The 128,845-nt window shown below is 45.9% G+C and overlaps 2 protein-coding genes across 4 annotated transcripts; one reads left to right on the forward strand and one right to left on the reverse strand.

The window, feature by feature from the left end:
* The first annotated feature begins 6,484 nt into the window (after positions 1-6,484).
* LDHD (lactate dehydrogenase D) lies at positions 6,485-13,403 on the forward strand. Of its 2 annotated transcripts, none has more exons than XM_047834181.1 (11): positions 6,485-6,600; positions 7,337-7,449; positions 7,678-7,819; positions 8,028-8,169; positions 8,306-8,465; positions 8,741-8,940; positions 9,034-9,162; positions 9,241-9,368; positions 9,926-10,016; positions 10,103-10,214; positions 10,304-13,403. In XM_047834181.1, exons 1-11 carry the CDS (start codon positions 6,526-6,528, stop codon positions 10,467-10,469), a joined length of 1,458 nt encoding a protein of 485 aa, XP_047690137.1. In that variant the 5' UTR covers positions 6,485-6,525; the 3' UTR covers positions 10,470-13,403. The 2 variants fall into 2 exon arrangements, with proteins under 2 accessions (XP_047690137.1, XP_047690138.1); XM_047834182.1 differs by lacking the exon at positions 6,485-6,600 and adding an exon at positions 6,737-6,773.
* Positions 13,404-13,847: 444 nt separating this feature from the next.
* ZNRF1 (zinc and ring finger 1) lies at positions 13,848-119,007 on the reverse strand. Of its 2 annotated transcripts, none has more exons than XM_047836437.1 (5): positions 117,950-119,007; positions 28,230-28,325; positions 17,771-17,876; positions 16,027-16,118; positions 13,848-14,835 (listed from the first exon to the last, which is right to left on the reverse strand). In XM_047836437.1, exons 1-4 carry the CDS (start codon positions 118,371-118,373, stop codon positions 16,061-16,063), a joined length of 684 nt encoding a protein of 227 aa, XP_047692393.1. In that variant the 5' UTR covers positions 118,374-119,007; the 3' UTR covers positions 13,848-14,835; positions 16,027-16,060. The 2 variants fall into 2 exon arrangements, with proteins under 2 accessions (XP_047692393.1, XP_047692394.1); XM_047836438.1 differs by having other exon boundaries at positions 13,848-15,107.
* Positions 119,008-128,845: the final 9,838 nt, after the last annotated feature.

Genomic DNA, 128,845 nt, shown 5'->3' on the forward strand with positions numbered 1-128,845 from the left:
TTCGTGTTTTTGATGACTTTGATGGTTTTGAGGAGTACTAGTCAGGTGTTTTGTAGAGTGCTGCATTACTGGCATTTGCTTGGTGTTTTTCTCATGATTAGACAGGAGTTATGGGTTCTGGGGAGGAAATGCTCAGAGGTAAAGGACCATTTTCCTCATATCACGTCAAGGGTACGTATCAGTTTCCTAACGCTGTCATAACAAAGTACCACAAACTGGCTGAAAGCAACATAAATTTATTCTCATAGTTCTGGAACCTGGAAATCTGAAATCAAGGTGTGGGCGAGGCCATGCCACATGTGAAGCCTCTGGAAAAATCCTTCCTTGCTTCTATGTCAGTGGGCTCCCTAGCTTCTTTAGTGTGCTGCTGCATTGTCACGTGACATTCTCAGCTCTTGTGTCTCTGTCTCTTCTCTTCTTACAGGACACCAGTCATTGGATTAAAGGCCAACCCTACTCCAGAATCACCTCATCTTAACTAATTACATCTGCGATACCGAATTTCCAAATAAAGTCAAAATCTGAGGTCAGGGGAAGGATTTGAAGTTTGGGAGAGTACTCTTTTTTTTTTTTTTTAATTTTTTAACGTTTATTCAGTTTTGAGAGACAGAGAGAGACAGAGTGTGAGTGGGGGAGGGGCAGAGAGAGAGGGAGACCCAGAATCTGAAGCAGGCTCCAGACTCTGAGCTGTCAGCACAGAGCCCGATGCAGGGTTCAAACTCACAATCCATGAGATCATGACCTGAACCGAAGTCGGCCGCTTAACCAATTGAGCCACCCAGGGACCTATGGGAGGATACTCTTGAACCCAGCACAGGTACCTGCTATCAACATGATTTATGGCTGGTGATGTTGACCTTGGCCATCTGGCTGAAGTAGTTTGTCAGACCTCCCCCCTGTAAAGGGACTCTTTTTCTTTCCACTCTCCATACTGTACTCTTTGGAAGGAAGTCATTATGAATAGCTCACATTTAAGGAGTGGGAAGTTATGCTCCCCGTATTTAGGGTAGAGAATCTACATAACTTGTTTGGAATTCTGCACAGGGGACCTGACTCTTCTCCCCATGTATTAACTGACTCAACCCGTCCAGTATATACGCATGGTTGTATCTGAATTGTTAATTCGTGCCCCTGTACCTATGTGCAGTTCCTTTTGCCCATTAGCCTTACAAACTCCTTTCCCAAAGTCACTTAGGTCAGCGTTTCTCCCCCACCCCCCCTTCAGTGAGGTTGCTTCCCACATTTAGAGAGATAACAGTTAGATTGTCTTGTCACAGTCCGCATTCCTTCTTGGGATCTTCCAGCCCCCCTAAATGGTTTTTTAAGAATTTGTTTGTAGCAGGTTTACTCTTAGTGTTGTAAAGCTCTATTGGTTTTGAATATTGCATAAAGTCATGTATCCACCATTACAGTAGCATCCAGAATAATTTTACCACCCTAAAAATCCCTTGCGGTTCATTTATTCATCCCTGCAGCTCAAATCCCTGGCAAGCACTCGTCTTTTTGCTGCCTCCCTAGTTTTATTTTTTCCAGAATGTCACATGTTTGGAATCATCCAGCATGTAGCTTTTTCAGGCTGATTTCTATCATTTGGCAATATGTATTTAAGATTCCTCCATGTCTTTTTGTGACGTGATCACTCCTTTCTTTTTGTAGCTGACAAATATTCCCTTGTACTGATGGACTATGGTTGGCTTATCCATCCACCTTTGGATGGGCATCTTGGTTGTTTCTAGTTTGGGGAGATTATGAATAAAGCTGCTATAAACATTCATGTGCAGACTTCTGTAGGGACATAAGTTTTCAACTCGATTGGGTAAGTACTTAGGAACATGACTGCTGGATCATATGGTAAGACTATATTTAGCTTTGTAAGAAATTGTCAAATTGTTTTCCAAAGTGACTGTACCATTTTGCATTCCCACCAGCAATGGATGAGAATTCTTATTGCTCTGTGGCCTTATGAGCATTCGATGTCAGTTTTTTTTTTATTTTAGTCATTCTAATAGGTGTGTAGTGGCATCTTGTTGTTTTAACTTGCAATTCTGTGATGACAGGTGATGTTCAACATTTTTTCATATGCTTATTTTCCATCTGTATGTCTTCTTTGGTGAACTGTCTGTTCAGATCTTTTGCCTATTTAAACAATTTTTTTTTAACATTTATTCATTTTTGAAAGACAGAGAGAGAGACAGAAAGTGGGGGAGTGGCAGAGAGAGAGGGAGACACAGAATCTGAAGCAGGCTCCAGGCCCCGAACCGTCAGCACAGAGCCCAATGTGGGGCTTGAACTCAGGACCTGTGACATTGTGACCTGACTGAGCTGCACTTGTATGCTTAACCGACTGAGCCACCTAGGCGCCCCTGCCTATTTTTTAATCACAGTTTTTGTTTTCTTATTGTTGAGTTTTAAGAGCACAGCTCACACCCAAACCCCAGGCCCTAAATATTACTATTCTCCACTAAAATGAACCAGAAGTCCTTGGAAAAGTGGTTGATTGCTGGTCTGGGCAGGGGAAAGACAAGACCAGCCTGGAGCATCTTATAGTAGTAGGAAGTAAGACAGGGCTCAAAAAAAGGTGCGGGCTGGTCTGAAGGGCAGAGAAACCTAGATGACAGAGGCCTCCAGTGGCCAAAGCCGGAACTGAGCAACAGAATAATGACAATTAGATTATAACCTACGGAATAAAATAAATATCCATGAGTCCATATTGGTAATATATAAATAATTGCGTGAATAAATAATAAGGAAGATGGATGGCTCTTTATTAGAGAATAATTCTAATTAAATAATATAGAAGGAATAAGAGAAGGAGAAAATCACCAATAGAACACGCAATGACCACAATAACAACTATTGCAGGCAAGATCCACCAATGGATGCTAAAGAGAGTGAATGAAAGCGAGGGAAAACAGGATATTTGGACAGTCTTAAAGTATCTACCCCAACATATTTATTAGTTGAAAGAGAAAAATAGTAACTTCACAGTGCAGAAACCCCACAGGCATGACCTGCACCAAGTGATCAAGGTTAATGTCACTGCTAATAAGACATATTGACATCTTAAACCACTGATATGGTATATTGAGAAGGGCAGATCGCTTCTGTGGTATTCTTGCCAGAAATCATGACCTCAATCTACTCACGAGAAAACATCAAACAACCCAAATTGAGGGACATTCAATAAAGTAACTGACCAGTACTCCTCAAAATATCAAGGTCAGAAAGACACGGGAAGACTAAGGAACTGTCACAGATTATAGGAGACAAAGGAGCCGAGACAACTAAATGCAGCGTGAGATGATGGAATACGGACCAAACAAAACCCGCCCCAAACAAGAGAACATTCATGGAAGAACTGGCGAAATCAAATCTGTAGTTTAGTAATGTACCTATTCTCTAACTGCATCAATTAATATTTTACTAGTTCTTAGTTTTGACAATTGTACTATGGTTATGTATAATGTAAACGTTAGTGACAATCAGGCTAAGGGCATATAGGAACCCCCTGTACTATTTTTGCAACTTTTCTGTAACTCTAAAATTAGTTCAAAAGAAAAAGTTAAAAATAATTTTGACACCCCCCCCCTTTTATGTGTTAGCTATATAAAAATATCTTTCTCTTCTAGCACTGGTTGAATAGATGCATCTCCAAGATGGTGCCTCAGTTGTACCTCCCAAAGGTCAATCCACCTATTGCTCTGTAAGGTCACTGGCCTCTGACCTGACCATCAAAAAAAGGGTTGTTTGACGTTAGGTGATGTTATGTGGTATATACTATGATGGCGGATCAAACACTCAGTGAGCCTTCAGACAATAGTGCTGGCTGAGGCCATGCAGGCAGGAGAGGCAAACCCATACCCATAGTATGTGTCGTGTGGATTTCATTTGAGATAAATTAATTGCTCCCCTTTCAGAGTGGAGGAGGTCCAATGTAATCAGCTTGTTACCAAGTAGCCGGCTGGTCTCCCTGAGGGAGATTCAACGTTGTGTGGGATTCAATGTTGCAGTAGGGTGAACACTTAGCAGCGGCAATAGCCAGATGGGCCTTAGTGAGTGGGTGCCATGCTGGTGAATCCATGAGTAGCGTCTATCCCCACTGCCATTGTGCCAGCACCGGTGTGGTCACTGACCGAGGTTGGCCAATGACAACCGGCAAAATCATGCTGTATACTTCGTTTGGTCTTTTCCACGGCAGATGCTCTCTGGTGGATGTTAACAGGTGATAGATGTGTGACTCTTTTAAAATGTTTATTTATTTTTGAGACAGAGACAGGCAGAGCATGAGCAGGGAAGGGGCAGAGAGAGAGGGAGACAGAATCTGAAGCAGGCTCCAGGCTCTGAGCTGTCAGCACAGAGCCCGACGTGGGGCTTGAACTCTTCAACTGCGAGATCATGACTCGAGCTGAAGTCAGATGCTCAACCGACTGAGCCACCCAGGGGCCCCGATGTGTGACTCTTTGTGCTTACTCCTAGAGATCCATCTACATGCCTCTTCTCCAAATCCCTTAGGCCCTGATTTTCCCATCTTTCTCCGCATAGGCCCTTGACCACGCAACCAAGCCATTCACCAGTGTCCACGAGCCTATGTTTATTCTTCTCCTGGGCCACTTTTCTTTTTACAAAAGGGGCTGATGAGGTGCATGGCCTGGAGCTCTGCCAAGTGGGAGGACTTCAGAGTTATCCCTAAGTGGAGCTGTAGTGCAGCATTGGTCCATGTTGGCTCACACCCTCATGTTGAACCAACCCATTCACAAATCAAGCTTGAGCTCTTCCCCCTTCTATCGGCTGGTCCTAAGAGTCCCCCATTATGGCCATAGGTGTGAGCTGAGGAAAAGGTGCTAGGCAAGCAATGGTGGGCGACATGGGGACCTGAGCCACTTACCCGTACAGCTTACTTTGCCTTCCGGCCCTGCTTCTGCCCAATTTTGTCTGTTCTCCTTTTGTCTAGTAATGGGTTGTTTCGGACCCACCTGACTTTATGACTTGGTGAGTCTGATAGAAGAAAGCTCAGGATGGCTAGCTCTGGCCGGCCACATGGCCACTTGATGTCTCATGGCCACACCCACCATCTTAACCAGGACCTAGTAGTGGGCCAGGGACACTTTTCCGAATAGTGTATTGCTTTCTGTTGCAAATGTCATGGCCCTGCTCCCAAACCTTACGGATCTACATTGTGGCTCTCTTAGGGTTCATTACAAACTCTCCCTGGCATCTCTCCTCCAACCATAAATGCCTCCAGTGCCGTTAGCTGTGTGTGGCTAATGGAAGCATAGATATAGAACATTTCCGTAGCACAGAAAGTTGTACTGGAGAGCACCACGTCTGGATCTAACAACTTACATGAAATACAGAGACTAAAGAAATATATTAAACAATACCACATGGATGCAATCATCCAAATACAGAATGTGGAAAATTCTACAGAACAGGTGACCCAGTTTCCTTAACAAATAAATGTCATGGAATAAAGGGCGGGGGTGGTGGGAAACTGCTGGAGATTAAAAGACACTTATGAGCCATATTAACCAAACACATTGTGTGGATTTTCACTGGATCTTGATTTGAACTAACTAACTGTAAAAGAGACATTTTTTTTTGAGACAAGCCAGTTAAGCAGCACATTGAGAGTGGAAATGCGATTTCATTCAAACGTGGCTGGGTAGAAGGACCCAAGTAGGAGTTTGTATTCATGATTCAATTGAGAAGAAAAACAAAGCTGGAAATAGCTTTATCTTAGTAATGTTAGCAACATGCTTCTCCAAATTTGCTGTGGAAGGAAAACTGAGCTTGGAAGAGCTTCAAGAGAAGCAGCCACATCACTGCAGGATGGTTAGGAAATCCACCCAGTGGGAGGCTGGAGATGAAAGGACAGCTGTCTCTTCCTTCACTTAGCTGGTGAGTCCTTAGCTCTTCTCTTCCAGGGAGGCTTCCTGGCTTGCCTCACTGCCCTATTCCATGCCCTCCCCATTCCTGAAGGGTCTCCCTGCACTTCCCTCCTCACGGCCCTGCTCAAAGCCTCCTCTAACTGTGACACTGGCTGAGACTTCCAGACTTGCAGGGTAAGGGAGAGGGAGGGTGTGTGTCAAGGCCCTGAGCTGAGTCAGCGGAGCTCAGGGGATATAGGAACCCTAACGGAAGCTGGAACTCAGAGGCCAAAGAGGAGGCTGGAAAGAAGTGGAAAGATGAAGAGGTCAGCAGCAGGAACCAGCAAGACCTTTAAGGCCATGGCAAGCGGTCTGCCTTTGTTGGAAAGCCCAAGGGAAGCCACAGCAGAGCTTTAAGCCAGAGAGAGGTTGCTATCCTCTCCTGCTGTGTGTTAGCTAAGCCTCACCTCTCCTTTGGAAGTACTGATATGTGCCCGCTGCCACACCTGACTCAGCAAGGTCTGGCAGGGCCACCTTAAGGCCGGATCACCTTAAGCAGTCCCCCTCCCCCCGCCCCCCGCCCCCGCCCCCTGCACAGCCAATGCGCTGGGCGCTGGGGTGGCCTCAGTGCCCACGCCCCTCCGGCTGCTGCCCAGCTATGGCCAATCTGCTCCGGGCCGCGGCGACCTGGGGGCTGTTCCCCTGGAGGGGCTACTGCTCCAGGGGGACGCAGGTAGGTGGGGGGGAAGCCCATTACGGGTGGGTGGGCCAGATACCAGGTTTATACCAGGCTTCGTGCTGCACCAGCACCCTGTGACCTTGAGCAGAGGATCACCGGGCTCACCCTGTGCCAAAGGTCGGTGTTGAGCGAGCCGAGCCTAGCCGAGGACCCCACAGCTGCCACAGGTGGAGTGGGGGTGTAAAATGAAAAGCTTGTGGGCTCCAGGGCGCCCTCTTTGAGGCTCCCGAACGTAGACACATCTGAAACAATGCCCGGGAGGAGAGGACTATGTGGGGTTGGGGGCGCCTCAGTTGACAGGCTGTGGAGTTTTTCCTTCCCGTCCTTCCGCATCCACTGGTGTGCCTGGGGCAGTTTTGGAGGAAGGGCAGACGTAAGTAACCTTTCCAGGCCGAGGCAGGGCTGGCTGCGTTATGGAACCCTGTGATGCTCCTCTCTGTACAGCGAATCTGGTTCCTATTTTTACCCAGGGGGGTTTTTCCCGAGTGAAACGTGGAGCCCGATGGTTCTGTTTGGAAAGGGGCACTCCTGTAGAGTGGGTTTGCTTCCAGGGGGCCCACTGGCAAGGCCAAGCTGTGCTGACCCTGGGGTGGTGTCAGTGGGGGGTGGGGCGGGGGGGGGTTGCCAGAGGTGCTGGCAGCCCCTCCTCCACTCCCGGACCGCCACAGGGGCAGGGCTGTGGGCCCAGGTGTCTCTGAGTGACTCTTGGCTGCATGTGTCTTCCCTGCAGGGTGAGCTCAGCAAGGGCTTTGTGGAGGCTCTGAAGGCGGTTGTGGGGAGCTCCCATGTGTCCACCGCTGTCGCCGTCCGCGAGCAGCATGGTCACGACGAGTCCATGCACAGGTGTGGGGGCCCCTTCCCCTATCAGAGCCCCGGGCTGGGAGTGAGAGTCCTGGGCTGTCTTCTCCCCCACCCATGTTTTTGGGGGGGTCTGGCATTCTTTACCTCTTCTCCACACCCATCCCTCACCCACTGTGCAGCCCCAGGCCCTGTGATGCCTCTGGGCTCCTTGGATGTGAGCAGGACCAGAGGGTACCACACTCCTCGAAGTTGCTGAGCGTCTTGTTCTAGGTGCCAACCTCCAGACGCCGTGGTGTGGCCCCAGAATGTGGAGCAGGTCAGCCAGCTGGCCGCCCTGTGCTACAGCCAAGGAGTGCCCATCATCCCATTTGGCACGGGCACTGGGCTTGAGGGTGGAGTCTGTGCGGTGCAGGTATGCAGAACCCCCCCCCCCCCCCCCCCCCCCGGGCTCTGGCTCTCTCTCCCTTGTCACTTTTGTGGCTGCCTCCAGCCTGCCTTACCCGCAATCCTCGGGCTCTGGTCTGAGTGCCCTGAAGTCAGCCTTGAGATGGGGTCCTGTGGAAGGTGGCCTGGCCCAGGGAAGTCCGAGGTCGACTTCCCCTTGGCCTCCCTCCTGTCAGGGCGGTGTCTGCATCAACCTGACCCACATGGACAAAATCCTGGAGCTGAATCTGGAAGACTTCTCTGTGGTGGTGGAGCCAGGCGTCACCCGCAAAGCTCTCAACACCCATCTGCGGGACAGCGGCCTCTGGTTTCCTGTGGGTAGGCTGAAACTTGAAGCCCTTCCCTGGGCCCCTGAGGGCTCCCTGGTGGCGGTGCTGTTTCTAGGGTTTGAGGGGACTCTTCTGTCCCCGGGCGCCTGTCCCCGGCTGCATTCTGCCTGCACTCTGCCCTCCAGACCCAGGTGCAGATGCCTCTCTCTGTGGCATGGTGGCCACTGGGGCCTCGGGCACCAATGCCGTGCGCTATGGCACCATGCGGGAGAATGTGCTGAACCTGGAGGTGGTGCTGCCTGGCGGTGAGCTGCTTCATACCGCAGGCCTAGGCCGTCATTTCCGGTGAGTGTCTTCTACGCATGGCAATGGGGCCTCCTGGATTGGTGGGCCAGGCTTCTGAGGGGTCTGAAACTCCCGTCGCATGGGCCAGGGTTGAAGGTTTCCTGCACCAATTAGGGCTGTGCAAAAGAACATCTGCCTTGCTGGCAGGCTGGGCCAGCTCCCTACCTGGCAGGGGCCTGGGGGACGGTGCTGGGCTTCCAGACCAGGCTTGGGGCTGGAAACCGATCGTCTCAGGCCCTGGCCACTCACCTACCTTGTGTGTCCCCGGGGTCCAGGAAGAGCGCAGCTGGCTACAACCTCACAGGGCTCTTTGTGGGCTCTGAGGGGACACTAGGACTCATCACAGCTGCCACTCTGCGTCTGCATCCTGCCCCTGAGGCCACAGTGGTCGCCACCTGTGCATTCCCCAGTGTCCAGGCAGCCGTGGACAGCACTGTTCACATCCTCCAGGCTGCGGTGCCCGTGGCCCGCATTGGTGAGCCGGGACTGAGCAGTCTGGGTGGGCTCCCTGGAAGAGGTCCGTCTTGAAGTCTGGGCTTCAGCTCACCTGCCCTCTCCTTGGCCCCAGAGTTTCTGGATGAAGTCACGATGGATGCCTGCAACAAGCACAGCCAGCTGAACTGCTCCGTGGCGCCCACTCTCTTCCTCGAGTTCCATGGTTCTGAGCAGGTCCTGGCCGAGCAGCTACAGCGAGCAGGTGTGCTGTGGTGCTGTGGGGTGGAGGGCACAGGCTGGTCCCGAGTAAGGCCGCGTGTCAACCTGCCTCCCCCCGCAGAGGAGATCACCCAGGACAATGGAGCCTTCCACTTCTCGTCGGCCAAGGAGGCTGAGGAGCGCAGCCGGCTCTGGGCAGCGCGGCACAGTGCCTGGTACGCAGTGCTGGCCCTGCGGCCGGGCTACAAGGTGAGCTGGGCTGGGGTGGAGGCGGCACCCGCAGGCCGGGCCAGCACCCTGTGCTCGGCCCACCGCACTGCTGTCCAGAGCAGCAGGCTGAGACCCACAGGGGGCAGGAGTGCCCCAACCCAGCTGCTACTCAGACACTGTCCAGTGGGAGAGTAGTTGTCTGCCAGACCCTCCAGAGGGAACCCCCACCTGAGCAGGGCCCTGGGCACAGGCACAGAGAGGGTTTGCTTAGGGTTTGTGAACACAGAACAGAAGCCGCCTGGAGAAAGATGATGACGCGGAAGGTGTCAGCCGACAGCAAGCGGAGTGCAGACTAGGCAGTGTGGGCAGCTAGGGGTCCTGCATATGGGGCCAGGCGGGGATCGGAGGGGAGGGCTGTGAAAGCCTCTGCAGGCAGGGCAGAGAGCTTCCTCTGGCCAGCTGTCTGGTGGTACAGGCCTAGACAAAAACAGTTTTTGTGGGTGAGGCCATTCTTAGCCTTGACCACAATGACCTCTTACCTCTGAGCCAGCAGGGGGTGGGGGTGTGGAGAACCTCACAAACCTGCCCCAACCTAGGGCTATTCCACCGACGTGTGTGTGCCCATCTCCCGGCTGCCAGAGATCCTGGTGCAGACCAAGGAGGACCTGAAGGCCCAGGGACTCACAGGTCCGCATGCCCGCTGCTGGAGCGCCGTGGGGGTGGGTAGCGGGAGGGCTGGCCCGGGGCAGCAGCTCTGTCGTCTGGGCCCCCAGGAGCCATCCTTGGACACGTGGGTGATGGCAATTTCCACTGCCTCCTGCTGGTGGACCCAGAGGACCCCGAGGAGCTCCACAGGGTCATGGCCTTTTCAGAACTGCTGGGCAGGTGAGAGCAAAGCCCAGGGAGGGCGGCTGGGAGGTGGTGGGAGGAACACTGCTGAGAATCTCTTCATTGCCACCTACCCCCGCCCCCAGGCGGGCACTGGCACTCCATGGGACATGTACTGGGGAACATGGCATTGGGCTGGGCAAGCGCCAGCTGCTACAGGAGGAGGTAGGTGCCGTGGGCATGGAGACCATGCGGCGGCTGAAGGCCATGCTGGATCCCCGAGGCCTCATGAACCCAGGCAAGGTGCTGTGAGGGCCTGAAAGCACTTGGCCCACAAGCCCCCAGACAGTGGAACCTCCTGTTCTGGAACCTTTCTTCTTGCCACAGAACAGTTCCGCCTCCACCCAGAACTGCAGGGGGCTTGCCTGCCTTCCCCTTGATCTGAGCCTCGCTGCTGCTGGGGGCCAGCTCCCTTAGCCTGACTCCACGTGCCTGGTGACAGGAACACTCCTTTCCTGGCGTGGGAAGGGATCCCCCACTCTACGTTGATAGGCTTCCCTGGGCCCCTAAAGCAAACCAGAGTCCCATTTGCAGCAGTGTGGAGATGAGCAGGCAGCCCCTATGCATGGCCTCCTGTGCCCGCCTACCCCCCCCCCCCCCCCCCCCCCCCCCCCGTCAGGTTCTCTGTCCTGTGGCCAGTGATATCCTCAGCCCTCATTCTGGGCCTGTCCTTGGACTTACTGCAGCCTGGGGAGGGGATGGTGCTTAGGCTACAGAAGGTTGCTTTCAGGGACCCAGGTCCCTGTCCCAACTGCTGTTTGTGAGAAGCCGAGAGCCCGAGGATTTGCCCATGGTCACCATGAGCCTGGACCGGGCCCAAGAACATTCTGAACATGTTCTTCAAGCGGCTGTTGCCAATCAATGGAAATGGAAGTGAAATTATTCTGCTTGTATTATACTTCTCTATGGTGTGGTGTATTACATTACTAGCTTCCCCCCACCCCCAAAGTCAGATCTGCCCACCCTGGGGATTCCTGGTGAGACCACTCAGTCCGTGTACTTCAGTTGTTCCCAAGCCCACAAGAGGGCGCCCACCACCATGGCATCTGCTCTGGGCAGAGGCACCCAGGACTCCCCTGTCCAGGGCCTACAGCTCTCTGCCCTGGGTACCCCTACTTCCCCAGGTTGAGGTGGGGGGAGGCTTGGTGTCCCAGAAGCCAATCTCTAAATCCCATCCCAGGAGCCTATCATGTGGGCCCATCTCCCTCACCCCCTTGGACTTGGCCTCTGAATAAAGATGAGCAAAGCAGGGAAACCAGTGGGACTCTCCATCTCACCTCACCCCTACTCTCCTGAGCCACCACTGAGCTCCTTCCCTGCCTCCACCCCACAGGCCCCTCCCACCTTTCCCCATCAGCTGTCTAGGCTCTGGGCAGAGGCCGCCCTTCTGGGACTCCTCAGCCCAGCATGATTCTCAGAAGCCCCTCCTCACTGGACTGAGCCCCATTTGCTCCTCCGTGACATTTCTAGCCCTGGGCTGTGAGCACTGTGCCGAGGGCTGGTGTGGGGGCAAGCCTCATTGCCTCTCCCCAAACCACCCCGGTACAGGAACTACCTAAGTGTTAGCTGCATGCGTTCTGGATAAACAGCTCTCTAGTACCCACCCCCACCCCCCCGCCCTGCAAATGGACTGCCTCACCCCCAAGCCCAGGGGAGAAGCCTGCAATGGAGGCTTCTCCCCTTACTGGGCAGAGATCTACTTTGATGAAAGAACAAACACACTGTTCACTGAAATACCAGCCCCTGAAGATTCAAGTGACTATTTTTGCCTTATTTTCTTTGTGTGTGTACTTTCTGGAGAGCCATCTGGAGTGGAGTTACACACTTCTTGGCACCATTTACCTGCAGAATTCAGCACCTATCTCCTAAGCATAAGGACCTTCTCTTAAAAACCTCAACACCGTTGAAGGGCTACTAGATGGTCTTAGTAAGGTGCAACTGCCCGGGAAGCCCCCCTCCCCCCTCCAAAGCATGCTGAGCCCTTAGCAGAGAGAGGGGGATGGAAGTCACCTTGAGATTCCAGCTGACTCCCTGCCCGCCCAGAAAGAGAGACAGCGAGACAGCGGCCAGGAAGGAGCATGACAGAGACCAGGCCTACCTGGGAAGCTGGGACTAGCCTGTTCCACCCCCGCCCGAGGGGCCTGCAATCCGGGTGAATTGCGGAGGCCAGCGCAGCCAGCAGAGGGCTGCCATGTGCCGGGTGGGAGTGGAAGTCACTGGGGGGTGGGGACAGGCACCAGCCCCGGGAGCCTGGAATAGGGCCCGCCCGGCGTGGGCTCCAGCCTGCCCCACTGGGTCACGACCGACCGTTTGGCTCACCCAGGGCCAAGCCACCAAGGTGGTCATAAAGGCCTCTGCCTACAGGCCCAGGGGTCAGGCAAGAAGATCTTCGGGGCCGGCTTTGCTGGAGGAATTAAATTTAGAACAGGGAGACACAGTTGCCAGGCAGAAGCGGGAGGTGCTGTGAAGAGAACAGTGTCTTCTGCGATGACAGAGCTATGAGGGAGCCTGCTACGCATGTGCCAGGGGCTTCCGGGCACATTCTCTGACCCTCACGTTCACCTCCCAGCTGTGTGACTGTCCCCACTCACATGTGATTGAAACTGAAGTTCAGAAGAACAAAGTTGTTTCTCTGAGATCATTCTGCCCAACAGAGGAGCCCACACGCAGACCGTTTAGAGCTCATGTTCTTGTCACCGTAGCGAGGGTCGGTCCCCGGGGTCCCCACCATGATGCTAAGGCCCAGGCTCAGACCCACAAGGTCTTCTTCGGCATTTCCGAATGTGCTGAGCGTGCCTGTGCCCCAGTTCACGTTTGCCCCCTGGCCCGCAAGGCCCCTGCCCAGAGTAGGTGCTTTAGGAAGCATCTGACAGATGTTGGACAGCCCGCCGAGCACAAGAGGGGCCCGAGGAGGGGTTGGAGCAGAGAAGCTTGAGGCATCTCCCTCTGGAGTTTTCCTTCACAGGCTCTGCAGGAGGCTCCGGAATGCTGCTCCAGGAGCTGGTCTGGCCCGGGGACAGAGGCTGGGCATGCGCCACTCCCCCTGCCCTGAGCTTCCCGCCCGGCTTTAGGTGTGCCAACTCTTGTGAGCCCTGAGTGGCTGGTTCCAGTTCAAGGGCTCTGAGCTGGCTCGGCCCCAAACAGGGCCTCTTTCTGGGCCTCAATGAAGCATGCCCATGAGTCAGCACTGAGATGTAGACTGAGCAACAGGCAGGGCAGGACAGGACGTGGGATGGGGAGCGGAGGATGAAGGAAGGCAGGGGTGGGGGTGGGGGAGTGAGGGGACTGGGCCAATACCTGGAGGAATCCGCATCCTTGCAGCCTCCGCTGGCTGTGCGATCTCTGCCCCCGCAGATCCTTCCTGAAGAGTTCTGTCACAAGCCACACCACAGGTGATGGCAGATGGACTCCATGATGCTTGGGAGGGTCAGTAAATCTGAAGGACTCGGGTGTGACCTGCCAGGTCCCCCTGCCCAGGCATGACTGCTCTGAGGACCACTTCACACGCCTGCAGCGCCAAGCCTGGAGGAAGTTGCTAAGGATGTAGGTGAGGGAGCGGGGGACAGGCCTTCAAGCCCCATTTCCTGGTGGTGTAACAATTACCTCAGTAAAATAAAGTCACACAGTGCATCTTTTATTAGACATTTTAATACCATATCAAAACACCTTGACTAATGAAGAAAGCTTTTTCTCCAAGCTTTGAACATTTTTTTAAACATTTTATAAGGTTTTTTTTTTTTGTATTTTGATATATAAATACAGAAACCTATCTTGCATGGGCTGATGCCACGTGTGAACATCAATGGCTAAAATGTTCTCAAACAGAGTGCCTGAAAACAGGGGTAACTGTACATATTCTTTAATAAGTCTTTTGTCTGTTTAAGTTTTCTGGAAAAAAAAAAATCCACAAGGGTCTAAGAAAAATGTTCAGGCATTTTTGCAGGACACTTGTGATTGTTAAATCCTCTGAACTGACCAGAACCAGGAGGGGAGGGAGGAAGAAGAAAAGGAAAAGGAGAGGAGTAGGTCCTTGACGGGTTGTTTTTTTTGGCAATAAAGTTACATATCAGGGTCCTGGGGGAGAAATGTGCAAAACCAAGCCAGAAGAATGGAGGAAAAAAAAAAACCCCAAAATACCCAAGGCAGAGTGGTTGGTGATGGAGAGGGCCGATGGGGGCGCCGGGCATGGGAGGAGGCCACGTGTGCCTGCTCCTGGGCCATCGGGGCGTGTGGCCCTGCTCGGTTCTGTCACTGAGTGGGTTCTAGCTGGGCAGCAGACAGCAATCTGTAAACATCACGAGGGAAAACACCAGTCGACACTAGACTTTTTTTTTATAATTTTTTTTTTTTTTGTAAACACTTTAGACAGACCCACAACGCCTTTCAAAGGTGAAAAAGAAAATGCCCTTTCCCTCCTGGGATGAGGGGTGAGGGGAAGGATGGCGGTTGATTCTTTCTTCTCTCAAACTCGCTCTCATCCATTTGGTGTCCTCAGGGAGAAAGGGAGAACCATTCTCTGGAAGTCAGTGCAGAAGGGGTGCCCTGTTCCCACTGGTGTCCCCAGCTCAGCTCTGCCCGTGTCCGATGCCTCCTCTCGGGAACGGGGGCTGGCCGGTCCCTGTGTGGATCGTAACACGTAAGTCGCGCCGTGTCGGCGAGGCCGGCCGCGTGCATCCTGCCGAGGCTGGCCGGGCGTCTGTGGTTCCGCTCCGGGGCCCGAAGCCAGAAGTCACGCCGGGATTTGGACTCCCGCTCCGGCGCCGGCCCAGTCCCTCTGCCTCACTCTCACCCTTGCTTTTTCTTCTCCCCGTGTCCTCAGTTTTTGAGGGGAAGGTAAAAAGAGCAAATGTCCCTGATTTGTCTGACATCATCAGCTGTTCTGGGAGTTTACTTGGAATAAAGAAAATAAACCTAATGAAGAACAAAGGAAGACAAAACAAACAAAAAGAAGGGAGAGAGAGAGAAGAAAAGAGGCCCCAACACCTTTGGATGTGAGATGAGGTGGAGTCAGGGTTTTGGTTTCCCTGGGGTTTTTGTCTGTTTGCCAGAAAAAAAGAAAGTGCTAGCCCAGGACTCGCAAGGGACAGGTGGGATGGGGGACGGGCGAGGATGGTCAGCAGAAAAGCAAGGTGCCCTGGGGAAGAAAGGGACAGTCAGACTGGACGGTTATACAGGGGACCACGTGTGCACATCTGGAGGGAAAGGTAGTCGTGCTGGCCTGCTGTGGCTGATTCATCTGGAAGCTGATGAGTGTGTGAGGGTAGGCGAGAGTATGTGGGTGTGAGTATGTGTGAGTGTGGCTGTGTGTGAGCGGCACAGTGTGCGTGTGTGAGCGTGAGGGAGGTGGCCTGTGGGCAGAAGAGCAGCGGTTAAGGTGATCACTGATGAGCACCACAGAGGACAGGGCACCGTCCCACAGGGTGTCTTGTTTAGTAAGTCTGATGTCCACTCCTGTCCCCGAAGAGGCAGAGACCCCGAGACGCAGGCTGACTCGGGCCACCCCTCACGCACAAGGCGGGGCTGGTGAGAACCCAGTGTCGGTCCCCTCCCACCCGGCACCTTCCGAGGGGGTCTTTCTGAACCTTCCTCAAGGAGATTCACTCTAGATGTCTGCACACACTGGCCTCTTCCCAAAGAACCTAGTTCTGCTGAAGCTCCCCTTCATAACCATGGGAGTTTGTACTTCCTGTCCTTCCTGGAGAATCACCTCCCCCCACAGAACCACTGACGAGATGCTCCCCTACCTCCAGGCCCCAGAGTGACTCGAGCCTCGGCCTTGAGCCCAGAGCACCCCCAACCACAGGCTCACCTTTGAGAGGAGTCAGCAAGCGAGCCCAGCAGGGTCAGTCCGCAGGATGTTCTGGACAAGATCTGTTCACTTCAAACCACGAATCTATGCAACTGAGGCAGGGAGGTGGCAAGGGGAGACATGTTACCCGTGGACCAAGCCACTCCTTACGGGGCGCTCTCCAAGGGTCAGGCTTCTGATCAGGAGTTTGCTAAATCTCACTTGCTCGCGCCTCAGGGAAAAACAAGCGTGTCCCCATACACCCACTTTTTGAAGCAGGAAGGAGAGAACCAGGACGGATCTTGGCTCAGCCCGAGGCATCAGCCCGGCACGATGGGTACAGGATCGGGCGGATCTGGGTGCTGGCAGGAAACGGCGAGTGTGGCCCTGAGAGGGACCAAGGCCTCGCCTACATGGAGGCCCGAGAGAGGCAACAGCTACCAGGGGGAAGGTGAGAGCTGGAGGGCCAGGCAGGGCAGTGAGCCCACCATCTCTCGGGCTTAAAGCACAAGCAGATGGAAACCAAGACCCGGCAGGCTGGCCGTTGCTCTGGGCACTGGGGTCCCGGGAACCCCTTCTTCCATCAAAGGGACAGCCTGAGGCTCCCTCCCTGGTGGGACCTTCAGGAGATCCCAAGGCTCTACGGAGCTTGGTCAGCTGTGGTGGGCACACGGCACGGAGCCTGTTCCAGAGAAGTGGGAAGGGGAGGCCCAGCCCTCCAGCTTAGGGACATTGCTGGGGAGGGCCAGACAGGAGGCTAACAGTGAAACCCTGGTGTCCAATGTTCACAGAAAGGACCATTTGAACCAGACAGGTAACAGAGATTGCCCAAAACAGCTTTCTGACTTATGTACCAACATAGGGTAATTTTCAAAGACAGGAACCAGGTAGACAATTTGCATCGTTCTCCCCCAGAGCCAAAGATTTCTATCTTCTGGTTCTGAGTGGTGCCTTCTGGGGACACTGGAGCAATCTGTGCTGGGCCCAGGCCAAGAGCACCCCCTCACCCCACCCTGACCTGGAGCCTCTCATAAACCGGCCACGTCTGGGTACCAGGCGCCACAACCACCTCGTGGCCAACAGCCCTGTGAATCGGGCTTTGGAAAAGCCCGCGTGTCAGGAGAAGCTCTGGGACTCAAGGAGCCGAGAGCAGATGGCACAGAGCGTCCTCCTGTCTTGGGTAAGGAGGTGTCTTCTTTCCAGCTGGAAACAAGAACGAGGATCATACTGGAGCCTGAGGACAAATCTCAGCCCCGCTAATTATAGCAGCTTTCAGTGCCATGGCCCCACAGGTAGTGGCTATTCCTGCCTCTGGCCCTCTGGGGAGAAGGGGCGGGCGCAGGGGCGGCTCGCACACCCCTCCCTGTTGCCTCTCTGGCACAGATGACGGTCCTCACACCGTGGAGGAGAGGGGCCCGCGGAGGAAGATAAGGCTCAAGGAGACAGATGGCGAATCAACCTTCCAAGTGGGGTCCTAAGTGCCTCCAACCTGTGGGGCTCCACGGGTCTCCCCGTCAGCCCCCACCCTCCAGGCCATCAGACCAGAGACCTGCTCTGCCCTACACTTGGCATGTTCAGACCTTCTATCTGCGGGCCTCTGCTTCGACCCCTCTCAGAGCCTTTGGCAGGGAGGAGAGGTCATCCCGCAACCAAAGGGGACAGAATGGCTAGTGCTGAGGGTCCGTCCTTCTCTCCCCCACTTGCACAGAAGGAGCCCTCTGGGGTCTCGGATGGGGCTGAGCTGGCCCTGCCGACCCTTTAGTACCTTTTGTGATAAATGCACAGGCAGGGCAGCCTGGCTATCGTGTCCCCCTGAAGCAGTTCCTCCAGGCAGATCACACACTCACCCGCGTCTTTAGTCAGCACGTCATCTGCAAAGGGAGGACAGAGGAGAGTGGGAGAGGGTCAGTCGCCAGCAGACAGGTGGTGCAAGGCAGGCAGGGGTCTAGGAGCTGGTTGGGACCGCCTGGGTCCCCTGAAGTGGGCAAGGCTCTGTGGGCGACACAGAAGACCAAGGGTACCTTGACCTGAAGGTACTGCAGAGACAAGACACGCACACGGCACATGAATAATCTGAAGACAAATGGGATTAATCACCAGACGAGGGGCCAGAGGATGAAGGCTGAAAAGGGCTGGGAGGGGGGCAGGCACGTAGCAGAGGCAAACTATTTCCCTGAACGGAGCATCCCCCAGACAGACACACAGACCAGGGGCCGCATGGAGTTCTGGTTTGGAAAAGCATGGTGACGGGTACGAGGCAAGAGGGAACGAAAGAGACAGGTGCTCAGCAACTACTCGTGAGTGCACAACAGCCAACAGGTGGAATCAGCCCATATCCCCCGCCCCCCCCCCCCCCCACCACTGGTGAGTGGATAAACAGACGTGGGCCATCTACACTATGGAATATTACTCAGCTGTGAAAAGGAGCAAAGAACCGAGGTAGGCCACAATGTGGACAGACTGCAAAAACACCCTGCTGAGAAGCCAGACACAAAAAGTCACCTACTGAACGATTCCATGATATGAAATGTGCACGACAGGCCAATGTGGACACAAAGCAGATCAGGGGCTGGGGCAGGAGGGGACGGGGAGTGGCTTTTTTACAGGTAAGGGGTTTTCTTTTTCTCCCTTTTGGATGGTAAGAACACTTACCACAAGATCTACCCTCTCAACAGACTTTCAAGTGTGCACTACACTGTTGCTAACTGGAGGCACAATGCTGTGCACCAGCTCTCCAGAGCTTCTTCATCTGGCACGACTGAAACTCCACACCCCCTGAAAGGCGACGCCCCGTCTCCCTATCCCTCAGCCCCTGGCGACCGCCACGCTATCCTCTGGCTCTTTGAGAAGGACTCTATTTTAGATACCTCACGAAAGTACAATCGTGCCAGGCGTTTTCTTCCAAAAATGTGTGTAACTAGATGGAGATGATGGTTGCACAACACTGTGAATGTCCTGAACGCTACTAGGTTGTGCAATTCAATTTAAAAAGGAGAAAAAGGCCCCCCACAGAAAAGAATGAATGGAAGGAAGCTACCGCACATCACAGGCCCCTAGCACAGCCACAGCTGGAAAGGCCTGGGCAGAATAGGGAGACACCATGGCTGAGTCGGCAGCCCTTTATTAAATTTCTGTGACATTCTGGGCACTGGCAAGTCAGTGAATAAGCCATGGTCCCAGGATCGAAGTCCTAGTCTCACAGGGGAGGCTGACAAGAAAATGGAAACGAACAGCACGGGAATTTTTAGGAAGCCTGACGATGCCCACAGGCCCAGGTGTGAGGGTATGGCAGATGCCTGCCTTATCAGGGCAGAGACTGTTCAGGGAAGGACATCCCAGGCAAAGGGAACAGTACCCGAGCATCGGGAACCACAGGAAGCTTGCTATGGCCTCTGCAGAGAGACGCGGGGTCTTACGGGGAGGTGGGACCAACTCCCTTGGGACGGACTCGTGTTCTGCTGTGGTGCCTAGGCTTCATCTGGTTCACTGGGAGGCCCTGGAGACACGGTCTGATCACGTCTGGTCTCTGCTGACCACTGGAGAAGGGGCTGAGCGAGCCCAGAGATGGGGGGCCCACTGCGGAGGCTGACGCGGCAATGCAGGAGCAATGGATTCAGGGCCTGCACTAGCCACGGGGGCACGAAGGGAGGAATGATGTGTGCTGACCAGGACAGCCAGGCAAGTGGCAGGTGCTCGTCACTATGAGAGGGGACCCAGGAGGAGGACAGGCAGGACAAGTGAGTTCAGAGCTGGGTAGGGGATGCTGACCGGGCATCTCCATTTGGACAAACTAATGAAACCTCCGGGAGACTATTCAAGTCTAGCTGTGGGGTTTAGAGGAGAGACGTGGGTGACGGGTGTAGATGTGGGATAAAGAGATTTGACTGACATCTAAGAAGGCCGAAGACAGAACCCGGGTTAACTCTAACATCTGGAAGGCAGGTGCAAGAGATGAAGGAAGCAAAGGTTACTCAGAAGTTTCCCAAACCACAAGAGAAATACCGAGAGGGTGAGGTTATGGATGTTAAGAAAGAGCCTGAAGCAGGATCAGTTCCCCACTACTAAAAGATTGTAATTGTTCTTGAGCACCACCAAATGAGATACATCCTGAGGTTGTACGTGTGTGTTCAATTGAGCCTCACCACCTTATGAGCTAGGCAGGGCATGTGTGTTATTTCCATTCTGCAAAGGAGGATACAGAAGCCAGAGAAATCAAACATCTTGCCTGAGATGGGGGCCTGGGAGTGGCAGCGCAGGGCCTGGGACCCTCTGCTTGGTGCCCTCCTCCGCCTGTTTTTGTGTGCTCCCTGATGACTTTGGTGGAAAGGAAAACATGTGGGGCCTAGAAAACAAGGATTCTTTTTTTTTTTTTTTTAATTTATTTTTAAGAGACAGTGTGAGCAGGGAAGGGACAGAGAGAGATGGAAACACAGAATCTGAAGCAGGCTCCAGGCTCTGAGCTGTCAGCACAGAGCCCGACACGGGGCTCAAACCCATGAACCGTGAGATCATGACCTGAGCTGAAGTCAGCTGCTTAACCCATTGAGCCACCCAGGTGCCCCCACCGCCTTTTTAAAAAGTACGTTCATGCCCAGAGCAGACCCCAATGAGGGGCTTGACCTCATGACTCTGAGATCAAGACCTGAGCTCAGATCAAGAGTCGGATGCTTAACTAAGCCACTGAGGTGCCCTCAAAACGAGAATTCTTCATGGCCTAGAAGGCTAAGGTGCCTCAAAGCTCCCCACCAAGAACCCTGAGGAAAAAGCCTAAGATAGGACCAGGTCAATACTGAAGTCCCTGTGCACTTGAGCTGTGACAGAAGTCACCCTCTGCTTCCCGGCCAAGACAATTTGTGGTCACTTTTTGTTAACATCAGGTTAACCCACAGGCCCACCTGAAGGGTGACAAGAACGGAAAAAGCAAATGGCACATCATCAGTCTGCCAAGGGGAGGGAAGCCTCAGACTCCGAATGTGGCAAGTGGCAGATCGGTAAAAGGGCAGGATCCCATTTCTTAAAGCACCAGATACCCTCCATATTGAAATGTATGTGTGTATCCACCTGGTTGTGTTGGCAGAGAAAACGCCTGGGAGAATATACACTCTGATGGTGAAGGAAAGGAGGACTAGAAGAAAAATGTCTTTATATATTTTGAAATTTGTTTGCACATGCATTGCTTTTACAATGAAAAGCGCCAATAAAGAAAAGTACTGGTGTTTTCATTCGGCTCTGAAATGCATCAAAAGATAGGATGGGCTGGTGGACAGAGGTGTGACAGAGCAAGTACCGTAAGACGCAGACTCCAGACTCTGGGTTCTCTGTGTGTTCACTGCAAAACCCTCAAACTCTGCTGTATGTTTCATAGTTTCATAATAAAACACTGGAGGAAAACACCCCAATAAAGATGGGAAGGAAAACAGTCTAGCTTTGAGGGGGCAGAGTTTTACCACGGACCTTCCTGGGAGCCCTCTCCGCCTCAGGCGTCCCAGGGGGAAAGTGAGTCTGGGCCCCAGCCCCGTTTCATGGTTCCTCCCTTCCTCCCCACTTATGGATGATTCCTATCCCTGGGGTGCAGTAACGTTACAGATTCCCAATTAGTGTCCCCTGCATTTCCCCCCACTGACTGATACCCCAGCCGTGAGCCCAATGGGTAGGTTACAATTCCCTGGGTCCCCAAAGCTTCCCGAGCCACTGGCTGTGCTCTCCACCTGCACTGGCTCCAGGCCAGAGCAGAGGTGACAGAGATATAGGAAGGGAGCCAGGAATGGAGAGAAGGCCTGAGGTTTGCTCGACTCGCCCCTCTTTTCATACTGGATGTCACTAGGGGAAGACATAGGAGGCACAGGGTGGTTCCTTTTCTTATCAAGGACTCCGGCTTGAGCACATGAAGGTCAGATGCATCTTCTTAGAAACAATCAATTACCATTCGCACACAGTGCGGTGTTGCGCCTCACCAGCCAGCCTGGGGCTGCAGCACCAGGCCTGGAAGGCCGTGGGACAGGGGAGCTCAGGGCTGGGGCCCTGACAGCCTGGGGAAGCCAGTGGCACCCACACCCGGCGCGGTGCCCAGGGAGCAGTATTCTTCCCACAGCGGAAGGCAGGCGGTACACAGATCCGGCCACAGGCCTGAGCAGGTTGAGTAAAACTTCCTGTCCCAATCCCTGGGGCCCTGGAGTCAGCAGCCCCCAGATGTTCGTGGGAGCTCAGCAGGGGAGTGAAAATGGCTAGGGCTGACGGTTGGCTATCAAATAGCTCCTCCAAGTCTTCCATACACTTCTTGTGGGAGGCTGCTGCCTGCTGTCAGGAGCCTCGAGGCACAAAGCCGAGGACCCTGGGCCTGGCACAAACTGAGGCCACCAGGGACACAAACGTCCTTTGATGTCCCCAGAGGAGGGGCCTCAACTGATGCTGGTTGATGAGAAAACAGGAATGAAGCTGTGCTTTCTGCCTTTTTCTTATTGGCTCCCGACAACCCCCCCCACCCCCCCTCCACTCCCTGCCCCACCAAGTCCCTGATGCCCTGTGCAAAGCCAGTGTCACTGCCCAAGAGGGAGTTTAGAAGTGTCTGGTCTGAGTGGGAGTGGTGCTAAGTGATGCCAATATCTGTCCGTCCAAATGGATCAGGGAGCCAAACGAGAGGCAAAGCTCTCTGGCACCACAGTGGGAGAGCGTGACACCAGGGCAGGGACTGGGGTTGGGGAGTGGCTGCATACTTCTACTCCTGCCTTGAGATACGGGGTAGAGGGGCACTCTGACAGCTGCTATTTGTCAAAGCAAGATGTAGGCGGAGGAGAAAAGGAGGCTTCATTTCTTTGGGGCCAGCTGTATGCCAGAACTTCACAGAAACATCTCAATGAGTCCTAAAGACCCTAAGGGAGTCTCTGGATCAGCTCATGCAGCTGGTAAGTGGCCATGACTCCCAAGACAAGTTCCACGTGGCCACCTTACCTCCCTTCCTTAAAAGACCAGGTGATGGAGTCTCTTCCCTTGGGGCAGGAAAACACCACCCATCTCACCCACAACTTCAGATCTTCCTCTTCTTGTGACTGTGTGCATGCAGGGGCTCCGGCGGGGTGGGGGGGGGGTGGTGGAGGAACCTAGGTGTAGGGCTGCCATGTGGGGCTTGGCTGCCCCGTGGAGTGCTGGCTCTACGTTCCCCAAGGGACTGCCCGAACGGCTGGTCTGGCGGCATGGAGGGGGCAGGAAGGCCCAAATAGCTACTGATCCCTTTCTGCTGGCAGCCTGGAGGGAGAGCTGAAGTTGGTGCAGCTCGGAGCCAGCAGCTGAGAGCAGGACGATACATAATGCATTTTCTCTGGTGCTTAATGGCAGTCAAAGCCCTGGTGGAAAGGAAGGTAGGAGCCAGAGGGAGAACCCTTAGCAAATGACGCAGAGACACTGGCCCCACCTCCTGGCCTCATTTCCTGCCCAGGTGCAGCAGAGCCTGGTCTCCTCAACAAGGGCAGAGCTGCTGGCCCAGTCTCCTGGGGGACAGGGAGGAGCAGTGCCATCGGCGCCGGTTTCGCCGGCTCCCTTCTTGGGGAATCTCCAGGAAAAGGGGAAACTTGGAGCAGAGGGTTCCCCTCCCAGCAGTGGCATCCCCACCCCAACGCCCAGACTGTGGGGCACACTCCAGTTGTTCTGGTGGGCTGGGCTGCAATGATGGTGGCCAAGAGGGGGCAGCCAATAAAGCTTGCGCCCGGAGGGCTTCATCCCTACTGAGGCTCCCCACGGCGACCCAGCTCAAGTCTCTTCTGGAACTACCCGATTCTGATTTCCCCACTGCGGTAAGCCCTGTGGGTCTCCTGCCCACGGGTTCCCCGCTCTCCCAGTGGCCCTCCGGTCACCAGCCCTCTTCCTGTAGGAGGGGCACCAGGACCGACACCTCCGAGTCCGGCACTGCCGAAGCATCTAACGGTAGACACTGCCAGTGCCCCACTGGGCTGGGCACACTCAAAGGCCAGGACCTGGCTCCCCCAGGCCTAAGAAAAGGCATTTCCATGCCAACCACAGGCTCTCAGCAGGGACACAGGCCAGATAAGCACCATTTACACAAGTCTGCTGCCTTGGGGTAAACTCGAAGGAGGCATTCCTGCCTTTTTAGGGAGTCAGATTCCCTCTCCATTAAAGAAACTTTGTGTGGCATGCAGCATTTTAAGAGCCCTAAAGTCGGGGGCAATGACTTTTGGCGGAGAGGAGGGAAGAGGGTTGTTAGGACCTTAGAAGCAGAGCATGGGTCCAGAAGAAGAAAGAAAGAGAAGAAAGAAAGCTGAGGGGAGACAATCTCCTGAAGCTATTTTGATAGCAACCAAGCTCTCCTTAACACTGCTGGCAAAGGAACCTGAAACCCCCCAGAATCTACCAGGGCCAAGGACTCCTGGCTAGTCTTGGAATGTGGGCCCCCTAAACTTTCCACTGACAGCTGGCCATCTGTCACGCCCCCGACAGTATTATGGTTCTATTTTGTTCATAGCAAAATCAAGTGCCCCATCCAATCTCAAGGCTCGTACTGCTAGCTGAGCAATGTGAAGGTCAAAATTTAAGTGCATATTCTTTTTTTTTCTCTAATGTTTATTTATTTATTTTGAGAGAGAGGGAGCGCGCAAGCAGGGAGGGGCAGAGAGAGAGGGAGACAGAGAATCCCAAGTGGGCTCCGTGCCACCAGCACAGAGCCCAATGTGGGACTCGAACCCAAGAATCATGAGATTGTCATGACCTGAGCTGAAATCGAGAGTCGAATGTTTAACTGAGCCACCCAGGAGCTCCTTGAGTGCATATTCTTGAGGGTGAGTTCCCTGGTCTCAGAACCACAAATAGATGTTGCACATAGAGAGAAATTAAAGGGCCATTCAAGCTCACTGCATTTATCCACAAAAGTGGGTCCCCCCAATTCCTCCCTCATCTCCCAGGGGTCCTGAGCTCAGAGCCACCCGTGGATGAGGAGAAGGATGGAACATTCAGTGCTCTGGGGCCCTGCACCCATCCTATACCCTCAGCATGGGGCAACTACTCACAAGCCTTCCTAGCCAGGTGCTGGCCCTGGGAGCACCAGTTACTGGCCTGCACATTTCTCTTGAGCACTGGGTGAACCAGTTAATTTAGTCTTGCCTTTCCTAATTTTTTTTTTTTAATCTGGCAGGCCGCTACTGGAGGCTTTCCAATCCACAGCTCAGGCCAACCCTCATAATAAGAAAAATACTACTTTCTATCTGCCTCATTTAGGAGGTTTCTACTTTTTTTCCTTTGGTGGTTAACTAAATTTCATCTTACATAACCGCTGCAAATTTTCTAGAAATTTCCCCAATTAGTGCCAGCAATTACGGAAAGTGTGTGTGTGTGTGTGTGTGTGTGTGTGTGTGTGTGTGTGTATACACACGAGAAATCTCCAGGGGAGTGACCAGGAGTTCTGGTGAATCTTCAAAAGGAAACAGCACTTTTCTCTCTATTCACTAAGAAAGCCTCATCTTGCCTACTTTCCAGAAGATTCTGAGAGCTCTATACTTCACAGATTAAAGAACGTAAAGAAGTCTTCTCACATTTCTTTTGAATAGAAAAGATAAAGTGAAGTTGGTGGGGATGATGAGAGATCAGGCATAAAACAGGTTATTGCCAAAACCAAAGTAAACACCCAGATGTCCTGACCTGGGACTTTGGCCTACGGTCCCTGAAATGCCTGTGCTCTGTGTGAGCTAGAATAGGCCCTAGACAAGTTCTGGAGACTCCCACTCCACATACATATCCCCAGTGGCAAATGCCTTCTCTTATCTGGAAGGTTTAGATGTCTTCACAAAACACAGAGACTGGCTATCAGGCATTAAGTGCACACAGAGAGGCCAGCCTGCCATTTCTGAAACCTCTCCATCCCCTTAAGTCAAATTCCACTGAAAGGACCAGACACAACATGCCTCTCCTTGCCTCTGGTGGTAAAGGGTTGACTTTTGTAAAGGAGGTGCTTGAGCCTCTAGTTTACACACACACACACACACACACACACACACACACACACACACACACACTCACATCCTGAAGAGGCAGCCCTTCAATTAGAGGAGGAGTGGAAAATGGAACAGAACTGAGAACAGCTGTAGTTGGGTCTCACGCTGGTTGGTCAACTTCCTCTTCTTCTAAGGGGACTCTGACTCTGAGTGTGGCTTCTGCGGGTGGCTTGTGCTCAGGCTGGGCTGCCAAGCTGGCTCTCCTGTGGAAGTGAGGGGAGAGGGACAAGGGCCCCTTCCCTGTGGCTGTGGGCAAGGAGGAGAGCTCCAGGCAGCACCGGGCACTTACAAGTCTCTCGCCTTTCCTGTTCTCCTAATGGGGCATGTGGGTACTTCTCACTCAGGTGGCCCCAAGAGCACTCTGTCCTCCACAGCTGCCCTTGCAAAGTTCTCCCTGATGACATCAAGAGCCCAGTCCTCTCGCGTGGAACCCACTCTGAGGCTGCTTTGTGTTCTTATGACAGCAAGGCAGTGTCTACAGAGAACTCTCCCCAGCAACCCACAGGACAAAAAGCGGTCTTCATGAGGGCTCTGCACATGCGGAGAATAAGTGAACACAGTTTCTGGGCCATGCCTGGGGAGGGCTGTGGGCCACGGGAGAAGACTCGGCTCCCTCCATGGTCCCAGGCAGAGACGAGGAACATGACAAAGAGAGCTGGAACATCCTTTAAGGAACGTATGCTGACGAGTCTGACAGGAATCCCAGAGCTCACATGACAAGTTTCAGAGATGTGGCAGCGGTCAGTGTCTAGGGACAGTGAGAGGCTGTCCACAGGGAAGAAGAAGGGCTTCCTGGGCACCAGGTAGCAGATGAAGGGGAAGGAAATGCTGGGGGCAGAGGTGGGGCCACAACGTTCCCTGCGGCTGGTCCTCTGACCTGAGCAAATACGACCAGACTGAGCAGATAACCGGCCTGCCCACATGTACTCAAGATCTTTCTGCTGAGCAAGTAAATCAGAGATAAGAGAACAGTAGGGTGTGTTTATAGGAGAACGAATGTCAGATTTGTCAGATTTACCTCGAGGGAACAATCTGGAATCATCAGGCCTGCTGGGCTAATGCTGTGTGGAGCCAGGAGCCCAAGGACCGCTCTGTAAGGAGAATCTACTCAGGAAACCTTCATCGTCAGGAGGGGGTTCAAGCGATCAGAGGCTCACCTCTCATCCAGTCCACAGGCTCTGAGAAATCACAGAACTTGTCCCGAGCACCGCTATGACTTTAACCCCAGAAGTAGCCCCGTGATGGGGCCGGAGCACACCCCCCTCAGATCTAGTGCCTTGCAGAAGGCGCAGTTCTCTGATGAACACGGTTTGAGGACCGGACTAAGCACACGAGAGTGAACACAGGGTGGAAGCCCACAGCACCCAGCACTACACAGAGGTCAGTCCACTCTGGAAAATGAAAGGCAACCAACCCATGGATGGGCTCACATCTTTGAGGGTGACTGTCTCCGATCAATGCCAGCTGTAACTTCCTGAGCACTGACCACAGGTCAGGCTCTGTATTGACGGGTTTTAGGTGTGAATATCTTACTTTGTTCTGACAGAATCCTCACAGCCAGGTTACTGACAGCTCCATTTCATGGACCTGGAAACTAAACCTCTGCTAAGCTCTTGCCTCTCAGACTGTCCAGTCAGTCAGTGATGGAGGCAGACGCTGATGCTCACTGTCCACAGAGGCACCACATTAGGAATGGCCTGGCCTGGCCTGGCGATTCTACCTGTTGTATTCACTGCTCGGCTCTGAAGCAGGAAGCAGTGGGGCCTTGGTGGAGCGACCAGGTGGCAGGTCAGCATTTTGAATCCCTGAAGGGTGTCCACTTGGTGAATGTATTCTGCTGTGGACGCCAAGGCTTAAGCACTCCGTGCACACCAGCAGCACAGACGTCCCCTTCCCCAAGGAGAGGTGGTGTCCCCTCCAAGCCCTCTGCCCTCAGGTGTGTAAATGGGCAAAGGCCGCATCTCCCAACCTGAGGTGCAAGGAACTAAGGGGGCAGAAGGCCTGGGCACCCAAGAGACTTCTGGGTGCCACGGGCCTGACCCCTGGGCCGCCTTCCTGCTCCACTCGGCTGCCTCTCCAGCTGGTGCACCGAGACGCCTTCAAAAGTGGGATTCCTCAACACCACGCAGGCATTCCCGCCAGAAAGGGGGGTGCAAAGGTTGCCCAGAACCACTCGAACTCGGGAAGACCCTCAGTTGGAGACTCCCCCGCCCCCGGCCAAGCCCTTACCATTGTAGGAGAGGCGAGGTTTGCTCAGACACATTATAAAGTGCATTTCCATCTCATCAGAAGCCACAGACTTGGAACAAATGGGGCACTTGAAACCTGAAAGACAGGAAAACGGTGTGAAATGTCTCCTCCAAACCAAGCACGTCCACAATAAACACAGAAACCGCAGATGGCTACAGTCATGTGGGGGTCAGAATCAACATGGAGAATTACAATCTGGATACACCCTAGACCCGATTTCTCCTCCATTTAGATCCTTTCCCCAGGGGCTCTAGTGGGCAGCAGTGATAGGGAGGAATAAAATCCAGGCAAACAAATAATCAGTCTCTGAGTAACAAAGTGTTTAATACCCTTCCTCCTTACTAGCTCCAAACCACAAGGCTGATCACCTGTGGGAGGAAGGCATAGAGCCGTACCTCCTCGACCACCCATAACCAGGTGGCACCTTGCCTCCCTGCGGCTCAGGCAGCTGTCCCCTGAGAGTGTGGAGCAGCAGGGTGGCCCTCTGGAGCCCTCCCAAATGCCACGCACGCCTTGGCCATATGCCACTGACAGGAACAGCTGTTCTACTACACCAGGCAAACACAGGGCGTCATGACCCTGCCGTCCCCCTCCCAAGGAAGTCTGGACTGCTTAGACAGCCAAGGAGTTTTACCAGAACTGTGCCCAATTATTGGAGATTTTGGTTGAGAATCTTCTGAGCTGCACTCCATGAATCAAACATAGTCCCTTGAGTTATTTTTTTATAAACAACTTAAAAAAATTTTTTTAAATGTTTATTTATTTTTGAGACAGAAGGAGACAGAGCACGAGTGGGGGAGGGGCAGAGAGAGAAGGAGACACAGAATCCGAAACAGGCTCCAGGCTCTGAGCTATCAGCACAGAGCCCGATGCGGGGCTCGAACCCACAAACCGTGAGATCATGACCTGAGCCGAAGTCGGACGCTTAACTGACTGAGCCACCCAGGCGCCCCTGAACAACTTTTTAAAGATAAACGATCTCCAATTTCCCCCATTTTAATTTTTATTGAAATTATTTTCAAGTGATCATTTCTTTTCTTTTCTACCAGGAAGATCTAAGACCATCAGCAAGTTATTACTTATTTGTCCACATCAAATTTCATACGTCACAGCCTCTCTCTTTTATGACCACAATTCCTACCCACGCAGCTTGGACATCTTAGGTTCGTGACGGCACATCTAAATACTGTTGTCAAGGTTTGACTCTCCTGTTAAACTTTTAGTTGTAGTGTTCCATGCACAGTTTCATGGGATGCTGGTAATATTGGGCAGCAACAATTTCTTCTCAAATAGATAACAGGCTGAGGGCTTGTACTGACTGTCAGCTGCTCCCTCCCGGACAGTGTCTCTCCCAGGGCCTTGTTCATTCTGTATGGAAAGCCCTGCACTTTGACAGCTGCTGGTGCTGAGACAGGAAGCAAGCCAGCTCCCGTGTTCCCGTGTAAGGCACAAATACTTTGCTTAAAGTCTTCTCCAAACCCTCCTCTTTTCAGTGACAATGATCTATAGGACCAGACAGAAAATCCAGGGTCCAGTTAAGGACAAAGTGGACCTCACTCCACGGCACAGTCCCCATTCCCCCAACCTTTTCCCTCAAAGATCGTTAGCATCCTGTGTCTCAGCTAAAATGTCTGGTGGGGTGCCAGGGTGGCTCAGTCAGCTAAGCGTCTGACTCTTGGTTTCTGCTCAGGTCATGATCTTGCAGTTGGGGAACTTGAGCCACTCACTGGGCTCTGCAATGACAGCATGGAGATTGCTTGGGATTCTCTCTCTCTCTCTCTCTCTCTCTCTCTCTCTCTCACACACACACACACACACACACACACACACACACACACACACTAAATAAATAAATTAAAAAAAAAAAACACAACTAAAAGTCTTGCAAATGCTATCAATCCAAGGGCTGTATTTTCTGATCTCTGGGTGGTTATGAATCTATTAATAACAAAACCAGAAGACTGTAAAGAAACATGGTGAGAGAGGGTCCATTCTAAATTTTCAGCCAAAACCAGATCTCAGATGTGTCAGTCAGGCTGATTCTTTTCTAACTCAGGTTAGAAATCTACAGACCCAGTGTGGCATATGTGGTGGACAAGGGAGTAATGCACTTGAGTCTTGTAGGACAAGGATGTCTTCACCTCTAACCTAAGTCTCTCTGCATCTTTGGATCTGCCCTCAGGCCCAGGCCCTGCAAAGAAGTTAGTATTAAGTAACATCCCACAGAATGACCAACCATTGGGAGATTGTCTTATTTTCTTCAGAGATTCCTTCACCTTTTTTTTCTGACTCGAAAGACCAAGGTTTTACAACTTGGTGACTACAGGACTTTTCTAGTTTAAACTGGCTACGTTGGCACACTGTCTGCAGGCTGAGGGCTCCGCGCTGGCATGCCAGCCAGGGTGGACGTGCTCTGGACCCGCTCCTCCAACGCCAGGCCCTGATACAGTCACTAGGAGGTGCTCAAGCGAACTGTTGCTACTGATAAAAGGCCTTACACTTCACATTACTCACTTTTCTGATACACTAGAACAGATTCATGGTTATCACTATAATAGCATCAATCACCCCTCATCCCAACATGATTCCCAGAATGCAGGAGCGGGAGTCGAGTTACAGCTAAGGTAGTGGGAAGTAGGCCACCCAACAAGAAAGCCTACAAGGAAATGTCACCGGACATTTATGTCCTAGAAAAACAAACTCCCAGGTTTAGGCCAGTACCTTCCTTGTAAAGACAAAGAAGCCTTGAGGGAAGACATCAGCTCAAACATCTGAGGGGGTGGGGCTGAGACCAAGTCAGATTTCTTAGCTTGCAATCTAAAGTCCTTTCCATCAGGGAAGAAGGCCCACCACACGTGTGATATTGTGATTTATGATAAGACTATGTATTTGGTCTTTGTCCTGTTTCTGGCACGGAGTTTATAACACCCTGGGAATTCCCCAACATAATAAGACCAGTAGTATTTGGTCTTTTGTCACTGGTTCCCGAAATAGCTCCAGAGCCAGTAAGGTAAAAGGAATGTCTTGTTATTCATAATGAGTCCCTTTCAACCACACCGGAATTTATGTTAATGAGGTGACTTTGGGAAGGTCCCTGGTACACTAAGGATGGGGGGCTAGTTCCAAGGGGAACCAACCAGCTCATCAGAAGGTCTGAACTTTCAGTCCTGCCCCCAACTTCTGGGGAAGGGAGGGGCCAGAGATGGAGTTCAGTCACCAGTGGCCAATGGTTTCACCAGTCATGCCTATAGACCGAATCACAGGGCTGAGAGAGCTTCAGGGTGGTGAACTCATAGAGCTTCAGGGAGGGTGGTCCCCCCCGGACAGGCTATGGGGGTTCCACGCCACGTCCCGATACCTCATTCTCAGCATTTCTTCCATCTGCCGTGTTCCTGAGTTCTACCCTTTTAAAACGAAATGGTAATCAAGTAAGTAAACTCTTTCTCTGAATTCTGAGAGCGGCTCTAGCAAATTAAATGAACCCGAGAAGGGGGTCGTAGGAACCACTGATTAAGAGCCAGTTGGGCAGAAGCATAGGCAACAACATGGACTTGGGACTGGTGTCTGAAGTGGGGGCGGTCTTGTGGGATTGAGCCCTTAACCTGTGCGGTCTGATGCTACCTCTAGGGAGACAGTGTTGAAATTGAGTCAACTGCTTGGCGGTGCTGGGAAACACACTTCAGAACAGGATTTTAAGAAAGAGGTGGGTTGGGAAATATTCCATCTGGTGAGGGAGCAGCACTGTGGTAGCAAGAGACCTGTACTTTAGTGAAAGCAGGGTTAGTGCCACTTTAATCACCTACCTCTGGAATGGGGGTGGGTAGGGATTGAAAAATAACTCAGTCTATTACGTGAGTGGGCAATGACAAGACCACCTGGGCTTTCCAGGCTCAAGATGTGGAAAGTAATCTACCCTCCCCAGACCTGTTTCCTCACCTGAAAAAGAGTACTTTCCCTCACTCTTGAAAGGATCAAATGTGGGGAGCCTGGGTGGCTCAGTCAGTTAGGCATCTGACTCTTGATTTCGGCTCAGGTCATGATCTCACGGTTCACGAGATTGAGCCCCACGTTGGGCTCTGCATTGACAGAACAGAGCCTGCTTGGAATCCTCTCTCTCCCTCTCTCTCTGCCCCTTCCCCTGCTTGTGCTCTCTCCCCCCAAATAAATAAACTTAAAAAAAAAAAAAGGATCAAATGAGATAATAAACCTGAAAGCACATGAAGAAGCTAATCAAATGTATCATCGAGCCCGGCAGTACTTAATGAGGAGGAAGGAAAAGGAAGGCTGGGGAAGGATCTGGAGGGCGTAGAGGCCACGGGTCATGCCAAGTGTGATGGCAGGGGAAGGGGCAGGAGCTATCTCTGCTTGTCCCACCTCTGTTTCCTCTGAACTTCTGGAGCACTGTGCACGGCACTTTCTACACTGCCAGTGTGGAACAATGGTCCCTGTTCAGCCTCTACGGCTCCCACTCTTGCCTGCGATGACAAATAACAGCTCACATTTATTGAGTCGTTACTGTGAGCCGCCACTGGGCTTTATGTGTTTCCTCATTTACCATAAAACAGAGTGGGTACTGATCTTCACTTTGCAGAAGAGGACACCAAGGTGACAGAGCCAGGGAGCCAGAGCAGGCACACAGCACCCGGGAAGACTGACCACCCAGCTTGTGCTCTGCTTGCCGGGCTGTGCGACAGGCAGGCTGGTCTAAGGAGGAGGCGTTATAGGGCAAAAGGATGGTAAATGCTACACAAATGCTGGTGTTACTTAATAGTAACTTCAAAGCCTCCACACTGTCCCAGCAATTTCTTCTGAAGCATCGTGGACCTGGATAATCCCATAAACTGAAACAATTGATAATGTTTTTTTCCTGGGAATTCTGTTACTACGGAAGGACGGAACTATGCCTTCTACTTGGCACTGGGCCTGTAGCACTGGTTTCAAGACACTGAATTTGCAAATTACCTTTTAAATAGAAAATAAACGACAAAAGGTAGGAGAGATGGAGAGCTAAGGGGAGAAAACTATCGTCCCCACCTTCTTTCTCGAAAGGTCATCCGATGATCAAGATGGACTCTACCACTCTACTGCCCCAATCTTTTCTTGTAATTGTCCAGTCTCGATTCAGCATCAACAGCCCTATGGAATGATAAACACTGTGATCTTTATGAGCTATCTGAAGGTTAAAATATCTAGGAAACTTTGATACCATTTTGGAAAGCAGTTCAAGCCAAATTAAAGTCAGCCCTGTGAACAAAGACAAACCAAAGGTCTGCAAAGTCACCCAACTGATGAAATTTTGTGAGATTTTGTAAGGGCCCTTCATCAGCACTCAGGAAGCGTGCACAAGAGATGCTTTCTTTTCCTTCACGACAAAGCTACAGGTGGAGCCTCTGGGACACTCCTTAACTGCATCTGAGACCAGACTGCCCACCACACCCCGGAGCTGGGCGACAGACAGCAAGCACACCCAGCTGCTTTCCCTTCCCTATCTTTATTTTCTTTCAGAGGCAGTGCCCTGCACGTGTCGGGTCTTCAATATTTGCCAATAAGGGGGGGAGGGAAGTGTCAGCTAACTCAGGCCTGCTGGCCAAGTCTGACCGTGGGGCCCCGAAGCCATCGTCTGCTCCCACCAGGCCTCAGCAGAAGTGAGGAAGTTACATGGTTCCTTGTGCTTCTCTGCCAACCTCCCGAAATGAGGAAGGAATCAATGACAGGGCACCAAGGGGAATTTGTCTGCAATTACCCGATTCTGCGCCGGGCGGGCTCTACCAAGCAAATGCTGCTACAGGATTTCTCCGCCCCAACCTACAGGCGCCCTTCTAATGGAGGCCTCACTTCTGTTCCTTCTCTTGTCATCAGATCAGCCCAAAATTATACAGCCAGAACAGCCCACGAGAATGTGATCAGCCAGAGCCCAGCTGTTTCCTGTCTTTCAATAGCAGATTGCGTAAATGAGGGAATCCTCAGCTGGGCTACAGACCAGAGCTCCTGAGAGAAGACAAGCCCCCACTCACCACCCACTGCAGGGCGTTGACCCCTGTAACTGCAGGGTCAGGGTAAGCCCCACTGGTAGGAGAACCAACAGAGACCCGAGAAACATGCACATGGTCATGTACAGGATGCATCTTCCTTCACCTGGGTCCTTCTGACGGGGCAAATTGAGGAAGGACAGGAGCACCGGCTCAAGTTACGACTCTCTCAGTCCTCCATGACACTGATCTTGTGATGTAAACCAAAGTTTTTCTCATTTCCCAAAACTGCAACCTTCTCCTTTAAGACCTGATTTCTCGGGCGGGGCGGGACGTGTGCTCTGCATGTTGCCCCAGTTCCCTCCCTGACCCTCCCTCCTATGCTGATGCGCTATTTTAACGCTGCCCCAGTTCTGCCTGTCTCTGGGATCACCTAAAGGGAGAAATCTAAAGAAGCAACCGGGGAAAAGGCAGCCAGGCCGTCCAGGCAGGACCTGCCGTCCCGGGGAAGAGGGGCTGATGCAGACTCCTCTCCCCCAGAGAGCACTACCCTCAACACTGCAGCCCTGTTCAGTTCCAACTTTCCAGCCTGGATCTTTCCCTCTCACATCCTGTGGTGTTTGTCTGTGAAATGAGACTTGACTAAACGAATGTGGTTAAATGGGATTTATTACAAAAGAAAGATCAAGGGGTAACACAGGATGACTATCTTTGACATTTCTATACTGTTGAAGAGATGTGTCCCCACGAGCAGATACCCCATTCTTCACACACATTTTCTCCCCCAAATCCTGAGCAGTAACTGGAAACCAATGCACAATTTAGGAGTTGGTAAGGTGTGGGTCAATCTCTCCTGGAGAACATTCTGGACCGGGGAGAGGCTCAGCAATTCTGACTTGCTTTTTTCAGTATCTCCCTTCTGGACTCAGCCTCTGTACTTCCATTCTAGGGGGGATGCTCACCTGGTGCCCCAGCAACCAAGAAAATTCCCGTAAATGGATATCAGAAGAGAGCCACACTGATACCTAAAATCAATTTAATGTGTGTGTGTGTCTATTTTTTAACATGTCTGTTGTGATGGTTAAGTTTGTATGTCAACTTGACTGGGTCATGGGGTGCCCAGATATTTGGTTAAACATTATTTCTAGGTGTATTTGTGAGGGTCTTCCTGGATGAAATTAATGTTTGAATTGGTAGACTAAGTAGATTGCCCTCCCCAGTGTTGGTTGGCATCGTCCAATCCATTAGAAGAGCTGAACAGAATAAAAGGGGGAGAAAAAGAGATTTTCAGCTGTCTGCCTGACTGAAATGGGACACTGGTCTTCTGTCCTTGGACTGGGACATATACTATTGGTTCTCCTGGTTCTTAGGCCTTCAGTTTTGAACTGGAACCAACGCCAAAGGGCATTCCTGGACCTTCAGCTTGCAGAAGACAGATCATGGAACTTCTCAGCTTCCATAACTGTATGAGTCAGATTCTTACAATATGTCTCTTTCTCTGTCTTTCCCTCCCTCCTTCCCACTACCACTGGTTCTGTTGCTCCAGAGAACCCCATACCTCTACTTATTAAATTGCTAAACAATGAAGTTTAAAAGAATGACAACATCAAATGCTGGCAAGGATGAAGAGCAACTAGAACTCTCAGATATTGCTGGCAGGAGCTATCTGGGGAAATGGTCTGGTAGTTCTTTATAAAATGAAACACACCTAGCCTGACCCAAGCAATTCCTTATTTGGATATTTACCCACAAGCAGTGAAAACATAGGTCTACAAATAGATGTTTGTAAGAATTTTCATCAGAGCTTTATTCATAGCAAGCAAAAACTGGAAATAACCCAACTGTCCATCAATAGAACAGGTAAACAAACTGTGGCATCATGGAATACAAGGGAACACAGTGGAACACTCCTCAGCAATAAAAAGCATGACTACTGATATATGCAAAGCATGGATTAATACTAAAAACATGCTGAGGAAGGATACAAAAGAGCACATATTATGATTCCAAATATATGAAGCTTTAGAATAGGGAAAACTCTGTAGTGGAAAAAATCAGGACAGTGACATCTGCAAGAAGAGGTAGGAGTTGGGGTAGCAATTAACTGAAACAGGGATGAGCGACCTTTCTGGGGTGATGAAATGTTCTCTATCGTGAGAAAGGTTTGGTTTATACACATGCACATACATGTCAAAATTCAGTGAATGTACACTTATGATTTGAGATTTCACTGTTTGCAAATTTTACCTCAACCAGAAAAAAACTAAGCAAATACTGAACTGTAGTTAATGGTACACATGCTAAAGCATTAAGAGGGGTGTGTACTGACATCTACATTAAAATGAAATGCATAAAAATGATGTAGAAGTTAACCTTCTTTCAACTTTTCTGTACATGTGAAATTTTCATTATAAATCACCAAGAAAAGTATCAAGCAGTGAGATGTGTGTGTGTTGTGTGCATGTGTGCCTGCATCAATTTAGCTAAGTGGTCAGGGAAGGCCCCTCTGAGGGTGACGGGTGAGCAGAGAACTTGGTGTGTTAGAACAGTCAAGGCCAAGTCATAAGCACATTAAGTACCAGGGGCAACAGGTGACAGCGGGGACAGGCTCTTTCACTGTCTATGCTCAAATACCTTTTTTTTTATTCTGATCTTGTCTGGGTATAGGATTCTTTTTTTTTTTTCTTCCAGCTTTATTAAGGTATAATTAACAAATAAGTGTCATTTAAAGTGCACAATGTGATGATTTGATATATGTTGTAAAGCATTCCCACGACTGAGTTAACATATGCATCCCCTCATATATCTACCTTTCCTTTTGGGTGAGAATACTTAAGATCTTAGCAAATTTCAATTATACATTGCAGGATTTTAAGGTTTCAGGTCTTGTACTAAATTCTTTAATCCACTTTGAGTTGATTTTTGTGTATGGTTTAAGATAGGGATCCAGTGTCATTCTTTTACATGAGATATCCAATTTTCCTAACACTACTGAACAGACTATCCTCCTTTCCCCATTGTGCATTCTTGGCACCTTTGTAAAAAATTATTTGACCATACATGCATGAGTTTATTTTTGGCCTCTATTCTGTTCTATTGGTCTATGTGTCTGTTTTTATGCAAATACCATATTGTTTTGATTACAATAGCTTAGTAACATAGTTTGAAATCAGGAGGTATGATGCCTCCAGCTTTATTCTTCTTTCTCAAGATTGATTTGACTATTCAGGGTCTTCTGTGGTTCCATACACATTTCAGGATCGTTTTTCCTATTTTTGTGAAAAATGCCACTGAAATTTTAATATGAATTGCATTGAATATGTAGATCACATTTTAACAATATTAAATCTCCCAATCCACAAACATGGAACTTTTTTATTTATTTGTGTCTTCTTCAATTTCTTTCATCAACGTCTTATAGTTTTCAGTGCACAAGTCTTTCACCTTCTTAAATTTATTACTAAGTATTTAATTGTTTATGATGCTATTGTATATGGGAATGTTTTCTTAATTTCTTTTTCTGATATTTCATTGACTTTACTGAATTTGTTTATTAGGTATAACAGTGTTTTGGTGGAGGCTTTAGAGTTGTTTTGTTTTTTTGTTTTGTTTTGTTTTTTTTAAATTTTTTTTTTCAACGTTTATTTATTTTTGGGACAGAGAGAGACAGAGCATGAACAGGGGAGGGGCAGAGAGAGAGGGAGATAAGATCGGAAACAGGCTCCAGGCTCTGAGCCATCAGCCCAGAGCCCGACGCGGGGCTCGAACTCACGGACCGTGAGATCGTGACCTGGCTGAAGTCGGACGCTTAACCGACTGCGCCACCCAGGCGCCCCTGTTTTGTTTTGTTTTTAAGTAGGCTTCGTGCCCAGAGCAGGACCCAATGTGGGGGTTGAACTCATGACCCTGAGGTCAAGACCTGAGGTGACTCTCCGCCTCTCCCTCACTTGTGTTTTCTCCCTCTCTCTCTCTGAAAACAAATTTTAAAAACTTTAAAAGTTTAAAAACTTTAAAAAGGCACCTGGGTGGCTCAGTCAGTTGAGCGACCAACTCTTGGTTTCGGCTCAGGTCATGATCTTGTGGTTCATGAGTTCGAGCCCTGCACTGGGCTCCACGCTGGCAGTGTGTACCCTGCTTAGGATTCTCTCTCTCCCTCCCTCTCTCTTTCAAAATAAATAAATCTTAAAAAAAAAAACAACAAAAAAAACCCCCCAAAAACCTGAGCTGAGATCAAGAGTAGGATACCTAACCGACTGAGCCACCCAGGTGCCCCTTTAGAGGTTTTTACGTTATGTCATCTGATGTTTTACTTGTTCCTTTCCAATTTGGATGACTTTTGTTTCTTTTTCTTACCTAATTGCTCTGGCTAGGACTTCCAGTATTATGTTGAATAAAAGTCTGAGTATAGGATCATTGAATTGCTTTCCTTTTCTCCCTCAACGGTCTACAGATAAACCTCTGCCATAGTCTCGCTTCTTGGTGTTGCAAATAGAAAATGTGATACCAGTGTGATTCTTTTTCCTTTGTAAATGGTATGTTCCTTTGGCCTGAAAACTTGAAAGATTTTTCCTTTCATCCTCAGAGTTCAGTTATTTTACCAGGATATGCTTAGATGTGCCTTAGTTATTTCCCCCAGTGGTAAGTCATGAGTGCCGTTCACCAAGTATTTCTGGCATTCCTCCTTCCAGCTATACATTATAGTAGGACTGCGCTTGCTTACTCCCTTTGAAGGTAAAGGTGGGTTGTGATTTGCCTGGACTAGTGAAATGCAAGTGGAAGTGACGTATGCACTGCCAAGCAGACTTTAAGCACTAGCTCACGGTCACCACACACCTGCACCGCCGCATTGGGATGGACCCTCTACCACCTCAGCTTCCTGAGGACCAACGAGCAGACCACCACCCCACGCCCTCCACCCCTTGACCTGTTGGATACTGCAGTGTGGGGGAAAAAAATCAATGTGTGGAGTTAAACTATTGAGCTCGTGGCACTGTTACTACATTATAAATCTAGCTCTAGCCTGTCCTAATACACTCTTCCTCTACCTCTTCCTCCTTCTAGTATTCCTATTAGTTGTATGACAAATGTCGTGGTTACATCTTCTAGGTCTCTCATCTCTTCCATCACTTCTATGTCTTGGCATTTTCTCAGGAGCTCGGCCTTTCTAACTCCTTCTGGGCCGTGGCCGCCCATCCCCTGCTTGGCTGGAAGAGGTAAACAGCTGGCACTGGAAGTCAAAAAGATGAGACGTGCATTCCAGCCACTATCTTCCCAGAATCCTCTCTGTTTGGATATTCATATTCTGCTTTTTAAGTATACAGAGTTCCTTGCATCAGCAACAATCCGCGTACTTGTCATTTTCAATGTCTATGCATTCTATAGTGACAATGTGCTTAGCTCTTTTCTTCTGTGGGTGTTTAGATTCTCAATTTTTACCTACTATAAAGATTCTCTCAGTAGTGTTCTCCATTCTCTACTCTAAGCACAGTATATTCCACCCCCAAAATATTTTTGCTGTTTCTGGATTCTAGGCTGACGGGTTTGAAGGAAAGAAAATCCTATCAGGAGTCAGAACAACCAGGCTCTCCCAGTCACTAGCCAGGTGGTCTGGTGCAAGACACTTAGCAGTATCTGCATAGTGCCCAACACTGTTCTAAAGCCCAATCAAAGACGGATGTGCGAGTGTTCTGTGCAGAGAAAAAGTCATGTGGAACGTGGAGTGGCCATTTTACCAGGCTGTACTCAGTACAGCTCAAATATACTGAGGCTTACTGTTAACATCTGCCCAGTTGAGGAAACTCACAAATTCTTCAGGCAAAGAAATGGAAAATGAGCTGACCCTACATAGTATATTTTGTGGACTCTAAGATGGTCATCCATTTAAAGACACCGTTATGAACCTTCAAGAGAGGAAAAAACTCCTGCCAATTATAATTTTAAGATGTGACTATCTGACACATCTTGATTTTCGAGTTGGTAAATTGTGAAATGTATGTGCCTTAGAATCAGTGAATATATGAAAAATACATATATGGGTATTTAAAAATATATACGGACTGGGGGCGCCTGGGTGGCTCAGTCAGTTGGGCGTCCGACTTCAGCTCAGGTCATGATTTCACGGTCCATGAGTTTGAGCCCTACGTTGGGCTCTGTGCTGACAGCTTGGAGCCTGGAGCCTGCTTGGGATTCTGTGTCTCCCTCTCTCTCTGCCCCTGCCCTGCTCGCATTGTCTCTGTCTCTCTCTCTCTCTCTCTCAGAAATAAACATTAAACAAACAAACAAACAAACAAACAAATAAACAAAATATATACAGAATGAATCCCAATCATATACCCAATACATGTAGTAGTCCTGTTCATTTGCTGCAAATGAAAACAGGCTCAATGAAGATATCTACAGAGGGAACAAAGGGAAGATCTGTGTGCATGGATATGTGCCTGATGACATCAAACCGACCCTACTGCTACAGCAATTCTAGGCAGGTGGAGCCCGACAGCAGCATTCCAGTCAAGTGAAGAATAGGAAAGGCATTTGCCAGGAACCAGAGCTATGGCTACTAATTAGTTCTGTTCCCTTTGACACTCTAACCCATTTCTTCCAGACAGAGGCCCTAAAAGGTCTGTTTAGGAGGGAGTGTTGGGGAGAGGGTTAAGTGGGGACCTGAGGGTCTGACGACCCAAGCCTGAGGTACGAATACAGAAAAAAGCCTTAGAGTGAGCGTGATCAAGTCCCCAACTAGGAGCCAGGAAAGATCAGTGTCAAATTATAATCCTTTGTCACCTGGCTACCATGCTTAGGCAAGTTCAGGGGCATCCAATCATGATTTGAAAAGTGTGCATGTAGACTCCAGGTGAACATTTGGCTTTTGTTTTAGAGAGGTCTTATTTAAAGGATGGATCATGGATTATAAGAGGAAGATGATCTAATATCTAAAGAGTCAAGCCAGAATTTCTTTAAATTCTTAGATATTAGTGATCACCCAAAAGCTAGGCAACGGGAGAAACAGGTCCGGCCAGGAAATGACTAGTTACTAGCTGAATACCATGCTTTCCTCTCATTGGCTGCCCCAACTTCATTCCAATCCTTTGTATACCACACACCTATGGGCCTTGGACCCGATACCCGTAGCCACTGTTGGAGTGGGCTTTCCAGTGTCTGGGCAATGCCAGAGAACACTCTTAGGAGTGGGCAGAAATCCTCAGCCTTTTCTTCCTAAACTCAACAGCAATGAGTGGGGCCAAGGTGATGTGGGTCACCTCAAAAAAGACAAAGGGAACAATAAAATCTGGTCTTGAGGCAAAAAAGGGCAGTTATCACCTGCAGAGGATCTGTGGATTGATTAGCAACAGAAGGGGGCCTCACTTCTTCCAATTCCAGAGGGGGCGCTGTCTGAGCAGGACACCAGCCACGCAGGTCTACCGTCATTCACAGCAGTGCCCACAGCCAGGACTGTGCTGAGAATCACCCTATCACTGGCCTGGTTCTCCCCTGTTTATACTCTTTTTCAGGTCCTGGGGTCTTGACTGATTTATTTAAAAATGAACCTTTAACGAACTTTGTTGTGTTTTTTTTTTTTAACTAAAGTGTGCATATGTATGCTTTTGGAGGTGGAATTGGAGACGAAAAGGAGAGTAAGGGAAGGGACAGAGAAGGAAAGTCTCACACAAAATCTATACAGAATCAATAGTTTATTTCTGAGTTTTTGAAGGCACTGTCTACCCTAGCGTCCATATGGCCGATGGGAATTTCACTTGGAGAGAAGGAAAACAGCTGAATGTACGACTGTATCATGTTCAACCAGAATCCGACTCACCAGGCAAATGGACGTGACACTAAACAGCTAAGTGACTGCTCGTCGTGAAAAACACCATTTGCCTGGCCCTATCGATGCCGACAGCCCCGGCCTTCCTGGAGGTCTGCTGGCAGGCTCTTCCGCAGCTCCCAGTGTCCTCTCAGGATGCAGAGCGCGTGCTGCGGTACTCCCTTCCTAACAACTACCCCCTCCAGCCTGGGCCCTGGCACGCAGCACTTCTGCAGGCTGAGCTCGGTTACTTGGCAGAGTGAATGTTGGCTGGCTTCTTGCCTGGGCCTAGACCTGGCCCCTTCCCAGCAGGGCATCCTCTGCTCAGCTGTACCTCCAACACAGAGGTAGATGGAAGCAAGGACTCAGAGGACACAGTCCTTGAGGCCACAACTGTGCTTTGAAATGGAATCTAAAGAGGAAGAGGCCGAAGAACAGAATGGGGCTGTTTTGATAGTCTGACAGCAGTAGAGCAATCCATCTTATCAAAGGGAACCAACCGTAAGGGTAAGAGAAGACCTTCATGCTTCAGCCTTTGCTTTTCTGTCATCCACGGCCGTGAGTACCGCAGAGGAGGAGATGGAAAGACCCTGGAGAGCTCTGAGGTACTGACCAACCAATGAGTTCAAAAAGGATTCCCCAGGGACCCTCCAGACACAAAGCACGAGCTAGAAGGATCATCAATTCTAAGCTTCCTAAAATAGTGTATGACCACTATCAAGACATATAAAGTGTGCTACTGGACTGGTTTTCTTCATCTCTGGTTCAGATTACTTTGAGTCTGGTAGACATACAGGGGAGAGGGAGAGGGGACAGCAAGAGGAAGACACTCCGACGTGGTGGCAGAAACAGGGCAATACCTCACAAATCCCTATTCACGGTACCAGTGCCAGGTGAAGAAAGTCAGGGGTCTCCTAGGGAAACGTAATCTGGCTGGCAGGGCAGCCAAACACTGTGATATGATGTGACATATAGAATCACATGTATGTCAGTGGACAAGATGTCAAGCCAGCAGGCTGACCCTGTACTGCGCCTTACACGCATGTATGAAACGGGAGGACCACATAAACTGGGAAGTCCTTCTGCATGCTGACATTTTTGGCTTGGTGACTATTTTTGCACAGATTTTAACATCCCCTCATTTCAAGTCAGTACATCCCTTCACAAAATATTGGCATCGGGAACCTAAATACCCATAAATATCACTTAATGAAATCCGTGGAAGACAAAAGAATCAACAAACAAAAAAGCCAAGCAACCAAACAGAACGGAACAACATGGGTCTGGACTCAGAATTCTGGCATTCAAGTCCCAAGTGACGTCGCCAATGCCAAGTCACCTAGCCTCCGTGAGCTCCCCATTTTTTTCTTTGGCCAGCCTAGCCATTAACAAAAACATATGTGTAAAAAGCCATACAAGCGTGTGACAGGCAGAATAATGGTCCCCCAAATACGTCCAGATCCTAATCCCGGATACCTGGGAATGTTACTTTCCATGACGAAAAGGGCTCACAGATGGGATAATTTAAGGATCTTAGAACAGAAGATTATCCTGGATTAACCAGGGAGGCCCAGTGTAATCACAAGTCTCCTCCTTAGAAGGGGATGAGACTGACCTGAGAGTCAGGGGAGCAGACATCAGAGTCAGATGTGAAGATGCTAGGCTGTGGGCTTTGAAGAATGGAAGATGCCATTGAGTCAAGACAAGCAGGAGCCTCTACAAGCTGGAAAGAGTGAGGGAACGGCTTCTGTTCTAGAACCTCCAGAAGAAATACGTTCCTGCCAACACCTTGATTTTAGCCCAGTCAGACCATTTCAGACTTTAACCTCCAAAAATGTAAGAGTAAACTTATGTTATCAAATTTGTGATAAGTTGTTATAGCAGTAATAGGAAATGAATGCAAAATATTTTAGGAGACATGGTTATTCTTCTAAAGGATTGAATTTTAAAAGGGGGAAGTAGCTGGGGTTCCCTGACTCTACTAAAAATTACTGCAGCATGATATCCTCTCTTGAGGCCAGCCATCTGCCACACTCAAATAGGATGAGCAACCAAGTGGGTCAGTCTGTCTGTCCATTCATTTTTACTCTAGTTATTAAGGGGTTAGGAAACATGGTGAAACACTGAATATAATTTCTACCCTCGAGGAACTGACAATCTGTTAGGGAAGAAGAGAGATAACAAGGCCACAGAGTTCTTATTCTTTCTGCCATTTTCCTAGCCTTAAGTGACTGTCTAGTGGATGCACTGAACATGCAGCTTCTTGACCTGAACACTTCTAGAATAGACACCATAGGATCCATCAACCTGAAATAATATGCCAGGTTCTGTGGCAGGTATGTTTTTTTCTGGGGAACAGATCCATAGACTGTCAAAACGGTTTAGGTTTGTAACCCCAAAGTTCAGAACCATTTGTATAATAAAAGATTACAGATAAAAGATTATCCACTATTTTGAGATATTTTGAGAACAGTGCAAACACTTAGGACTTACTTTTAGTATGGAGAAGAGGGACTGCCAAGAGAAAGAGAAAACTGAACCAGGCATTCCAGGGCTCCCTACCTCATGATCAGGGTCATTTAACATTTACTAAAGCATACCAGAGGGTCACTTACAAGTTCCACTAAACACATTTTCCCGGGGCGCCTGGGTGGCTCAGTCGGTTAAGTGGCCGACTTCGGCTCAGGTCATGATCTCGAGGTCCGTGAGTTCGAGCCCTGCGTCGGGCTCTGTGCTGACAGCTGAGAGCCTGGAGCCTGTTTCAGATTCTGTGTCTCCCTCTCTCTGACCCTCCCCGTTCATGCTCTGTCTCCCTCTGTCTCAAAAATAAACGTTAAAAAAAAAATTAAAAAAAAAAAAACAAAAAAACCCAAAAACACATTTTCCCTCTCTACCGAGTCCGCATACATGTGCTAGTCCCCAGCTTCTACAACACTCTCATTATCACCCACACCTTCAGCAACTGCCCCATTTACAATGAGGAACACCAACAAGGAGTTATCTGCGATTGCCTTCTTCACTTCCTCTCCTTCCTTTCCTTTTGAACTGGCCCAAACCCCAAAACTGCCATTACCAAGATTACCAAGGACCTCTCCATGGTGCTATCCTAAAGTCAATTCTCCAACAATCAGCAGCATTTGAGAAAGGTGACCCTCCTCCACCTGCCCCCACCACGTTCTTACACTTGCTTTTTGGTCCCCTATGATGCCCTTTCCTTTGACATCTGCTAGTTCCCTCTCACCTCCTTAGACAACCCCTCTGACAGACACCAATCTCGATCCACCCTCCCCAGCCCAATGTGTTTTATTTTCTTCTTAGCATTCACCACCGCTGCGCCGGCTATCTGTCACCCCCATTACAATATAAGCTCCTTGAAGGCAGAGTCTTTTTCTTATCCTGCTGTGTTCCCAGACCATGGCATATGACAGACTCTTGAAAATATCTGCTGGATGAATGAATATCACACTTCATGGAACTGTGTGAAAGAGGCCCAGCTGTACAACTGGAAAGAGATAACAAATTAAGAGTATGTTACACTGTTGTTTGAGTCCATTCCCAGAGGAGGCTACCTTCCACCACTCAGGGCTCCACCAACTGCCATACCACAGTGAGAGTTAAGTAGGATGGTGAAGTGTTTGTGAGACCGAATGTTAGTTAAAAACCCACTGCGGTCACGCTGCTTCCTGCCCAACTTGTGGTTCTGACACAGGGTGTTGATAGTAATCACATGTGCGGGTGCACAGAGCGCAGGCACCCTTGCTACCGCGAGTGTGGTGTGCAGCGGATGTGGACGGCTCCGCTCGGGCTGCCACCTGGGCAGGGCTTGAAAGTCCTGGGGGCCAGAAAGAGGTCAGCCCTGTGCCCGTGCTAAACCAAGTTATGTTGAGCTGAACACCCTCTGGTTTCTCTGGTTTCTCATTTCTCCTACCAATGAGAGCAGGCAGGACCTCGCTACCTCCTCCTCCCCGCGAGGAAGTGCCTGTAGGTGGAAGAGCGGTGACCTTTCTGCCCCCTGCAGGGACTGCCTAGGGTCCCCATAACCATTTCCCGGAAAGTGAGGACTTTGGAATGCTTTAGCTAATAGATAGATTTCCTTAAAAAAAAATGGGGGCACCTGGGTGGCTTAGTCAGTTAAGCATCCGACGTCGGCTCAGGTCATGATCTTTCAGTCTGTAAGTTTGACCCCGCATCGGGCTCTGTGCTGACAGCTCAGAGTCCGGAGCCTGCTTCAGATTCTGTGTCTCCATCTCTCTCTCTGCCTCTCTCCTGCTCACTCTCTCTCTCAAAAATAAATAAAACATTTAAAAATGTAAAAAAAAACCCAACAACCCTCTTTATTATGGACATTTTTCAGACAAACAAAAAATAGAAAATAATGGGCTTCCAGGTACTCATCACTTAGTTTCAACAATGATCAACTCAGGGTCAATTCTGTCTCATTTTGTCTTAGGGTATCCAGGTCTTGGTTTGCCTAGACAATCTCAGTTTAAGCTTGTCCTGGTGTAATTAAGAGCCCCTCTTCAGTCTCAAACATGCCTGGGACTAGACAATAAATTATATAGTCACCTGATCTCTACCCCAACCCACTCCTCCAGGCATCCAGATTCTTTGGAAACAAATTCCAGACATAGGTCCATCTATAAATAATTCACAGTGTGGTAACAAATATTTTAATAGAGATCAACACCCATTAGACACTGTGCTCTTTCAACACTCTTACCAGGGGCTTTCATGTCTCATAAGAGGGGAGCCAAGAAGGGAGAGTGGGAATCGCCCCTGGACAGGCTCTGTGCTATGTGCTTGCATGTGGGTCTCCATAGCTCATGGACGGGGCGAGCACACACATGGGGAAGGCAAATGTGTGCTTGTGCCTGCCTGACTCCACTGACTGGCCTCTTGGCACTATACCTGTATGGAGCTGCCTCCATACAGGACTCTAGAAACAGTCATGGACAACAGGGTATCAGGACAGAACTCGGCAGCCGCGGCTTATTGTACACATGGACACAAAAGGAGCAATGGGATTTTGAACAATTCAAGTGAAGAAACTCAGACTTCAAACTGTCCCACAAGAGAATAAAACCCCAACCTTTGTCTCTGGGTGGTGTCGCCGGGAGACTGCAGAGCTAGGCTAAAAGCTGGGTGGTCTAAGCAACCTATCTTCCTAGCATTTAGGAGACAATAGAGAAATGAAACACAATCGCCTCTTCTGAGTCCTCAGAAGAAATAATCCTAGAAAGTTCACTGGTCTACCCCACCACTGGGGTATGTTTCCCAGGCCACCTCTGGGTGTTTCCCAGAGGCCAATCAGAAGACAGCACAGGATGTTCGCTACAGCATCCAGTCGGGTAGCAGTGGGCTTCAGGCAGCCCCGACGATAAATGGATAAGAACCGTGCAGAGCATGGACACTATGAGGCAGTATGCAGCAGGCATCAGCAGTGGACGGAACATACACACAGGATAGATATGAACACAGCACCAAATTAAAACAAAGAAACAAAGCATTTTCACTTAAAAAACATATGTACATGATTAACTAAAATCCACACACAAAAACAAAAATGAAAACTACACATATGCACACAAAGTAACAACTCACGAAACACCAATAAGAGAATAAACGTGTGCACGGCTGGCTGTGGAGGGGGATGAAGACTAGGAGTAAAAGGGAGTAAATCAATGTACAAATGAATAAAACCAAGAGAATGGCCTTGCCCAGACCAATGATAAAATGCCACAAACTGAGCAACAGTATTAACTCCACCTCTGCTCCAGAGGGAGCCACACACACACACACACACACACACACACACACACACACACAAAAGAAAAGAAAGGAAAAAAAAAAAGCGCTATTAACAGAACCCAGCAAACCATCAATACTTGTGAAAAGCAGCCTGGCCTCAATTTCTCTAACAGTATCTTTCACCCAAATAGCTAGCTGATTGACAGATGGCCCAGGACTCGGGACGGGAGAGGAGGCCTCACTCGCCTTTGCCGTCTGCACGTGGGAAGGGTATGACGAATGGCAGCACCTGGGCTTTGTCACTTTAGCCCCTGCCTTTCAGAGGTGAAGGTGTGGGGGTGGCTCAAAAGGAGGCCCATCCGCTGCAACGCCTCTCCTCAGAGTGTGGACCTGGGAGTGCTGGTCCCAGAGGCACCTACTTCCGGCTGGATGACTCATGTCACAGCTCTGGTTACATTTCTTACCAGAAAAAGAAGGGGGTCTGATGGGAGGCTCTCAACCCACAACTGCTAAGTGCCAGGCACTGATTGGCATATAAGTGCCAGTCACTGATTGGCATACAAGGCAGCAAGCGCCCCTTCATGAAGCTTAAACTCTGATGGGGGCTGCATATGTATGGGTATGCAGGCAGGGGGACCACCTCATCATCACTGCTAGGACAGGGACAGGACAACGTGCCAAATGCAACTGGCAGCAGAGCCCTCCCTGAGATCTTGAGGCTGGGGGCTGAGGAGGCAGTGACGTCAGAGAGGTTTCTGGTAAGCAGGCACGGCTCAGCTGAGACTAAAGGGTAAGTAGAAGGCAGCCAGGCAGCTAGGTTGGGCGAGCAGAAGGCCTGAGGACTGTTCTCTCAAAGAACTAAAAAAATTATCATTGTGGCTGGATCAAAAAGATAAAAACCCATCACCAGTCGCATGGAGTAGCAGACTGTATTCTCCAAAAATGGCCTTAGGAGTATTCCCAGTCCCACATACACTTGCAGAACCTTGCCGGTCTTCACCAAGCTCTGGAATCTTTTCTCTTCCCATAAACCTGGACGGGTGTGTGACTGTTCTGACCAAGTGAGTTGAGTGGAGATGCTATGATGCATGAGGCTGTCATACAAGAGATTCAGCTGCCACCTCGCTGTGTCTCAGGACCCTCCCCCTGGAACCCAGCTGCCATGCTGCGAGGAAGCACAGGCCAAACAACGAGGCCTCACGCATCAGCGTTCTGGCTGAGAGCCCTAACTGAGGTCTCAGCCAGAGCCAGACATGTGAGTGAACAGACCATCAAGACACAGTACCCAGCCAGCCGGTTTTCCAGCCGAAGCCCCAGATATCAGGAGGCAGAGGCAAGCTGCTCCTGCTGTCCCCAAGCAAATACCAGAGCCACAGAATCTGTGAGCATAACGGTTATTTTACACCTTCTAGTTTGGGGCTATTTTGTTACACAGCTCGAGGGTAAGAGCAAACGGACACATAAAAAAAGCAGTGTATTCGTATAATGGAAAACTACCGCAGCAAAGCAAATGGAAGGTCTATGACTACACACCTAACAATACGGACGCATCTCACAAACATACTGTTGAGGAAGGAAACAGACATAAGAGCATATGGTTTCTGATTCTATCTAATTAAAGCACAATTATAAGACAAATCCACGTTTTACAAGTCAGGATGGCCGTCACCTGCTAGAGGGGCAGTGACTGGAAAGGGGCATGAGCGGGTCTCCTGGGATGCTGGTTACAGAGTTGCTCAGTCTGTGAAAATTCATCAAAATGCACACTTAAAATGTAATATAAGCACTTCTCTGTATGTACATTAAACTTTAACTTTTAAAAAGTTTCATTTTTAAAAAAATGTTGACAGGTAGAATGGCAAAAAAAAAAAAAATGTGAGAGCTAAGAGGGAGATAGGGATCAGATCTGATAGGGCCTTGTGAGGCACACTGAGAACTTAGGTGCCTCCTTGCGGAAATACTACAAACTATCCAGAAACTCTGGATTTTAGAACATTTTAGAAACACTACTCTGGTCACAGTGCAGTAAATGGACTGGGTTGGTCTGAAAGCCTGCAGAACAATTAGGGGGTTGCTGCAGTCACTCAGGCCCAAAGTGGTGTGAATGGAGAAAAGCAGGTGTGGGCCAGGCTACCCCACTGCCCTGCCAACCCCTGGCAAACATTAAGGTCCCTATGCCACTGGGGCCTCCGGACTGGCTGCCCAATGGGCCATCTGGCAGACTCAGAATCCAGGAGGGACATCTGGTCAATGCGACCCTGAACAATTATTATCTTGATTACTAAAATTTTCTGCTTCCTTATATTGTGCCCAACCCTGGGAGAAAAGCATATGGATGACAAAGATCTCTAAGGGGTTCATACTCTGGGGTTTGTTATCTTAGAAGTCAGAAGAACGGGTGCAGGAGTAGTTAACAATGACGCTCAAGTTTCTGGCATCAGGAAGTGGGTAAACAGTGGTTTTTATGAAGGTATGAATCCTAGGAAGAGGACGGGTTATGGGAAGGGGGTGGGGATGAAGATGATGGACAGTTTTGAACACACCAAGTCTTGAGGACTCTGAGAGACATTCAAGTGGCGACAGCTGGCGTGTCTGGTGTAGGAGCTGAGGCCCAGAGGGAAGATGTGGACTGGGGATGTTCATGAGGGTAGAATCAACTTAAAACAGAAAAAAAAAAAAAAAAAAAAAAAGCCACGGGAACAGATAAGCCCACTCTAGGAGAACGTCTGAGGATCCCCGCCTGGGCCCTGAGGGAAAATAATATTTAAAAAACCACACTTAAACATGAGCGCAAATACTACGGATACTGGAAGTAGATGGGCACAGCTAGGAATAATATTTACAGTGCATACGCTGAGATCCCAAGCAAAAAACCCAACCAAAACAAAAAAATGAAGTTCCCAAACTGTAGATATCTATCTATCTGCAAAGCAACTCTTCTTACTTTCTTTCCTTTTGTTCTTGTTTCTCTTAGCTGGAAAGTGGTGTTGCTAAAAGGCTACGTCTTGCCTTTGGCTAACCTTCACTCAGATGGTAAGACAAGCCGTTCACCTCTCTGGCTAACGAGCGGCAGGAAGTATGCCTTTTCTCACTTTCTTCGGCCCCACTGGTTCTCCTCAGGTGTCAGCTTGGTTCCATCCATGTGCTGAATGGAACTGGGGAGGTGGGAGTGGACCCTCGCATTTTTGAGTGCCTCCAAAATAACTTGGTGAGGCAGCCTCGGGTCCATTTGGCAGACAGAAAAGAGGCTCACCCAAGGAAGGAAATGGACACAGGGTGACAAGGGAAAGTGTGTTCTCCAGCCCCGGCCACCAGGGCCACATTTCAAACTTGGATTAGGGAGATTACACTCCGTGCCCCAGGGGGAGGCACGATGGCTGGCCGGGGACGTGGAAGTTTGCTGCACAGACTCCGGACCCAGAACCACTCACTCACTCACGGTGGCAGCTGGTGCTGGAAGCCCTTGCACGCACCTGGGGTGCTCTGCCTCCAGAGGTCACGCTCCAAAACCAGGTCACTGGGTCTTTCACTTTTTGGACTGACCGATGTTCGAGCTTGGCTTTAAAAGGCAAAAGCAACCAAGGAGACAATCTGTGAAAAAGGAATGGCAGGTGTGGAGTAGAGCTCGCGCAGCCTCCCGAGGAAGGGGTTTGCTGCACCAGCGCGGCCGCCCCGCGGGCTGCTCCCCACGCACACGGGGACCTCGGCCAGGCAAGGTACCTTCACTGGGGATGGCGCACCATGTGGGGATGCCCCCCAGTCATGTAAGCACGTTATAAGACGTTTGCTAATTCTAACTGCCATGCTCTTCCAGTTCAAGGCTTTCCCAGGGCAATGTGCTCTTGAGGAACGCGGGCACTGGGCTCCAAACTTTGAGACTGGTTTCACGTGATACTTTTCTTCCCCAATGTAGATCAATAGGTTTTTATTTGTAAAATATATTTCTGGATAAGATATTTATATTTTCATTTTTTTTTAAACCATGCCATCTCCAGGATTTTGAAATCTGCTTTGTTTTAAAGTAGACTCCATGCCCAAAGTGGGACTTGAACTCATGACCCCAAGATCGAGAGTCACAGGTTTTAGTGACTGAGCCAGGAAGCACCCTGAAATCTGCTTGCTTTTTTTTTTTTTTTTTGAGAGAAAGAAGGAAACAGAGAAAAGCCCATGTTCAAGAGTGAGGGAGGGGTCAGAGGGAGAGGGAGAGAGAATCCTAAGCAGGCTCCCTACCCAGAGCCTGACTCAGGGCTTGATCTCACGACCTTGAGATCATGACCTGAGCCGAGATCAAGAGTCGGATGCTTAACCGACTGACCCACCCATGCACCCCTGCTTTTTCATTTAAAATATATTTTCTTTACATGGAAATAATACAACTTCCCTCATCTCTTTTAAGAAATGGTTACGTTGTGCGGAGATATAATTTCTCTAGCTAATTTCCGACAGATAGACATTCAGGCAGTCCCCAGTTTTTCAGTATTAGAAACAACACTACATCACGACAGCACCTGAGTATCTTGGGCACCGTGTCCAGTATCATCCTTTGGGTAAATCTCACATAGTAAAACTCCTTGGTTAAGACATAGATACCTTACAACACAACTTCTACCTACCACAAAAGGGTACAAGGCTACAAGTAAGTAAAAAGTCCCCAGCTGAAGTCCCAGAGGTATTAATAACAGTGTCGTCTACATCCTAGAAGGACATCACCATCTTACCATCTCCTCCTTTGCTGGATCCCCTTCCCAGGATTCCAGGTTTTCCTCTTTCTCGATTTGCTCCCTCCTTAGGATGGAGGGCACCCATTGGCAGTTTCCAGGGAAAGGGAGCATTTTGAGACTTTACAAATGACCTAATTGTCACCTCACATGTCTGTGGGTGGGGGGCTGGCTGACTGGTGGTGTCACTGCAACAGGTCAGAGACATCACGCTGCTCTTTGCTGATCTTTGTTCCTGCCCTCTGGTTGCCAAGGCCGATTTAACACAGCCCACAGTTGATGGCCCACGGGCCTGTGCAAGGCCTATCTCGTTTCCTTTCGCCCTCAAGTCATTCCATTCGCCTCCCTGCAGACCTTCTGCTCCAGGAGGTACCCTTTAATGTACTTTACGTGCACACCCTGCTTTATAGGTGTGCTCGTGAAACGTGGATCGTGATTTTCGGAATGTGGCTGTTTTACTTTTTTGCTCTTTACTGAATCATTCCCATCAGCAAACAAATATGCTGGGATTTCAGCAATTTTGGAAAAATGCCTTCTCTTGACTCAGCTTCCCCTGACAGCTATCTCCCGGTTTTTTTTTTTTTTTCCATCATTTTGCATCCAAACTCCTCCAAAAGGTTGTCCATACTTGTTAATGCCTGTCTCTTCCCTCTCACCCCACACCCACCTCCATGAGACTTCTGCCTTCACCACTCCGTCAAAATGGCTCATCAAGGGCACCGCTGGCCTGGTGCCACCAAACCTACGAGTCGCTTTTGGGTCCTCATCTGCACGGCCTCTCCCAGGGGCACAAGCCAGGCCAGCGCTCCCCTCTGACGTGCTCTCTTTACTTGGCTTCCGTGCTGCACTCTTTCGGCTTTCCTCTCACCCCGCTAGTGGCTCCTTCTGTCTCCTGTTTTGTTTTCTCCTCTTCCTCCCAACCCCAGGATAATAGTTGATGCCCACGGCTCAGTCCTGACCCTCTACTATTCTCTTTCTACATCTTCTCCCTTCTGACTATGGAGGCTTTAAATACCAACTACGTTTTTGCCTTTTTGTGCTTGAAAAAGTTCTTCCTTGTTCCTGTGACACAAAGACATTCTACTTTTCCTCCTACTTCTTTATAATCCCACATCTGCAAACCTTGGGGCCTGGGAGTTTTGGAATTGAGACTGTTCCAGACTTAAGAAAGGTGATGTTATGCAATGCCTCTATTAACGTCTGGGACAGCCCCACATAATTACACGTTAATAGTTTTGAAGTGACCCACCAAACAAATAATTGATTCAGGCAAGGATCATCAATAGATATGAAAACGATTAAATTTTATCATTAGAATGATAAAATCATTCTGTTGCCAGAGAAGAGGACACCTGCAAGTCACAATAGCCCTGGTAGTAAGTTGCTCACTGCAAAGGGAAAAAGTACACCTTCACCAGGGGAAGCCTTGGCGGTCACGATCGTACCATATGATCAAACTTAACAGAACTGTAATGGTAGAAAAACCTGACATTCAGTACCTATCTCCTTATGTGATACAACACAAAGTATGCAGCAAGAACACCTACATTCTTCACCAAAATGTTTAAGCTGAAATCAATCAAGCCTTTAGACCCAGCTTCCAGTTTATAATGAAATACCAGGGAAGGTATAGACAGAGAAACAAAGTAAATGATACCACAAGGAAACAATCAGACAAACCCAGAATGAGGGACATTCTGTAAGTCAGTTGGTTCTGGTCTTTATAAGATGTCAGTATCACACACATGCACACACAGAGCTGTGAATCAAGAGAAATTAAAGAAACAGACCAACCACCAAATGTAATGCATGAACCTTGACTAAAAATCTTAGTTCAGTAAAGACAGCTGACAAATATATTTTTGGTCTGAGACCAAATATCCTTCAAATTCGAATCTGAAGATTGAGCAGAGAGGGATCTGGGTTAGGACCAGGGAGTTGGCAGTTCCCCCAACATGCTACAGTGGGAGGAACCCCCTTCCAGAAGGAATCAATGACCCTATGTCTTACAGAGTTTTATCCGCAGTCTACCTTGCATGGTATTTTGTGTATGTTTGTATCTCCCACACAAGACTGTTCCTGAGGATAGCTTATTTAGTTTTTATTTATTTTTATTTTTATTTTTATTTTTTTAACGTTTATTTATTTTTGGGACAGAGAGAGACAGAGCATGAACGGGGGAGGGGCAGAGAGAGAGGGAGACACAGAATCGGAAACAGGCTCCAGGCTCTGAGCCATCAGCCCAGAGCCCGATGCGGGGCTCGAACTCACAGACCGCGAGATCGTGACCTGGCTGAAGTTGGACGCTTAACCGACTGTGCCACCCAGGCGCCCCGCGCCACGTGCTAGTTTTTAAATTTATTTTTGTATTTTCCATAGTGATTTATAATAGCAGCTGTTCAATAATGTTCACTACACATTGTTCAATGAACAATAAATAATGTTCCAATGCTCAATAAACATTTATTGAGTGGGGGAAAAACATTCTGGGGATAAAAGGGGGAAGTCTGAATATGGACTGGGTATTGATATTATGGAATTGCTGTTAAGTTTTAAAAGTGTGACAACTATATGGTGATTCTGTAGGAAAATGTCCTTTCTCTTGTCCTTTCTCTTATACTACCTATAGTAGTAGTAAGTAGTACGTAAAGTTTCACAATGTTTGCAACTTATTTCAACAGCAGGAAGAAAGAAAGAAAGAAAGAAAGAAAGAAAGAAAGAAAGAAAGAAAGAAAGAAAAGAAAAATCTATATATATACACACATATATAGATAAAGCAAATACAGCAAAAATGCTAAGTGCTGAGTTCAGGTATTAGACGTGTGGGTGTCCACTGTGATATCATTTTAATTTTTCTCAATATTTGCAAGTTTTATGATAAGTTGTTTTTTTTTCAATATATGAAATTTATTGTCAAATTGGTTTCCATACAACACCCAGTGCTCATCCCAAAAGGTGCCCTCCTCAATACCCATCACCCACCCTCTCCTCCCTCCCACCCCCCATCAACCCTCAGTTTGTTTTCAGTTTTTAAGAGTCTCTTATGCTTTGGCTCTCTCCCACTCTAACCTCTTTTTTTTTTTTTTCCTTCCCCTCCCCCATGGGTTTCTGTTAAGTTTCTCTGGATCCACATAAGAGTGAAAACATATGGTATCTGTCTTTCTCTGTATGGCTTATTTCACTTAGCATCACACTCTCCAGTTCCATCCACGTTGCTACAAAGGGCCATATTTCATTCTTTCTCATTGCCATGTAGTACTCCGTTGTGTATATAAACCACAATTTCTTTTTTTTTTCTTTTTTTTCTCTCTTTTTTTTAATATATGAAATTTATTGTCAAATTGGTTTCCATACAACACCCAGTGCTCATCCCAAAAGGTGCCCTCCTCAATACCCATCACCCACCCTCCCCTCCCTCCTACCCCATATTGATAAGTTTTTTAAAAAACTGCAATGAAATCTGTGATGTTCACACAAGCAGGATAAATAAATTACAAATAAACAGCCTAATCTCAACTAAGTTTTGCTGCCATGTGGGTTATGAAAGAGCTTCCAGTTTTCAGAGTTTTCTGGGTTTCAGATTTGTGGATAAGAAAAGGTGGACCTGTATTAATTTTGTGGTGTTACCACTCTCATTTAGGTCTTTTAATTCCTCTAGAATTTTATGTGACATTATGTGGAGATCCGGTTTATGTATTTCCATCTAGTAAGTCAATTATCCTAACACTATCTAATGTGCAATCCATCCTTTCCTCACAGATTCACGGTGCCCCTTTATACCAAATTATGGTCCCACTGATACATGGGTCTATCTTTGAGATCTTCATTCCATTTTTGTCTGTTTTACCTATTCTTGCATAGACACTATACTGCTTTTAGTACTATAGTTCGATAGCTCATAATATCTGGTGTAAAAGTCCCCCTTTTCTCTTTTTTCTAAAAGTTGACTTTGTTACTTCAAATGCATTTAACAATAAAAGATTTAAAAAAATCCAGTTAGAGTCCCAAGGAGAACTGCACTTGTGGCAGACTATATTTTCCAAAGATAGTTGTGCCAATATATATCTCACCCCACACACTCTTTCTACAATGTGATATTAACATTCCTCAATCGACAGATGGGGTCTATGTTCCTTTCCCTTCTATGTAGAGTGATCTTCGTATCTGCCTCAACTAGTCATGTGCAGAGGTGCACAGCCATGATGCCAGGGGACTTCCAAGGCTAGGTTCAAAAAAAGGTAATATGGCATGCATCTGGCTCTCTCTTGGGACAAGGGCAGTGGGATCCCTCAACTAACATGTAAGAAGTCCAGGTGCCCTGAAGGCACCATGCTGGGGAAATCATGTGTAAAGTACTCATAAATAGAGATGCCCAAGGGCCCCAGGTGTCCCCACCCCCAACTCCTGGGGTCTTCCCAGACCAGACACGGGGTACATGACTAGAAAAGCCTTTGAGATGGTCCCACCCAGAGCCACCATCTGACTGCACCCTCATGGGAGGCCAAAAAGCCAAAAATGCCTGAAAGAGCTGCTCTCAAATTACTGGTTCACAAAAAAAGAGAATGATTACTGTTGTTTACGCTCATCAGTTTTGGGGTAATCTATTACTCCATAGTTACTGGAATAGCACTGAATTTATAAATCAATGAGAAGGAAAGATTATCATCTTTATAATATTGGATCTCATGCAAGATTACAGAACATCTTTCCTTTTATTTAGATCTCCAGTAGAGAGTCTACAAATGGCTTCAGTTAAATACCAGACACTTTATGGTTTGTTCTGTTATTATTTCTTAAATTTCTAGTCAGTTAATGCAGACATTGGGAAATACAATCTGATATTATAGACTCATCTTATGTCTGATAACATCATGAGGAAAACAAAAAGGGTTATCTCTTTCCTTCCAATTCTTACATTTAATTTCTTTTTCTTTCCTTAACCTGTTGATCAGGATCTCCATTATTAAGTTAAAGAAAGTTTTTTCCATTGGATATAATGTTTGCTACAGATTTTTGTTATATAACTTTTGTCAAATCGAGAAAGTTCCTTTTATCATTATTTAGTGAGAATTTAAAACATAAAATGGACTGAATGATCTAATTCTTTTTCTGTATCAAGTGAAATCATGTGTTCCCTCTTTTGGTCTATTGATAAAACAGGTTTTCTGATGTTGAACCATCCTTGCATTTTGGGCAAAAATAGTATTTGTTTGTGATATGTACGTTCTCAATATACTATGAGAGTGGTTAGCTGATATTTCATTTGGAATTTGGTAACAGAGGTGCTAGGGAGATTTTTCATTTGTGACCAAATGTTAGTATCTATAGGTCTTTCCTCTGTAGTAGTTCAGTTTCTTCAAAGAAAGATCCTCTAAACTCTTGCCTCTACCCCTGGAATTCCAAAATAGAACAGGAAAGGAAGTTTGGAGCCTCATGGTACAGTACAGACTCCTGTCTGATCCTCCTGTCTCAGTGCCTGACCAAGTCTACAAACTCCTGCTCAGTTTTTCTGGAGACAATCCCCCACCCAAATGCTACAGGGCTGGGAAAGGGGAGTCATCCAATGGAGGAGAAGAGGCAAGTGGCTCGTTAACCAGACTTTCAAACTATCCCCTTATTTTCAAGGCTAATAGAGGTCTGGCTGATAATCTGTGGAATGTCCATATGATGGACTATCAGACTGCCAAAATAAAAAGGTAAAACTTTTGTATACTAACTTGTCCACAAATTGAATTTTTTTTTACAAAAGTTGCAGAATAATATGTAGAATGTGAAACCCTTAGAAAACAAAGAAACCCACACACAATGGCATCAGCACAGACACACCCATGTGTCACAGTGGCCACCTGGTTACCCACAGGCAGGGAGATTGGAGTAGGAGAAGGGACACATTCTTTTCCTTTAAACACTCTGTGTTGATTTTGTGATAATGCACTCCAATTACTTTCCCAATTACAAGAACCAAAAAAAGACAAAGTTTTGTTAAGTTCTCCTACCTCCTGACCCCCACCATAATTAACCCCAGATCTCTGCAAAAGAGATTCCTGCTACTTAGCAAGAAGGCATGACCAACAGTCTGGGTCCGAACGGTGATTCTGGCCGAAAAAACCCTGATAAGAGTTTGCAGCAGATGGCGGTACTCTGGGGCCATCCCCGCAAGGGAGCTGCCCCACAGCCCCAGTTGCAGGAGCAGCTGGCACCTCTTTGGCTGGACAACTAACTGTGCTGGGATGAGCAGTGAAGAGCCCCCCCCCCCCCATCCCCGCTTTCTTATCATTTTGCTTTCCGCTTCTCCCTTTCCAGCTCGGCCTGCCTGCATTTAGCTTGTGTAATACTATAATCAGCAAAACAATGGGATTGCTATAGTTTCTCACTCCAAGGAAGCACATTCTCCTTTTCCTTATTTTAAGTTTCATTTATCCATTTTGAAAGAGGGAGAAGGAGGGAGGGAGGGAGAGGGAGGGCGAGGAAGGGCGAGGGAGAGAGGGAGGGGGGAAGGAGATAACATGCACGCACAAGCGGGGGACGGGCAGAGAAAGAGAGAGGGAGAAAGAACCCCAAGCAGGCTCTGCACTGTCAGTGCAGAGCCCGATTCCACGACTGCAAGATCATGACCTGAGCCGAAACCAAGAGTCGGCTGTTTGAGTCACTCAGGCTCCCCCACCCTTTCCTTATTTGAAGGCACGAAAGCTACTGACGAAGGAACACAGGAACAAAGCCCATCTCTCACAGAAGGTAAGGTGAGAAGTATCCTCCGAGCCCCCGTGAAAAGCAGCCTCATCGGTCTGAATTAACTGAACACAGCATTCCGGTACCACCGGGTCTGAACCCAGCGTACCAACTACTAGTGTTCCACATTGCCCTTTGCTGGGCCCTGTGATGGACACAGGATGGCACATGTGAGGCCGGGGAGGACACACAGTGAGCCAAGGGCAGGGCCAGGCAACAGGTCTTCCTGAAAAGCCCCTGTGGCTCTCACCAATGCAAGACACACTCGTGCCAAATACTGCAAGGATAGCCAAGAGCAGCCAGAAAAGAATCTCAATTCTCTTGCTACAGCAACTTCCAGTTTGCTGCTCATTTACCTTTTCCATCCACCCGGGACAGTGGGAAGAGGAGGAAGAGGAAGAAAAAAATGAGAACGGTAGCTCCCATCTTCAGAGCTGCTTTGAAGAGCCAGGAACAAGTTCTGGGCGCCTTGCTCGCATCGCTGCATTTAATCTCTGGAACTTCCTTGCTATGCACCATTATTATTCCTACTTCCCATACGAGGAAAATGAGGCCCAGGGAGGTGAAGGTCAGACAGCTCTTGAGTGATCAGAGCTTCGAGCACAACCCAGGCAGACAGACCTCAGGATAATATGAAGAACCAGATGGGGAAGTGAGGTGGGGAGGGAAGAAGGAATAAAACCAAGCAAACCAAAGTGACTTGTTCTTCCTTTTCAATCAAGGACAAAGCAACTGAATTTTGGTTTAAAATCAGGCCCTTCTATGGGGCGCCTGGGTGGCTCAGTCAGCTAAGCGTCCGACTTCAGCTCGGGTCATGATCTCCCAGTTCATGGGTTTGAGCCCATGTGCTGACAGCTCAGAGCCTGGAGTCCGCTTCGGATTCTGTGTCTCCCTGTCTCTCTGCCCCTCCCCTGCTCATGCTCTGTCTCTCAAAAATAAATAAACGTTAAAAATAAATATAAGTAAGTACAAAATCAGGCCCTTCTCTCAAAGCTGAACTTATGCAAGCCTCAAGGTAGGAGAGATGTTTCCAGGAGTAATATCCCTCTCCTCCATTGGGTGATCTAGAAATCCACAGGAAGAGCTGTGACAATAATGAGGAATGGACCCTGTGCTGTAGCAAAGATTATGAGCTGGGAGACAACTCCCACTTGTCTAGTCTCACCTGGCCTGAGGGAGGCAGACACACAGGGAGGTCACAGCCAACTCAAAAGGCCGCTTGTCCCCCACCTTTATTACTGAGGACAAAAGTGGCAACAGCTTTGTGCCTGGAGTCTTCTCCGTTCTCGTTCTGATTCTGTCTGGTAAGAACTGTCTTGCCCTTATCACATGAGCAGAGTGGCAGGGGGACAAGGTGTTCACAAGCACTCACCCCTGTGACAGTCGCAGAACCTCAGAGCTCACAGAGTGACTTCACAAACTTCATTATCCACTCTCAAAACCAATAGTGCATGATCTTCATTCATTAATTAATTCAAATACTTTCCCAAAATGAAATCAAAGTCTTCGGGCTAAAATTTAAAACATACAAATGAAGGCCACCATATATTTTTTCAAAGCTACATAACACGAACACCTATCCAGGGCAAATGCTGAACCTGGCAGGGCAGTGGTGGGGGGAGGGGGTGCGGCAGAGGGTCAGAGACGAAGGGGGATAAGGTAAAATGTCAAAGCAGGTGGGACCTGGCTATCTACACCCACCCCAATCTAGGCTGGAATCTACCCCTGGCCTCCGGGAATGCACAGGCTGGAGGCACCCTCCCCCACCTTCCTGAAGGCACTCCAGAGTGTCCAGCTTGCGACCGGTGTGGTGTGGGCGGTGTGGTATGGGTGGGAAGATGTGGGGTGGGATGGTGGGGGTGGGGTGGTAGAAAAAGGAGTAAGCAGGCAGCTAAAAGTATAAGCATTCTTATCAAGGGTCTGTCTCTAACCTGGACAAACTTAGCATTTCTGAGTGCCCATTTTTTCCCTTATAAAGCGAGGAGACTGGCTTATATCTCTGAGATTCCTGCTAATTTTAAGCCTTATGGATTTAAAGTTTGGGATCACCGTGGTTTTCTCCCCTACCGAGGGTCCCCTTCAGTTCAGGGAAGACCCCGGGCTCTTCTGCCCCTAAAGAAAGGCAGTACTGTTCCCAGGTCCAACAAAAGGACTTGGGAAGCCTCACACATGATAAATAGTCTAAAATATTTTCAGAATTAGTACACCTGGCTTTTTAAAGCCTCTATGAGAAAAGGTAAGGGGATGTCTGTTACTCACATTGACTGTTAAACTTCAGAAGACGCCCCTCGATGCCTCTCCTTGGACCCTCGTGCAGCACCCCATCCCCACCCCCACTAAGCCTCCGCTACTTACAGTGACCTGAAGGAGCGACACTGGAACACCCCAGCTCCTGGATGACCCTGTTACACACCCACCGCTATGAACTTGAGTGGCAAAGTGAACTCAGGTGCATGTGGCCAAAGCTGCGGCAAAAAGGTAAAGACGTATTCCATATTTGCACTCACTCTTAGCTCTTTTAATCAACTCTTTCTGGCAAAGGATTCATCTCACTTGAGCAACTCTGAACCTCAGCAAAAGGTCAAAGCACTGACCTTGAGCCACTGTCCACAGAAACCTCTCCAGCTCTTCAGAAGCCTCGAGAGATTTTATGAAAGGAATAGTATTTCCCACGTGACTAAGAAATGCCATTTCTGAAGAGACAGGAGGTGTCGCGTCTGGCGCCCTAAGCTCCCAGGGCTGTGCCTGCCGGCGTTTCCAGTGGAGCATCCACGCGGCACTGCCTCCGTGTGAGGTGCTCTTAGACAAACATGGCTCTAAGCGTGTTATTATAAATGAGATATAACAGGTCTGTCAAAGCAAGTTCTTCAAACTGTCTCGATTCTTTTGAAGTCACTGAACAGCCATTTGCTTAGATCCTTCTAAGCAGCATAACAGCGAGAACACTGATACTTTGTCAAGTCCAAAGTATAACCTGATTTTAAGTTTCTTTCACAGATTAACTGGAGGAAAATATGCTATAAACCAATGTTCTTCGCGGTCACAGCCGCCAGGCTCTCGGGCACGGGAACCTCTCGGGTAGTAGTTGCGGGAACTACTACGTCTAGAGGCCAGTTTTCATTAGAAGGCCTCAGCCAGGTCAGAAGCTGTTACAAAGCTGATTCCACAAATTAACACTTTAAACCGAGCTGGTGGCAAAACGATGAACCGTGTCAGGAAACCTGGTGGGATGGAAGTCACACTGGGACACAGGGAGCCCACTTCTCATGTCTTCTTCCTTGGTCACTCCCGACCAAGCCATCAGAAAATCTGCCAGCAGAATACCAGAGCTCCACTTACACGGTCGGCATTTATCATGTCCCCTGAAGGGAAGTCACCACCAGGCAGTCTTACGGAGATCGTCTTGCCTCTCTTTGTTGGCTTCCCCTCCTGCAGTTAAGAAATGCAGTAGTGCCCTCACAGCACGGGGGAGAAATGAAGACATGACCTCAGAAGTCTTCCCCCAAATCAAGGGTGCAGCCAATGTTAAAACCCAGGTTTCTGGACTCCTAAACTCTCTTTTGAGACCGGTGTGCTCGGGAGGACCTCAAGGCTCTGGTGCTCACGTGTGTGGAAGGGATTTATCCCCCCAGTCCTGCCACCCAGGGTAGGACCAACCAGGTTAGAAAACGGCCCATCACCTGGTTCAGCAATGACATGTTCAAGTGCTTCTGGGTTTTCCACAAATAATCACAAATAATATAATGACACCAGAGGTCTGGTCATAGAACCCTGTCCCAACTCTCTATCTGCTCCTCTAGAGTTGGTAAGTGCAAAGGAATCGCGGGGGCGGGGGGAGGGGGGTGGTGGAAAAGATACAGGAACATAAACAACATGACTTCCTAGGGTCAAATGAAACAAAAAGATGGCTGAGAGAGAGAGGGGAGCGGTTGAATCTAATAGCCTAACACCTTTAGTCCACTTTTTATTTTTTTTAGTGTTTACTTATTTTTCAGAAACAGAGACAGAGCACAAGTGGTGGAGGGACAGAGAGAGAGGGAGACACAGAATCCGAAGCAGGTCTCAGCTGTCAGCACAGGGCCCGACACGGAGCTCGAACTCACAAACCGTGAGATCATGTCCTGAGCTGAAGTCAGACACTTAACTGACTGAGCCACCCTGGCGCCCCTTTAGTCCACTTTTTAAATTGATTTCTGCAACTCCTAATCATTACAGGTAGAGCAAAACACTGAAACTGTTGGCTCCAAATCTTCCTCTGCTCACATCTAAAAACAGAAGGATCAAATAAGACCTAAGAACAAACTTCAACAGACGGGCTTCTTTTGATGGCAGAGACTGGTTCCTAGTCCAACTAAGTCATTTCACCACAAACAAAAATAAAAAGACTATAGTTTTCTCTGATACCTTCACAGTATCAGAGATTTATCATGCTTGATCTTGATTTATTATGCTGTTCTTTTTTCAAATTCCACAGATATTTGACACCAAGAAACGGGAAGGGTGACCGCAAAGTGTCTATAATGAGTCCTGTAATCTAACCTGGAAGCCGTTCTGATAGCAGGTTCTGCCTACAGCAGACAGGTCTAGGACACTGTGAGGGCTCCCTTCACAGCTCCCAAATGCTCAGGCAGCTGGAGATCAAGGCCAGTAGCCAGTTATTCACATTCAAATATGAAAAGCGTAGCATGAAGCAGCCCTTGGGATGGCAGCAGCACAGAACCAGAACAAGAAAAAGCCAACGTGGTCAAAAACTCTTAACTAAGATGTGCAGAGAGCCTAGTGCATCTTTTGGGCGGTGAGACTTGATTTATTTAAAGGAGAAGGGGAAAGGGACCACGTGGAACAATTCTCCTGGAACCAAAGACCCAAAGCTGTACCAGAGGCAAGCAGGAAGCACTAGCTGCTGCTAAGCTCTCATCAGGTTACCAAACTCAATATAAACATGTCTTTTCAAAGCAACGTGATGAGGTCTGCTGCGTACCTTCTGCCCAAGTCCACTATGAAGGGTTGGGATCCCTATTGTCCAGGAAGGCTCCAATTCCCCTGCAAGCTGTCCCCATCTGTAACCACTCCTTGCACTCTTCTGTGAGGTCTTGGCCACTCTTCTTCCCTTCAGTTCCTGCTGCCTGCAGTGGTGCTGAGCCAGCAGGTATGGGGAAACCATCCTTGGACTGGGAGCCAAAAAGGAAAAACCGGCACAACACTGATGAGAGTGGCCCACCTAACAGGACAGGCTACTATCCTATCTGCACCCCTGCAGAGAAAGAAGAGGAAAGGGGGAAGGCCAGCTATTTATAGGACCAGTTGGATATAATCCAGGCTTCTCTCTCAGCCCCCACATTTGTTAACGGGGGTTTACCGTGTGCACTGGTCCCTGCCCTTTCCACACACAGCTCACAGTGAAAAAAGCAGTTCCCCAGGCAGACCTATAGAACTCACTCCATTGACTTCCCGGCAAAGCAGTTGCTGGGGACAATCCAGAGGCCAGGGATGATGAATTCTCTGTTGGCTTATGAAGTCAGCATTCTCTCCTGTAAAGCTATTTCCACTCCTATGTCCTAAGACCTCTGACTCTGGAACCAGAACTAGAAGGTTCAAAAATGATAGAGGGGCGCCTGGGTGGCTCAATCAGTTAAGTGTCCAGCTTCTGATTTCAGCTCAGGTCATGATCTCACAGTTCACGAGACTGAGTCTCACAGTTGAGCGAGATTGTGCTGAAAGTTCAGAGCCTGCTTGGGATTCTCTCTCTCTCTCTCTCTCTCTCTCTCTCTCTCTCTTCCCCTCCCTCACTCGTGCTCCCTCTTTCTCAAAAATAAATAAATAAACATTATTTTAAGTGATAGAGACTCAGAGAAAGCGCAAGAAACAACAGCAGGAATCTGGTCATCCTGCTGTCCTGACCCAGCCAGCCTCGTGGCTAAGGGAGGGCTTTTTAGTCTTGGGGCTGAAGGAGCTCATCCTCTTGGAGCCCATCTCAATTCAGGACCAAATTAAGTCATTTAAAAAATGCTCCAGGTGTTAATCAAACCCAGTGATTTCTGCTGAGCAAACAAGAAAACAAAACCCTGTCGCCATCTGTATTTGTACTGGAACAACCTCAGTAAATTCGTTGAGATCAGAAATCCTCTTGGCATGAATAAGCACAAAACGAGCATTTGAGTTACACAGGAGTCAAAGGAGCAGGCAAACGGAGGAGGAGGCTGGCAGGGTGGAAGTTTTCAAAGAAGCCATCAGATTCTGACTGAGGCAAAACCCCAGGAGATTTTGAACAAATCTGAAAGGAAATACAACCACATGACTCAGAATAAAAACCCTAAATCTTGAATTCCAACAACCCAAGAAACAGAACTGGGAAATGCTACAAGGCTGAATGCATCGGGGGATCCAAGTTCTCCTGAGAAAACGGAGAAGTTTAAACAGAGTCAGGGTCTTGCAGGGAGCCAAATGTCACCTTTACCAGCTTGCTCAACGAGCAAGCTTAGTCCACGGGATGCTCACCTGCCCTTCAAAGACTGAACAGTTTACACACTCACTGGAGTGACATTCCAAAAACAGGCCTGCTGGGAAATCTTACCTCAGAACAAATGGAAGGATATCAACAGATTCTCAAAGCAGTAAGCCAGGTAACACTGACTCATTTTCACTTTGGTTAACTTTAGGGAATGAAGGACGTCCATACACTGCAATCCTGTTCGTCTTGCCTTTCTGGCAATAAAAATGGCCAGAGGCAGAGAACTCTTAGGTTTTCTAGCTGCTTCCCAAGGAGATTCCCACGGAAGGTGGTTGAACCTGGCGGCATTAAAAGTCTCTTCTATGAGGGGCGCCTGGGTGGCTCAGTTGGTTAAGCGTCGGACTTCAGCCCAGGTCATGACCTCACGGCTCGGTTTGTGAGTTCGAGCCCCACGTAGAGCTCTGTAATGTCAGTTCAGAGCCTGGAGCCTGCTTCGGATTCTGTGTTTTCCTCTCTCTCTGCCCCTCCCCTGCTCACACTCTCTCTGTCTATCAAAAGTAAATAAACATTAAAAAAAATTTTTTTTTAAGTCTCTTCCATGAAGTAAGTCCACGGTAGTGTGTGCTCCTGCACACGATGTGTGAACTTCAAGATCTTCAAGTCTTTGTATGAGTATCCAGTTCCCATTCGTAGAGTGCCAGTGCCAGATTTACTATTTAACCAAGAAAGGTAAACACCAACCTCAGATGGAACTATGTACCAGACTCTGAAACCTGTTCTGGCCACAGCCACTGGAACACATGACCATCACTGAAAAAAGAGGGACTTCCCAGCCCAATACTTTATTTTATGGGGTTTCTGGCCAGCGCTGGCTGATGGGAATGTGAACTGAAATGTCCACTGGGATCTGTGGAAGGAAATGATCCTTTCAGTCAACTTCCTTAAGCCCTGACCTCTGAAGAGAAAGATTCCAGTTCATCTTTTTTTTTTTTTTAAGTTCATTTATTTTGAGAGAGAGAAGGTGCCAGAGAGCGTGACAGCAGGGGAAGGGCAGAGAGAGAGGGAGAGAGAGGATCCCAAGCAAGCTCTGAGCTGTCAGCACAGAGCCCGACGCCGGGCTCAAATCCACAAACTGTGAGATCATGAACCGAGCTGAAACCAAGAGTCGGACGCTTAACTGACTAGGCCACCCGGGTGCCCCTGATTTCAATTCATCTTATGGATCCTTAAATTTTAAATTAGACATTGAGAAAAAAAAGACTCTGTTTGTTTTAGAGAAAGAGAGTACATGAGGGGCAGAGGGAGAATCTTTTTTTTTTTTAAGTTTATTTATTTATTTATTTTTTTTTTTTTTAATTTTTTTTTCAACGTTTATTTATTTTTGGGACAGAGAGAGACAGAGCATGAACGGGGGAGGGGCAGAGAGAGAGGGAGACACAGAATCGGAAACAGGCTCCAGGCTCCGAGCCATCAGCCCAGAGCCTGACGCGGGGCTCGAACTCACGGACCGCGAGATCGTGACCTGGCTGAAGTCGGACGCTTAACCGACTGCGCCACCCAGGCGCCCCAAGTTTATTTATTTTTGAGAGAAGGAGAAAGAACAAGCACAGGAGGGGGGGAAAAGAGAGACAAGGAGGGAGAGAATCCCAAGTAGGCTCTGCGCTGCCAGCCTGACGCAGGGCTCGAAGTCATCAACTGTGAGATGAGGACCGGAGCCAAAAATCAAGAATCAGATGCTTAACTGACTGAGCCACCCAGGCACTGAGAGAGAGAGAATCCCAAGCAGGTTCCACGCTCAGCGCAGCGCCCAATGCAGGCTCTATCCTACAACCTGGGATCATGACCTGAGCTGAAGTCAAGAGCTTGGCACTCAACTGACTGAGCCATTCCAGTGCCCCTAAAAGAAGCCTTCTAAAGTGATATGGGGAAGGGAACCTACAGAAATAATCATCAGTTTTAAGAGCTAAAATGACTGCAGCCTTCAGAATTTTCTCTACTAGCAAACAGTCCCGATGATATATAAATATAACCTGCCAGCTCAGCAAAGGAATGGATCTAAATTCTGAGCAGCTCAGGGACAGCTTTGGGTCATGGACTAGCAAATGTCTTTATTGAGGAAATACCGGAGCAGGAACATCACTTGTTTTCTCCAGAGCTTGTGACGCAAAGAGACACCCTCTTAGTCCTTCAAGGATATGCCCAGTGAGAGACGAGGCTGACTTTCCCAGGGAAAACTCATTTCAGTTGGAATGGCAATAATTCCCCCCATAAGACTTTATGCTGCTTTTTCTTCTGTAAAGTCAAAGTCTTTGGCCACCAGGCTCACTTGACGAGATCAATGGGCATTGCGTTCTTACGCGTTTCCAGCAGAAGTGACGTTCCAAAGACCGGCAAGAAGGGGTTTCTTGCTCCAGAGGGTAGCTGGTGTGTCCAAATATCTCTGGCTTTATGGGCACAGGAAAGCTCTCTCTCCTGGAGAGTCAAGCAGTGCCCATCGTCAAGCCCACAGGCTTTCCGAGAAGACCTGTTTCGGGGCCAGTACCACACGAAGGGCCAGGGACCAAGTTCTTCCCAACAAGAGATGCTAGGACCTTAAATCAGGACCCTGCTTCTGCACAAGAAGGGTGAAATTCAAAACCCTGGTGCAGTGGGGGACTGGAAAAACAAAGGAGGAGTGGTTCTCGATTCTGGTTAGCTAGCGCCACCACTTTATCTAAACCAGAGAAATAATTCCTTTAGAAAACAGTAACATGGGAGCAGGGGGGAAAGCCCAAACAACGTTCCCACACTTCTCAATTCTCTCCTGCATCGATGCAACAGGGGATGATGCCGGACCCTGCTTGTTGGGAGAGGAAAGCCATCCCTCTACAAATGAGAGTGTTGGCCCACCCACTCTGCCGATTACAAAGGCCTTCTTTCTGCATTTGCTCTGGGAAGCTGATAAGATCACAGGAACAGGTTCATCCAGACACCCTGCTCCTTCAATTACTACTCTAAAACAAGAGAGCTACACAGGGGAACAGACCAGGAAGAGAGCTGGATCCTCTTGTTTGGACCTGACAAGTATGAAAGGCCAGGTGTGAGAGACAAGGAGAGGCTAAGATCCTCCAACTGACGGGGGCAGTCAAAGCCAAGGCACCATCCCCAGGGAGCAGGTCTCACGCTCCAGGAGAGGTGATGCTCCACATGAACGGGTAAGGTCAACCTCCCAGGGGAACTGAGAACAGGAGAGAAATCTCAGAGCAGTACAGTGGTGCCATCACAGCACTCAGATGCAGGAGCCGGTCAGGGAAGCACGGCGCACTCGTATTATTGACTGTGAAGTTATTAAGTCGGTTCTTAAAGTAAAAAAGCAATGATTCTAGACCCTTAATTAGACATACCAGAGTCAAGACTGAACACCCAGTGTGTGGCCTCAAAAGCCCACAGTGATCTCCGCTATGGCTGTCTCCACCCCTTAACCCCCCTCCCCACTCTTGCCTCTCACCCAGGCCTGATGGGGATACTGTCCTGGCTCTTAGACCTTAGTCTGTGCCTAGCTTGTCCTCTGACCCGGAGAGATCAGCAAGGCAGGCAGAACAGCCAGGGCTCTGGAACACAAGCGTACAGAGAGACATTATGCTGCTCAAGTACACACATCAGGCTGATTATTTTCCACATGGGCTTCTTTCATTTCCATGGGAACCACAAAACTAAAGGAAACTAAGGGGCCCTGCTGGGTACACGGGGGCATACAGAGTGAACTGTCAACAAGGAAGGAAGAAATAGCTTAAAATAGAAGCAAACCTGGGGCACCTGGCTGGCTTAGTCAGAAGAGTGTGCAACTCTGGATCTCAGGGTTGTGACTTCAAGCCTGGGTATAGAGATTACTCTACACTACACTACTGGATGTAGAGATTACTTAAAAAAAAAATCTTGAAAAATAAAATAAAATAAAATAAAATAAAATAAAATAAAATAAAATAGGGGCATCTGGGTGGCTCAGTCAGCTGAGTGTCCGACCTCAGCTCAGGTCATGATCTCACGGTTCGTGAGTTTGAGCCCCATGTCCAGCTCTGCACACTGACAGCACTGAGCCTGCTTCAGGTCCTCTGTCACCCTTTCTCTCTGCCCCTCCCCCTGCTCACTCTCTTGCACTCTCTCAAAAAATAAATATTAAAAAAAATTAAAAAATTTTTTAAATACAGTAAAACGGAAGCGAACCTATACACCGAAGGAAGAGACACATAATTCAATGAGAAGCAAAGTTTTGACCTGAGCTTGGGAAGACGCTGACCACCACAGGGAATGTAACAGAAGAATCTGAGCCACCAAGATGAACCAAATAAGCCCACGGCCACTACAGCAGAGGCGCAGGGAGCCCAGGCCAACCAGAAATACCCTACAGATTCTTTTCCTGTCAAGATTTTCTCGACAATGTGAAGTGTCATACCAAAGCGTAGACTGAAAAGACATAATCTGAGCTTATGAAGAAAACCATTTAGATGAGTCAAATTTGCTTATTTAATACATGAATCGTGTTTTGCAGCATGAGGCACACCTATGATAGGAATTACGGATGCAAAGAGAAGGAAACCTCTAGGCTCACACTCAACCCTTGACGGCTGCAGATATTGGGCACTGTAGTTCTCATCTTGTCAGCTGGAGTCCTCAAGTTGGAGAATATAATTCTTTTCTGACCCTCTGTTCCTACCTTACATGTATATTTAGATAATTGCTGTTTAACATTAGGATTCTAACCACCCACCTGAACTAATTTTATAAGGTAGGGTGGGAAGTGAGATAAAATCCCCTAGATTTCCTCTGGGATCTATAAATAGGGCTTCAGGAAGGCAGTCAGCCTACCTAGCCAGGACTTTAAGAAAGAGTCCACTTCCTCGGGAGGTTCCTCCTTCGCTTCCAGTACAGACGCCTCACGGAGCCAAGTCACAGGATGTCTAGCTAGCCTCGGGAATACACACGTCATCTCCCCAATGGCAGCAAACGAAAATGCTTCTCACATCTGCAAGCTTAGATTCTCTTCATTTTCACATGGGCTACCAGCTCTGTTTTAGTTCTCTAAGCTTGTGCTGCAAAGGAGCAGAATCACAGAGGAGATCATGCAGAGCTTAACACTGCATTTGGGGAAAGGCATCGAAACAGTTTAGAAGATAGGTTGGTGAAGGATTGCAGTGATGAATGATTTGTGATCAAGCAAATACAGGAAAATGTTGATTGTAGAGTTTATGTGGTGGTCACACTGTGTCTGCTGCACTGTTATCTCATTTTACTGTCTCTGGTGGACCCGTTTCCTTGAGGATGGAGGTGGCTTTGCAGGAGTAACGATGTCACTCACCCCTGAGATGAGAAGACCTAGCCTCACCTTAAGCAAGTCTTTGGGCCTGAAGAAGGTCTATCACGTCACCAGGGGTTCTTGAGAAAGACATGCGTCACACTCGGTCTCATCAAAATTAGGGACCTTTTGCTTGGGCTCATGCTTGGGCTGCCAGTCTACTGTAAGTCTACTGACCCACAATCTGAGGTTGGTAGGGTGATGTAACTTTTCTATTTCGATAGGAGTTTGAAGTGTGCTTGTATATGCATTTGCCAAAACTCAGTGAACGCATTCTCAAAATGTGTGCATTTCATCGTATGTAAATTTTACATCAAGAGAAATTATAAGGGCGCCTGGCTGGCTCAGTCAGAAAGGCATGTGACTCCTGATCTCGAGTCCCACATTGGGTGTAGAGGTTACTTAAAAATAAAATCTTTAAAAAAAGAGAAAGAAACTATAAACAAGTATGAATACCAGTTAATGGTATGCATGTCAAAATATTTAGAGGGAAGTATAGGGATGTCTGCAATTTACTTCGAAATGTATCAAAACATCAGATTGATGGATGATGGATAGAAGAGTGGATAGATGAATAGGCATATGATGACGAAACAAGCATAGCAAAAGATATATTCGAGATGGGCAGTGGTGGAAGTGGTAGTAGGGTGTACCAGCAGATGGGTATTTTTGTAAGAATTTTGTTTACTGTTTTTTATTTTATTTTTGAGAGAGAAAGAGAGCACGAGCAGGGGAGGTGCCGAGAGAGACGGGGACAAAGGAGCCGAGGCGGGCTCTGCATTGATAGCAGAGGGCCCGATGTGGGGCTTAAACTCATGAACTGCAAGATCACGACCTGAGCCGAAGTTGGACGCTCAACCAACCAAGCCACCCAGGTGCCCCAGCAGATTAGTATTTTTTAAAGTTCTTCAAGTGGCTTAAATAAACTATGGTCCATCCGTATCATGAAATATACTTAACCTTCCCAAAAAAGGGAGGAGCTACTGATACACACAACACAGAAAGGGAATTACGCTAAGTAAAAAAAGCCAATCCTGAAGGTGACATACTCTATGATCCCATTTATACAACATAAACAAAACTATGAATTTATAAAGATGGAGAACAGCTCAGTGACTGCCAGGGGTTAGGAATGGGGGAAGGGGGGTTGGCGTGATCACAGAAGAGAGCGCTAGGGATCTCTGCAGAGATGGAACGCTCTATCTTGACTGTGGTGGTCGATACTCGAACTCACACGTGTGATAAAACTGCAAAAACTGCCTAATGTAGGAATGGGTGCGTGTCAAACTGGTGAGACGTGAATAAGGCCTGTGGACTGTGCCAAGGGTACCAATGTCAGTTTCCTCATTAAGTTATGGAAGATGTACCACTGGGGGAAACGGCACAAAGCTACAAGCCACTCTATTATTCTCACAACTTCCAGAGCATCCATAATTATTTCAAAGTAGAAAGTTAAACCGAAGTTCTTCAGACGATTCTGAAATATTTCCCTCGTTAAGAACTACTAATGTAGTCTAACCACTTACTGGAGAGAAGGAAAACCAAGGTCCGTAAAGGTTTCTCAACCACAGAAACCTTTACCTTCTAATTCTAAAACTAAAGGAAAGTTAATCAATTACCAAAAATGTTAACTGATATTTCTGAACCATTTATGCCTAAAGACAACTTCTCTTCCTCCTTGGGACAGTATTCTTGGCATTACATGAGATATGAGGAGGGAAATCAATAGATAATTTTGGGGGGGAAAATGTAGGTCAAGTGGGTCACAAGGAGAAAAAAACAGATGTTTTCTATAGTTACATTGGGGCAGCAGCAAATTTGCAAACTGAAAATTATAGAGAAGTTTTTTTGTTTTTTTTTAAATGAGTGTTTCACACCCACCATACCCAAGCCTGGGTTTGTCCAAATGGAGTTCTCCCAGCTTTGAGAGCTCCTAAACCATCATTTGCTGGTAAAGTTCATGAGAAACAGGAAAAAACATGCTCTGGACCCACAGTTTCTATCTGTTATTGACAATAAGATCCTGTCTAAAAAGAGAAAATGTTAAAAAGTCATAAATCCTTCAAACTACAACCTCAGCAGGGGAGGGAACCATGATCCTTCTCATCTTATAAAAGGTAGTAACTTTGCTGGGGCTCGATCACATTGAAAAGCAAAAAGTTTTGACACATTTCAAATGCTGACATGCTGACGTACTGACGCCCTAAAGAGCTGAAAGATTAAGCAACAAGACACTTGTGACTTCAGACAACATCACTACCCTCCCAACACAGCTCCATCACCCCATCCCTTCTCCAAGCCCCAGTTATTTAAAAAATTATAAGGATTTGTAAGAACTTTGTAATCAGGGCGAATAATTTGGGAGCTAAGATTCCAGGATTTGCTTGATGGAGAGAAAGACAACAACTTTGGACACTTGCTGGAAGTTTGCAGAAGAGTAAACCTGTGACCGTAAACATTCTTTGAGGCACCAAGTCTCAATTCTGAAGATGAAAGTCAGGGGAACTTCAAGTTAGACTAATAGGACGGCCTACAGAAACAGAAAAGCCTACTGCTACAAATATCTCATACAATTGGAGAACAAAAGAAAAGACTGGAAATCCCCAAGTGCCAGAAACTGAGAGAGAGAAAGGTCTGTCTATCCACAGAGCAAGGAAAGTCTCCCCTGAGGCCTGTGGCCCTGGGCCTGGACTTCCTACACCCTGCTTGCGATGAGCTTCATGTCAAAAATTACAAAATGATCAGTCAGGGGCAGGAACCCAGAAACAGTCCAATCTGACTGGGCCTATAAAATAAGGATATTTGAAAATTAAAGACATAAAGAAGGATTCAGAATTTCAAAGGGTAAGATACTATGGAATGAAGGAAGCAAGGGAGGGAAGGAGGAAAGAAAAGGCAAACAAGAAAAAGGACATTTGGGGGCCAAGTGGAAACTTGAATAAGGATGTAATATTAAGTATACTAATTAGATCGTATTTAGGAGTAAATGTCATGGTGACTACACCTTACTTTCAAATGGTACAGAAAAAAAATACATGAGACACAGAGGGAAGAGAAGTTCAAATACGGCAAGATGTTAACTGGGTGAGACTAAACGACAGTATACAGGTGTTCGTTGTCCTGTTCTTTCAAGTTTTCTATGGGATTGAAATTTTTCAAGGGAGCAAGTTGAGAAAAAGAAAAAAATGTATTTCGTACAATTACAAACATAAAAAACCCTGGGTATATATCAAGGCAATTAAATATGGTAATGAGTGTGGGGGTTAAAAAGAAGGGATGAGAAAACTGGAAGCACTTAATGAATGATATGATTCCAATCCAAGTAACCTAGAGAAGTAAGGAAGTCCCCAGGAGCTCATTAAAGGGAGAATTAGTTCATTAATTTCAGGGGATCTAGATTTCATACTACTTTAAACACAGCAGGTAATAGTGTACATTTGTGTTGGATCATCTAAGGAAATGTAACTGCCAACTTCACCAAGAGATCTAAGAATAATATTTTCATATATATTCAATAGCCATGAATCCCGAATATTAACTTACCAAACATAAGGCCTCTTATGTTAATATCTAAGTGATCTCTAGAAAGAAACAATAAAAGGGGATAAACAACAATTCCTCTATGATTAAAAATAGTTTGTGGGACACAGGAAAGCAGAACCCAGGGGCAATTTAAAATGCATATACTTAACAGGCAAATCTCTACAAACAGCAAGCAAGTACACTGCCGAGCTCCAGGAGACTTGGGGGAAATGAGAGATGTCTAGAGAGAGTGGAGTTTCTTTTTGGGGTAATGAGAATATTCTAAAATTGATGCTGGTGGTGGTTGCACAATTCTGAACATACTAACAACCAGTGAACCGTGCACTTTAAATGGGCGAATTATATGTAAACTATATCTCAGTAAAGATGTGAAAAATGCATGTACTAGAAAATAAACATAATGGAAAATCATAAATTGGAGGGCCCAACTCAAAAACCTAGGGAAGGACCAGAGAGCATACTCAGAGAGAGTGGAAGGGAGGACAACTGGGCCAAAAAACGTTCCTCGTAGCAACCAGCAGAAAATGACACGGCGTTTAGACAGAAAAAAAGTTAATTAAAAGGATGGTAGCAGAGTAACAGGAACTGGAAGCTAATCTTCTAGTGACAAAGCCAAACACCACACCACGACACTGGACGGATGAGGGGCTTCCACCTCGGGGGCATCTGAGGAAAGTGCCACCATCGTATCCACCGCCCTCCCATGCATGCCATTTATATGCTAGAACTGGACTCTGTTAGCATGCTGCCTCCTTGGCCTCAGATTGTTCTTTCCACATTAGCCTTTGGACAGAGCCAAGGCCATGTCTCTAAACCCCGCTGTTAGGAAGGCCAGGTATTTCCGTTTTCTGACTCTAACTTGTGAAGAGAGCCCTCATGGGGTTGGGAAGTCTCCAGAATCGATTTCTGAGAGCAAACAAGATAAAAAAAGGAATTTCTTTAATCTAGTGAAAGGTATCTACAAACCACAGCAACGATCACTTTCCGTGGTGAAACTTTAAGAACATTCTCTTTAAGGGGTGCCCGGGTGGCTCAGTCGGTTAAGGGCCGACTTGGAATCAGGTCCTATCTCATGGTGTGTGAGTTCGAGCCCCACGTTGGGCTCTGTCCTGACAGCTTGGGGTCTGCTTTGGATTCTCTGTCCTCCCCCACTCTTTCTGCACCTCCCCTGATCTCCTCTCTCTCTCTCTCTCTCTCTCTCTCAAAAAAAGAACATTCTCTTTAAAATTTCTCTATGGTCAGAAACAAATCAAGGATGCCCACAATCACTGCTTTAATTTAGGGGTGTATTAGACAGCTGAGCCAGTATAGTGTTATGGGCTGAACTGTATCCCCTTAAAATTTCTACGTTGACGTCTTTACCCCTAGTAACCCAGACCATGACTGTATTTGGAGACTGGGCTACTAAAGAAATAGTTAAGGTTAAATGAGGTCACTATAGCAGGCCCTAATCCAGTATGACTATATCCTAATGAAGAAGTGGAGATTAGGACACACACACAGAGGATGACCATGTGAAGACACGAGGAAAAAGCCATCTACAAGCCATAGATGGAGGTTCAGAAGAAATCAACCCTGCTGAACATTTTGATCTTGGACTCCCAGTCTCTAAAACTGTGAGTAAATACATTTCTGTTGTTTGCACCACTCAGTCTGTGTACCTTGTTACGGCAGCCTTAGCGAACTAGTAGAATAAGAAAAAGAGAAGAGGGGCGCCTGGGTGACTCAGTCGGTTGAGAGTCCGATTTCAGAAGCTCAGGTCATGATCTCGTGGTTCATGAGAGCACAGCCCACGTTGGGCTCTGTGCTGACAGCTCAGAGCCTGGAGCGTGCTTCGGACTCTGTGTCTCCCTCTCTCTCTGCTCCCTCCCCACTCATGCTCTGTGTCTGTCTCTCTCTTTCTCTCTCAAAAGTAAATAAAAACATTAAAAAAAAGAAAGAAAGAAAGGAAAAAGAGAAGAGATACAAGGACTAGAAAGGAAGAAACACAAGTGTGATATGACTGTCTGCATCAGGAAATGGTATAAGTGACCTAAAATTAAATGCATGAACTCTCCCTGCCCTTTGCATTACATTTTGTTGTGGTGGGGGGGGGGGGGGGGTGGGGAGGTGGTACAAGCACAGGTAAATTCACAAGAATGTTAAAGAATAATAGAAACATTTCATCTTGGTGATAGGTACTTTTTCCTTCTTTCTGTCTTTATTTTTTTTTGGTGGGGGGGTGGGGTGGGGGAAGAGAGGCAGGCAGAGGAAGGCAAGCAGGCCCCATGCCCAGCCTGCTGCCCCATGAGGGGCTCAGTCTCACAACCGTGAGATCATGACCTGAGCCGAAATCAAGAATTGTACACGCAAGGGACTGAGCCACCCACGTGCCCCTCATACACTCCTGTATATAGTTGAAATGCTTAATTTTTTGTAAAAATAAAAAACTCTGAGATCTAAATAAACGCAAATGTTAAACTCTAAAGGACTCATGGGGCGCCTGGGTGGCGCAGTCGGTTAAGCGTCCGACTTCAGCCAGGTCACGATCTTGCGGTCCGTGAGTTCGAGCCCCGCGTCAGGCTCTGGGCTGATGGCTCAGAGCCTGGAGCCTGTTTCCGATTCTGTGTCTCCCTCTCTCTCTGCCCCTCCCCCGTTCATGCTCCGTCTCTCTCTGTCCCAAAAATAAATAAACGTTGAAAAAAAAAATTAAAAAAAAAATAAAGGACTCATAATGTTTTTTAAAAGTCCCACAATGCTGTTCTCTACTCTCTGTACACATTTGTCTTTTCAGAAGACAGTAAGCTCACCTGAATAACTACCATTACTGCAGCAGGAAGGTTAAGACCAGCAAAGAGGGGCACGTGGGTGGCTCAGTCACTTAAGCATCTGACTTAGGATTAGGTCTCAATCGCGTGGTTCGTGAGTTCGAGCCCCGTGTCAGGCTCTGTGCTGGAGCCTGTGTCCCTCTCTCTCTGCCCCTCCCCTGCTTGTGCTCTTTCTGTCTCAAAAATAAAATAAAAACATTAAAAAAAGAAAACAGCAAAGAAAGCATTTTAATATCCAAGACGCTTATTTTTAAGTCAGAATAAACACCAACTTTAGGTTACTGCCCCCCTTTCAAGCCTTGCACAATCTCCTATAATCAGAAAGGTGCTGGGGGCAAATATACCACACTCTGCACCTGTGAGTACTCAGTGAGCTCATTAAGGAGAAGACTCAGCAGAGTAGGCTCACAGGCACCAGGTGTAACATGGTTCATGGTCAAAGTCAAGATCATAACAGGGATTTCTGGGACAAAACTGGGGATGGATAATGTCATGGAATCTTTATTGCTATTGAAAAACAAAATCTTATAAACTTCTATCTCCTTAAAAAAACAACAAAAAACAAAATCTCAGATTCAGTAAAATTTGCATTGGCCCCACCTGTGCTTTTTAACAATAATCTTCCTTCCCCAATCATCCATCCCTTCTCTGTGCTTAGGATAATGACTCGAACTTTTCCCCGGACTTTTCCTAAGGGGAAAAAAGACAAGAATACCTAATAACAACAACAAAAATGTAATGCAAAGGGCAGGGAGAGTTCATGCATTTAATTTTAGGTTACTTACCAGGTTTTTCTTGAGTCATGGCCAGGGTTATTTTGGTGCTGGCACGGGGAATGTGGTTTGCATGGGTGTGGGTTGGATTAAAAACAAACAAACAAACAAACAAACAAACAAACTCTCACACCAAGTGCTCAAAGAACAGGTATCTAAACCGGATCCATGAGACCACCAGACAAGCACTGCCCACAGATCCAACCAGGATACCTGCCAGGAGATTCTGCTAAAAAGGGTTTCCCACAGTACAGAAACGGACATGTGAGTGGCTAACAGAGTCACTATTTCAAATCCTCTGACACCTTCTTTTTCCGGTGGAAGTATTAAGCAACGTTAGAGAAAAGAATCCCACTTTAAAAAATATATTAAATAACAGATGAGGTGCTTAAAATATTATGTTACTCCCTTTATAAGCATGTTACCCATAGTTCATTTGTTTTACACACACATATGTGTGTGTGTATATATATGTATATGTATATGTGTATATACATGTGTGTGTGTGTATATATATATATAATATATATATATATATATATATATATATATATATATATTCCCCCCCCCAAGGGAAAACAGAGTACCCATCAAATAACACAATTAAAAATACATCCTAGAGCCTGGTAAAACCAGAGACAGCAAAGTGACCCAAGAGGACAAGGAAGTCTGGAAGTCAAGCACTCTATCTGTTCTACAGTCAGCAAGGTTAAACTGCCACAAGAGATTTCCAAGAATTAAATTCTGAAAGATCATGGTTTTAAAAATATGAAGCAAAGGGAGCCCCTGATTCACAGGAGGTTCCTTGAAGAACCAGGACTTCATCCAACCCTGAGACCTTCCCAATTTCTTAAATTGCTACCTTCTATAGCTATTTGTGCACTTAACATTACCAAGTGTCTCTCTGACCAGACTACAAGCTCCATGAGGCCAAGAACTAGGTTTTATCCATTTCTCCATATCTAGTAGGGCCTAAACTGACAGTCTGAATATATCAAACACTCAGTAAATATTAGTTGGGTCTAAGTGAATCTGGCATAAAAGGCCTGGTGAAATAGAAGGAAGAAGTATACAGTTTTTGGAAAGAGCCTGTTCAAAAGAAATGCCCATTTAAAATGTTAAAAGATGAACAGCCAACCTTTGCAAGAAAGAGATAAAATGTTCCTCTAAGTAAAATTGAGGAAGAAAAGCACCAGAGCTTCCCCTTGCAAGCTTCTAAAAAGATAAAAGCATGTCTGGTTTGAGTGATAATGTATTACAGGCTTAGGCAAGAACAGGTGAAAAAAATCTGATAAAAGCAATCAACCAAGACGCTGCCTGTAACTCAATGAAGAGGGAGCCATGCTTGGCCAGGCTGCTTCAAAACATTCTGGTATCAAGATGGCTTTAAAGTAAGGAAGGCTCAAACAGGAGAGAGAAGATAAATGCTTCATCTTCAACTTGTTCTTTATCGCAGATGCTCTCTCACTCCTATTAAGTATTTATGGAGTGCCAACAACCGGTGAGACTTCGAGGTGAAGGGAAACACCCCAGCCATTGCTGCTCAGGAGTTGGCCTTGACCTGTGTTCTCACTAGCTGTTAAACATAACATGCCTAACTTGGAGCAGTGCCACAACAGCAAGTGTCTCTCAGGAACCGTTTGTTATAACCTCTCAAAGAGCAGTGAGTCAGTTTCAGCTCCTCTCTGAGAAGCCTGAGACTCCTGAATGAAAAATCTTCAAGATTCAAAAAGGGATAACCATTTTGTAGAAATCGGCAAGGTGATCCTAAATTCAGATGGAAATACAAACAACCTGGTATGGCCAATTTTGAAAAAGAATAACAAAGTTGGAAAACATATACTACCAGATTTTAAAACTTACTATAAAACTGTAAGTAACCAAGAGTAACCAAAACACCGATAGACTCGCAAGTCAATGGAAGAGAACGGAGTCCAGAAATAATCCTTTACACTTAATGGCCAGTTGATTTTGCCAAGGGAATTCAGTGGGGAAAAGATGGTCTTTTCAACAACTGGTACCTAGATTACTGCTGCAATGATGTTAAAAAAAAGAGAGAGAGAGAGAGAAAAAAGAACTTACACCCTTATCTCACACCATATCTCAAAATTAACTCAAAATGGAATATTGACATATGTAAGGGCTGAAACTATAAAACTTCTAGATAAAAACATAGGAGAAAATCTTTGTGACCTTGGGTCAGGCAAAGATTTTTTTATATATGACACCAAAAGCATAATCAATAAGAGAAAAACATTGATAAAACTGAACTTAATCAAAATTTAAAATGTTTGCTCTTCAAAAGACAACCACTTAAGAAAATGAAAAGACAAGCCACACATTGGGAGAAATTATTTGCAAATCACGTATCTGATAAAAGATTTGTATCCAGAATACATAAGGAATTCTTATAACTCAATAATAAGATGACAACAACCCAATACAAAACCAATTGAGCAAAGATTTGAAGACATTTCACCAAAGAAAATATATAAATTGCTAATGAACACATGAAAATAAGCTCAACATCATTACTTATTAGGGAAACACAAATTAAAACCACAAATAGATACCACTACATACCTACTAGAATTCCTAAGACTGACAATACCAGGTGTTGAGAGGATGTGACAAAATAGGAACCCTCACTCACTGCTTAAATGTACAGCCACTTTGAAAATGTTTGTCAGTTTCTTAAAAGGTTAAACAAAGACCTCCCAGGTGGAAATACACGACCACACAAAAACCTGCATGTGAATGTTCAACAGCAGCATCATTCATAACTACCTCAACTAAAAACAATCCAAATGTCTTATCACCTGCTGAATGGATAGCCAAAATGTAGTAAATTCATGTACCAGAATACTATTTAGCAATAAAAAGGAACAACACATTCAACATGGATGAACCTAGTCAAGGAAGCCAAACGCAAAAGACTATATAGTCTTTCATTTATAAGAAATCTCTAGGAAACACCAATCCAGAGACAGAAGCGTAAGTGGCTGGGACTGAAGGTGGAAGCAGGGACTCACCACAAACATATAATTGGATTTTAGTTGCAAAACTGGATTTTAGTGATAGTTGTACTACTGTGTGTTTACTAAAAATCACCGAATTGTACATTTACAATAGATGAAGTTTATAGTACGTAAACTATATTTAAAAAACCACCAGCAACCAACCACCTGTATTACTTAAGAGCCCTAACTCTTACTGTGTTAGAGTTCCTATACTGTGTTCCTATACTGTGAAAATCTTTTTGGGATATTTTGTAGAAGAAATGGAACTTTCAGGCAGAGAACTAAGAAATGGATTTCTCTGCAAGAGTGGGTCTCCAACTTTAGCACATGTAAGAATCACTTGGAAAACCTGTTGAAACACAGATAACCCCAGATATCCCTCCACCCCAGATAGGCCTGGGGTGGGGTTCATTACTTTGCACTTCTTTTTTTAAAATCTGTATTCCTACAGAGCGCCAGGAACACACAGGAAAAACACAGATTGCAAAGTCCCACCAGAGATTACCTCAAATCTTTACGAAAGAAGGACAAGCAATCTATACCTCTTACAGGACAGAATCTTATAATTGATCAATCTCATGGTTTAGCACTCTATGAGCTACAGCACTCTCATGGACCATTAATACATAGTTTCAAGAGTAAAATCTGTGTTCCCGTGTTGAAAGTGACAGAGAAAATGTCCTATATTTTAAATGGTTCAAAGTCAGAAGGGTTCCGCTTTAGGCCTTTCTAAATGAAGTCATTTGTGGAGAATTTAATTAAATTTATTCAAAGTTTCTAAACGTGCTTCCACATTTAAAAAAATGTTTTCTCCTTTAAACATGTTTAGGTTACCTTTCAAGTTGAATCTAATTTTAAATCTGTTCAAGTGCAAGATCACGTGTTTTTCTGGATTCTTAACAGGGATGTGTAATTGTTTAATCTATAAGATCACAATTCTGGGGCGCCTGGGTGGCTCAGTCAGTTAAGTGTCTGACTTCAGCTCAGGTCATGATCTCACGGTCCGTGAGTTTGAGCCCCGCATCGGGCTCTGTGCTGACAGCTCAGAGCCTGGAGCCTGCTTCAGATTCTGTGTCTCCCTCTCTCTCTGTTCATGCTCTGTCTCTCAGAGGGCTCATGAACCCTCCCCCGTTCATGCTCTGTCTCTCTCTGTCTCAAAAATAAATAAACATTAAAAAAAAATTTTTAACATCACAATTCTGACAGGCACTGATAACATTCAGCAGCAGCAGGAGCAGCAGCACCATTTTTAATGGTTCAATTCTACAGTGTCCTGCATACCTACTGCAGTCTAATCCTGGGCTATCACTGAAGACACAGATACAGAAGACACAGAAGACCCCGTTCTTACCAGGAATTCACCATACTTTTCAACAATTATAAAAACAATACTACTCAACATCAGTGTATGTGGGAACAGACAGGGGAAATTCTTATAGAAGTAGGACTGCATCCTAGAAAAAAAACGTAACGGCACTTAAATTATTTTCAATTTCTCTTATCAGTATGGCTCAAAGGAGTGGGAGTAGTCTCGCACACTGCAATGCCATATTGCAAGAGCCAGAAAGAGCCAGACTGAGGACCTCAATGTAAACGTGCCTGGAGGAGGGCGCACGCGCGCACGCGCACACACACACACACACACACACACACACACACACACACAGTATTCCCTAATAGCGCCTCATTGTTTTGTCAGATTCTGACTGAACTGGCCTGGAGTGGGGCTCAAGCACTCTAGGGAGAGGATTTGGTGGTAGATTATGTTCCTAAAGAGTCGCAACAATACTGTCTGGCCCACAGGCTCCTCTGCAATGGCCCCTCTCCATATCACCAGGCTAGCCCAGATTCTTGTTTTGACCCACAGAATGGGGAGGAAGTGACTTCTGAGGCCAGGCCCTGACAGAACTGCAGCCATGCCTTCACTGCTTGGAATGCTCCCTCTTGGAATCCTGCTGCCATGTAACAAAATCCAAGTTAGCCACGTGGAGGAGGGGTCCTTGCCTCCTAGCCACACCTAGCCACACCTAGCCACACTTCCTAGCCACACCAAGGTGCCAGACTGGTCTTATGAGTGAAACCATCATAGATGTTCCACTTCCAGTCACCATCTTGACTACAACCTGAGATGCCCCTGCTATGGCCACACAGAGAAGAACTGCCTGGCTGAGCCCTGCCTGAATTCCTGAGTCACAGAAGTATGAGCAAATATAAAATGGCTGTGGTCTTATGCCATTAGATTTTGGAACTGGTTTTGTTACCTAATAAAAGACAACAGAAATAGGTTTCAAGCTGGTTCTGGAACATTCTTCCAGGTAAATGACATGCAGGTTGTAGTCAACAGGTATGGAGTATACTTACACCTCAGGGGTAAGAGAAGCCTGAATCTAGCTACTGAGGGAAGAATCACAAGACAGACCTGATCTGCTTCCTTATCACTGAAGTTTTCCAGATCTGTAGACAAAAGGCTTTATTGTTTTCCAAATTTTATACTAAAAAAGCAAGTTACATGAACATTTCTAAATTCCTTTCTTAAGGCCAAATGGAACACAGTACTGCCATTACACACCAACCCATCAATGTGGTTCTTTTTTTTTCTTAATTTTTTTTAATGTTTATTTATTTCTGAGACAGAGAGAGACAGAGCGTGAGTGGGGGAGGGGCAGAGAGAGAGGGAGACACAGAATCAGAAGCAGGCTCCAGGCTCTGAGCTGTCAGCACAGAACCCGACGCGGGGCTCCAACTCACAAACCATGAGATCATGACCTGAGCCGAAGTTGGTCGCTCAACTGACTGAGCCACCCAGGCGCCCCAAAGTGGTTCTACTCTTAAGAGTTAGCTGCAACAGAAGGAACAAGAGATCTTGAAGATGTGGATTTCAACAGTGTCATCCATTCTGCTCTTCCCTCTAAATACCAGCACCTCATGTTAATTTTGTAATAGGAAAGTGTGTACCTAATCATATTTAAAATGCCACCCATGACAAAGGCTGCAAAAGATGATGCTGGGGTCACGCAGATTGAAATCCTGGGTCTGCCATTTCCCATCTGTAAGATGGGAAGCCTGGTCCAGAACAAACACTCAAGAAATGTCAAGTTCATGTTTCCCTTCTCTTTTCCCTCCCAAGTCAATGTTGTATAAAGTGTTGTATAGCCCTAGGATTTTCTCGAATGTACTCTAAGCAAATACAATAAACAAAGTCACATATAGCTCACCTAACAGTGCTCAAGGGAATTAAACAGATGTATGTACACATACACGTATACCATCCAGGTACACTGGACAAATCCTACTCATCCAAGTACCATGCAGGTATTACTGTCCCTTTTAAGCATTTGAAATGTCAACTATCTGAGAAAGAAAATGAACGAAGTTGCTTCTATGTTTCTGGACAGGTTGTCCAAAGCTCTTTGGATGAGAAAGCAGATAACTTAGCTGCCAGAGAACAGGCCGTGCTCATTTAGAGATGGATCCTTAAAAGGAGAACTGCAGAGATGAGCTCTAAGCCCAAAGCAGCTATGTGAGTCTTAATGATCTCAACTCACAACTGAGAGCTGGCTACTGAACACTTCAGCATTGGGAAGTAACAAGTCCTGGAGTCTACTGCTTGAGAGAGAGGAAGCTTTCGTTCAAGCAGGGCAAACAGTCTTCACATTCAGAAGGATGCCGGCAGGTAGAGGAGCTTAGTTCTGTTAGGATTTAGGAAACTGATGATACTCAATGGAATGCTTCCTGATTCTTACATAAGGTGGTAAACAGAATCTCCTACTTTAACTGGCATTAAACTGCTAATGGCAGCCTCCTTCCTGCTAATTATAGCTCAGTCTTCACCTGTCTCCGTTACACTGAACTTTCCCTCACTCTTTTAGCCACTGAAATCACAGAACGAAAAAAATGAGACTATATCTGCTTTTCAGGTCTCAACTTTATATGACTTGTTCAAGATCTTATGTCTGCTACATGAAGTGTGAAATCTGCATTTCATCATTTTGGGCCTGTTTGTTCATTCTCCTCTCAGGTACAATGGCTGAACTTGGTGGCAGTGGTAAAGGACTTAGAGATCTTCTGGGGCAAGCAAGTAAATCAGAGAACATTGTTGCAAAGTTCTCACCCAGTATATGAAGTGATAAAACACAAACTGAAGGTACACTGTGATAAGTTAAAGATGTGTATGGTAAAACCTACAGCAACCACTAATAAAATAAACCAAAGAGGTAAAAAGCTAATAAGCTCATATTGGAGATAAAAAGTAATAATACAAAATTCTATCAGTCCAGGGGTGCCTGGGTGGCTCAGTTAGTTAAGGGTCTGACTCTTGATTTCGACTTGGGTCATGATCTCATGGTTTATGAGTTTGAGGCTCGCGTGGGGCTCTGTGCTGACAGCGTGGAGACTGCTTGGGATTGTCTGTCTCCCTCTCTCTCTGCCCTTCCTCAGCTTGCTTGCTCTCTCTCAAAAATAAATAAATAAATATATTTTTTTAATGTTTTTAAATTTTTAACGTTTATTTTTGAGAGAGAGAGTGAGAGCACAAGTGGAGGTGGGGCAGAGAGAGAAAGGGAAACTCAGAATCTGAAGTAGGGTCCAGGCTCTGAGCTGTCAGCACAGAGCCTGACATAGGGCTCGAACTCATGAACCGTTGAGAGATCATGACCTGAGCCAAAGTGGGACACAACTGACTGAGCACCCAGGCGCCCCCAAAAATTTTTAAAAATTCTCTTAGTCCAGATGAAGTCAGGAAAAGAGGAAAAAATAAAACAAACAAACAAAAAATAAATAAAACAAAAAAAAGAGCAAAAGATAAAAAATAAGATGATCAACTTAAACCCAATTATATTGATAACTGCATTAAATGCAAACATTCCAGTTAAGAGGCAAAGATAATCTGGATTAAAAAAAGCAACACAAAATTATATACTTTCACTAAGAAATCTACTTTAAATAGGATTAAATACAAAGATATAGATAGGCTAAAAGTAAAAAGATTGAAATAACCATGCAAACACTAAGCAAAAGAAAGCTGGATTGGCTACAAGTATTTCTAAAGATTTTAACATTTTCCTCTGTGACTGATAAAACAAGTAGACAGAACATCAGAATAATTCCAGAAGACTTGAAAAACACTATCAACCAAATTGATCTGGCATTGACAGAAAATCCACCTAAAAGCAGAAAAGACTTTTCTTTTCATATTCTTGTGGAACATTCACCAAGCGAGAACACATTCTGAGTCACAAAACAAATCTCAAAAAATTTAAGAGGATTCATTTGCAATGATTTGGATGGAGCTAGAGAGTATAATGCTTAACGAAATAAGTCCGAGAAAGACAAACACCATACGATTTCACTCATATGTGGAAGTGAAGAAACAAAGAGCAAAGGAAAAAAAGAGAGAGAAAGAGACAAAGGGAGAAATTCTTAACTAAAGAGAACAGAATAACAGTTAACAGAGGGGAGGTGGGGGGGATGGGTGAAATAGGTGAAGGGGACTAAGAGTGCACTTGTCACGATGAGCACTGAGTAACATACAGAATTGTTTAATCACTATATTGTACACCTGAACCAGTATGTTAACAATACTAGAATTAAAATAAAAACTTAATAGAAAACTTTTAAGAGGATTTAACTCATACAAAGTATGTTTTCTAATCACAACAGAATTAAACCAAAATTAACAACAGAAAGATATCTGGAAAACCCTCAAATATCCGGCAATTAAATAAGATGCTTCTAATAACCTGTGAGTTATAGAAAGAAAATCAGAGAAAATTAGAAAATACATAGAAATGGACAAAAAGAAAAGCAATATATGAAAATTTATGGAATACATAATACAAAAAATAAATAAAACACTGTTGACAGGGAAATTTACAGTTTTACATGCTTATAGGAGAAAAGAAGAAAAGTCTAAAATTAATGATCTAAACTTTAATCTTTAGGAGCTAAAGAAAGAAGAGCCAATTAAACTGAAAGAAGGATGAAATAAAAAGCAGAAATCAACAAAACAGAAGACAGAAAACAATATAGTAATTGAATCAATGAAACCAAAATCTGGCTCACTGAAACAATTAATAAAATTGATAAACCTCTAGCCAGACTAATCAGAAAAAAGGCACAAATTACCAATGTCAGGAATGAAAGATGAGTCATCCCTAAACATCCTTATAGTCAGAAAAAGGAAAAGGAAACACAGCAAACAGCTTTCGGCCAATAATAACATGCATAATAACAATGTTGTTGCTAAATTCAACAAATTGGACGAAATGGACAAATTACATGAAAAAGACAAATTACTGAAGCTTACTTGGTAAGTAAGAAATATATAACCTGAATAGCTCTATACCTATAAAGAAAACTCCAGGCTCAAAAGGCTTTATTGGTGAATTCTATCAAACATTTAAGAAAAAAAGAAAAATACTCTACAACATGTTCTAGAAAATAGACAAGAAGCACTACCCAACTTGTTGCAAGAGGCCAACATTACTGATACCAAAACAAGACCAAAATATCGCATGGAGGGGCGCCTGGGTGACTCAGTCAGTTAAGTGTCATCTGAGTCTTGATTTTGGTTCAGGTCACCATCTCCAGGTAGGTCGTGAGATTGAGCCCTGTGCTGGTCGGGCTCCACAATGAACGTGGAGCCTGCTTGGAATTTTCTCCCTCCCTCTTCCCCTGCCCCTCCTTCACTTGTGTGTGCATGCTCTCTCTCTCAAAAAAAAATTAATATATATATAAATATATGTATTTTAATATTACTTAAATATATAAAATATATTCATAATATATATAAAATATATATTATTGCATGGGAAAAAATTTATAAATACTACTGATAAACATAAAAGCAGAAATCCTCAACAAAATTTCAATAAACTGAAATAAACATGAACAAACTGAAATATACTGTTTGTCATATTAATAGAATAAAGGAAAAAAATCCTATGTTCATCAATAGAAAGACAATAAGCATTTGACAAAATTCAACAATCATTGGTAATAACGACTCTCAGCAAACTAGAAACAGAAGGAAACTTTATGAAACATGTACAGATACCATCATACTTAATAACGGAACACTGAACACTTCCGCCTAAGACTGGGAGCAACCCAAAGATATCTGTGTCACTACTTGTAATCAACACACTGTATTGGAGATCCTAGCCAGGGCAATGAAGTAAAGCATAGGGATGTGAAAAGAAGTAAAGTCTTGATTCACAGATAATGTAATGATGTGTGTAGAAAGTTCTATGGACTACACAAATGTTGCTAATTAATAATTAATTTAGCAAGGTCATAGGATATAAGAACAATATATAAAAATCAATTGCATTTATATAGACTAGCAACAAACTGGTATAGGAAAATAAAGTTTCAAAAAAATAGCATCAAAAGATAGGATACCAAAAGCACAGGCAACAAAAGTAAAAACAGATAAATTGGACCACATCAAAATTAAAAACTGTGCATCAAAGGATACAACAGAGTTAAAAAGCAATATACTGAATGGGAATAAATATCTGCAAGTCATATATCTTATAAGGGGTTAATAACCAGAATATATAAAGAATTTCTACAATTCAACAAAAACAAAATACAATCTAAAAATAGACCAAGGACTTAAATAGACATTTCTCCAAAGCAGATGTACAAATAGCCAACAAGAGATGAAGAGATGCTCAACATCACTAATCATTAGGGAAATACAAATCAAAACCATAATGAGAGATCACTTCACACCTGTTGGAATGTCTGTTATCCAAAAGACAAGAGGAAACAAATGCTGGCAAGGATGTGGAGAAAAGGGAGCCCTTGCACACTGCTGGCAGGAATGTAAACTGGTGCAGTCACTATGGACAACAGGATGGCAGTTCTTCAAAAAATTAAAAATAGAATTACCATAAGATCCAGCAAAACCACTTCTGAGTACACATACAAAACAACTGAAAGGCAGGTCTGGAAGAGATGTTTGTACACTCATGTTCACAGCAGCATTATTCACAAGAGCCAAAAGATGAAGCAACCCAAGTGCTTAGCAATGGATGAATGGCTAAACAAACTGTGGTATATACATGCGATGTATATACATGTGATGGGATATTAATCAGCCTTAAAAAGGAAAAATAATCTGGCACTCGCTACAAAACAGATGAACCTTGAGGATATCATGCTAAGTGAAGTAAGCCAGTTGCAAAAAGACAAATACCATGATTTTACTTATATGAGGTAGCAAGAGTGGTCAAACTCATAGAAACAGAAAGCAGAATAGTGGTTGCCAAGGACTAGGTGAAGGAGAAGTAGGGAGTCGTTTAACAAGTACAGAGTTTTAGTTTTGCAAGACGAAAAGGTTCTGGAGCTTGGGCACACAACCACTACCACTGAACTGTACATTTAAAAGTGGTTAAGGGACGCCTGGGTGGCTCAGTCGGTTGAGCTTCTGACTTCAGCTCAGGTCATGATCTCACCGTCTGTGAGTTAGAGCCCCGCGTCATGCTCTGTGCTGACAGCTCAGAGCCTGGAGCCTGTTTCAGAGTCTGTCTCCCCCTCTCTCTCTGACCCTCTTCTCTGTCTCAAAAATAAATAAGCATTTGAAATAAATAAATAAATAAATAAATAAATAAATAAATAAATAAATAAAAGTGGTTAAGACGGTAAATTTTATGTTATGTGTAGTTTATTACAAATAATTTAAAAATTTTTTTGAAAAACAAACATGAAAGGACACCTGGATGGCTTATTTGGTTGAGCATCCAACACTTGATTTCTGCTCATTATCCCAGGGCCGTGGGATACAGCCCCACGTCGGGCTCTGTGCTGAGTGTGGAGCCTACTTGGGATTCTCTCTCCCTCTCCTTCTGCCCCTCCCCTGCTGGTGCTCCTCGCAAAAAATAAATAAATAAATAAATAAAAATTAAAAATTAAAAAAAAACCATGAAATACTTGAAGATAAATGTTTGGGGGCTCCTGGGTGGCTCAGTCAGTTGAGCGTCCGACTTCAGCTCAGGTCATGATCTCATAGTTCATGGGTTTGAGCCCCAAGTCAGGCTCTATGCTGACAGCTCAAAGCCTGGAGCCTGCTTTGTATTCTGTGTCTCCCTCTCTCTCTCTCTCTCTCTGCCCTTCCCCTGATCGTACTCTGTCTCTGCCTCTCAAAAATAAACAAACATTAAAAAAAATTTTTTTTAAAGAGAAGTGTTTAAAAATGTATGCAACACTTTTATTCTAACACTACAAAACACCGCTGAGATTATAAAGATCACTTAAATAAATGCAAAGAAATACTGCTTTTATGGATTGGAATTTGAAATATTAAAATGTTAATTCTCCTCAAATTTATTCATAAATTTCATTCAATCCAAATCAAAACTCCTGCAGGCTTTTTTTTCCCTAGAAATTTATAAGCCCATTCTAAAATGTGTATGGGGAAAAAAAAAAAGAAAATGTGTATGGAAATGTAAAGGTTAGAGAATACCCTAAACCATTAAGAAGTATAAGGAAGAGGATTTATAACACTTGATTTCAAGACTTACTTTTAATACCACAGAAATCAAGAGTAAGGTACTGGCATTAGGACAGTCATAAAGAGCAGAATGAGAATACAGTCCAGATGTAGACCCACACATACATGGTCGACAGAATTTCTATACAGGTTCCACGGTAATTCGGTAAGGGAAAGGATAATCTTTGCAACATTTGCTGCTGAAACACTAAGGGGAGAAATGAACACTGAAAGGAAGTGTAAGACTTGTACACTGAAAATTATATAACATGGCTGAAAGAAATTAAGGAAGATCTAAATGAATGGAAAGACATCCCATATTCATTCACTGAAGGACCTAATATTGTTCAGATGGCAATACTCTTCAAATTAATCTAGAGATTCAGTGCAATCCCTATCAAAATCCCAACTGCCTTTTTCACAGAAATGGGTAAAATGATCCTAAATTCAAATGAAATTGCAAGCAACTTCAAATAGCCAAAACAATCTTTAAAAAGAACAAAGTTAAAGGGCTCTTATTTCCTGATTTCAAAATTTACTACAAAACTACAATAATCCAGACAGTAATACCGGTATAAGGATAAACATATAGACCAATGGAACAGAATAGAGTACAGAAATAAACCGATATATCTATAGGTCAATGGACTTTTAAGAGGGGTGCCATGACCATTCAGTTGAGAAAGAATGGTGTTTTCAGTAAGCGGTGCCAAGACAGGGGGATGTCCCTGTGCAAAAGAATGAAGTTGGACCCTTACCTCACATTCGATACTAAAATTAATGCAAAATGGATCAAAGACCTAAGCATAAAAACTAAAACTATAAAATTCTTGTAAGTAGACACAGGGTAAATCTTTGTGACCCAGAATTAGGCAATAATTTCTTAAATATGCCAACAACACAAGTAACAACAACAACAACAAAATTGGCCTTCATCAAAATTAAAACACTTTTGTGCCTCAAAGCCATATCAAGACGGGCTCCTGGGTGGCTCAGTCAGTTGAGCATCTGACTCTTGATTTTGGACCATAATCATGATCCCAGAGTCGTGGGATTGAGCCCCAGGTTGGGTTCAGTGCTCAATGTAGAGGCTGCTTTAGATTCTCTCTTTCTCCCTCTCCCTCTGTCCGTCCTGCTGACCACATACACATGCATACTCGCTGGCTCGCTCTCTAAAATAATAATAATAATAATAATAATAATAATAATTTTTAAAAAGCCCTATCAAGAAAATGAAGACAACACAGTGGGATAAAGTTTGGCAAATTCTGTATCCGATAAGGGATTAGTATCTAAAATATACAAAGAAATTTTACAATTCAACAAAAGACAATCCAATTAAAAAATTGGCAAAGGACTTGAATAGATAGTTCTCCAAAGAAGATATATGAAGGACCAACCAACAAACACATGAAAAGATACCCAACATCCTTAGGAAAATGCAAATTAGAACCATAATGAGATACCACTTCAGAACTACTAGGATGTTACTATCAAAGACAGATAATAACAAGTATTGGCGAGGATGCAGAAAAATCAAAACCCTCATACACTCTGGATGGAAATGTGAAATGCTGCAGTTTATTTGAAAAACAGCGTGGAGTTCCTAAAAAATATCAAACATAGGGGTGCCTGGGTGGCTAAGTCGGTTAAGTGTCCGACTTCAGCTCAGCTCGTGATTTTGTGGTTTGTGAGTTTAAGCCCTGCATCGGGCTGTGTCTCCCTCTCTCTGCCCCTCCCTCCCTCACATTCCGTCTGTTTCTCTCTCAAAGATAAACATTAAAAAAAAAAAACAACTTAAAAAAAAACATCAAACACAGTTACCATATGACCCAGCAATTACAGGTATAGGCCCAGGTGAAATGAAACGTACGCTCACACAAAAATTTGTACTTGCGTGTCCATAGTACTGTTCTTAATGGCCAAGAAGTGGGACGAACTCAAATGTCCATTAACTGATGAACAGACAGACAAAATGTGATACTCATACCATGGAATGTTATTCAGCCACGAAAAGGAACGGAGGATTAATACAGGCTGTAACACGGATTAACCTTAAAAAAACAAGCTAAGTGAAAGAAATCAGGTATAAAAAAACACACTTTGTATGATTCCACTTCTATGAAATGTCTGGAATAGGCAAATGGGTAGAAAATAGATGAGTAGTTGTGTAAGGCTGGGGTACATTGAGGGAAACACAGTCACTGTGATGGTTATGGGGTTTCTTTTCGGGGTAATGAAAATGTTCTAAAATTGATTGTGGTGACGGTTGCACGATCCTCAATGCACTAACAAATCACTGAATTATACATTTTAAATGAGTGAATTGTATGGCATGTGAATTATATATCAATAAAGCAGTTAAATTAAAAAAGACCAAGGGAGCTGTTGAGTCGGAGAATAAATTTTGGAGTCATCAGCATACACACGGTACTTATAACCACTAACCTCGAAGACTTCACAAGGTTGTGATACACAAAAGAATGAGAAGTAGTCCAAAGACTGAGCCCCCATGCCTTTCAACATTAGAGACAGGAGGACTGAGGAGGAATCAGCAAAGGATATGAGGTCAGTGAGAGGTGGGAAAAAAGCAAGGTGAGGGTGGCATCTTGGAAGCCAGTGAAGACAATGTTTCAAGGAGACCAAATGCAGCTGGCCTTCCCAAATTGAGAACTGAGAAGGAATTATTGGATTTGGCAACACAAAGGTCCTCAGTGACCTTGTTAGAGCAGTTTCGCTTCAGCAGTGTGGGCAAATACCTGAGTGGAGAGGGTTCGAAGAGACTGGAAGGAGAAAAATCAATCAAGAAAAGAGAATTCTTAAGGAATTTGCCATAAAAGGAAGCAGAGAAATGGGGTAGTATTTGGAGAAGTAGAATCAAGAGAATCTGTTACTGTTTTCAAGATGGAAGAAACAGGAACGGTGTGCAGGCTGATAGAATGTGCCACCAGAGAAGCAACACTTTGGAGACAGAGAGGAGGACGGCTACAGCAATGCTCCTGACTCAGCAAGCAGGAATGAAATCTGGTGCACAAGTGAGGCCCTGGCCCTTACCAGGACACGGACAGATCAGACCTCCTAGTAAGTTACAGGAAAAGGGAAGGCAGCAGAGATGCAAGCAGGTGGAGAGATACAGTAGTGAGTGGCAGGAACTTGTTTCCTTGATGAAACGGGAAGTAAGGTCATCAGCAAAGGCTGAGAAAGGAGTTTTGAGTAGAGAGGGGAAGGCAGGGACTAGTCCTCTAGGACGGTGGGAGAATGAATGAGCTGTGGAAATACGGCAGGATTCCTTGGCAGCATTCAAGGCCTGCTTGAGATGACTGATCGTGAGCTAAGAGTGAGGTCTGCAAACATGCTGGGTGTTTCCTCCAGCCCAGGAGAACACCCACAGAGTAGGCAGACACGTGGATTTAACCAGAGCTGTGGCTTAGCCAAGAAAGTGTGACAAAGCAAAAGAGGGGAAGGGGACTGAGAGTGTATTGCATGAGGCAGTGTTTGTAACGGCTGCCCTTGGAATCAAAGTTATTTAAGGAAGTAAGAGCATGAGGGGATAAGGATCAGGGAGAAAGAAGGACTAGAAGTCCTGCTGTGGTCAAAGACCACTGAGAGGACTGATGTTATGATAAAGAGCAGAAAAACATCCTCACGAGTGGTAACTCTTACAGCTGACATGGTAAGACACGTGTTTTAGTTCTCCACCGTTTTTCGAAACTACGAAGAATGCTGTAGGCTCACAGGGCTGAAGATCCCCACCATTTAATTTTTGATGGCCAAACTGACGCATTCAGTAACAATACGAGATGCTATTAATCAGAACAACATCAGTCCCTAGTTGTGTGGGGCTGGGCAAATTCCCTAACCGCTGGGGCTCAGTTAATCTGTAAAATGGGGATAAGAGTAACCACCTCACAGGACAAAGACTGAAAGAATGTATGAGAAACACAACTGAGTCTGGCACTTAGTAAGTAACAAATAAATATCGACTATCAGTAACATCATTACTAATTGCTAAGATTATGCGTGTTTCTTCTTTTTAAAAGATGCAATAACCAACAAAAACAGACTGTTATAAAAGCAACAGTCTCAGTAGGGAAGAGTTCAGAGACTCAAGTAGTAAGGCTGGTGGAGGTTCAACTCATTCCAGAACTTTTCCAAGTACTTTTCCCACTCTGCTCCTGTTTCTCCACTTTCTGGGGACATGGGAGAAAAGACACGTGCCATCCCAAAGGGCTGTAAGCTCATGGGAACTCTGTAAACATCAAACCTTGCCGCTGAGGGGTTCAACTTCACCCTAAACTCGATTTCCAGGTTCTGTGCCAGCACCTCTGCCTTCTGCGCACACAGCTGGCCTCAGACAGTCGCATGCAATAGCAACATCTTTAGTGAAACACCTTGAGAAGGGTACTTTTTCTTATTTACAAATATCTCACGTGTCCATTTAGGAACAGACCAGACTTCTTTTCCAGTTCAAATAAGATGCTCGGTTACTGTTTATTACATCACAGGTCACTGGAGGAAGGAGGAGAAATAGACCCTGGCCTGTCATCTGACAGCTATTTAGACCGTGGAGCTGTGGGAATCAAGCCCACGTGACACCCCTCCATGGGACAGAATCCCAGACAGACAGTCGCTAAGTCCCAGGAGATTGCGGCAGACCCCACTGGCACACCGCCTCTTTGACAGTTTCTGTTTTCGATGCCACAAGGAAGCAAAAGCAATGGCTGAGTGCAGAGCCATCCATGGTTAGCTGCCTCTTACATCTTTCAGGCCTGGCTTGAAATGTCTCCACCCCCAGTCCCCGCCCAGGGTTTTCTTTCAGAGTAGCTGGGATCAGAGATCCAAGAGAAAAATTTCTTAGGCTCTAAGTGTAGCTACTGGCAGAAGCAATCATCTCATCAGGAAGAAAAATGGGAAAGAAGCAGCAAACTCTGGAACAAGTGACACACACTCAGAGGGCTTCAGAATCGAAGGCTGGGAGAGAACATGGGCTCCTAGGAATTCTAGGAGCCTGGGGTGATTTATTGACCAAACATCCTCTGTAGCTGGGACTGGGCTCTGAGCTCTTTCTAGCTTATAATTTTTTTTAATAAATTTTTTTATGTTTATTTATATTTGAGAGAAAGAGACAGAGAGAGAGAGAGAGAGAGTGAGTGAGTCAGACACAGAATCTAAAGCAGGCTCCAGGCTCTGAGCTGTCAGCACAGAGCCCAACGCAGGGCTCAAACTCATAAACTGCGAGATCACGACCTGGGCTAAAGTCATATGCTTACCCAACTGAACCACCCAGGCGCTCCTCTAGCTTATAATTTAATTGCTCTATGAGAGGAATGAGAGAGGAGGGGCTTCACGATCTCTCCTTGCGGTATTCTTCACAACAACTTACAGAGAAGTTTTGACCAAAGAGTAGATATGGTCTCTAGCAAAGAAGTAAGGGGGCGAGAGCGTTTTCCGGCAAACTTCACAGTTTTATCGTGATTTCACCCAAACAGGCACAATGACTAGGGGACAAGGGGAGGGATTTGCTGTGCATAGGTTCCACTTTCAGATACAAGTTTCCGGAAATGACAACAGAAACAAAAACAAAGCAAAACAAAATCCACATACGCACACAGAACGATGAAGAAGACATGAAATAGAAAACGCAAGTTGTGAACCGCTAACCTGATTTCTACTGTTTTTACATATCCATTCATTCATCCACAGGGGCAAAAATCTGTAACACATACCGAAGGAATCCTGTGAGATTTCTGCTTTCTATGTTAATGTTTGAAATCTTTACAATCACTATTCTGATGATCTCAGGGATGGGGGACGGGGGGAACAGGAAGAACTCATGCTTCCAGATTTGCTTAAAAACAAAAAACCCGCTGATTTAGAAATTACAAATGTCTGTTACCATTTCTGTATCTGCAGAACACCTATTAGTTCATCCTTCCCTACTCCTTCACCTGCTCAAGGGCACTTTTTTCTTTTAGAACTCCCTCCTCTTTGTACAAATGCAGCCTTGAATTCCTCCTAAGTCACTCCCAGTCATGGTACAAGTTCTCCTTTTCTTTCCTATTAATTTCTTCCAGAAAGCTGACTCCAAGCTGCCTTTGCCAACCCTACAAAAATCACCAGAATGAACTAAGTATTGAACCCTTTTCCATTATGAATTCCCTTTACCTTCATCCCCAAAAATTACCATCCATTACATGCATATCTTCACTGAACAACTTTTATTTTGGTACCCGTTCTGTATGTTATACCATAAATACTCAATATAGACCTTTTAAAAAAATTTTTATTTTAAACTTTCTGAACTACTTCATTTGGCTTAAAATAGGTACTACGCTCTGAAATCAACAAGAACGATGTCCCTTCTCTTAACAGCCAACTCCAAGCCCCAATCCCCTGTCAAGGGCAGTGAACAGGGTTAGTGCCACCTGCCAACTCCAGCCGGTTAATACGGACTGGGAACCCAGAACACAGGGTTGAGGAGGACTGAGTTCACACAGAGTTCCCTAATAAAGAGGGAGGGAGGTTAAGTTTTAGCACTGTCTGCCATGCTCAATGAACAAAGTTGGGGTCAGTGGCTTTTCCCTCTCTGCATAGCCTGCTGGGCCCAGCACTGGTGTGACCTACATTGCTCTTATTCTTGGTGTATCTGGAGTCCAGTCACTGTGAAACATTGCTATATTTGAAGAAAGTGTGGGTGTTTGTGTGTATGTGGTTGGGGGGAGGAAGAAAGTATCTCTTTTCTTGAGAATCTTTAACTGTTCTATAGCAACTCAAAAGAGAATGAGATGACAGATTAAGGGGGTGGAAAAAGATGACTTCATTACAAGGAATTTCCAACCTGAGTCAAATTTCAAGTAATAAGAACTTGGGCTGGTTTTCTCCAGTTACGTCACAAACCCATCCTCCCTATTCTCACTCTAATCACAACTACCTAAAATCAGTATCTCCGTGCAGTAATTTTTCTCCATGTTTCCCAAAGTTTATTAAACATCAGGGGTTCATTTACCTTTCCACTAAACCTGACTTCCCCTCTTCCCATGGCACCAAGTTATAGGTCAGACAAGTAGGCTTCAGTACCCCCATTTCACCCTATGAATCGTTCCGTGAATGTAATGTCCTCTCTGAATTCTTCCTACTCATAGATGGTGCAGAAGAGTAGTAACTCTAAAAAGATTCTGGGTATCAACAGGTTCATTTGATCCACTTTCTGAAACTTCATGTTTACCAATCCTCTATCTACTATTAAGAATACTGTGGAAGAGTTCCAAAGAGAACCGCCTAAGAGAGCTTTCTGCAATGAAGGAAATGTTCTACATCTGTGCTGTCCAATTATAGCAGTCACTAGCAATTTGTGGCTAGCGAATACTTGAAATGTGGCTAGTGTGATTCAGAAACTAATTTTAAATTTAATTAATTATAATTTAAGTAGCCACCGGTGGCCTGTGGCTACTCTATTGGACAGTGCTGTCTAGAAGAAGAAAGAGAATAAATTCAGCCGCATGAGAAAACAGAAAGCTCTAAAAGTGTATCCAGAGTACAGAGGAAGAGTTAAGGCTTCTGTGGCCACAGACACAGATCCTTGTCACAGTTGTGAGGCAGCCCCCCACCAACCCCGAAGAGGTACTGTGCTAAAAGGGTTCCCTACATGACTCAGGAGCTGCTCTTCCTCTGGGGAGTAGGAACCAAAATGAAGATGGGCTTCCAGCTTCCTGCCTCCCTGCTCTTAGTGCCTGCTTGCTCAAGAGAATAATGTCAGTGATAAGGCTCAATGGAATTTTTGAGACAAGAACAGAAAGCAAGTAGCCAGCCCCACTTACTTTCCAAAGGAGGAAAACCAGAACCATCGAAGTGAAGAGATTTATTCATTTTTTTATTTGTTTTTATATAGTTGAAGGCAATAAGTAAACAATCCACCAACTTATTCCAAGGAATTTCAAATGTAGTTCAATGAAATACAAAAATCAACCGATGGGTTAAAAGCAGGTGAACAAAGAACTAGTGTGCTGGAAAGTGTAGGTAAGAAATTACCCAGAGCACAGCATACAGAGCTAAAAAACTGGAAAACATGAGAAGAGTTTGAGAAACATGAAGTCGATAGAATAAGAAAGTCCAATATATGACATCTAGGATTTCCAAAAGGAAAGATGGAAGAAAATAAAAGAAAAGCACAATTTGAAGGGATAAATGGCTGAGAATTTCACACATGCTTTGAAAGAAATGAAATCTCAGATTCAAAGACAAACAGCAAAGCAGGATAAATAAAAATAAACCAACATGGCAGTAAATTTGCAGAACACCATGAACAAAGAGAAGATAAAAAATGCAGCTAAGAGAAAAAACGGATTAAGGGTTGATAAGCAGCCTTCTCAATTACAATATTAGAAGCTGGAAGATAATGAAACAGAATAACATCGTCCTATTGCTGATAATAAGTAACTGCCAACCCAGATTTTTGTATCAAGCCAAATTATCATTCAACGGTGATGACAAATAAAAACACTTTTAGGCAAGCAAAACAGAGTTTACAATTAAGAGACTGAAAAAAAACTTTAAAGCCTACCTCCAGAAGACAGAAATGTAACTCAGATAGTAACTCAAGAAGTTAGAAAAACGCAGTGTACACCCAAGGGGAAGTAGAAGGAAAGATAAAATATGCTTTAATAGCAGAAAGCAATAATGGGGGCGGGGGGCAGAGGGTAATCAAAAACTGGTCCTTTGAAAATAAACTAAGGAAGTAGAGCTCTGGCAAGACTAATCAAGAATAAAATGTGCAAATAATATTAGGAAAGGAAAGGGGGACATAATACAAAGATAGACACAGAGATTGCCTGGAAATATATACCATATCAACACTGACACAAGAATAGAAAACTTGAGCATACCAATAATACTGAAGAACTTGAATCATATTAAATAAAAATTTATACACACACACACACACACACACACACACACAGCCTAGGCCCAGTTTTACAGGGGAATTTTACACACAAGTTCTACCAAGCATTCATAGTACAGATATTTCCTTGTCTCTATCTGTTTCCTCCAGATCCATTTCCCTCTCTGTTCTGTTCTCTACAAGGCTAACAAGTCTGGACAAGATTCCCTCCCACCTCCTAAACTTCTATTGGGTTCTGTCAATGGGAAGCACCAGCAGAAGATGAGGACAAGATGATAGAGAAGCTGGGGCGCTTATTCCCTGGCTCTCTCTTTACCTTGCTATGGTATGGCAATGGTTTCATTCTTCTATGTAAGCCCACAGTTCTGTGGGACATCTTTCCCTGGGCTAGAGTTTTCACCAGGTTTTATAATCACTTCCCTCCCCCTTGTACTTCAGATCTACGAGGGGCAACAGATTTTCACTGTGGCCAATCTCCAGGTGCTTCACCCATCCACTGTTCATTCCTTCAATCCTGCCCACACCTTTGTAAACCCTCTCTTCAATTAAATTTGATTCAATTACCTCTCTGAGTGCACCATCTGTTTGCAGTCAGAACTGTAATAGGCTTTTATAAAACTCTTTTAGAAAAGAATAAACATATACATATTCCTAACTCCTTTTAAAAGTCTACATTAATCTTAATAGCAAGAGAAGAAAAGAAAATTGAGTGAAATTTCATCACATATATACAGGAATCCCAAGTAGAATATGGATGTATTAAATCTAGCAATGTATATGGGATAGTTTGCTTCAAGAATATAAGGGTGGGTGCCTTGGTGGCTCAGTTAAGTGTCTGACTTCAGCTCAGGTCATGATCTTATGGCTCAGGAGGCTCTCTGCTGTCTGCACAGAGCCTGCTTCAGATACTCTGTCTCCCTCTCTGCCCTTCCCCCACTCATGCTCCCTCTGTCAAAAAAAAATTAACATTAAAAAAATAATACAAGTTAAACATTAAAAAATCTAAAAAAAAATAAAAAAGGATATGTTAAACATTATAAAGTCGGGGCACCTGGGTGGCTCAGTCGGTTGAGCATCTGACTTCCACTCAGGTCAGGCTCTCACAGTTTGTGGGTTAGAGCCCCACATCAGGCTCTGTGCTGACCTCTTGCTCAGAGCCTGGAGCCTGCTTCAGATTCTGTGTCTCTTTCTCTCTCTGCCCCTCCCCCGGTCACACTTTGTCTCACTCTGTCAAAAATAAATAAGTGTAAAACATTATAAAGCCTATTAACGTAATCATTAACAAATGAAAGGAGAAAGACCATCTGACTGAATGTAAGGGAAAAATCTGATAGAACAGCCACCTGTGATACTTAGTTTAACAAATTAAGAATAGAAGGGAATGAAGGAAATTTATCCAAAACAAACACAATGGTTCCAATGCAAGGAACACTCCCTTTAATAGGAGGAAAACAAGGATGCCCATGATTACAGATTCAAATAAACTTTTTACTGGAGGAACTAGACAGCAATCTTGAATGAAAGAGAAGTGACACACAAAAGGATTAGAAAAGAAGAAACTAAGTAGTCATTATTTGTAGATGTGATTCTCGGCTTTTCTCTGTAGATGTTTTCCATTATAACTATTATACTCATTCTCTCTCTCTATAAGAGTTCAGCAAATTTGCTGAATATACAAGAAATCTGAAATGATTTAAAAAATTTAAGGCTATTTACAGTAATAACCCAAAAACAAGGTATCTAGTGATAAATCTAACAAAAGGGATTCAAGACCTTTAAAAAACTATAAAGTTTTATCCAAAGACATTAAGCAATAATCTTAGGTTATATTCACTGATCACTTACTATCTGCTGGGCACTGTTCTGAATGGTATGGCTATGCCTATATACTAGTTTAATTCATAAAATGGTCCCATATGATAGATACAATTATTATCAGTCTCACTTTAGAAATTAAGGCACAGGGTAAATCGCTTGCCCGATTCCAAAACTAAAAATCAGCTACACTGAGATTCAACTCTAAGGCAGTCTGGCTCCAAGCCTGCAACCATAACCACTACCCCACAGGGCCTCTCCCAAAAGGGGGATCCCACTCTTCCCACAAAGGCACCTCTGGCTTAGCTGAGTTAAGCCTCCACGAGAGAGTCTCATGTCATGCTGAGGCAGATTTGACCTGAAAGAAGCCCCTATCTCAACAGGTGGGATCACAGCAAAAAGTTCAGGAGCAAAGGTTGGAACTGGATCTGCTTGGGTTCTGACGAAAACACACCTCAGCATTAGACCTAGCCACCCCTTCAGACACCGTGTCACTTTTAGATCATGCGGTTTTATTTAGGTCTTCCTAGTAACATCTGAGGATTCTGGGTGATGGAAATGCAATATTGATTTGTACAAACTCTGCAATTTTTCTGCAAATCTGAAATCATTTCAAAGCTTTAAAAATATTTTAAAATTTGGGGTGCCGTGGTGGCTCAATCCGTTGAGTGGCCAACTCTTGATTTTGGCTCAGGTCATGTTCTCATGGTTTGTGGGTTCGAGCCCCACAATGCGCTCTGTGCTGGCAGTGCAAAACCTGCTTGGGACTCTCTCTCTCCCTGTCTCTGTGCTCCTCCCCTGCTCACATGCTCTCTCTCTCAAAATAAACATTTAAAAAAATTTTCTTAAATATTTTAAAATTCTATTATATCTGTAAATTCAATCCCATCAGAGTCACAGGCAGACTCAATTTTATAAAGATGGCATTTTATAAACTCAATGTAATTCCAATAAACACCCTAACAGTTTTTCTCCCACAGAAGGTGACAAAGCTGATTCTAGGAGCAGAAAGTGCCAAAAATAGCTAACTGGTTTTTGTTGTTTTTATTGTTGTTGTCTATAACATACAGAAAGAACTGTTTATTCTGCTGTTTGCAATACAAAGACATAGGGAAATGTTACCGTTTGCGCAACACGGTAAGGGAAAAAATTTTAAACTGCCCATTAGGGTCACTTGGCCAGATGTCCTGTCATGAAGAATACCAGTTATAAACAGAGCAGCCCTAGGACTCTGTATTTCATTTTGCTTATTCTATCCTGATTCCCTTATCTGTCCCCTAGAAAGCTTCACTTAGCACAGCTTTGAAAAAGAATAACAAGATGAAAGGATTTGCCCTTCCACACAGCAAGATAAAGCCACGGTAATTAAGAAAGTGTTAGCACAAGGATAGACAAATTGACCAATGGTACAGAACAAGAAGCCCAGGAACAAATACAGGCCAGGAAGGAAACTTGATATATGACAGAGGTGGCTTTGCAAATCAGTGGTAAAGGACTTTATCGTTCTTCACTTGCTGCTAGGAGAGCTAGTATTCCTATGGAAAAGAAAATATACCCTTATCCTACCCCATCCAAACAATTTAACCCTCCGGGATTAAAGACTTAAATATGAAAGGCAAAATTTAAAAGCTTTTAGAAAAAAGTGTAAGAAAGTGATAAGCAAGTCTTTCTTAAGACATAAAACACATATGGCATAAGGAAAAACACTGGAATATTCAATTACACAATTAAGTTAACTATAACAAATCACAAAAGAATAAAGAGATAAGCCACAGGGGCACCTGGGTGGCTCAGTCGGTTGAGTGTCCAACTCTCGATTTCTTTTTTTTTTTTAATTTTTTTTTCAACGTTTATTTATTTTTGGGACAGAGAGAGACAGAGCATGAACGGGGGAGGGGCAGAGAGAGAGGGAGATACAGAATCGGAAACAGGCTCCAGGCTCTGAGCCATCAGCCCAGAGCCTGACGCGGGGCTCGAACTCACAGACCGCAAGATCGTGACCTGGCTGAAGTCGGACGCTTAACCGACTGCGCCACCCAGGCGCCCCCAACTCTCGATTTCGACTCAGGTCACGATGGTGGCATTGGGGCCCCTGTTAAGCTCTGTGCTGGTGGCGCACTCCTGCCTAGGATTCCCTCTCTCCCTCTGCCCCTCCCCCACTCACTCTCTCTCAAAATAAACAAACATTAAAAAAAGAGAGAGATAAGCCACAAACTGGGAGAAATAATCTGCATTACATACGACAACAAATAATTATTGTCTGGGAACAAAACAAAAACACAAATTCATACAAACTAGTAAGAAAAGGATAAACTATCCAACATAAACATCAAGAGACATGAACAAGTGTTTCATAGACGAGGAAACATTTTGATTAATAATGATGTATTAGTTATATATGAATACATATTATCAAATATATAACAAAATCAGAGTGATATGCCATTTCATACCCACCAGAGCTTGCCAAAAATTAAAGTATGACGATAACACGTTTTGGCAAGGACATAGAGGGAGTAAAAATATGCTATTTTGGGAATGTAAATCGGTACAAGTATATTGGAGGGCCACTGGGCAATATCTCATTTAAGCTGAAAATACATACACTCTATGATCCAGCTATTTCACAACTAAGGATGTACCCTAAAAAAACCTCTCACTCGGGTATGTAAAGAAACATAGAAAAAATTCTCAAAGCAACTGAAAATAACTTCAATACCCATTATAAGGGAATGGATCAATAAATGGTGATATTAAAAAAATTTTTTAATGTTTGTTTGTTTATTTATTTATTTATTTATTTATTTATTTATTTATTTATTTAGTGTGAGAGAGAGAGAGCAAGCACAAGCCAAAGAGGTCTAGCAGGGGAGGGGCAAAAAGACAGAAAGAATCCCAGACAGGCTCCGCGCTGCCGGCACAGAGCCCAACTCTGTGTTGGGTTCAAACTCACAAACTGTGAGATCATGACCCGAGCTGAAATCAAAAGTCAGATGCTTAACCGACTGAACCACCCAGGCGCCAATAAATGGTGATGTTTGTGATAGAGTCACACAACAGAGTGCAACAGTGAAAATGAATGTGTCAACACGAACAATAAGTAGTACAATGGATTTACAGATCTCAAATCCATTTGGGATATACAGAGGGATATGAGAGGATAGAGGCATTATGATAAAGTTTATATGAATTAAATGAATATCGTTTTAGACAGAAACATGCAATAAAACTATGAACATATAAAGGATGATAAACAGGAGAGCCAGGCAGTCATTACCTTTGGGGAGGGAAGGAAAAATATGGGAACTGGGTGGATTTATGCAATTACATCTGTAATAGTTTATTCATAAATCTGTTTGATAGGTAAATACATTACCTCTTTTGAATGTCTAAAGTAGATTTTTAAAAAGGTTCCAAGAGACCAGAGCTCCTATTCAGAGCCACACCTGATTTCCTGAAATGTACCAAATTGACAGAGTATAAACCCCTGTGACTTCCATTTTTCTTTTTTTTTTTAAATTTTTTTAACGTTTTATTTATTTTTGAGACAGAGACAGAGCATGAACGGGGGAGGGTTAGAGAGAGAGGGAGACACATAATCGGAAGCAGGCTCCAGGCTCTGAGCCATCAGCCCAGAGCCCGACGCAGGGCTCAAACTCACGGACCGCGAGATCGTTACCTGAGCTGAAGTCGGGCGTTTAACTGACTGAGCCACCCAGGCGCCCCTCCATTTTTCAATCATAGGACTGAAACTTTAGAGTTCATCTAATATGAGTGAATGGACAAAAAAAGGAAGGGTCAGACCCTATGACAAGATGTACCCTGGGGACCCTCAAGGAAAAGGGAGGCAAGGAAATAATTCTTGTTATTTTATAAAAGTGATTATCACCTCCCAGAAAAAGCATTTGACAACATACAGCTTCCATTCATGATAAAAACCCTCAACAACATAGGTCTAGAGGGAACATACCTCAACGTAACAAAGGCCATATATGACAAACCCACAGTTGACATCATACTCAATGGGAAAAAACTGAGAGCTTTTCCCCTAAGGTCTGGAAAAAGACAAGGATGTCCACTCTCACCACTTTTATTCAACCAAGTACTAGAAGGTTCTGGTCACAGCAATTAGACAATAAAAAGAAATAAAAGGCATCCAAACTGGTAAAGAAAAAGTAAAACCTCCACTATTTGCAGATGGCATAACCCTAAAGACTCCACCAGAAAAAAACTATTAGAACTGATAACTGACTTCAGTAGAGTAGCAAGATACAAAATCAATGTACAGAAATCTGTTGTATTTCTATACACTAATAATGAAGCAGCAGGAAGTGACATTAAGAAAACAATTAACATTTGCAATTGCACCCAAAACAATAAAACACCTAGAAATAAACTTAACCAAAGAAGTGAAAGACCTGTACTCTGAGAACTATAAAACACTGATGAAAGAAATTCAAGACAACGCAAAGAAAAGGAAAGACATTCCAGGCTCATAGGTTGGAAGAACAAATATTGTTAAAATGTCTATACTAACCAAAGCAATCTACACATTTAATGCAATGCCTATCAAAATACCAACAGCATTTTCCACAAAACTAAAATGAACAATTCTAAAATCTGTATGGAACCATAAAAGACCCCAAATAGCCAAAGCAATCTTGAAAAAGAAAAACAAAACTGGAGGTATCACAATTCCAGACTTTTCAAGTTATGGTACAAAGCTGTATTAACAAAAACAGTATGGTACTGGCATAAAAACACACACAAAGAGGGGCACATGGCTGGCTCAGTCAGAAGGACGTGTGACTCTTGATCTCAGGGTCATGAGTTCAAGCCCCACTTGGGGTGTACAGATTACTTAAATAAAACAAATTTTTTTTTAAAAAAAGGTTAAAAATAGAACTACCCTACAACCCAGTAATCGCACTATTGGGTATTTATCAAAAAAGTACAAAAACACTAATTCAAAAGTGTTTGTTTACTGCGGCATTATTTACAATAGCCAAACTATGAATGCAACCCAGTGTCCATAGATAGATGAATGGATAAAGAAGATGGGGAATATACGTATGTATATATATACATACGTAGACACACACACACACACACACACACACACACACACACACACCATGGAATATTACTCAGCCTTACAAAAGAATGAGATCTTGCCATTTGCAATGACGCAAATGAAGCTAGAGAGCATAATGATAAACGAAATGTCAGAGAAAGACAAATACCATGTAATTTCACTCATATATGTAACTTAAGAAACAAAACAAACAGGGGCGCCTGGGTGGCTCAGTAGGTTGAGCGTCTGCTTCGGTTCAGGTCATGATCTCGCGGCCCGTGGGTTTGAGCCCCACGTTGGGCTCTGTGCTGACAGCTCGGAGCCTGGAGCCTGTTCTGGATTCTGTGTCTCCTCCTCTCTCTGCCCCTCCCATGCTCATGCTTTGTCTCTCTCTGTCTCTCAATAATAAACGTTAAGAAAAAAAAAAAATTTTTTTTTAATTTTTTTTTGAACATTTTTTAATTTTATTTTTGAGACAGAGAGAGACAGAGCATGAACGGGAGAGGGGCAGAGAGAGAGGGAGACACAGAATCGGAAGCAGGCTCCAGGCTCTGGGCCATCAGCCCAGAGCCTGACGTGGGGCTCGAACTCACAGACCGCAAGATCGTGACCTGAGCCGAAGTCGGACGCTCAACCAACTGAGCCACCCAGGCACCCCAAAAATTTTTTTTAAAAGGAAACAAAACAAACAAGCAAAGGGAAAAAAAGAGAGAGAGAGAGAGAGAGAGAGAGAGAGAGAGAGAAACCAAGAAATAGACCCTTTAATATTAGAGAACAAACTGATGGTTACCAGAGAGGAGGTGGGTGGCGGGGGTGGGTAAGGGGACGGAGATTAAGAGTATACTTATCATTATGGGCACTGGGTGATGCATGGAATGACTACATTGTATACCTGAAACTAATGTAACACTGTATGTTAACTACACTGGAATTAAAATTAAAAACTCAATTTAAAAAGTGACCATCACTTTTACCTTAAGTGTTTCGAACTCCTTAGGCAAAAGATACTTTGTAATTATGGGATCAATTAAAAATGTTGAGCCTACACCATATCACTCAAGAAAAAGTAGTCCGCTCAGGGAAGCAGAGTTTCCTCTTGCTCTTTCCTCATTTCAAGGCCATCCCCGAAGGATGGATCTGTAATCCTACAGGCCTGATTGCTTCAAGGCCCAGAAATCCCCCTCTGAGTCCCTTGTTTGGGCCTTGTTTTCTATTGCTGGTTCTTAGGCATCAAACGCTGACTTCCTGTTCCCCTTTTTTTGAGCTCTGGGGCCTTGGAAGAACTGGTAAGAGGCTTTGAAGAAAAGTACAAAGCCAGGAAAACAGAGTAGAGACAGCTACGACTTTCCAAAGGAAAGCAAATCTTAACACAGTTGTAATAACCTTTCAGACTTTCCTCTGTCTGTAGCTTACATAAGACTGGTTCAGCCACAAGGACTGAAGAGTTGTAAGTCACTGAAGTTGAGAACAGTTAAAACTCAGATTTGGGTGGGCAGAGATGTTGAGGATAGCATTCTGGATGCTGATAGCATAATCCTTGCTGGTTCTAAACTCTTACTATCTCTAGTGTATCCTTCTCAACATCCTACAGAGGGCTGGCTGTATAATGTGTTCACTTTGGGTGTCGTTCTAAACACTTTATTAGACCTAAAATCTTTTTTTTTTTTAATTTTTTTTTCCACGTTTTATTTTATTTTGGGGACAGAGAGAGACAGAGCATGAACGGGGGAGGGGCAGAGAGAGAGGGAGACACAGAATCAGGAACAGGCTCCAGGCTCTGAGCCATCAGCCCAGAGCCTGACGCGGGGCTCGAACTCACAGACCGAGAGATCGTGACCTGGCTGAAGTCGGACGCTTAACCGACTGCGCCACCCAGGCGCCCCTAGACCTAAAATCTTAAGAGCACAGATGACCTCACATGAATCGTCTCCTTGCAAAGTAGTCAGTCTCATGGTCAGTGTCAAGTGCCATGCCACCATTTCACAATATAGAAAAAGGAGGCACACTTGTGACTCTTACATTCTCATCATTAGGTCCACAGCCTTCCCTTAACAAGAAAAGTGATGCTCTTCCTGTAAATTGGCCTCAGGGCCTCTGACCCAAGGCCTCAGTTTCATGATCCTTTCACACTACAAAGGTGTTTTAATGAACTGAGTTTGAATGTCAAACTCCAATCTCATTGGTCATGCTACTGTGGCTATTCACTGAGCACAGTCCTCCCCATTCTATTCTGCTGTCCTGCACTTTGAATTCAGGGCTCACTGTCAGCATGGAAAGCACCAGAGTTCTGATATGGCAGCCTCTGGTTATGTTCTACCCAGGGATTTATCATCCACAACCTACTCAAATCCCTCCCCCAACAGCTACCAAAAATTCCCCTGGTGAGAAATGCTATTATGAGAAGGAGTGGCTGCTTTGTGACTCACACTGTTTCATTAAAAAGATTTTTTTTTCAAACAAATTTTCAGTAGAAGAATCCAAAGGTTTTCCAAAGCCACAGCAAAAACAGAACAGCTCACAATACTAGTTCTCAAAGGTCTGCCACTTCATAGGCGATTCCTATACCTCAAAATACTGCAGATGCTTAGATTCGCCATCCTTTTATGTTGCACTTGGCCTCCGGGCCGAGAGAGGAGGTAGGGAATAGATGAATTAAACACAGCCAACAAGACTGGGCTGGTCAGATATTAAGGTGGAAGGCAGCTAGTGTGCAAGCCAGCCTTCACCACAGGTATTAGACTTGCCAGAGTTCTCTAGGGCAACCGGCTGCAATGGTATGAATATTTTAGTCAGATCTGACCAGGACTGAGGAAAACTAATAATATATGGTGTACATGAGTATTTGGTGATGCTTGTTATAGTAGTGAGTGGCATTCTAACAAAGTTTCTCTGGAAAGCTGACTTAGATGGCATTATATCTTAGTGGGTGTTAAAAGTGTAAATGATCGAAGTAGAAGAGAACAATTGCACAGAAAGTTAATATTTATGGTAGTCAAGTACTTCATTGGTTTGAGTTGGAATCCCAAGGACTCCCTCAAATCCTTGTAGGATTCCCAGAGTACTTAGGCAAGTGGCGGGATAAAAGAATTCTAATGGCCCTCATTAAGGAAAAGCACCCTCTTAGCAGGAAAAAAAGGGTTATTGAAGAAGAAACAAGTGCAAACATCTCCAGAGAGTTGAGCAATGTGGGCAAAATGACCAAAATGGCTGGGGTCTAGGGTTTTGGGTTCTCCTACCTCTGTCCCAAATCACTGGGAGACTCCAGATTTAAGTTTCTCCCGCATGCTAACAAATCAACTTTGACCTTAAAAGACATTGTACAGCAGAGGTGACCAATTTTAGAACAACTTCTTGTGAAGTATGACTTATTTAATTATACTTTTAGAGGGCTAAAGGTACTACCGGGGAGAAAGCTGGAGCCAAGCTACGACAAGTCTAATTCACTAAGATAAAGATGACTGCATAATTCCTAAATACAAGGTGAGGTTTCTCCAAAAATCAAGGCACCCTCTTAGAGCTAAAGTCCACATTAAGTCTCTGAGCATGGAGCACTTTTTTTAAAACCCTTTACTCTCAGCAAAAAAATACTTGACTATAACACACACTTAATAATCATTTGGGGGAGGTGAGGAGGACATTTGGTCACCAATGTTGGCTACCATAAACAAGGCTTTAAAAATCACTTAAAATAGCACTGAGTATCAACAGTGTCTGGAGCTCAGAGACATACAAGGGTTAAAACTGTTCCTCATATTTCCTTATGGGTATTTGTGGCTTGGGATAAATTTTATAGAGACAAGATTACTAAAGTGGTGGATCATGCTTCTAGAAAACAGTTTTCAATGACCAGAAAGAAAAGTGGCCCTAGGGACGACAAAGATACTGAAGCCAAATATACACATGAAGAGCCTGAAAAACAGTTTTTCCTTTTGATATTCTCATTGAGAAGATAAAGGACCACTTGTATTACGATATAGGATGAATTTTTAACAAGCACTTGACTAGAACTGCAAAGAAATGATCGCCTACTCTAGCCCAGAAACAGGGTTTAGGAAAGAATTAAGAGTATCAGTGAAGAGTAAGGAGGAAATACCATCCATGTAGCAGCCTCGTGGACAAAACCTTGAATTCGTTCATCCAAGAGAAAAACCGAGGAAGAAGGGAAAATGTCCCATAAGCTGCAATATTCAGACTCTCTCTTACGGAGTAAGGAAGCAAAGATCCTTAGAAATAACAAAGTAATGCTAATCAGTCTTGTAATGAACATACTTTCCCACCACCTGACACAGGTCCTAGTATACTGGAGGCACTCAATAAATACCAGTTGAATAAATAAATGTCTTAGTGCAACACATCTCCATACGCACACTCAAAAAGTCTCCTACTTTTGGGTCTGCAAGAGAAAAGGAAAAATAGGTATTTTGTCCATCTAAAGTTTGGATTCATTCTAGGATCTTGACTTGTCTAGCTGCTGGCTGGGGATACATAAAAGAGGACACAGCTCCGTAAGCCCTTCAAGAGCACAAGCAGCCAAAGGCAGCTGTGCCTTAGAATGAAAATCAGGGGGAAGACAAGCACAGAAGGAAAGGAGACATTGCCACAACTCTCTTCTGTTCTGAGCAACTTCAATTCTCAGGACCAAGGCAGCCGGGCTCACGCCTCTCTCCTGGAGAAAAATGCTTAGTTCCATGTAAAAGAAAACCGTCAAACAATGAGCAATGCTCTTGCTGGGTGACACTACCCTCTGGGAGCAGGTGAAAGGAAGATTTGTATGGATCCTGCTTAGGAGATACTTGATCCGTTTAGTAATATTGAGAAGCATGCTAATGAGTGCACCAAAAAAAAGCATTTAGAGTTCTTTCTCTGGGAAGAGAATTTTCAGAATCATTTGTTACAAATTTAGATTCTTGGGTCTCTCCTTAGCTCCACTGAATTCTGGGAGTGAGGTCCAGTCATCTGCACTGTTAACAAACCCCCTAGAGAATACTGGGCAGAGTCAAGTTTGAAAACCCTTTGAACCATTCACAGAAATCAGGGGAGCTTGTTTATGTCTGCCTCCTTCTTGTTATAGACCCAAAGAGGGCACTAGAAATTATAATGCCTCCTTTAACTTGGTGTTTATAGGGACCCAGTGAATTCCCCCTTCCTCTTTACTTCCAGCAGAGGAAGGCTGTACTGTCACTTCTAACAACTCCAGGGAGAACTCACTGTAAACAGTCTCATCAGGAGAGAAGCTACCCCAGCTGCTGCTTTAAGATTAAACCTGGCTCAGGGCACCTGGGTCGCTCAGGCAGTTAATCGTCTGACTCTTGGTTTTGGCTCAGGTCATGATCTCACAGTATATTGGGATCGAGCCCCATGTCAGGTTCTGAGCCCGCAGCACAGAGCCTGCTTGGGATTCTCTGTCTCCCTCTCTCTTTGCCTCTCCCCGGCTCAAGTTCGCGAACTCTCTCTTTCAAAAATAAATCAATAAACATTAAAAAAAAAAAGATAAACATTTTATTTTTTATTTAAAAAAAATTTTTTTTTAACGTTTATTTATTATTGAGAGACAGAGAGAGAGAGCGTGAGCAGGGGAGGGACCTAGAGATGGGGAGACACACAGAATGTGAAGCAGGCTCCAGGCTCTAAGCTGTCAGCACAGAGCCTGATGCGGGGCTCGAACTCACAGACCATGAGATCATGACCTGAGCTGAAGTTGGACACTCAACCAACTGAGCCACCCAGGTGCCCCAAAAGATAAACATTTTAAAAAAGATTTAAAAAAAAAGACTAAACTTGGCTCTTTGTTTGCTTCTCACTTGAAGGTTGTTGGTCTTCAGGTTATTCAATCATACCTACAACTCACCCCTCAAATATCAAGACCAGGAACCCTGGGGCACCTGGATGGCTCAGTCAGTTAAGCCTCAGACTCATGACCTCACAGTTCATGAGTTGCAGCCCTGCGTTGGGCTCTGTGCTGACAGCACGGAGCCTGCTTAGAATTCTCTCTACCTCTCTTTCTGCCCCTACCCCACTCATGTTCTCTCTCTCTCTCAGAATAAATAAACAACCACAACAACAACCAGGAACCCAATTGTTGCATTCAAGGATAAACCTTTGTTCTTATGAGGAAAGAAGATTCAGAAGTGAAAACTGCTGGGTCTCCGAGAAGTCCCTTTTCATATTCAAGCCTGTACCCACAGTAATCACTAGAGACAGTCTGATACACACTAGGCCATGACAAAGCTTAGAAAAGAAACAGATGGCAATTTATACTCCTCTAACATTCTAAAAGACTGGGATTAGGGTTTAGGTTTTGAGCTAACTTTGAGATTCTAGTACTATAATCTCAGTGACCCACTATCATTAAAAACACCCCTATTTTAGGTGCGCCTGGGTGGCTCATCAGTTAAGCACCCAACTCTCAGTTTCAGCTCAGGTCATGATCTTATGGTTTGGTGGGTTTGAGCCCTGCATTAGACTCTGCACTGATGGTGCAGAGCCTGCTTGGGATTCTCCCTCTCTCTCTTTCTCTCTCTCTCTCTCTCTGTGCCCCTCCCATACTCATGTTGCCTCTGCCTCTCTCAAATAAATAAACTTAAAAAATATATATGAAAAAAAACAAACAAAAAAAACTATTTAAGGGTAAGCAGAAATGAGACTCGTCCATTTAAGTTACCACCACTGCTCTATGAATTTGTTTCCAATTCTGAAACTGTCAAAATCGAAATTTAGTTTTATAACCAGATTTGCCAAAATGTTAGTGCCCAATAAGCTTGGGTTGAATATCACATTTGCAAAATACAAAGCATGTTCCTTTTCCCAAAAGGAACTAGAGGTGTATTTCTCTGGTGCGGAGTGGCCTGGCTCAGAGTATTCCTTATGACATATTTGGGGTGTGTCTTTGTTTAATAGCAAAATGTACACGTCCCATAAAACAAACACTTTAAGAGTGAAACCATTGTTTCTTCCAACACCCTTCAAACCTCAATGAGGAAGAGTTGACTGTGACCTTCAAGGAATCATCAGCTTCTCAAGGGAACTTTTTTTACTTTATAGAAAATAAGCCCTCATGGTAAAAGAACTAAAAACAAAGAACTAAAAACTGTGCTTTACCAAAAAATTTTTCATTAAGAATAGGACTTTTGCAGAGCAGGAGAGCCGTCATGGTTTTTGAAGACCACACAATGCTTTCCTTCCACAGAAACCATGTAAAGGACCATGACCTCTCGCACACCTATGGTGAGGCACAGGGAGGCTATCTGATCCACTCCAATAGGGTTGGCAACTCTCTTTAATTATTTAAGAAGAGACACTTAAATCACTTGAGAACACCAGCATGGTGGCAAAATAGAATCCATGAGATATCCTGCTAGCATGTTCAAAGATTTATCAAAAGTTACCTTCTATCAGCCCCAGTCGAAGACTTGGTGACAACAGAGAACAGTTGAGATTTTTCTGAATATGCACATGTGTACGTGCACATGGCTAAGAAGCTGGATTGAAACCCTTAGTGACCATTTTATAGCAGGACCCGGAAAATAGGCAACCTCTTCCTTCTAACATGGTGGATCCTCTATGTTTCCCCCCAACATCCAGTAATCCATGTTCTGAGATCAACAGGACCACCAAAAAAGAATGACCAGACCTCCAGAACACCACCCAGAAAACCACTAGGGGGTTAAACACCATAAAGCAAAATTTACATTTTAATGTGGAAAGAAAGGGACACTAACTCTCATCTTATAAAGCAGCTCTTCTCAATGGCATTCATTATTATAAACGGCCTGTCGATGTAGGTCAGATTTCAATAGAGAGCACTAGCTTCCATTCTGTAGAAACAGTTCACACAGTTCTAAATCTCTCTGCCCAGCAAATTCTGCAGCGATGAAAGGCAGAGAACTATCAGAGAAGTGCACCTACAGGAACACCACCTTCCTTTTGCATGTTATTTGGCTTTTGTAAACACTGTCTCATGAGATCCTCACCATGACTCTGAAAGGTAAGCAGGACAGGTATTATCTCCACCTTACAGGTGACAAAGTGGTGACTCTGAGGCTAAATGACTCACGTGCCCACGGTCACAAGTCAGGCAGTTAACTTGTAGTGCAACCAGTAGATGAGCCTAGCCCTGTGACTCGCAGGCCAGTACCATTTCCAGTACACTACCCAGCTTCCCGGTGTTTCAGGATGACAGGCCGTGGAGCGTAATGGTCAGGAGCCCAGGTTCTCACACGGGACACCTACATTCCAATCCCAGCTCTGCCACCTCTTAGCTATTTGACCTTGTGGAGGCTCCTCACCCTCGTCCTGTATCTCAGGCTCCTCACCTGTAAAATGGGAATAAAAACGCCCACCTCTTAGAATTGTTGTGACGATTAAAAGAGATGATGGACACGGGGCACTCCAATTCATTCACTCGAGAAGTATTTGTGCCAGGCACACACAGTGCAAGAGAGACAACAGTGAGCAAGAGGCACAGCCCTGCTCTCATGAAGCTTAAAACTCAAACTAAACAGAAAAGCTAAAAGGATAAATAAAACACTTATAAAGTGTGTTAAGTGCTGTTAAGGTAATAGGTGAGTCACCGGAGAGATTAACATGAGGGAGGCAATTTTTAAGAGTGGTCTCTGAGGAGAAATTTAAGTAGAACTCGAAGGGACCAGAAAGAGCTATCCCATGTACAGAATGGAAGGAAAAGCATTCCAATTATAAGGGTCACAACCTGGGGAAGTGTAGGAACAGATGCGACGGCTACGTATCCTCACAGGCTTTCGGGAACAACCTTTACAGGCTGACTGCCAAAGATTTCCACATCTATTTTAAAAATAACAAAGATGAGGCTCAAGAGAGGTGATGTGTCTTACCCAAGGTCATAGCTACTCCCAGGAGGGGCCGAGACCCCAGTATCCGACCTCCAGATACAACATCAGCTCACTCTCTCTGAGGAAGCTTCGTGTACATTGAGCTCCCCTACTTATTTCACTGACAACTGTTTTCTGTGCCCATGAAGAGTTCCAAAAGCACCTTAAAAACACAAGCAACAACATCGCATCAACTTCCAGGCATCTAGTCAATTGTGCACTGAAATCCTTATGCTTCCACTCTTGTGACACGAGAGCAAAAAGTGCTTGGACCTTACTCAAAAGCTCCAAAATAGAAACAAGTTTCTCCTCTTACAGCAATAAACGAGAGAGGAAAAGGATGTCCTGGAAGGAAGATCCTGTGGCCTGTTCCGGAAAGTGAGACAGAACCACCATTGCACAAAAGTGGAAATATGAAGGTTCACATCAAGTGAACTGCAAAGGAAAAATTAATGATTTAATTTTGAATAAAACAATGCATTCCTAAAGCGGTGGCTTTCAATCAGGGTGATGCCCCCCCCCCCGCCCCCACTTGAGCATTTGGAAACTTTGTGGAGGCATGTCGTAGGCATGTAAGGCAGGCCATGTCTTACAAAAGGACAGGACGGTCCTACAAAGAATTTCTTACCTGAGGCACCTGACTGGCTCATTCCATAGAGCATGAGTTGGGCATAAAGATTACTTTAAACCACATATATGTGGGGGGGGGGGTGTATAAATAATTTCAAAAAAGAAGGTATTACCCAAAATATTAGGAGCAGCCTCACACACACTTTATTATCAATCCCAAAGGTATTAATATGCCCCAACTTTTCCTGTATTCTCATGGTTCAGTGGCTCTTCCTACCCTCACCACAGCTGGTTGAAAAAAATTAAACTCAGGTTTTACAGCTGAAGAGTCTGAAATTCTGGAATCCAACTGTAAGCTCTTAACTCCAACATGGAACCTGGTACCAGGTGGAATAAGGAAATGAAGTTTCTAGTAAGAGATAAGAAATTTTAGCCAAATGCAAACTCCTTTCCCAGACAAGGGTCTATATAACATTACATTTGTTTTGCAACACACAAAACTCTGTGATTTTAGAGAGAATCTTCTTACAGTGTTTTTCAGTTTAAAATCGGATACTAATGACGATTCTTTCAAAAACTTAACCACCGTCATCGCACAACTATAGCTAAGTCTTTCTGGACCAAATTTTGTGGAGAAAAAAATTTTAATTTCAACATGTCTAAAAATGATCAAATGTCTCGAAGTGCCCAAAGCAGTCACACCTTGCATCTCATTCAGAGCAAGAGACTGATGCAGGCCGAGGAAGCTCCAATGATATCTAGAGGTCTGTTCAGGGACTAAAATACCATTTTAGCAATTCAAAAGCCACTTTCAAGTGGTACCCTAAGTCAGTCACTATTTCCCCCTCAAAAAATTACTTCACAAATGAAAGTTTATAGAACTGAACCAAAAGCCAACCTATTACCAGAAATTAAAAAAGATTCCAAAAGTCTACCCTATTTCAACCATAGCTAGAACAGCGATCCAATAGACACATCCTCCAGAAAGCAATCTTTCTTCTTTCTACACAATACCTAGATTTTCTTCACTCTCTCAAAGAAGTCTGAATACGTTAACTTCTTCACTCCAACTTGCCAATTAGCAAATAGCGGCCCCACGCCCTCGTGACCAATTTTCTAGAAGCCTAACCTGGCTTCTCAGGTTAGCTGAGCCAATAGACCTGTTTTCCTCCAGAAGCTCCTGCCGGTGCCTTTTCCGCCCTGCCACTCAGGGCCTGGGAAACCCTCCTCCAGCTTTTTGCTGGCCTGTCACCAGAAGTTCACAAAATGAATTCATCCAGATTCTTTGAATCCGCCTCTTGCCCTGTGATGTACCAACAGCCAGGCAATCAAGTGCCGCCTCCCCATTACGAAAAGATACAGACCACCAGGAAGACCTAGCACTTAGCATGGAGGAGAAGAAAAAAGATGGAGGGATGCGAGAGTCATGGAGCCAAACCTACTGCATGCAGCACCCGCCACCAGAGCCCAGGTCCTGCAAAGCCTCAGAGGGAGGTTCCCTGGCTAGGCCCTCCATTCAGCAGGCCACACCTGTCTATATGCCAGCAGCCTTCCGGCTGCTCCATTTTTACCAATTCAAACGGATCTCCAGCAGGAGACTGGCAAAACTGGGCACCCCCTTCTCCCAGCGAAAGTGAGAGCCCTAATCCAAACAACACTTGCCCCCAATTTTCTTTCTTTTCACACTCTTTGTTCGAGAGACACTGCTTGGTCAAAGTGGATCCCCCTCGCTGCTAACGGTGAGGCAGGCACAATGCTGCAGTGACAGAGAGGAAGCCTCGAGGCCGACTTGTTATAAGCCAGACAAAACCTCCTTTCTGAGGACGGTGATGCCAATAAACGGGACTTCAATAGGCAGGTTTGGCTCTGCTCATCCACAAGTGAATCAACGCCTGAAGTCCTAATACGCCCGGCTCCGCAACCTCGCAGGAAGCCTCTTTTCTAGAGGATAGATATCCCATTCATCCCCAGGAACCAAAGGGAAAGCAGACAGATCCAGGTCGCGCACTCCATTTCCAAATCTTCGCAAGCGCGCGAAGGTCTGGGGCGCCCCGACGCGCCCTCCCTTGCACTCCACCCTCCGAGGCCTCCACCGCCCGCGGACTCACCACTGTGCGAGCTGAACCACCTGGGTGCGATGTGCAGAGGTAGAGCATCCGCCAGCGAGGCTCGGGAGCCTAGGTACAGCATCCCGTCTCTATGGTGACCGCCGCCGGTCTCCTGGTAACCATTGCCATGGGCATAGGTGGAGTCGGACGCAGACCCTCCGCCGCCGGGCGCCCTCTCCGAGTCGCCTGTCCCCCTGGAGGCGGGGGTGTAGAGGCCAAAGGGCACCCCTCCGGCCGTGCTGGGGTCCATGCCCATGCCCGCCACTGAGCTGACCGAGCGGCTGCGCAGCCCCATGGCCCCGCCGCCCGCCCGATAGTGCCCAAAGTGGGGCGCCCCTCCCGGCGGGGGCACGGCGCTGTCATCGGTGGAGACCCCCGGAAAGGGGCCCCGGGAGCGGGCCGCCGTGCTCTGCTTGCCCCCCATGCTCGCCCGGGCCCCGGTGGGGCGGGAACCTGGAGGCCGAGACCCTCCCCCACTTCTCAGCAGCGGGGGGAGGGTTGGGCGAGCATAAAGGGGGAGGGAGTCAAAAAGGAGACCGGGAGGAAAAAAAGAAAAAAAGAAAAAAGGAAAGAAAACCCGCGGGGCGGAAGAGGCAGGCGGGCGGGGATCCCAAACTAAGAATTTAAAACGATCCAAGCCAAACGCATGTTTCCCCTCAAGGTCCAAAGAGGCGCAGTCCGGCGCGGTCTCGGCGCGCCACAGGCCGCCCCCGGGCTCCCGAAAGCCGGGGGAGCCGCAGGGAAGGAGGGAGGGAGGCGGCGGGCGGGCGCAAGGAGGCGCCGGAGGAGGCCGCCCGCCGGACAGGAGGAGGCAGAGGAGGGCTGGGGGCGCCGGGCGCGTCCCCCTCCTCAGGTCGCCGCGACCATGGACGCCGGCCCGGACCCCTCCAGGCCTCGGGCGGGCTGCGGCGCTGGGCGGCCAGGCGGAGCTCGGGAAGCCGCGGTCGCGTCGCGTCGCGCTCTAGCTCCAGCCGCCGCCGGCCCCGCCAGCCGCTCCGCCCCGCTCGGTCCCGGGCTGCGCTCGCCGGCGCTCCTCGCCGCCGTGGAGACAATGGAGGGCGGCAGAGCGCAGGCGCGGCCCGCGCCCCCTCCCCTCCCCCCCGCCGGGTTAACCCCTTCGCGGCCCCTGCGGCGCCGGGCCGCTGACGCCCGGGAGGTCCCCACCCACCCTGCCCGACCGGCCTGTGACCCGAGTGGCCCGAGCCACGGGGTATCAGGAACAGAAGCCAGGCGTCTTTTCAAAGCAAGCACTCTTTAAGTCCCCGAAAATGGCTAATTATCGAGGGGAAACCACCTATGGGAGGAGGGGCGGCGATGGTTCAAGGGGCTGGGAAGGCAACGCCAGGAAGAATGAAAATTACTCAAGACGCCTACCTGGCTCTGAGGGTCACTGGTCAAGCCTCCCTCCCGGCACAAATTTGCCCCCACAGCACCCTCTGGTGGACGTGCTGTCCATTCTTTCGGAGGGTTCCCAACCAGGAACCCCTAAGATCAGGAAGCTAAGCATTTGGGGGATTCTTAGCTGTTTGGGGGTACGGAGCGAACTGGGGCACTTTTGATTCCAGATTTTGCTGAGAGTAGATCACAATTTCCTATCTGGGGCTTATGCAATGGGTAGATTCCTTAGCTAAAATGTGATCCTGAAAATCACTAGGTGTACGATAGAGAGTGAAAAGATACAGAAAGGGAGTAAATAACACAGCTAGGACTGGGATTTTAGAAACTTCCTAGTCCAAGGTAGGTCCTCTGTTTGTTTACCTTTTGTTGCAACATGCACCATAGTGGGATACAGTGGGTACTCAATAAATGTATGTTGATCAAGTCTGCATTTTGCAACATATCTCTGACATATCCACATCCATCCATCCATCCATCCATCCATCCAACAACTATTTTTCAAGTGCTGGGTGCTGGCTATGAGCATCACCTAGTCCCTCGCCTGACTTCCTTGCTCTAAATGTCCCGAGATACTTCCACATCAAGGAGCCAAGACGGTGTAGAGAGATATTAAAAGAAAACCTCCAAAAGAAGAGCTGGTCTGTCATAGTTCTTGACTGTCCCAGTGTGAGCAGTTTAGAAAGAAACAAAAGGAAGACTATTTATTTGCAAGCATGGAGTGCTTCGGGTGAGCAGAAAGCCCTGCAGAAGGAAGTGGAGAATTCTGCTGGAGAAATGAACATAGGAAAAAACAAGGTGTTCCAGTACCCAAGAAATTATCTGTAAGTGCCTAAATAAGGAATCTGTGCACACCTAAGATCCAAATGAGTATCTGAAGGAAAATTAGAACGCTTAAATTTGAGGTGCCTGGCTGGCTTAGTCAGTAGAGCATTGTGACTCTTGATCTCAGGGTTGTGAGTTCAAGCCCCATGTTGCATGTAGACATTATTTTTCAAAAGTAAAGTCTAAAAAAAAAAAAAAAAAGAAAAGAAAAGAAAGGAAAGAAAGCTTACATTTAACCCAATGTTCTCCCTGAAGAGAGACTATGGTAACAGAGGAGGGGTGGTACAGTATTGTGCAGAAAAAGATACTAGATCCCTTGATAGATCTCTACTGGGGAGTTAAACTCACAATCAATAAAGATGGTAATTATCTAAGTAGCTTTTGATTTACCTATGCATTCAACACTTTTTGAGTATATCAGACAAAATGTGAATGTCTGGTAAGTGCCAGGCACTGTCCTAGGTTCTGGGACACAGTAGAGAGCAAGATGGATGGAGTCCTTGTCCTCACAAAGCTTCAGAAGGACCAATTCACACTCACTAGGATGGCTAGAGTCAAAGAAGACAAATACAAGTGTTAGTGAGATGTGTAGACATTGGAACCCTCATACCTTGCTGGTGGGGATGGAAAATGGTACAGCTGCTTTAGAAAGCAGTCTGGCAGTTCCTCAAAAGGTTTAAACAGAGTTACCATGGGACCCAGAAATTCCACTCCTATGTATACTTCCAAAAGAAATGAAAACATAGATTCACAGAAAAGCTTGTACATGAATGTTCACAGCAGCATCATTCAAAATAGCTAAAAAGTGGAAACAACCCAATCGTCCATCGCCCGCTGGATGGATAAAGCAAATGTGGTATACCTATGCAGCGGGCTATTATTCAGCCATAAAAAGAAATAAAGTGCTGATGTGTGCTACACCATGGATGAACCTTGAAAACATTACACTAACAAAAAGAAGCTAATCACAAAAGACCACATACTGTGTGATTCCACTTACGTGAAATTTCCAGATTAAGCAAATCCACCGAGACAAAAAGGTTAAGGGTTGCCAGAGCCTAGGGGGGTTGGTGAGGATGGAGAATGACTACTAGCAGATTTCCTTGTGGGGGGATGAAAGTGTTCTGATTTAAATGATGGTTGCACAACCTTGTGAATATACTAAAAACCCCCGAATTATACATTTGAAAGGGTGAATTTGATGGTATGTGCATTACAGTGCGTTACCGTACGAGGTGTTGAAATATTGAAGTAAGCAGTGACAATACAGTGTGACAGATAAGCCGAGGACAGGGCCTGGCTTGTGGTTAGCACTCAAATATTTGTCAAATGAATGAGTGAATGATGAAGTGCTGTCAGAGTGAAAGAACATGGCGCTGATGGAAGGGAATGGGCACCAACACAGATTTCCCAGCCAAGGCTGAAAAGATGAGCTGGTGATTAGCCAGAGGATGGGGTTGCAGGGGGAGAACTGTGTTTCGGGAAGACAAGAATGTTCCAAGCAAAGGGAACAGCATGTTAGAAGTCCTAGGAGCATGGCATCTTCAAGGAACCAAAAGCAGCTGGAGGGCTGATATGAGAGCATATGAGAACCAAAGACGAAGCTGGTCCCTCAGGGGTAAACAAGAGGGTCCTAGGAGCCATGGTCAGGAGCGTGGCTCATATCCTGAGGGGACACAGACTCTGGGAAGATTTATCAACATCATTATCATTAACAAGAATAAATGCTGGGGCACATGAGTGGCTTAGTCAGTTAAGCCTCTGATTCTTGATTTCTGCTCAGGTCATGATCTCACAGTTCCTGGAATGAAGCCTTGCATTGGGCTCTGCGCTGGCTGGCAGCACAGAGCCTGCTTGGGATTTTCTCTCTCTCTCCCTCTCTCTCTGGCCTCCCCCAGCTCTCTCTCTCTCTCTCTCTCTCTCTCTCTCAAAGTAAATAAATAAACATTTTAAAAATAATAACGGCCAGTGATTATTGAGCACTGAAGATGCCAAGACTTGAAAAATTAAGAAACTTGCCCCCTTCCCACATAAAGATCTCAGTTTTTATATTCATAAAGATACCAGATGGAAACATGAAACAACATGATGTTGTCCCCTGGGGGTGGGCAGTGGGAACTGAATAGCTGGCTGACAGGATGGATGACAAATATTTGTTTCATTATATACGTTTTTGTATTTTGGTATGTGAGCCATGTAACTTGAGAGAGACAGAGAGACAAAGTATACACGTGTGCATTAAAGTCACACAGCTCACAGGACCAGAGCTGAACTTCCAGGCTTAACAGGGAACGTGCTCATCAAGGACTCTTTGGATGACAATTTCATTTTCTCTGTATGCTTGCCGACACGGTGAAAAAAGAGTAGGTCTCTTTAACAGCTCTATTTCTTTTTGTAAATTAAGAATGGGGCGCCTGGGTGGCTCAGTTGGTTAAGTCTGACTCTTGGTTTCAGCTCTGGTCATGATCTCACAGTTTCATGAGTTCGAGCCCCACGTTGGGCTCTGTGCTGGCGGCAAAGTCTGCTTGGGATTCTCTGTCTCCCTTGCTCTCTGCCCCTCCCCAACTTGCACTGCCTCTGTCGCTCTCAAAATAAATAAACAAACAAAAAAAAATAGATAAATGCATTTTTTAAAAAAGAATTTGCCCTTAAGGTTTATATTCCAGTCTAGTGATTATGATAGGCCAGTCTCTCTCACATCTGGCACCACAGAACAGCTGGGAGCTTGAAGGGCAAAAGTGAAGCCTCTCTCTCCTCTCTGCAGCGAGATGACCTTGGGCTTAGGTGCCCTGTGGGACTCTGACCAGCAGCCTTGCTCAGGCGATGCCCTTGTTATCTCCTCGTGCACTTATTAAATAACAAATTTCCTTTTAAATTAAAATATTAAAACACAGAGCAGGGAAAGTGCTTCATTCAGTAGCTTGACTCTACCCTTTCCATCTTAAGGAGAGTGACTCATGGCATAACAACAGGCATCCACGGAGACCTGCAGCCTCAGATTAGTTTCGTTTTGTCATTTGTTGCATGGAGAGTCCAGTATGGGTTTTGCTGCAAGTTTCTCCTGTGGGTTCCTGGTTTAGAGTTAATGCGTCCGGGGAGGTGTCAAGTCATTTCGGATGCTCTCAATGCAAGGATACCAGATGCAGAAATGGCCCCAGCTAGATTTAGGATTCTTGTGTTACTATTTTTTATCTTCATGCTCTCACTGACCCTGGGTGAGCCGCTTCCTGGCTCTCCTTCAGCTGTGAAACAGGGTTAATAAACCACTGACCCACCTACCAGAACTGTCAGGAGAAAGGGTTGATCAAATTGGGGTTGCCAAAGCCCGCAAATGCCAGTGCATAACACTGCTGCAAAGCCCCAGTTTCAAACATCTCCGGAAGAATGTAAGTCTGGGAGGTTCCTGAAAGGTTCAGAAAATGAAGGAAATCGCTTGCTGGGGCCTGCTCCTGGGAAGCCTTAGGAAACCTGTGGCCTCCTTCCTCTCTGTCTCCATGAGCCATGGCTTTGGATGGAGCCCCCAGCACCACCTCTGGCGGGGTGCAGGAGAAGTGTCTCCCAGTAAGAAATTTCCCCCCAGACCTCTCAGAGCTCTTTACATTTTTATTATTTTGCTTGAAAGGGAAACCTCACAGAAGCCAGGGTAATAGGCAACCAAATGCACACAGCGAGGAGCAGGAGCATGTGTGCACGTCCACAAATATTTGTTGATTGATGGAGAGGAAAATTACTAGTGGGGCTCAGGGCAGGATTTCAAGATTCCCAGATGTAAAGGGACTGAGGGGTCGGCTAACTCCACATTCTGCAAAAGAGGCAGCACAGGACTAGAAAGATAAAGGGTCTGAGCTCAAACTCACAAGGTTAGTTGCTGATAACAGCCAGCCAAAGCCCTGGATTTCTGGGTTGACCACGTACCCTGCTTTCCTGTGGTGTGGCTAGCAAGTGACCTTCTGAAAAGACCTTGCTTGGTGATAAGAGCCCTGTGGCCTGGTCAGCAAGCTGAGATCTACTTGACGAGGGACCCCCAACCGTCTCCCAGTCTCTAATTCAGACAGGACATTCATATGCGGATCTCAAAGGCACACAGCTATAAAGCAGCAGCCAGAGAGCTCTAGATTTATCTCCAGAGTCCCCCACTCTTTTTGTGATGACAGTGTGGATGGGAGTCAGAAAAAGGAAGGGCCCCAGGGGGCAGTATGAAAGTTTCTCATGCTCATGCTCCCTCTCTCTGGGTGGGCTCATTCGGTTAAGCCTCCCACTTTGGCTCAGGTCGTGATTTCACGGTTTGTGGGTTTGAGCCCCGCGTTGGGCTCTGTGCTGACAGCTCAGAGCCTGGAGCCTGCTTCGGATTCTGTGTCTCCCTCTCTCTCTCCGTCCCTCTTTCCCACCCGCTCACTCTCAAAAATAAATAAACATTAAAAAATTTTGTTTAATTCTACCGGGGCTTTTTTTTTCACATTAAGAAAGAAGACGTTGAGAGAACAGAGGGCACCAAGGACTTGGAACCCAAAGTACTTTCTGCGCCTGCAAATCATGACCAGCAGGTTTTGAGAACTAGACACGTGTGAACTAAAGAGGCAGGCGTGGAGAAGGGTTGCAGAAGTGCTCGGGGCAATTGCAAGGGCAATCCTACCAGTTGTAGTAGGAAATATTACCACGCTACATATAGACAGAAAGCTTTGGAATACCTATATCTCTATCTCTACCTGTATCTCTTTATCCAAAATAAAATTCAAATGCCCAAGCAGGGCCTTCCTCACCAGCCCTTTCCAGCTTTTCCAGCTGTACTTCTTGCTACAACCTGCCACATACCCTAAGTTGTAGCTATACCTATTTGCTACTCACTTATTTAGCACCTATTTATTGAGCGCCTACTACATCCAAAGCTACAGGCAAATAAACAAGACTATGGCACGTTAGATGAGTGAATTCACTTATTCCTACGTGATGGCATGAGCATGCCTAGAACGTACTCTTTTTTTTTTTAAGTTTATTTATTTATTTATTTTGAGAGACAGAGAGTGAGGGAGGGGCAGAGAGAGAGAGAGAGAGGGAGAGAGAGAATCCCAAGCAGGCTCCGTGCTCTCAGCCTGGAGCTGGATGAAGGGCTCTAACTCACGAACTGTGAAGTCACAACCTGAGCCCAAATCAAGAGCTGGAAGTTTAACCCACTGAGCCACCCAGGCGCCCAGAGAAAGTATTCTTTATCTTTCCTTCTCTCTGGCCTTGAACCTTGTTTGCAGTTTTTTTCCCTTCCCGGCCTGGTGAGCTGAGGCCCTTCTCTCCAGAGCAGTCTTTGGCCTTTTCTGTGACAGAGATTTGGGAGGAAACTGGGAAGCAAGAAGAAAGGCCAACGTGGGAGGGTGAAGGCCAGGGCTGGAGGAGTTTTTTAAGGGCTACAGTGTGTGAGAATAAGGAATAAATGGATAGGAAAGAAGGCAAAGGGTTTTAAGGAGAAGGAATGGTGATTCTGTGTCCCCTTGTGGCGTAAAGAGTTACAAGTAAAGACCTTGAAATTACTTTTGGTTTCAGTTTCGCAGAAGGCATCCTTTTGACCTAGACAGTACTCTAGGGACATGACTTTATATGCTTTTCCCATTCTTGCACAAATATGGAGTGTCCTGTATGTGTAGTCACCATACAAGACTGAAGGAAACAGATCTGGTCCCTCTCTTCCCGAAGCTTGAAAATATTAAATAAACAAATATTGAATTACAAATTGTGATGTGTATTTTGAAGGAAAAGAAAGAAGCACATCTTCGTGAGTGTTTTTTGGGGAATTCCTTTATCTTTGGAACACATCTCCCCTCTTCACACTTAAGGGTCTTTGTTCACACTTCCGGCCCTAAAATACTTCTTTTGATAGTGTATTCTACCGAAACGCTAATATTATACTGAAAAGCTTAAACGTCACCTTGTTCAGGATGCCGTGTCAGGTTTCTTCTTTAGGCTGTCCTCTCCTGCCACGTTGCTTGCAAGTCTCATAAAACCCAATTCAGGGGTGCCTGGGTGGCTCACTGGGTTAAGCATTTGACTCCTGATTTGGGCTCTAGTCTTGATCTCACGGTTTGTGAGTTAGAGCCCCGCCTTGGGCTCCATGCTGAGAGCACAGAGCCTGCTTGGAATTCTCCCTGTCTCTCTCTCTGCCTCTTCTCTACTAATGTGCACGCGTTCTCTCTCTCTATAAAAATAAAGAAGCATGAAAAAAACTCAGGGGGCACCTAGGTGGCTCAGTCAGTTGGGCGTTTGACTTCGGCTCTGGTCATAACTTCGGCCTGCACTGGGCTCTGTGCTGACAGCTCAGAGCCTGGAGCCTGCTTCGGATTCTGTGTCTACCTCTCTCTCTGCCCCTCCCCCACTTACACTCTGTCTCTGTCTCTCTCTCTCTCTCTCTTTCAAAAATAAACATTAAAAAAAATTTGGGGGGGGGCGCCTGGGTGGCTTAGTCGGTTGAGCATCCGACTTTGGCTCAGGTCATGATCTCACAGCTCGTGGGTTTGAGCCCTGCGTCGGGCTCTGTGCTGACACCTCAGAGCCTGGAGCCTGCTTCTGCTTCTGTGTCTCCCTCTCTCTCTGCCCCTAACCCACTCGCATTCTGTCTCTGTCTCTCTCAAAAATAAACATTAAAAAAATAAAAAAAAAAATTGGGGCACCTGGGTGGCTCAGTTGGTTAAGAGCCTGACCTTGACTCAGGCCATGATCTTGAGGTTCACGTGTTCAAGCCCCATATGGAGCTCTCTGCTGTCCTAATGGAACCTGCTTTAGATCCTCTGTCCCCTCCTCTCTTTGCCCCTACCCCTGTGTGTGTGTGTGTGTGTGTGTGTGTGTGTGTGTGTACACGTGCATGCACACGCATGCGCATTCACTCTCTCTCTCTCAAAACTAAGTAAACACTAACAACGACAGCAACAACAATAATAGGGGCACCTGAGTGGCTCAGTAGGTTGGATGTCTGACTCTTGATTTCAGCTCAGGTCATGATCTCACGATTCCTGGGATTCAGCCCCGCGTGGGGCTCCATGCTGTGAGCATGGAGCCTGCTTGGGATTCTCTCTCTACCTCTCTCTCTCTCTCTCTGTCTCTCTCTATCCCTCCCTCATGTGCTCACTCTCCCTCTCCCTCTCCCTCAAAATAAATAAAGTTAAGGAAAAAAAAACCACAACAAAAAACCTTATTTATTCTCCAAACTGTGTACCTGTTGTACTGTGACCAACTCTCCCACTTTGTCTGGACTGAAGGGATTCCTGGGCAAGTTGGTCGCCCTAATTTGTTGATATTGTCAGTCTTCCCCATTATATCCAACACTCCAGAAGGAAAGGTGATCCTTCTTATCTCTATTCATGCCAGGACTTGTACCTAGAAATAGTGATAACATTAACAACAATAGTAGTTTTACACTTGAGTGTTGACTACGTTCCTGGCCCTGTGGTTAACTCCTTACAAGAACCAAACAGAAGTAGGTCATTTCTCCTTTCTTTCTTAAATATATTTTTTCCTTTCTTTCTTTTTTTAAAATATATCTTTTTAAATATATTTTTGAAAGAGGGACAGACAGAGCATGAGTGGGGGAGGGGCAGAGAGAGAGGGAGACACAGAATCGGAAGCAGGCTCCAGGCTCTGAGCTGTCAGCACAGAGCCCAATGTGGGGCTCGAACTCACAGACTGTGAGATCATGACCTGAGCCGAAGTCGGATGCTTAACCGACCGAGCTTCCCAGGCGCCCCCATTTCTCCTTTCTGTAAAGAAATTGAAGCTAAGCCATTTAAGCCGGGATTTGAGAGGGTGGGACGAAAGAGGAGCACCTAATCACCACTCACCATATCAGCACAGTGGTTCTCAAACTTTGTCAGGACCTCTTTACACTCTTAAATATTATTAAGGACTCTCCCTACCAAACTTTCATGTGGGCTGTATCTACTGAAAGTAACTATTAGAAGTTAAAACCAAGGGATGCCTAGATGGCTCAGTTGGTTAAGCATCCTACTCTTGGTTTTGTCTGTGGTCGTGATCTTATGGTTTCGTGAGACAGAGCCACGCGTTGTAGAGCTCTACTCTGAAGGTGTGGAGCCTGCTGTAGATTCTCTCTCTGACCCTCCCTTGCTCATGCTCTCTGTCTCTCAAAATAAATAAATCAACATTAAAAAAATTAAAACCAGGAATTTAACATATATTATTTCATGATTTCACTTGAACATTAATGTGCATTATTATTGATACATTTTGTAAGTAAAAAATACCTGTTTCCTAAAACGAAAAAACTCTAGTGCAAAGAGTGGCAGATCTCTTTAACGTCTGGCTTAAGAGCAAACCTCTTTTCTCACATCTGCTTATGTTGTTTACTATATACCACATAGCTTCTGGAAAGAAAGTGAAAAAGGCAAATAACTTCCTTAGTACGATTATGAAAAATGTTTCACCTTTGGAGACCCCCTGGGGTCCCTGGTCACTTTGGTAGGTGCTGCTGTTTCCTATGAAAAAAAAATCGTGCCTTCGGACTTATCAATGCCTTTACTGGCGGCCTCAGGAGATGAGGTAAATCTTTGGTTTGCGCGAATGCCGGGTTTTGGTTCGCCGGGGCCCCACTGGGGGACACCCGCGAGGAGACAGGGAGGACAACACGCGCCTCCCCTAGCCAAATCCTAACTCGCGAGCTCTCCGCGAGTTACCCCCGCGCCG

The sequence above is a fragment of the Prionailurus viverrinus genome, chromosome E2 (assembly GCF_022837055.1).
Source record: "Prionailurus viverrinus isolate Anna chromosome E2, UM_Priviv_1.0, whole genome shotgun sequence".
NCBI classification, from domain to species: domain Eukaryota; kingdom Metazoa; phylum Chordata; class Mammalia; order Carnivora; family Felidae; genus Prionailurus; species Prionailurus viverrinus.

Excerpts from the sequence above, each read along its gene's own strand:
- LDHD (XM_047834181.1), top strand. The coding sequence starts at position 6,526 with ATGGCCAATCTGCTCCGGGCCGCGGCGACCTGGGGGCTGTTCCCCTGG. Across the intron at positions 8,466-8,740 it reads GGCCTAGGCCGTCATTTCCG|GAAGAGCGCAGCTGGCTACA; the intron begins GTGAGTGTCTTC and ends CCCGGGGTCCAG. Across the intron at positions 10,017-10,102 it reads GAAGGCCCAGGGACTCACAG|GAGCCATCCTTGGACACGTG; the intron begins GTCCGCATGCCC and ends CTGGGCCCCCAG.
- ZNRF1 (XM_047836437.1), bottom strand. The coding sequence starts at position 118,373 with ATGGGGGGCAAGCAGAGCACGGCGGCCCGCTCCCGGGGCCCCTTTCCG. Across the intron at positions 28,326-117,949 it reads GTGGTTCAGCTCGCACAGTG|GTTTCAAGTGCCCCATTTGT; the intron begins GTGAGTCCGCGG and ends CCTGTCTTTCAG. Across the intron at positions 16,119-17,770 it reads CTGTGCATTTATCACAAAAG|TTGCATAGATTCGTGGTTTG; the intron begins GTACTAAAGGGT and ends TCCCTGCCTCAG.